The 144179-nt window shown below is 36.8% G+C and overlaps 3 protein-coding genes across 4 annotated transcripts; 2 read left to right on the top strand and 1 right to left on the bottom strand.

The window, feature by feature from the left end:
* The first annotated feature begins 26117 nt into the window (after positions 1-26117).
* On the top strand, positions 26118-87820 carry Ppp3r1 (protein phosphatase 3 regulatory subunit B, alpha). The gene is made up of 6 exons (XM_026387207.2): positions 26118-26595; positions 57480-57519; positions 79428-79604; positions 80765-80824; positions 81420-81604; positions 85904-87820. The coding sequence occupies exons 1-6, from the start codon at positions 26593-26595 to the stop codon at positions 85949-85951; spliced, it is 513 nt and encodes a 170-aa protein (XP_026242992.1). The 5' UTR covers positions 26118-26592; the 3' UTR covers positions 85952-87820.
* A 4092-nt stretch (positions 87821-91912) lies between these two features.
* Positions 91913-102018, bottom strand: Pno1 (partner of NOB1 homolog). The gene is made up of 7 exons (XM_026387200.2): positions 101726-102018; positions 101363-101512; positions 98658-98741; positions 98418-98478; positions 98065-98182; positions 93136-93206; positions 91913-92578 (listed from the first exon to the last, which is right to left on the bottom strand). Exons 1-7 carry the CDS (start codon positions 101927-101929, stop codon positions 92511-92513), a joined length of 756 nt encoding a protein of 251 aa, XP_026242985.2. The 5' UTR covers positions 101930-102018; the 3' UTR covers positions 91913-92510.
* Positions 102019-102231: 213 nt separating this feature from the next.
* Positions 102232-121815, top strand: Dnaaf10 (dynein axonemal assembly factor 10). 2 transcript variants are annotated; one of them, XM_026387203.2, is made up of 8 exons: positions 102232-102607; positions 109175-109275; positions 111552-111682; positions 114420-114521; positions 114819-114934; positions 115622-115756; positions 117946-118043; positions 120692-121815. In XM_026387203.2, the coding sequence occupies exons 1-8, from the start codon at positions 102425-102427 to the stop codon at positions 120897-120899; spliced, it is 1074 nt and encodes a 357-aa protein (XP_026242988.1). In that variant the 5' UTR covers positions 102232-102424; the 3' UTR covers positions 120900-121815. The 2 variants fall into 2 exon arrangements, with proteins under 2 accessions (XP_026242988.1, XP_026242989.1); XM_026387204.2 differs by lacking the exon at positions 102232-102607 and adding an exon at positions 107399-107786.
* The last annotated feature ends 22364 nt before the right edge of the window (positions 121816-144179 follow it).

Raw genomic sequence — 144179 nt, 5'->3', positions numbered from 1 at the left:
TCCTGTGAAGGCCAAGGCCCAAGAGGTAACAATGACATTAGTGACATCCTCCCTCTTTGTTTGAAGCAAAATTTGAAATGTCAAAATTATTTTCTTTCTTAACTTTTTCTATAGAACTTAACCTTTCCCAAGAGATTTTTTTTTTTGAGATCAAGTCCTTAAAACAATGTTTGAATACACTCAAAGGGACACCACGAGGGAGTTTTCTAAAGTGATGGAGGTGTTCTGCACCTTGATAATGGTGGAGATTGCATGAACCTGTACGTATGTTAAATTCATAGAACTGTACACACACACATACACACACACACACACAGAGAGAGAGAGAGAGAGAGAGAGAGAGAGAGAGAGAGAGAGTTAATTTTACTGTATGCTTATTTAAACAAATAAACATACATAAAATCACTAATGCACTAAGTGGCCCACAAGGCCAGAGCTCAAGCCATCAAGTCAGGCCAACTCCAAAAAGCATGAATGATTATCCCCAGAGGAGCATACAGACTACTGAATAGGCACACCAAGGTGTAGCTGCCAGTGTGGTTCCCTCCTCTTCCCCTTAGCTGGTTTGCTTTGAATATATGTATCTTGCTTTGGCTCTTAAGTAGTACTTTATTGAATCTGGAGTAATGGAGCTGGGAAGTAGAGACCATGATTTGGGAGGCAGAACCTAGGAAAAGCAGAGTCAGAGTAATGCCTTGATCAACACTGGGTTAACTCAACTGGACTAACCTCATTGGCCTGAGAACAGATATAAGAAATCAGAGTCTGTTGGAAAATGCAAGATTAAGAACTCACAGGAGGCTTGCCCAGAGATTAATCATAAGAATGAGGAGCCTGCGTGTGAGTCCAGGTAGATCCAGGTAGCTAAGTCTAGATCCCCCAGACATCTAGGAGACTAGTGGACACCTGCTACCTAAAATTTCTTATCTTTTAATCCAGAACCAAATCCATGTTTCCCATGGTTTCTGCAAAACCTCTTGGATTAATTGTTCAAGGTTTTGTTCTGCCCAATGTGCATTCAGGATGCATTTCTGCATTGCATAGAACCTGTGAATCTTTTTGGAGCTTATCTATCTTGGGAGGGAAATTGAGCAGACTTGAAGGCAGGGGTGGAAGCCACCTGCTAAAGACAATATGAGCATTTGGCAGGGTGGGTGGGGAAAATGAGACAGAGCAGAGGGGAGGGGGCTGGGAATTAGCCCACTCTTGCTCTTGCCTGCATCTGGTGTCCCAGGAGCTGCTCTTGAGCAATGCCTCTCTAACGAGTTGGCGGCATGAACTTGTGCTTGTTCCTCCCTCAGGGAATGAAGGAAGACAGGCTTTAAAGCTGCTAAAATGCTTGGAGAACCTCCAAAGAGACGCTTGACACAAATGCAACATATTAATGAAAACAGCTTGGGCTTGGCTAAACAGTGACGATTCTAACAAAACAAGCATATGGGGATTGATGACAATCGTCCCAAAAAAGAAACAGCCCAGCCCTGTACTTTGCTTGATGCTTCTTTATAATCTTTCCGGAATTCACTGTCGTTTTATCAAACTTAGGCTGGTATCTATTTATTCTCAGGAGTGCCAAGAACCACTACCTCAAGGGATCTCTTAAGGGCATAAGAACATTCTTCAGTGAGTGCCATCTCCAGGAACAAATGTTCTTGGCCATTTTTTTTTCTTCAAATTACATGCTGTGCCTTCCTAGGGAAGGCGTCTCACAGCCATCAGAATTATCTGGGACGCTTGTTAAAATGTACATTCCCCTGAGCTCCACCTTTGTAGACTTGTCAAATCAAGTGAACTCTCAGAGAGTAGGTCCAAAGCATCTGCGTTTTAATGAGCACTTTAGGTGAGTCTTAACACATTAAAGTTTGGAAATCACTGCTACAGGGTTTATTCACTAAGTCCTTCAGGATGTGCACAGATTCATTCAATAAGCATTCTCCTGCCAGGTACCCTGGGGGCAGAAGATGGTAATGGAAGTGTGATGATATGTAATCAAATTGCTTATGGCTAAATATCGATGATAAAATATGGTTTAGAAGGGGATATAAAATACATGAGAGCAGAGAGGAGGAGTCTGCTAGGAATAGGAGGCAGCTTCATAGATAATATTTGAGCTGTATCTTGAGGAATTAGTGGAATCTAATCAGGAGGACGAGCAAGAATGCATATCTCAGGCCTAGAGAAGTTCCTGTGGGGTGCTGGCATATGAAAGTGTATGATTCGTTCTGAAGGAGGGGATTCTGTGGGGCTGGAGCCTAGGAAGTTGTGGGGGAGAAAAGAGGTGTGGGCTGAGGCCTCTGAAGAGCCTTGTATACATATTAAGCAATTTAGTTTTAGCTGTAGAGAAAGTAAAAGCTAGAGGAATTCTTTTAAGCATAAAATGACCCAGTGATATCTGGTTGTAAAGCAATCTTCCTGGTAGCTATGTGGAGGCAGGGAGATGAGTTCGAAGGCTTCTGAAGTGGTGAAGGGTGGGGAGGTTAAATGGTGACAACCGCAGAGAGGCCTGTGAGAGGGTCAGCGCACTGAGAATACTGGAAAAAAGGAGGAGGTATGGAGACAGACCACAGATTGCTAGCTTAGGGTGCAGGGTAGAGGGCTGGAGGAACAACTGCCCAAGATCGGGAAGGATTCAGCAGTGGAAGTGGTAATTAGGGTCTTGATTTAACATCTGAGCAGCCATCTTAAATGTTAACCGCCACCTTGTAAGTGGCCACCTTATAAGTAGCCACCTTAGAAGTTTCACTTTCCTGTACTTCCTCTTACCCAAGCTCCCCCCACCTCTATTAGTGACCTACCCCATGGTACCATAACCCTAGCCAATCCCAGAAGGACACCATCCCTTTGCTCTGGAAAGCCCCAGGGTGCCATCAACCTAAGCCAATCCATGCTATTCCCACCTGCCTCGCTCTAAACACAAGCACTGGAGCCTATCCCACAGCGCCACAGCTACAACTCCAAGCCCCTGCCCCACAAAAGCTCCACACCTAAACATCTTGGGACCTCTCTCTCCTTCAGAGAGACAGCCTTTATTTGTCAGCTCTGACAAATAAACTGTGTGTATCTCTGCCTGGTCTCCATCTTTCATTTCTTGCTTACTTGTCTCTTGTTCCTCGCTTTCCCTTCAGTAATGGCCACTTAGAGCTGAGAACCTCATCCAGGGGAAGACATAAACATCCATGTAACTCTTCCAGCTCAGAATATGAAAGCAGGCCTAACAGTAGTGGACAAATCCTAGTGTCTGAGCTCAATAGCATGTTTTCCTGTGCCGGGAAATAGGTTTAAAGATATCTGTTAAGTGCAGAAAATCACCCCATGGTATGTAGTTTGAGTCCATTTATGTTTTTACAAGCTAAGTGCAGAGAGAAAGAGAGAGGGGAGGAAGGTTGAAACTGGGTGAACTACGTCAGAAAGGCAGGGTTACTGTTAATAAGGAAGAACCCTTGACAATTTGCTCTGAATTCTTATGCATTTTTCAATTGTTTTTAACAATGAGGTTTCTGTTTTGTTTTGTGTTGTGGTACTGGGGATTGAACTCAAGGATGCTATGCCACTGAGCTACATCTCCAGTCCTTTTTGCTTTTAATTTAGAGACAGGGTTGCTTAGGGCCTTGCTACATTACCGAGACTGGCCTGGAACTTGCAATCCTACTGCCTCAGCCTCCTGAGTTACTGGGATTACACGCATGCACCACCACCCTTGGTATAACAAGGAGTTTTATTGTATTGATCCATGGCTTTTACAATTTTTTGAAGTAATTTTTAGAAAGATGCTTACATATCTTCTTGGCGACCACTAGGTGGTACTAGTGGCAGGATAGACTGGATGGCCTTCAAGCTTCCTCTTGATCTGGGATACCTGCATCTGCGACCAACTTTAGACACCTACATGTGGGTTCAACTTCTAAATTTTACAGAGTGAAACACATGCCTTTGTCAATTATCATTAGCACATGTCCTCAGAGCTTAGGGGTCAAGGTCCCCATGACTTTCCTTTTCTTTCCCCTTAGATATAAAATGCAGGATTTTCTATTTAATTTGTATTTTTTAAAAATACAATTAAAAAAATCTGCATCAATATAAATTTTCCCGGATTGGTTCACATATATCTAGGCTAACTCCAAACTCTTCATCTTAAAGTTATTTTCCCAAGTCATATCTTCATCAGATGCACAAACATAATTGAACTTTTTGCTGTGATGGCACCTTCACCTGAGCTTCCCCAATTCCAGGACTCAAGCCTTTTCTCAACAACTCACCCTTAATTCTCTTAAAGTGTTAAGTCTTCCATCACCTCAACTGACATGGGTAAGACACAGAGGTGTCTTTCTGCACGCACCCTGCATAACGTAGATTTTGTGATTTCATTTCTGGATTTCCTCCTTTTAAGCAGAACTTATCTCCTCTTATGTCATTGATTGGACTGAGCTAGATATTGTGCTATCCTTTGTTCCAAAACAAAGCTTCATTACAAAACTAAGCGCCTGAGAGTCCCAATGCTGGAGTTAGCATAACTCTCTTTAGGATTATCCACAAGCCCAGCCTGGCCCAAATAAAGCTACTAAGTCCCATAGAGTGCAAAGCTGAGGGATGTCTGCGGTAGCTCTGACTTGGCAAAGGCATGCTGCTGGCCTTAATTCTCTCTGAACAGGCATGATTCTTCACCCACTACTCCACCCCATCCTCTACCCCGCACTGCCAGTCTGGGTAATTTGCTGAGTTAGTCCTTGGAACAAACCGCAGAAGAGATCAACCAATTTCTCATAGAGTTATAATTCATACTCTTTGCCTGGAGAGTTGAGACACTAGCAAATAGTCCAGAATATTCCATGAAAGGCATACTAGATATTAAATAGATATTAGCTACTATCCATCATTAATGTTAATGAAGACTACTGTGTATTTAAACTCTTCCTATTTATCAAGTCCCATCCTAAGTACTTTAGACATGCTATCTTATTTGATCAAATAACCATCCTGTAAAGTAGAATCATTGCTCCCATATCACAGATGCAAGGACAGAGACTTGGAAAGGTTGAGATGAACAGCTCAGATTTATCTATTTTAAAACTTGTCTTTTTAAGATAGTTTGATTGCTCAGAGTTCCTCTCTCTCCTTCTCTCTCCCTCCCCCCCCACCTCTCTCTCTCTCTCTCTCTCTCTCTCTCTCTCTCTCTCTCTCACACACACACACACACACCAATCAACAGACTACTGGGGACCTTGCCTTTTTCTCCTCCTTACCCTTTTGTTCACAAGCCTACTAAAAGGAGAGAGACAAGGTCAAAGCAAGAAAGTGCATGGAAAACTATCCATATGCTTTGGACTGACATTCAGGTTTAGCCCTAAGTTTCTTTAAATGAAATAATTATGCTTTTTTGTCTCCCTTCAGCACTTCCCATAATGTTTCACTCACAATAATTTTTTTTTAGCACTGGGGATTGAATTCAGGAGTGATTTATCACTGAGCCACATCCCCAGTCCTTTTTATTTTCATTTTTCAACTTAGGGTCTTCTTAAGTTGCTTAGGGCCTTGTTAAATTGCTGAGACTGGACTATAAATTGCAATCCTCCTGTCTCAGCCTTCTGAGTCACTAGGATTATAGGCACGTGCCATCATACCTGGTTATTTACTCACTGCAATTGCTTCAGTGATTGGCTGGTTCTTTGTTCACTTTGGGGGTCAAGAAGATCATTGATCGTATATGAGTCAAAGTTTGTGTTTTTCTGTGGATCAAAATTATTTTTACTGTTTTCCTTAAAATTAAATGTAAATTAATCTCCAAATTATTTCATTTTATTAGATGAGTCTTCTTTTATTAAAGGAGTTAAATTTATGGTTTTAAGAAAAATTAATCAAGAGTGATTGGTCAAAAGTAGTAAACAAATCTGTTGCAGCTTCTCTTTCCTTGGAACTTTGAGCTAGAACTTGTTTTTATGATATAATTAGGCAGGGACTTTTGTGACTTAATTTAAAAGACAGATTTATAATCACCTTTTTTTTTTTCAAAACATTTTTTTTCCTCTGCTACCCCTGGATGAATCTGGCTTTGCTTCTCCAAATTCAATGATGTCAGGTCAGCAGGGAGTAAATTCGAGACTGTATAATTCCCATCAGCTATTAGCGAGGGAGATATTTTCATCCCTAAGGTCCAAGTTCAATTCTAAAGGGCATGTTTTCTTTTCTATGTATCTGGTTATCTCCTATTAACAATAATGGGTGTTATGCATGAATGTGCAGAAGATTCTATACCCCTAAGATTTGCCCAAGCATGAATTTCATGAGGCCAAAGTAAACACATTTTTGCTTCTTGGAATCATCCTGCTCTGTGTTAGGATAAACGACCTGAATAAGACTCCACATGATGAAATGCCAACACATGTTGCTTCTGCATTTGTCCATCGCTATTAAAAATGGGTTCCTTTCTTCTTTGTTCAATGCTTGGCCTGGAAAGCCACTGTAACCCTGAGAGGGAGGTAAAGAGACATTTCTGAACACATTTTGTTTTTCTGCTCAGATGTTAAACAACTTGTGCCAGTAAAACACACTCTCTACCACTATTCTACTCTGAAAAGCTTGCATATAGCCCCAGCATGTCCTTGTCTGAATACACGCATCCTAGCCTACCTTCTGTTGATCAGTATCAGATGCTCTGATGACATCATGAAATGAAAAACAGGTGTGAAAAAAAGAGGCCTGAAATGTGAATAACAAGCTGTTCAAGACCAGACAGAGTGTTCTGGAGGACTGGCTCCACTTGCCTGAGAGGTGTGTACCAAGGCCAAATCAGTCAGACCAAGAGGCAGCCTTGTTTGTATAGTACTTAATAGGCCCCAGAGGGAAAACACACAGCTGAATGAAACAACCTCGCCTAATTTTTTTCTTTGGTTCTTTACTTCATGTAACTCACAATTTAGAAAGGTCTTTAAAATGTGATGATCGTAGGAACACTAATCTGCCAAGACTCTTAAAATGTATTTTAACGATGTTAGTCCTGTTGCAGAGATAGCTGTCAGTAGCAGCAATGACATTTTAGCATGTTTTTAAACACCATAATTTCTACATATGAAGGACTTTACTAGGGGTGGAGCTATAGTTCAATGATAAAGCACTTGCTTAGCCTGAGACCCCAGGTTTGATCCTGAGCACCATAAAAAAAAGTGTGTGTACGTGGATGTTTTACTGACATTTGTAAATTCTTCCCCAGAAAAAGCAGTGGGAAATAATATGATTAATAGTAATATGAAGACTCTTTCATTTCTTCTGAAATTATTTTTAAGGACATCAACAACTCCCCTTTATTTGCTAATATTTACCTACAAAACACAAAAAGTCAATTTGTGGTTACCTCTTCAATAGTGTTGGCCTCAGTTCCTGGCTCAGGAAATAATAAAAAGCAGTTCGACTGGTTTTATCTTGTTTGAGAAACTAAAATTAAAGTCTCGGGAGTTATTTAACTTTAACCTAGAAACAGGAAAGAATGTGGTCTATCAGAAATAGTCATAAAGACAGTTTTCCAAAATGTGTGGATTGTTTTAACTTAGTGCCAATGATATTAAAAAAGAAAGTGGTTCTTTAAAAAAAAAGTATGTGTGTGTATAAAATATAAAATGTCTTTCTCTACTTGCAACTGGAAACTTTATGTTTTATTCTTATCTTTCAGCTATGGGCTTGTCATAATCTACTCTAGGGAATGACTGCCTAAATTACTATATCCATAAATATTCTAGTGGAAAAACACTTGCAAGGCTCATTTTCAGAAGTGCACTGCAGTACCTCAAAGTTGAAACCTATCTCATAAAACCAAATTCAATTCTGGTTTTCTGTATTATAATCAACAATTTCAAGGTATTATTTTATGCATTACAACTCCAAAATTGTGAGAGAAAAGGACATACGTGAGTGCTTAATAAACCAATATTGCCTTTTTTGGGGGGAGAAAAAAACCCTAGCAAATGGTGATGAGTTCCATTTTTCATACTACCAAATACTGGTAATCAAGCAGCCTCTAACATTTCTTCTTGTCTAGGAGAAGTGATTTCTGGTAAAATAAAATGTGGACAGATGTAAGTTATGCAGGTCTTGACACAGTCAATATTTTTGTTTTTTTTTTAATCATAAATCATACCCCAGTTGTTAAATGTTTATTTTTAAAATAGAAATAGCACTGGTGTTTATTTACCAAAGCTAACTAGTTAAAGTCAACACAGGCCCCTCAGTTTCATTTCTAGGATTGTTTAAATTACAAATTACTTGGTTAAATGAGTAAATATGCTATATTAAGTGAATGCTTTAGTAAACAATCTAGTTTATAGGTCGTTTTATCCATTTTACATCACCTTATGCTCATTACTGGTCCATCTACAACTGGGAGAACTATTGTGTTTCTGACAATGTCTTTATTGAGTGGTCTCTATACACAAAGGGGTTGAGACAGGGTAGGAGATCAAAATGCAATTCCTGGGTTACCTTATGAGTTAACAACTGTGGGGACAAAAGTATAAAAGTTGGGGCTGGGGTGTAGCTCAGTGATAGAGCACTTGCCTACCACCGTTGATTTAATCCCTGGATTTAATCCCCAGTACCACATACACACACTAATAATAATAATAAACAGCATGTGTTTATAAAAACAATGAACAAGTAAATCACTTATCTGCTTAAAGAACTTTGTTTTATTTTAATTGTTGTTCTCAATCCTCATTTTCTTATTAAATTTCATTTCTAATCCAACTGTAGGAACAATTTGAAGCTTACTAAATAAACTCAGATCTAAACTACTGAAGTGTTTGTATTATGAATAAGTAATTTGTAATTATAGGTCTTGGAAAATGAGTAGCTAAATTTTGAGGTTGGGGGTGATTCTCAGTAGTATATATACTCTATTCCCTACTTCAGATATATCAATGTAAAGAAAAGTAGAGATGATATGCATAATGAGATATCTTAAAATGTAAGCACATGGGGTTCAGATTCCAACCTCCTGGGTTCTCTTTTCTGGTTTAGCAACTTCTTCCACACATCCCAGGTGAATTGCTTGGTCTCATATAATCTTTGTCTCCCTGACTGTTTAAAGGGGAGGTAGAGTAATAACATTTTTACCACAAGGGTGTTGCTAAAGTTAATTAGTATTTATTATATGCTCCATTAAGGTCCTCAGGCAATATATGACTTATGTAATTTATATTGATCTTTGTTTAAGGTTCTGAAAACAATTCTTGATTTTTCAACTGAGGACAAAATGTACATATGTATATACAAAAATGTATATATATATACAGTCTGGGCCTTAAACTTGTAATCATTCTGCCTCAGCCTCATTCATTCCCTTTGCATCATCTCAAACAGATCACCAAGAAGTGACACCAGAAACCACGCTGTCTGGGTAGAAATGTACTCTCTCCTTTGTCCCTACTCTGTCTCTCTAAACTTAAAAAAACTAATGCAAGGTATCCTAATAAAACCTCAGTTATATCTCCAGAGTTTAAGACCACCCACAAATCATCAGAATCATTTTGAAGGATAGATAGATAAAAATTACTCTTTAAAGACATCTCTATCCATTTTTATTTAAAAAAAAAAAGGAATATGGGGTTGGGGTTGTGGCTCAGTGGTAGAGTGGTCACCTAGCATGTGAGAGGCCCTGGGTTCGAATCCTCAGCACCACATAAAAATAAATAAATAAAATAAAGGTATTGTGTACAACTACAACTGAAAAATAAATATTAAAAAAATAACACATGTCCTTTCTTAAGAACTGACACACCCATTTTTAGTGATTTTTATACCAAATTGATACACATGTAATATTTCCAGAGACTTTTAAACTTTGTATGGAAGTATAGTAGTATAGTATACATACAGCAATGAAGAACATTTATATTTTAAACTGTCTAAAATCCACTCCTCTTTCATCCTCTAAAAATACAAGTATGTAACATTCCCATTTCACACCTCATAGTATTGTACTTTGTGTAATAAAGAACTCTGATTATGTATAAATTAGCTTATGTACTTAACAGTGCTTTGAAAGTTTAGGCTCAATATTTAAATTAAGGCATCATGGATAAAATATTATAATTGTGATTATCATTTTATATGATGATTTTTTTATGCCTTTGGGCAGCAGACAAAGTAGGCATCTCTGTACACTATCATTGTTTTACACATTTACAGATGTGTAAAATCTTGTTCATATAATTAACCTCCACATAAATTGTGTAATTCATCTTTATCACCTATTATTGAAACAACATGGCATTAAAATCTCTAAGGACCAAGAATTTGAATAGAAGTTGAGAGAAATCCAACTGTAGTAGATATCTACCCTTGTCCTTTGACTCATTTTCCTCTGCCTAATATTCAGTGACAATTCAATGGATGGAAGGACCTTAACTAACTTCACCACGTGGTAAATATCAAAATCCTACCACAGAGGCACTATGATATTGCTGCATTGGGAACACACAATCTACTTAACTATTCTTCCAGATCATTTATTGTAGTTGATTGCACTATTCTTGTCTCTAGACAATAAATCATTTCAGTCCCATCTTTAACTTGAGTAGGACATAGGCCACGAAATATCATGCTCTATGCCCAGACTTGAATATAAACAAACAAAAAAACCAAACAAGCCATTTCTTGCCAGATTAATTTGGACTTAATACCTGTCCTCAATGTCTACTAGAAAGAAGAGCTGAGCAGCCCTCTGGGTACTGTGTCTCAGCCCTGGGAAGCTCCCTTCTAGCCCTGCACCATTAACAGAACACCCTAAGAAGGTTCCCTGAGGGACCTAACTCAGTGCTTTTGTCTGCCTGGTGAAAAACATATTCTTCTGTAATAATTCCCTTAGGATTTTCCCCTAGGGAATAGCATATAACACTAAACTGACTCAATTGAATAACAAGTTAGAGAGATGAGAAAGAAAAACAATGTTATATGAATGTTCTGACTTTGAAACCATAGTTTTAGTTTAATTTGCTATCAGAAGTTGGTTAATTAGCTGGGGATGGTGGCACAGACCTGTAATCCCAGCAACTTCAAAACCTGGAGACAGGAGGATCACAAGTTCCAGGCCATATGCAGCAATTTAGTGAGATCTTGTCTAAAATTTAAAAAAATTAAAAATTAAAAAAACTAGGAATATGATCCAGTGATTAAGTACTCCTAGGTTCAATCCCAGTACCCCCCTCCCCCCCAAAAAAAGTTGGTTACTTATAATCTTTCAGAATTAATTCCCATTCTTACCAACGTAGCAATGAAATCTGGCTATAAATTTTCAGGGAAAAATATTTTTAAAGATTAATTATAAGTGTAAGGATTAAAAAGATCATAAAACCATTTTTTAAGAGTGTTGTTGAAAGTAACTACTTATGAAGTTTACTATAGTCCAATGTAATGACTTATTTGATTTTTTAACTTTTTTCTTTAGAGTTGAATTTTTATACTATCTCAGATCTAAGAAATTTTTATTTACATGTTTTGTTTTATTTTGAACCCAGAGGCATTTAGCCACTGAGCAACATCCCCAGTCCTTTCTAATTTTTATTTTGAGACAGGGTCTCACTAAATTGCTTAGGGCTTCTCTAAATTGCTGGGGCTGGTCTTGAACTTGCAATCCTCCTGTCTCAGCCTCCCAGGTTACTGGAGTTACAGGCATGCACCATCACCCCCAGCATAATGTGGAAATATTTTTAAAGGTTTTCATTTTCTAAACATTATGTAGTCATAAAACTTAAATAAAAAAATAAACCACCAATAAAAGAAGTTATAAGGTGAAGAATGGAGGAGAGTTAGGACTGATCCCTTAGTCATATAACACATTTTCCCCTGTGAAATCAGACAGGAATTCTAGGCTGGCAAATAAAAAGCTATTCCAATTTTCCTTATAAGTGCATGCTGTTGGTTTAACAACTCTCATGAAGAGAATGTGTTTTAAGGCAATCTAATATTTTTAATAATAAAGAATGAGAGGCTATTCTACATGGAAACACTGTACTTTTTGTTTTTGTACAACAAAACTAAAAAAAAATTCATAAAGTAAAAACAAGTAAACATTCTATATGAACCTATTTCAGAGATGAAGTCTTGAGTAACTCAAAAGCAAAGGTTTTCCCACCCATGATACACTCACTAGAGTCCCCTAACTGATCCAGTTATGTAATTGAATCTGTGACTTGTAAACAAACATTCCCATTACTTGACACTTCTGGATCTGTGGGTTTGTACTGCTATTTTCCTGTGGAGGTTGAGAGCTGCATAATGATTTATTCTTTCCTCGCCCCTTGCCTTCTTTCCCTATTTTGCGTGTGTGTGTGTGTGTGTGTGTAAGTAGATTAATAAAAAAAAAAAATCCAAGGGAACTAAATGTAAAAACAAACCCTGGTGCTATAGCACTGAGGCCACCAATTTAAACAGCGTAGGCATAAGAAATGCAAAATTGAAGGGTCTCATTGTTGGATAGCACCCCCCAGGGAGACTACAAGTATATAGTATTTTTCAATGTCCTCTGGACTCCTAACCATATGCTTTTATATAAGGTAGCTTTGATTTCCCACGCAAGAAACTCTCACTGGCTTTAAAGAGAACTCTGCATGCAAAAGCACATGGGGGTGTAGTTCGGGAGGAGAATGGGGATAGTAGGCAGAATGTGGGTGAGTTAACATTCCAGTGTGTGTGTTAATTCTAGTGCTACCTTTTGCTGGTGTGCTCCAGTTATAACTTAGCTGACAAATGAGATGATTTTAATATTGATGATTAAACTTAATCAGTCACCTAGAATTAAAACACATGTAATTCTACCATAGAAAAGCTAGATTCAGATTAGGAAGATTTTTATTTCTAAATATTTTCAAACCATTTCCTACCCCATGGACCCCTATCTCTTCACCCATCTGGGCATCGTAAATTATTCCTATGACAAGGAATCACTTACAACATTAGAGTCTAATCTCTAGTGGCTTTTCTTCTTAAAAAGAAAAGAAAGTGGGCTGGCGTCATGGCTCATCGGTAGAGCGCTCGCCTAGCATGCACGAGGTGCTGGGTTTGATCCTCAGCACCACATAAATAAATAAAATAAAGGTATTGTGTCCAGCTACAACTGAAAATAAATAAATAAATCTTAAAAAAAGAAAATAAAGTTCCAATTAGTTTTCTATTAGCTACATCAGTGTAGAAAAAAAAGGGTTTCTTTAAATTGCAAAAGCTTTCTATGATCCAGTCTTTTAAGGTTTTTCTTATTCCCAGGAATATAAGTGATATGTAATTAAAGGCTATCCCATGATCCTTTTATAAAGGGTTAACATTCCCCCCTTTAAATATTTTGCTCTAAGAGCTTTTGAGCTTTTTTTATGTTAGTATATTTTGTAGTTTTCTTTTTTTTTTTTTAAGAGAGAGGGAGAGAGAGAGAGGGAGAGAGAGAGAGAACTTTTAATATTTATTTTTTTTTTTTAGTTATCGGCAGACACAACATCTTTGTATGTGGTGCTGAGGATCGAACCTGGGCCTCACGCATGCCAGGCGAGCACGCTACCGCTTGAGCCACATCCCCAGCCCTTGTAGTTTTCTTTTTAAATATTATTTTTATGTGCATATCTTGAACAAGAAGGCTCTATTCTCTCTGACATTGATCCAAGTGATTCAGATTGGAAATGAAAGTGGCAGGCCTCTGTTCTATAGCCAGCAGAATAAAATGAGGTTCTCAATTGAAATGGTTGCTAAAAGTAACAAAAACCTCTGAGTTCCTCCCAGAGGGTACACACTTGCCTGCTTTTGCCCTGGCAAGTTTCATAGGTCTTTGAGAAACAATAAGAGCATAAACCTTTGGAGCTGGGAGGGATGATGCTGGGCCTTGATCTATTTTAAGTCCTTTATTTTAGAGATGATAAAAATGCATCCCAGACATGGATTGTGATTCTCTGAGGCATGTTTTCTATTTCTACTCTTTTTCAAAAAAAAGTTATTTTAAATTCAAGTTCCCATTAACAGTATTCATGTACTACTAAGGTGCTGGGACCCCAAAATTTGTTGTGATTGCTCTGTCCACATGGTAGATGAAAAAGGGGGAAGTTCAAGTTTGATCCCCTGAAAGACCTGAAAAAAATACAGAGCAAAACACAGAATGAAACTTAAAAATGCATGGATTGAATTCACCTACCTCCATATTAGTAAAACACATTATCAGATTTCAGGTTGCTTCACCAAGAAATCCTTCCATAGGGACATTCCTTTTCATTTTGTAAGTCTAATTAGCCAACTAGTGGACTTGAAACACATTTGAAAAAGCTGAAAACTAGAAGTCAGATTTAAGAATGGTCGTTAAGACACCAAATCAAGATTTAAAACAAACTTAGGAGTGATCTTCCTCCAGCCCCTGTGAGCACTCTCTTTTTTTTTTTTTGGGGGGGGGGGGGCGGGTGCTGGGGATTGAATTCAGGGGCACTCGACCACTGAGCCACATCCCCAGCCCTATTTTGTATTTTATTTAGAGAGAGGGTCTCCCTGAGTTGCTTAGGGCCTCGCTTTTGCTGAGGCTGGCTTTGGACTCGTGATCCTCCTGCTTCAGCCTCTAGAGCTGCTGGGATCATAGGCACCCGCCACCATGACCCACCAAGCACTCTGTTCTTAACATTCTTAATTAACTTAGGTTTAATACATTTTTAGAATGACAAAATAAGATAAGCATATTGAGCTCAGTTTATATTCAGAAGAATTAATCACTTCTCCTTAATTACACATCTGTCATCCTCCAACTATCACATTCTTAATTGTGTGACTATGGCAGGGCATCTAAAGTGCTCTGTCCAACCCACAAATAGGAGACACAGCACCATAGGCACAACGTATCTCTTTTGAAAAATGAACGCCATTTAAAAAGCAAACATTTGTTCATTTTTAAACATGCAAATCAAAATAGAAATTCATTTTTCTGACACCAAGGCAGAGTTTCAAATTTAAAAACCATTTGTTTTCTTTGTTTGCTTTGCTTTTTGCCATGCTGGGGGATTCAATCCAGGGCCTCAAGCATGCTAGGCAAGCTCTCTACTGTGGAACTCCACCCTATCTCAAAACAGGAATGTACATCAGTACCTCAGTGGTAGAGCACCCCTGGATTCAATCCCCAGTACAAAAAAGAAAACACAAAAACAAACAAACCAAAAACATACACAAAAAAGCCAACAACAACAACAACACCAAACCAAAAAATCTCTTTCCATCTTCCTCTTCTATGTTTTCTTGTATTTCTTTTTCTTTCAGGTTCTTGCACTTATTAACTGCTTACTGCTTCAGTCTCTGTAATGTACTCCATGGAGCTTGTTAAAAGACTTACAACTAAACTTGTAAAACTAGAAATTTGAGAAACAAATATTAATTTAAAAAAACATTTCTCAGGGACTGGGATTGTGGCTCAGTGGTAGAGCGCTCGCCTAGCACACACAGGGCCCTGGGTTCGATCCTCAGCACCACATAAAAATAAATAAATAAAACAAAGGTATTGTGTCTGACTACAACTAAAAAAAAATAAATATTAAAAAAATTCTCAGATTTTCATATTAATGTCTTATTCTCAGATTTTCATTTTAGTGCCTTATATTATATATGTAATTACAAACTCTAAACATGAAGTATAATCATAAAATGGTATTTACGGAGTGCTACATGTTCAGGCAATGGAATCATAAACCACAGTTGTGGTTCAAACAAACAAACAAACAAAAAAGATAGTTAAAAATCAATTTTCTTACTTCACATATCTGCTTCCTATGTATCTTGGAAACACATTTACTATATAAACAAAACTGTAATTTAAAAAATGTTTAGTGTTATATATTATTATCTAATAAATAAAAACACTGGTTTAGGAAACAATAGAGAAGAGTGTATTTCTGCTATTTCTATATATAGCTCAAGACATTCCAAATGAGAAAATGTGGGTAAGTTTGTGGTCATGAATGTCTCCAAATGTCTCCATAAGTGTTTACACAAAGTTAGAGAAGTTGGACCATTGCTTTTTTTCTCATCTCAGCATCTGGGCTTGCTGTCTGACAGGCTAATGGACATGCCATTGTAGCTATTATATGAACTTCTAGACCTGTTCTTAATGGAAGGATTGACTTTTAAAAAGTAGTCTTAAGTTTGGGTTTGGGTGTCTTGAACCATTGTTACCAGAGCTCTCCAAGTCAAATGTGTCACAAGAGCACATGAGTTGGTGAGAGAAACAGTTACAGAACAGCAGGATCCTATATCATTTAGAGAATAAAATGAAATGCATAATAATTGAAAATCAATTTGTGTACGTGTGTACACACATGTATTATGATTTGAACATGCTCTTTAAAATTATAGAACATATAGAATTCACTGGAGAAAACTACTTAGCAAACATTTCAACTTTGCTCATTTTTATATAAATTATTTTCTTAGAGATTACAATCAATTTCCTCATTCTGTCAAAATGCATAAAATATATCTGCACTGTAACATCCGGTTGTGACTTTGAGAATGAAATTTGCCATTTATGCAGAAATAAGTTCTATTTAAAATTTCATAATTTTGTATATCTTATACACATTTATAAATTGTTTTAAAGAGCACATTTTACAAAGTGTATTGACTAATTTTAGCAATACAATAATGAATAAACAGGTATAGCTGATCTACTAAATTCACAGTTTACAACTTTATATTGTATATATTTATTTCTACTAATTCATTTCTTCAAAATATGCCATTATAGTTACTCTTATATTTTCTGAAAGAATAACATTATAGAGCATATACTAGTCAATATTTTAAACTTGCTTACAATTTGACCCTGAAAAAACAAATTTCTATGATAGTTGAAATCACTATATAAAAAGTAATGATTTAATCAGTCAATTCTTTTTCTATATAGAAGATATTTCTAATTAAGAATATTGCACAAATAAGAACCTATTCCACTAGGGAAACAGAATGAGAATTAAATGACTAGAATGGAAACAAGGCTTGTAACTGTATCTAGTTACTTTTGTCAAAGCAAAATTGTTTTAATCTCTAGAACATGGCAAAAAGTAACAATGTAGGCTGGTTTAAAGGTCTGTCTTTTACTTTATGTAGGTTCCATAAAGAGAGCAAAATGATACAAAATTTTACATAATTTTGAGAGTGGTATGTGTGCTTGGCTAGAGAAACACTGTCAACCACTGTGTGTCACATATAGGATATTTATACCATATAAATAGATGGGCTATATAAACAATAGGTACAGATTATAATCAAATATTAAACATAGCTGACCCCCGCTCGATCATAAGACTATTTTTTTTTTTTTGGTATCAGGGATTGAACCCAGGGTACTTAATCACTGAACTGCATTCCCAGCTCTTTTTAATTTTTGAATTTTGAGATAGGGTCTTGCTAATTTGTTGAAGCTGGCCTTGAACTTGAAATCCTCCTGCTTCAGCCTCCTGAGCCCCTGGAATTACAGGCGTGAGCCATCACACCCAGCATTATAAGACATTTTTAAAAAACCTTCATATGTATTTTCAACCCTCGAAGATTTCATTTTTTAATTGTATGGCTAGTTCAGAATGTGGCCTTATTGTAGTATTTGCATAGGTTATTTGCCTCTTCATTTAAGAAGTAACTGACAAATCAGTTCTGCTTATTTTTAAGGTCAGACTGAAATTTTGAATGAATAGGATTGTCTCTTCAGCAGTAACTAGCCAATGTTGGGACAGCCTTTTTTAACCCATACTCTGTAAGTAAAAAAATTGTTGGTAATTTACTAGATATATTGTCTTCAAATCTAGCCAGTGGATATATATGCAATGCTCAGCATAGGCAAGATGGATTAATAGTAACAAAAGACCTTAAATAAATATTCTTAGGGGAATATTTATGTTAAGAATATGACTCTTTAGTGTCATCCACATTTGCATTTTCTCCTGTATACAGAATAGAAAAATTTTAAATGCCAAAACAGAATCAAAAGTCAATCAACAAACAAGGAAATCATCCTAATACATGACAGGGGGATCATTTCCTTCATCTACAAAAAATTCTTATAGAAAAATTTCCCCAAGAAAAGTGGACAATGAACAGGTAAGTCAAAAAGATACATTCTTAGACATTAAAAGGTCAAAACTTAAGAAAAATGTTCAATAAACCAGTAAATTTTAAAATGCAAGTTGAGTTTCCAGTTGCTTAAAGATTTACAAAACCTACATTTAGAAAAAACATCAATACACAGTGTGCATAGCTGTGGGAAATGGGCACTGCTGGTGAAAATGTACAATGTCACAAACTTTCTGAAGGTTAATTTGACTGAATATATTAGGTATTTTTAAAACTCACTCTCACACCCAGTTTTAAAATGCTACCACCAAGTGTGGTGGCGCAGGCCTATAAGTCTCAATTGCTTTGGAGGCTGAGGCAAGGGATCTCTTGAGCACAGGAATTCAAGGCCAGCTTGGCCATCTCAAAAAACAAACAAAATGTTTTTATCCTTTGGGTATATAATTCTATTACTATTAACATATCCTAAAAAAAATTAGAGATGGCAAAAAGATTTACAAAGATGTTTAATATATCATTGTCTGTATTAGGGAAAACCTAAAAACAACAAAAATGAAAATTCATAGGGGTTTTTAAAATAAATAAAAGACAGGAATTAACATTATTGAATATATAAAAACATAAAAAATAATATTCTTGAAGAATATCAAAATACATCAGAATTAACACTTAAATATTAAATGGAAAAGTAATAAAACATTGTTCCCAATTAATAACTGCATATACATGATTATATATAATCAAAATGTAAACAATGCTTATGATAGTATGATTACAGATGATTTTTCCTTTCTTTGTACTTTTCTGTATTTAAAATATTTTCTATAATAATCATGTTATTGATCCAATAACCCCCTCCTCAAGGGATCCTTTAGAATTAAGCTATTCCATTTATGTCACTAAACAATTACTCAGTGTCCAGAGTTGGGCAAGAGAGAACAGTTTTGCTCAAAAATAGTATAGCAATGTTCAGAGTAGTTCCTTCTAGTGGAAACAGTGGAAGCAAAGGACAGGCAAAGACAAGTTACTAATTGTTCCTTGGTGTCCTCCATTCCCTCCATAACCCCACTTAGAAAATGCCATCCTAAACTATTCTCCAGTTATGGTTTACCCACAACTAAATGGCATTATAGTGGCATTTCCTCTCTATTCCTAAGAGAACTCAGCAGGGATTTCTGAAGTCCACTATCTAAAATAAATTAAGCCCTAGTATATATGACTTATAATCAATAAAATGTTCCCCTTTCTAGAAGTCAGCCTGATCCTGAAGTACATAACTTTTCAAATATAGAATGAGTTAATAAATAGATATGAGTGTGGTTGGCATAGCCTTATAATGCCAGTGACTTGGGAGGCTAAAGCACGAGGATAGCAGGTTGGGGACCAGCCTCTGCAACTTAATATGACTCTGTCTCAAAGAAAAAAGGAAGAAAGGAAGAAAGAAAAAAGAAAAAGAAAAGAAAAGGAGATGGTGGTGAAGGGAAGCTGGGAATATAGCTCTTGTATAGCACCCCTGGGTTCAATCCCCCCAAATTAATGGATATTCTAGTTTACTCATTTCCTCTATTTTCAAGAATAGCCTGCTGGCTGGGGACATAGTTGCAGTGGTACAGCACTTGCCCAGCATGCACCAGGACATGAGTTTGATTCCCAGTAATGGAGGAGTCAGGAATTCTCACTCTTTTCCCCTTTGGGAGCCACAATCTACTTTGAAAAGTCTGTGAAAAATGCTCACATTTGAAAGAACTGATTCAGCATGTCGCATGCATAAAATCCTGATTCAGCACCTAGGAATTTTATTTTTAGATAGTCTATATAAACTATATACAACTGAAATCCTAATACTTTATTTATTAAAGATCTCCTAAGAACCATTGTGAAATGATACAAAGATTCCTTCCTTGATGTCTTTTCTCTTTCCATTTTAAAATTTCTCTATAGTATTCTTATTGCTACTTGAAATCTACAAATGCTGTGGATAAAGGGTGGAAATTGGATTATAACAAAACTTCAGAACATTTAGTGAAAACAAAGTACAAGTTATAAATTCAATTAACCATTAATTCTATTTAGTTTCTCAAGTATTTTAAGAACTTAAAAATTTCCATTATGTTTATTGCATTTATTTTTTTTTAATTTTTTTTAGTTGTAGATGGATGCAATACCTTTATTTATTTACTTTTTTTATTAGTTACTCAAAACATTACAATGATCTTGACATATCATACATTTGATTCAAGTTGGGTATGAATTCTTATTTGCTTTTTATGTGGTGCTGAGGATCAAAACCAGTGCCTCACACATTCAAGACAAGCACTCTACCACTGAGCCACAACCCCAGCTCTAATGCACTGATCTTGAAATAGCTACATTAGATAGATTTTAATATAGAATGTATGCATTGTGGCAAAAGTACTGATGATTTAAAAATTTTTTTGGTTATACATGGACACAATATCTTTATTTTATTTTTATGTGATGCTGAGGATCCAACCTAGTGCCTCATATGTGCGAGGCAAGTGCTCTGCCACTGAGCTATACAACCCCAGCCCCTTGAAGACATTCTTTAACAAGTTTGTCTTCAGCCTTGCTACTGGTTACCATCTTAAAATAGCTCAGATTTGAACCAAATAATTATCCAAATTTCACATAGAAATGGACTGGAGGTAAGATTAGAATCAGTGCCTCACTCTGTCCTTGAACATGATCTCATGTGTGGAGTTATACCTGCAGATATTTTTGAGTACATGAGTATTAGTCAAGAACTATGATAGATAGTGCCATAATATTTCTGTTTCACTTTAAAATCTTATTTTCTGTTATGTTTAGGTAAACTGTATACGTTAAGTGCTCTTAGCAAACTAGTAAAATGGAAATATGCCCAAAGCCCAAGTGACCAGGTTATTTCTTGGCAATCACAGACTTTTTATATTGGCATTTATTTTTATGTACAAGAGCCTAAAGAAACAGTGAGTTTTCTAATTCAGAGGAAAAACTTCAAGATGATCTAGATCATCTTATGTCCTGATGGATACACATAGACATACACTGAGAATCACCTATACGCCTGCATCTGACTTGGTCCTCTTTGACCACACTGTTGGACTGACCACACTGTTGGACTGACCACACTGTTGGACTGACCACTTAGCAGCACTATTCCCTTTGATCTTGAACTCTTCTCCTTCAGCTTGCAGGCTTCACTGCTCGGTCTTCTGCACTTCTGGTAGCCCATCACCTTTCTATTATTCCTTTCTCCTTACTACACTTATATGGAGACATTACCTTTAGTTCTTCCCTTTTTTGGTGTTTTTTTTTTTTTTTTTGGCTTTTCTTTTTTCCTTTTAAAACTGGGAATTGAACCTAGGGAAGGCTTCACAACTGCAAGGCAAGTGCTTTGTCATGGAGCTACCTCGTAGCCCACTTTTAGTTCTTTCTGTTTGGGGCCTGGTTCTATTGCTTCTCTGCTCTCTGGCCTCTATTTTATGAATTTAATAGTCATCTTTATGCAGATAATTACTCAGTTGTAACATACTCCTATGGAAAAATAATTAGCACAAAAGAGGATAAAGTTTATTATATAAAGAGTGTTAACAAACTGCCTTTAAAAACACTGTTTTTTTCCCCCTCCAACACACATTAGATGTGGATATAAGAGGTTTAGGAATAAATCTTAGGAACTGCCCCCCCACACACCAATCCCTTTTCTTTTGGGCCTAGTGTTTAATATAGAAACAACTTACACAATTTATTTTTTCCCCCAAAAGTTTTCCTAATTTAAAAGCTTTCCTGCCCAGTATGGTGGCACCTATAGTTTCAGCTACTCTGGAGATTGAGGCTGGAGGACCATTTTTGTCAAATTTGAGAACAGCCTGGGCAACATAGTGAGATTCTGTCTCAAAAACTGGACAAAACAAGGGCTAGGGATATAGCTCAATGGCAGAGTGCTTGCCTGGCATATGTAAGACTCTGGGTTTGATTCCCAGCACCACAAAAATAACAACACCAAAAGTCAACAAAATTTGTTCTAATTCATGTTTCACTTAAGTAAGTGATAGAGGTTTTATTTTGAACAATTCAATACTATTCTTTTGTGGAATTGGAAAAGTCCATAAATTTTAAAAGTGGTTATGCTTAAAATGAAGAAAAAATTCCATCCTGTACTTGGGATATGTTTTCTACTTATAAAGATAAATATTTTTAAGAGCATTGTTTTCTACTATTATGTTCATTCAATAGCAAATACACAGAATTTCAGTTACATTATAATTTAGGCAGGCTTTTCTAGGAAGGCCATTGTTTATAGGATTCTTCGTGAAATGGTTTCTATGGAGAAATGAGTTTCCAAGATGGAATTTAGAATCTGTAGCACAAAACTCTGCTACTTAGCAAGAAGGGAATGGCCCCGTTTCTCTGCCAATTCAGGTGCCAGGGAACCTTTCCTTGATCATGCCCTGAAGCAAGGAGTTAAGTTTTCATCCATGCTTTCTCCTCACTACAAAAAAGGATTCTGGGAAGGAAGGCGATCTATTCTCCAAGCAATCTAAGCACCCACTCACAAAGGAATTTTGTGGAATGACACTAGGTGACCAAAGGTAAAAAGTATTTTAAAATCTGGGATTCTTGAGCTAGGACATTCTATCTAGGAAGGGAGTTGATGTTTCCTCTAAATCTGTGTTAACAATATGTATGTACTCAAAAGGAATTGCTTTCATGTGGTTTTAATTGATTAATGTTTTTCCTTGTTTTCCTATGTATATTAAAATCAAGCATGGTTTGTAGTTAACATTAGAAAATATAATCATGAAAAAAATGGACATTTGGGAGGAATGATGTACTGGAATACCATAAAGAACAGGAACAGTGATTTGTTTCTTCTGTAACCCTTAAGTGTTATATAAAATATATGACATCGATAAGTCATTAAAGAATAAAGCAGTAGTTTGGATATCCTTATGACTGAGAAGATATACAAATCACATAATATTCTATGGCATTTAAAACTTTTTTTTCTTTTCTTTCTGGGGTTAGAACCCAGGGGCACTCTACCACTCAGGTACATCTTTGGACTTTCAAAAATTTTAATTTATTTATTTTGATATTGAGGATTGAACCCAGGGTGCTTTATCACTGAGCCACATCTCCAGCCCTTTTTATTTTTATTTTGAGGCAGGGTCTTCCTAATTTGCTTAGGGCCTCAATAAAGTACTGAGGCTGGTTTCAAACTTGAGATCCTCTTGCCTCAGCCTCTGGAGTCACTGCAATTACAGGAACACAACACTGCACCTGGTTATTTTTTATCTTTTGAGACAAGGTCTTGCTAAATTGCAGATGCTGGACTCAAACTTACAATCTTCCTGCCTGAGAACCTCTTGAGTAGCTGGGATTACATGTGTGCCACCATGCTTGGCTCATTTATACCTTCTTAAAAATAATTGTGAAGACACCAAAGTCTGAGGTTGCCAGTGGTCAAATATGACCGTAAACACTCTTTTCTCTTTCTTAAAACTTTTCCCTTAATTTCCTTTCTCCCTTGCAACTATACTACTATCTTGGGGTCCCCCTACCCCATCACTAAATAAGGAAAAAGCTGAAAATATGTTTCAATTTCTGTTTCAAAGTTGACTTTGACAGCTCTATTTTATTCTAATGTTCACATCCGGCTTCTATTTCAACATTTCTACTGAGATAATTCATCAACTCAAACATGAAAGAAAAATTTTGGGGTGCTGGGGATTGAACACGTGCTAAACACACACTATGCCACTAAGTTATATCCCTAACTCAAAACTTTACATCTTTAAAACCAAACTTCTCCTGACTTCTCTTATCCTCTCAATCCATATCACCCAAACTCAAACTAGTTATCTTTTCTCTCTCCACATCCACTAAGCTGCATTGCCAGTTCATTTTGCTTCATGTCTTTCATATTCATCCCTTCTTTCCTGTCATTGGTATTTCTTATTACCACGTGCCATGCCTACCTTTTATGATTCGTTTAACTGGTATCTGTTTTTAGTATCTTTCCCTCCAACTTAACTGACGTAGCACTTTCTGATCATCATTTTTGGTTGCTAACATTTCTAGGAAACATTACCCACAAAAATATGAGGTTTACTGCTTGTTAATCTGCCTATTTTTTTTAAACAAAAATGTATGTGCTTTTAGCAGGACTATGTGTGTGGGGGGTGTGGACCTGGGTATTAAATTTGCATTTTGGACTTATTTCTCACTGGATTCAAAATAATTCATTTCAGGTCAGAAATATCACTTGCTATATGCCTGTGTTTCATATCCATGAGAGAATGTTAAGTGGTAAACTTTGGGATTTGCAGGAAGAATAGGAGGCTGGCCTTATCTCTGGTTTTGGCCAGTAACAAGAGACTAACCAATCTTTCTCAGATCTCTAATTTCTGATTGAGGTTCTCAATAGGTATTTGTTGAATGATTATAGTCTAATATGCCACAAATATAATCAAATTGTGTGTTAACTTAAATCTACTGCATTCTATATAGCTCGAACTCCTTAGTATTTAGTGTTTGGCCAAAATAATTTGATTTTCATTGAAAGTGTCCAAGGGACATAAAAATGCAATAACAATATCTCTAAGAAGCAGAAATGAGAAAGGGATTTTTTTTTTACATAAAAAAGTATATCTTAATTTTATACACATCTAACTCAAGAAACCCAGATCAAATGGTGGAAGTAACAGTGTTACTTCTTGGCCTTTCCTTGATAGAGTCACTGTGTGATACAACTTGTATGTCTAATTACTTTTCCTCCTTCAACCTGACACAGAACCAAAGAAGCTGAGGGGTGGGGGGAGACAGACAGACAGACAGACACACACACACACACACACACAGCGCCTTTATAAGAAAACAGGTGCTTATCATATAGAAAAATAATTAGCACAGAAAAAAAAGAATAAAGTTCCCCTATTAACATACTGTCTTTAAAAACAGTATTCTAACTTTTTACAAAACTACCCAAAGGGTTAATAAATCCTTTAATAAATAAGTTCTATTCGCTCAGAAAATATTCTATCTGCTGAGATACACACAGACACACATGCCTGCTTGCATATCAAGACTTAAAAAGGAATAATTGGTTAAAATATTTGCAAAATGTTTTCTTTTCGTTATCCTTATCACACCTCTCCTGACAGTTTTCTTTTTTGTCTCGAACATAACTTTTCTCCTTATGCTTTTCAGAACTTCTTTTCCTATTGTAGTCGGAATTTCCTGCCACCAGAATGGATATAGCTTTAATAAAGAGAGTCAGTGGGCAATCTGCCTTGGAGTATTTCTCAAAAAACAAACACGGCTGCACCCTGCCAAAGGACAACCTGGAAGGTTTACGGAAATTAGAGATGGGTGGGAAATTCTTTGCGCGAGTGGGAAGCAGCCACTCATGTTCACTGGCTCCCCACACCTTAAGCTGCGGCCAGCTTTGCTTTCCAACTGCGCTGCTGGCCTCCAGTTTATACTATAGCGTGGTCCTGAGGGTGCTGCACTGGAGTGACGACAGTCCAGATGCGCCCTGCAATTCTGTAGTCGGTCCAAGTCGGTACGCAGATGTAAAGATACCTTTGATTTCCTCTAGCCCCAGGACTTGGCTTTTTTTCCTCTTTTTTGGTGCGGCGCCTGGGTGGTTCTGACACCTTAAGGCCGCTCTGTTGCTCCTCCTCCCCCATGAGGCTCCTACTCGTGGGCCCAGGTGCCCCCTCCGCTCGCTGCCCGCTCACCCCTTCGCGTTTCCTCCCTCCCGGGGAACCCTCGCATTTCCTCCTCCTCCCCGCCCTACCTTCCTCCCCGCCCGCCTCCAGCCACATGACAGGAAGGGATCCGCCACACGACGTCACGGACGTCTGCGCCCCCGCCCCTAGCTTCCCCCCACCCGCCCCGCACGCAAGGGGCGACGGGCGGAGGGCGAACGTGGTCCGCGCGCTCCGCACTCCCCAACCAGAGCTCGCCAGAGTGCCGCGGCTGCAGCCGCCGAGTCGGGAACGCGGGTTCCCGGATGTGCGGCGCTCGCGGAAGCTCCACCCCCGCCGCCGGCCCCCCGCGCCCCCGCCCTCCGCCCCGCGCGCTGCTGCGCTCCGCTCTCCCCTCCCTCTCCTGCCCTCCCCCTTTTTCGTGCCTTGAGGTTGCGGGTCAGCGCGAGCCACTGCAGTGAGTCCGTCACGGCTCCGGCGCGAGCGCAACGCTGCAGTCCCCGAGCCGCCCGGCCCTCTCGGCCCCTTTTCCCCCTCCTCTCCGCCTTTCCGCCTCGCTTCCCTCCCGCCGCCTCTCCTCCCGCGCTCGCTCTCTGAATCTCGACCTTAATTTCTTTCCCCCGCCCTGCCCGCTCTCTCGTGTGCCCAGTCACCCGGCCGGCGCGGGCCCCGCGGCGCCGCCTCCCCTCCCCCAGCCCGCACCCCCTCCCCGGGCGTCCCGAGGGCCGCAGCTGGGCCGCTGCCGCCGCCGCTTCCTGCGGAGCTCGTTAGAGCAGACTCTTCACCGCGCGAGTGAGCCGCCGACCCGCCGAGCAAAATGGTGAGACCTTGGCTTCCCCCCTGCACTATGCGTCCCCGCCCGCCGTTGCCAGGGTCGGGGGAGATCCCCGACGACCCTGGTCGGCCTCCCCCGGTGGAAAATTCGAGAGACCCGGGCCCCACCGGTGCCCCGCGGGTGCGGAAGAGCCTTCACTGGCCGGGTTCGGCGGGGGCGGCGGACCGCCTGCTTGACAGGACTGCGGCCGGCCTGGCGCTACGGCAGGGCCCCCGCGCCCGCCCCCGGGACCTCGGGTCGCCCCTTGGCCGCCCCACCCGCGCTCGCCGGGATCCCGCCCCAGCCTCGACCCCCGCCGCCCCCCGCCCTCGCCGACAGCCTCGTCGCTGCGCGTTACTCCTTTCCCAGCCCTCCTCCACGTGGAGTCCCCCTGTCCGCCCCCAGACTCACTCACCCAAGTTGGAGGGTATTCCGAAATCCTATGGAAATGAAAATATGTGGCAAATGGCGCTTTATGTAAGACCCACTTTCTCTCTAGAGCTTCTGTTTCTCCCACTCACTCCCCATTTTCTACCAGTGAGCCTTGGCAGGAATCCTGCCATTTACTTCCCACCTCTCCTGTTAGTATTTATCTCGCTGCTGTTTGCAACCTTAGGGGGTTTCTTTCGTTGCTGCTTCTCCCTCTGCTTTGGCGAACCGGAAAGGTTCAAGGTGTATAGTCATTAAAACAGGACAGCTTGGTCTTGGAGAAATGGGGATAGTGGGTTTCTGTTATTTTTTTTAACTACCCAGCGCTCTTCATTTTCTTTGTTACCTTCGCGTCTGTCTCTCTTGGGGTGGTTGTTTTTGAATCATGGCGATTTAAATTTATCTTTCCTTACCCGCACATTAATCCCTAGGTAGAATTCACTGCTGTAGTGTTTCAGACCAACGCTAGGGGTGTGTCTCCCGCCTGTCACTGTAGCCAAGAAATCAACGACGCCCTTTTAGCCTGTTACTTTACCGGTTTACTAACTCCGCTTAGCCCGTGTAGTTTCCTCTTTGTAATCAAGAATTGTGTGTACATAGTAGGAGAAATTCTCGGTGCTGTTCCGTATATATCAGTTATTTGAACATGAGGCTGGGTTGTTCACTTTCTCTAAAAAGCCTTCGAAAGTTGTCAGATTTTTAGACTAATATTGGATATTACGTGGCACCTTTAATTGTATAGTCTTCCAATCCTGTTTGTAGAATTTAAGTACTTCAGAATACGGAGTGGATTAGTGAAGAGAAAAAATTCTGTTATTGCAATTGAAAATCAATTTGGTGGTGATGGTGAGGGGAGAAAAGGAAATTAAAATATTTAAGCAAATCAACATTTATTTAGAATATAGGGTGAATGATTAAGTATGCTTAACTAGCATACTTAAATCCAGATTAGGAACAGACTTAATAAATGATTTGTGATTTTGATATGTATAGGAAGTTTTCCCCTGCCAGTTTGGGGAGACAGTTTAGAGACAACTTTCCCAGCCAAAGCACGAAATTATTTGTTTTTTCATGCTATTACAGAAAACAATTTGGAAAGATGATGATGAGAGCTAGAATACGGTCTTCCTCTTGGCTTAGTCGTTTGAAGTTATGAATTGCACTGCAGTGCTTTAATGGAACTTCTAATGCATGTATTTTATTGAAAGATCAGGATCTTGAAGATCTTTGTTGCAGTGAATGTGCATAAGCTCTACCACCGTCTACATCACCAACCCCTTAGCCCTTAAATTTATCTTTTTTTGGTATTCAGTATTTCCTAACCTTTTATAGTATTTTTAAGATGTGCCTGATGATATTGTTTTCACTCCAAGTAGTTATTTTCTTGCTGTTTCCAACTTCTTCCTCTTAAGTTTTCTGGTATACTGTTGGCTCTTTTCTCTTCCATCCTCCTGGTACCATTTTAGGACCTACATAATTTGTGATGACAGTGATTTCCCAACTTTAGGATTTTGGTCTGTTGAAATAGCATTAACCAAGATATGTGAAGACTATAATCTATCTATAATTCAATTTTGCCATATGGATATTGACTCACTCAAATAAGTCAGGCTTGAGAGGGATCTGGTAATTCTCCTAATGAATTGAACATGAAATTCTGAAAATTTTCACTCCCTTTGGGAAATTTCTATTATAACTCTTGCTTTTGATATCATGAACATACTTATATTTTTGTAATAGATTTTATAGTATTTCTATAACTGAATAATTCAAATAAGGACAAAGTAAGAGGGATTTAGTTCAATCTCTTAAGGACTTTTGCTGATAAGTATCTTAATTGCTGCCCTAAAAGTAGTTTTCTTTTTATCTTGAGCATTATTCTTTCCCTCTCTTCATTCCTATTTGAATTAAGCACCCAGAAGTATGAGTGTTTTGGTATATGCGTTTAAAAATCTGAAGTACTGAGCTCCTAGCAATTTTCCCTGAACCAAGTTGTTTTTGTTGGAATAAATAATGTGGATTTTGTTTTGGATACTTATATAAACACAGTCTATTAAGTTTTGTTTCTTAAAACAACTTTAAATTTTACAAAGGACTTTATGTCTTTGTACTTTTAAACTTTTCATTAAAATAGTCTTTATCTCCATGATTCTGTAGCTAGAATTTAAATTTATTATTGTCTGCTATGACTATTTTTTTTCTTGATAATGGCAAGCAACCAGTCTTAGGACCACAGAATTAAAATTTACATCAGTTATTAGGAGACAGTTTCTCCCCTCATTATGTCCCATAGTGGATGAGAAAATTAAAATGATTCAGGATAAAGGTAAGGAAGCTGACTAAGGGTCAGTTAGGGATAACAACAGATAAGCCTAGAAGAATCAGGCATCTGTCATTGATAGTAAGGGGCTATAAGGAAGTCAGACAGACCATGGGCCTAGAGTCTGGGGCAAGCAAGGGGGACTCATTAGTATTAACAAATACTGGTAGATTTTTGTCTGCTCTTTACTGGTTATTGTGATTATTAATTATTAAGATAATTAAGGCAGGTTTTCTACTCACTTAAGTAGAAAACATTGGATAAATGCCACTAATTGTAAAATAAGCATGTGATGAATCTTGTAAGAAAACACACAAAACATGATAGAAAATCGAGGAAAGATAAGTTGGGAATTAGGGAAAATTTTATTGAAGGAGGTAAAAATTGTGCTAGCTCTATTAAGATTGCCGGATGTAGTGGCCCATGATTGTAATCCCAGCAATTTGGGAGGCTAAGGCAGAAGGATCAAAAGTTTGAGGCCAGCCTGGGTGACTTAACAGGATTCTATCTCAAAATAAAAATAAAAGAACTGGAGATACAGCTCAGTGGTAGAGCATCCCTGAGTTCAGTCCCCAGCACTCACAAACAAACAAATCAAAAAAAGATTATTAGAATTGTAAAAGGGATAATTGGAAACATCTAGAAAACACTTCAAAATCTGAAGGTGGGGAGAGACAGGATATTCTCAAAATGTGGTTCCTGGACCCGTGGCATCAATAGCTATCTAGAAACTTGTTGGCTCCACCCTGGAACAACTGAATCCAAAACTGGGGATGAGCCAAGCAGTCTAGGTTTTATAAGGCTTCCAGGTGATTGTGATGTTTTCTAAATTTTGAGAGCTATTGTTTGGAGAATATCAAGGAATGTATTTAAATTTTAGTCAAGTGTCTGTTAATCTGTTTAGTACTGATTTTATAAAAATAAGACATGATTATTATCTCTAAGCAACTTAATCAAGTGGGGTAAACAAGACCATGATAATGTAGTATGATATGTGCAATTAAACACAAAACAAGGTGCCATAAGAGCATGTGGCAGACAAGAGGCTTAATCCAAATTGGGATGGAAATCACTCAAAGCTTTCTAGAAGATAAGGTGCCTGAGCTGAGTCTTAAAAGGATGAGTATTTAGCCAAGGGGGAAGGACACTCCTGATAGGGAGCTTATGCTCAAAGTCATAAGAGCCAAGAGCTGTACAAAGCATTTAAAGAACGAGTGCAGATGGAGTCTGACTAATAATGGTTTGACTTATGATTTTCAACTTTATGGTAGTGTGAAAGTGGTAAGCATTCAATGGAAATTGTATTTTAACATACATTGACCATTCTGTTTTTCACTTTCAGTATTCAGTGAATTATGTGAGATTTTCATTACTTTATTATAAAATAAGCTTTTTGTTAGATTTTAGCCCTACTGTGGGCTGAAGTGTTCTGAACATCTAGCTTTAAGGTAGGCTAGATTAAGCTGTGATGTTCAATAGGTTGGTTGTATTAAGTTCATTTTTTATTTAAGGTATTTTTTAACTTATGATAGGTTTATCAGAAAGTAGCCCCACTGTAAATTAAAAGTATATTAGTTTAGCATGATTGGAGAACAGTGGAGTAGGGTGGAAGGGAGAAAATGTCAGGGAGATTTAGGCAAGATCATAGATGGGCTTGTATATTGTATGAGGCAGTAATTTTTTTCCCCTCCCAAAATTTCAGTCATGTATTTTTATTTATTTTATTTTTTTAATATTTATTTTTTAGTTTTAGGTCGTCACAATATTTTATTTTTATGTGGTAATTAGGATCAAACCCAGTGCCTCATGCATGCTAGGTGAGCACTCTACCACTGAGCACTCTACCACCTCAGCCCCAGTCTTGTATTTTTAACTGGGAGAATGACATTGTCTCATTTACTTTTAAAAAGAGATCAGTTTGGTGGTCTTATGATATTAATTAAGATGGATAAATCTAGATATGGGAATCTATTAAGAATTAATTACAGTAATTCATATGAGAAATAAAAACCTGAGAGAATATAGTGACAATGCAGATGGAGAAGAGGTTATGAGATACATTTAGGAGGTAGAAGAAAGGACTTGATTACTTCTGGATTATGGGAAAGAAAAGGAGTGAATCCTGCTTTTGTTTTTGGCTTTGGTGACTCTATAGGTGATAATACTGCCCATTTAAGCCACTGTTTGTTGAGCATCTACTTGTGTTAGGTTCAATTCTGGGGTATATGGCAAGTACTATGCCTGTCTTCAAGAAACTTGAGTTTGTTGAAGACCATTATTTTTAGTCTTACCTTTTGGTAATTATTGTTTGGAATGCTGTGTTGCAAGATTTTGAGTTCTGTGGAGTGCTCTGAAATATTGACTAGATATCATGACTTTAGGAAATAGCAGAATCTTGATTGCCTGGAGGTTGAAAGCAGCACATATGTTTGTGTAGTGATTCTCAAAGTGTGGATCTTGATTAATCAGCATCATTTGGGACTTTGTTAGAAATGCACATTCTCCTGGGAGATACAGAAAAAGGAAATTTGGGGGAGTGATGAGGGTTTCTGTTTTGGACATGAGTCATCTATGTGGCTATGGCCAACAGGTATTTGGCTGTCTATATCCAGAGTTCAGAAGAGAAATCTGGGCTTGGATTAAAGATTTGGGAATTGTCTATATTAGGCAGTAGTTAAAGCCATGAAACCAAATTAAATTTACAGAGAGAGTATAAAATGAGAAGCAAAGAGGGTGAACTCTAAAGCGAATTGCGTGTAAGAGGCAGACAGAGGGTGAGGAACTTTTGATAGTTGTTTGCTAATGAACAGCTAGAGAGATAGTTGGAAAATTAAATTTTCTTAATTTTTTCTCCTTACCGTTTCATATTCCTTTCATGGTCATGTGTTAACAGTGTAATTATAGCTAATTTACAGGTCTGGTGCAGAAATAAAATTTTGATAAATGGAATTTGACTAATCCATGTTTTTTGTCTTTAGTTTTCAAAATCTTGTACTGTAATACTTAAAATGGTTGGATTTTTTAAAAATAGGAAATCCTTGAAAATTTAGTACTGCCCAGATTGAAAGGAGTTTTAAGGAAGAAGGAGTCAGAAGTAAATAATACTTTATAGATCAGGAAAGTAGTAGTTGGTTGTCTTTTGGAAGGCTAAGGAAAGTTCCAGTGCAATAGTTTGTTATAATGGCAGCAAAGAAGGCCAGGATGTAGTGAGTTAATTAATAAATGGGTGGCCAGATGTTGAGTATTGATTATTCTTTAAAGCTTCAAATAGAAGCAGAGAGAATGAAAGCGAGAAGACTCAGGTTTGAGGAAGGATTTATTTTGGGGTCAAAGAAATAAGCCAGGAATATAATTTCTCATTTTTCTTATGATATGTCAAGGTCATTGTACTATCATGTGTAACTAATTAAAACAAATAAAAAAAATAAAAATAAACCAGGAAAAGAAGGGAGAAGTTGTCTTTTGATTTCAAAGGAAAAGGATGAGATTTTGACAGTTTCCTGTCCCTAAGGAAGTAGGATGGAATAAGACTAAGACTCCTAAAATAAGAGGGGTATTTTTCTCATCCTTTAACATAAAAGGGAAGGAAGTAAAGATAAAAACTGTTATATCTTAGAAAGGAAGTTGTATTAGGTTGCAGGTGGCCTTAACTGTTTGACTTCAGTTTGATTCTCGTAGGGAACTATTTTTATTTATTTATTTTAAAAAATATTTTTTAGTTGTTGATAGATGTTTACTTTTATTTATTTATACATGGTGCTGAGAATCGAACCCAGTGCCTCACACATACCAGGCAAGTGTGCTACCACTGAGCCACGGCCCCAGCCCCTGGGGAACTATTGGTTAATCTGGAAATAAGTTGCTGAAATTGCTTTGGAAGAAGTGGGAATTGTAAGTGGGAGTACAGCTTTGTGGTATTAGAGGTATGAAGTTATGAGGATTTGAAAGTGAATAGAGATGGAGACATTTTAAATATAGAGTTGAGGGCTGGGGTTGTGGCTCAGTGGCAGAGCACTTGCCTTGCACTTGTGAGGCACTGGGTTCAATCCTCAGCACCAAATAAAAATAAATAAAATAAAGGAAAAAATATAGAGTTGAAAAGAAACTATGAAGAAAGTCATTAAAAGATGACACAACCTAGGGATTGGCTGTAAAGATAATTCTAAATTATTAATTCAGTATAGGAAAGTAGGAAAGTTGCTTCTTGAAAGAAGTTATTAGAAGAAGATAAGTTTGGTTTTAAAAAGTAAATTGATGGGCTTGAGACATTCCATTGAAATTTCTTAATGAAGAAATTTAATAGTATACTTGAAAAAGAGAGTTGGAATGTTTGTGTCAAGTTGATTACTGATGGGTGGGTTATGATTAGGATTAAGAAGTTACTGGTGGGCTCAGGAAGCTGAGGTAGGAGATCGAAAGTTCAAGGCCAGCCTTCAGTAATTTAGTGAGGCCCTAAGTAACTTGGTGAGACCCTGTCTCTAAATAAAATACCAAAAAGGGCTGTGCCTTAGTGGTTAAGCAGCCTTGAGTTCAATCCTCAGTAGTTGTTATTGGTGGAATTTGCCATTAAAATAGTATTGATAATCTTTAAGACAACTCAGATTAGTGCTAGGTACTGAAAATACGATCTCAAGGGAATATGATCTATATGACTATAGAAACCTGTCTTTTCATTGTTTTATTCCAAATACTTGATAATACATGTGAATAAATAAGTAAAGCAAAGAAATAGGTGCTGATGAGACATTGGAGGTAATGTCAATTCCTTTTTTGAGACATTTGTGAAAAAAAAAGGACAAAGGATAGTTTTGTGGTTTAAAATTGCAGTAAATTATTATTGGGATGGAGGAGGATGTGGAGATATTCTTTAGAATTAGAAAATGAGAAGCTAGGAAAAAGAATGATTCATGGAATGAACTATAGAAAAGGTAAAGAGTAAAGAGTAGGGAGTAAAAAGAAAGGAGGGCCTTTCTATGGCACACCTGTAATCTCAGCTACTCGGGAGCTTAGCAGACCAATCAACAATTTGGGGACAGTGTGGGCAATTTAGCAAGACCCTGTCTTAAAATAACATTTTTTTAAAAGCCTTGGGGATGTAGCTCTGGTAAAGAGTGCTGTTCTTGGCTAGCATGCATTGTTGAGTTTAATCACCAGTGGGGTGGAAGGAAAGAAGAAACAGAAAAAAATCAGAAGAGAAAAAAAATCAAAGTCAGAAAGAGATGACTAGGTCCTGACTATAGATATGTTTTAATAATGCAGTTCATACCAGGTGTCCCAAGTTTCAGTCTCAGAATAGTTTGAAGCAAGATAATTTACTGAGGCAAAAGGGATACATACCATTGAGGGTGAGGGCTGTGGAAGAGGATTGGTTATTGATTTGGGGGAATTTGCTAATCAGTTAATTTATGGGGTCTAAAGTAAATATTATTAAACAGTAGATAGAATCTAGGAGAGGGCAATAGTGGGTCAGTGACCTAGAAAATGAATCTAGGAAACTGGGATGCTAACAAGAAGAGAGATTAATACTTTGCCAGTCTTTTGCTTTAGTCATTCCAATTTATTCATGCTTTTGATCAAGTTACATAGGTCTAGAGGGAACCATTCTGAGTTCACATTTTATGTGGGGGAACATGTAGCTATTGAACAGTATTCTTAAAATTTTTATTTAAAGTTCTAAAGATATTGTATCAGTACACTTGCTTAAAAATTCAAATGATGCTGAAAGATATAAAATGGAAAGTAAGTCTTCCCTGGCCACTCTTCCCCTAGTATTAAGTTTTATGTGTATTCTTCTAGGATGGAGTTTAATTTTTTTCCTTCTTCCTCTTCCTTACGTTAGTGTATGGATTTTTAAAAAATATTTATTTTTTAGTTGTAGTTGGACACAATACCTTTATTTTTATTTATTTATTTTTAATATGGTGCTAAGGATCGAACTCAGGGCCTTGCACATACTAGCTAGGCAAGTGCTCTACCTCTGAGCTACAACACCAGCCCAGTGTGTGGATTTTTAAAAAATAATTTTTATTATAAAGATTTACAAAGGGGTTTTAATGATAGCTTGCTCCAATTCACTCATCATAATCAGTTTTATTCCAGAGTTTGATTGAATTTTAAACGTAAACGTTGAGCCAAGAACAACTAATAATTCTAACTAGGTAGCAATTTTATAATGATTTAGTTTTTTGGTACTTTTTATTAAGAGTCTGAACTATGACAGTATTCTTATGAAATTATTCTTAGTAGAGTTTTTATATTTATTATTTTCACTTATCATCTTATTAAGCATTAACTACACAGATAACAAATTCTTGAAAAAAGAACATGACTTCCAAAGTATAATGGATAAAGCATCTATTTTATTTTAGACTTTCTAGATTAAAATTTCTTCATTTTCATTTTACCAAATAAGCCTTTTCATCAGTAGCTCTCATCTACTCTCTCCATTTCTGAATTTTCTCCTTACCGTTCCAAATTCCCTTCATGGTCATGTGTTAACAGTGTAATTATAGCTAATGTATAGGTCTGGTGCAGAAATAAAATTTTGATAAATGAAATGTGACTAATACATGTTTTTTGTTTGTCTTTAGTTTTCAAAATCTTGTACTATAATACTTACAATAGTTGAATTTTTAAAAAATAGGAAATCCTTGAAAATTCAGTACTAATTCCAACAAATCATACATTTCCAGTTTCCTTCTTCAGAGTTGAGTTTTCTTTTGTTTACTGAGTCTTGCAGGGAGTGCTGCGTAGGTAGTACTATTGGTTTCCCACAAAACCTTTCTGTAGATGTCATGTTTTGTTTTACTGGTAATGTTACTAAATAGACCTATGCTTTGGCCAGGTCTCTTTTGTAAACAATACAGAGTATTCACTTTTATTTGTATGTTAGAATTAAGTAAGCATTTTAAAACCTAGATACAGAGGATAAAGTATTGCAACCTTTAAAAAGGATTAAACCTTTATCCTTGGTGCTTTTTAGAACTATTTAGCACTTTTTATTTATTTATCACTTACCTAGTTTCAGGAAAATTTTTTTTTCATATTCTTCTGAGTGTGATGCCATGAGCAAGCTCCTTTTTAGGTAAAAATAAGCAGACATTCTCTAGTATTTGTTAGGCAGTACTCAGTCTAATAAAGATTAGACTCTCAAGGAAAAATAAGTGATAGTAGTGAGAGAAATTAGGGATTTTATGTTTATAGTACAGCTGTTCTCTTAAATAGTTTTTTGAATTATAAACTAATATGATCATAAAAATCTTTACCAAGTAAATTTATGATCACAGGTGTACTTGAGGTCTGCCTTCCTGATTGACGTTCCTCTACCTTTACAACCTTACTTTTTGACTTTTATCTCTTTTTCTCATTTTCTTGTTTTTCAGATCACTGCAGTTCTGTGATGTAAAATCTACAGATATTTGCTATTTTTAGCTGTCTAAAGTTTAAACTTAAAATGTGAATTCAGTTCTTCACTTAAAATAACTACATTAGGAGTGCTCAGTAGCTACATGAGAAGGTTTCACATGGTGAAAGAGCAGGAGTATGGAAGCTCCAATTTCTTTTTCTCTTATAAAACTACCAGTCCTATTTACAGGGACCCCACCCTCATGACATTATGCAACCTTATTACCTCTCAAAGATTTTATCTTCAAATACTATCAAAATACATTTCTCCGGTCCTCATAGTCCCACAAGTCTTAGTTCCAGCATCACTGCAAAAATCTAGTCTCATGTAAATCAAATTTAAGTGAGACTCAAAAGCAATGTTCTTCTCCATAGGTGAGCCTGTGAAATTAAAATTAAAATGCTTTTAAAATACAGTGATGGGACAGATATTCCCATTCCAAACTGCTTAGATATTTCTTCCACTAGATATCCTAGTTCATTGCTCTTCATTCAGTTCTGTGTTCCATAAAGTTCTAGGACGTTCTTTGCTCCAATTTTTAATATTTATTTCTCAGCCCTTACCTACATGGTATTAATCCATTTGTGAGGATAGAGTCCTCATGATGTAATCATTTCTTAAAGGTCTCACCTCTTAGTAGTACTGTAACAGCAGTTTAAACATGTTCAGGGGACATTCAAATCATACTGCCATGTTAATTCCATCATTACAGAAATTTCTGTTTGCACCGCTCTAGAATGATTGTGCATCTGCATTTTGCAGTGATCTCCTAATTACTAGCATGAGGTTTGGAGTTGGGAAAGATCTGAATTTAGATTTTGGCTCTGTCTTATTAGCAATGTGATCTTGGACAAATACCAGAAGCTCTTTTATTTAGTACATAGGTGAAATGGGAATAATTCCACCTCAGGTTTTGGTGACAGTATAGCATTTCTGGAAATCTAACAGGTACTCATTAAACATTGGCTTTTCATCCTTCTTATTTGATTTCTTTGTAATATTGGACCTTCTTGAGAACTCTTGGAATTCTTCCTTCTCTTGGCTTCTGTTGACATTTTTTAGTAGTTGTTATTCTTCCCTTCTGACCATTTTTAGTCTTTGTTGCTAGCCTTTTGAGTTTGGTTCAAGTCCCTCTTAAATGTGATTGTCTCACTTTCCCATTTAAAAATACCATATATTTTAGAGGTTAAATTTACACAACCTATAAACTCCATAATTATTCTGTTTTTGAATGGAAATATTCACTCCTAAATGGAAACTTGGTATGGTCATACTCTTTTCTCCCTTTTACTACTACCTATGTTATAAGGCCATCATTAATTGCAGTCCATACAGTATTTATTTCTGTAACAAAAATTGGCTTATATAGTATCATTAGACAGGATAATGTATGCCATCCCCAGAATATTAACATTTTGTGCCATTCCCAGCATATTAATGTTAACTAAGTGGCAGCATCTAAATCCAAAAGTAGCAAGCTATAGAAGATATGATACTGTGTATGATATAGAAGAATACTGTGTATTGTTCATTGAGTTTGCATTCTTCCTCTTGGCTCAATTTGGCCATTTATCTGTGTTAGAAAAATTTACACAATTCCCTAGATGTTTGAAAATTTTTCCCTTTTTTCCATAACTTAGCTTCAAATATTTTTTAAATTACTCTTATTCATACCTTTAAAAACTCCTATCTTATTATCTTGTTCCTTATTCAGTAATTTTTATGTTAATATTTTTATTAGAATTTTTATTGCTTTTGTTACTACTGTGGTTACAAGAGTGACATTGGTTTTGAAGTGTCTGCACCCAACTCCCATTTTCCTTAATTCATGTTATTTTCAGTGTGTAGTTTTAGAACATGAGGTTTTTTGGGGGAACATAATTATGTTGTAGCAAACATGGTCTTCCATTTAGATCCCCTAAATGCTTCTTCTTCCTCCTTTTTTTTTTAAATACCTTTATTTCACTTATTTATTTTTATGTGGTGCTAAGGATCGAACTTAGGGTCTTGTGCGTGCGAGGTGAGCGCTCTACCACTGAGCCACAACCCCAGCCCTTCCCTAAATGCTTCTTGAATCAGCTGCTTCTTTGTTCCCATTGTCACTGACCCATTTCTTTCTCATGTGAACTATGTCTCTATAGCCTATTTATTGCTTTTTTTCTTTTTTTTTTAAATGTCTCTAGTTTCTTCCTTCGTTATTCTGTCTTCCATATTGCCATCAGAGTTTTTCTTCTGAAATGGAAATCTGTCACTGACTTCATTTAAAAGTCATTGTTATGTCTTCTAGAATTAAAAATCTGCAACTTCTTTGCATGGTATTTATGCCCTGACCCTGACCCTTATTTCTAGTCATCCTTATGTTGTGACCAAGTCAAATTGCTTTTTTTAAATGCTTTAAATGCACATATTGGTGTCCTTGTACTTTTTTCTATCTGAAGTGTCTTTCTTTCTTTTTGGTATACTTCAAGATTCTGTGCCCATGGCATTTTGTGAAAACTTTCCAACTCTCAGCCAATTAGTGGCTGTTTATACGTAAGTTTCATTGTTGCCCATCCATATTATCAGTATGTTTACCTGTCACCCTTTCTAAGCTGTGAGCTCTTCTAGGGCAGAGGATGTATTTTTTTTTTAAATATCTTTATAAATCTAGTCCCCATCATGGTGTTTTTCATGTGTTGCAGAGCTGCATTGGATATAGTTATATATATCATCTAGAGCTAGGTAGATCTTTGCAAGTATTGTAAATAAATCTTTTAAGGCCATAAGTAAGTTAGATACAACAGGAAAGCTTCCAGAAAGGAAAGTGCCATTGATTGTAAAAATAATAGGACTCTGTGTGTGTGTGTGTGTGTGTGTGTGTGTGTGTGTTTCAAGATTCTCTTTACATATCTGAGTAGACAGTTTAATTAAATAAAGGAAACTCAAAATTTATGAATACTTTTGTTTACTTAAGGTGATTTATCTTAACATTTTTTTTTCTGAGAGTCTAGGAACAGTTGGTAAAATGAGTGACAATTTAAAATCTTATGATTTCCTTCATTAGCCATCATATAATGTTCACAGATTGCATATATCAAACACGATGTCAAGATACAAAGCTGAAAGAAAAGAAACAAGGCAACAGCCACAGAATGTCATAGCATAGTGAGTTAGCCATGTGCAGGGAAAAACTGTAGTACAATGTGAATGCTTCAGTAGCACTATTGTAAGATGGTAGGCTTTTTGTGGCTACTCTGCTTGCCCAGTTTGAACTTAATATGTAGCAATTTGGGCTTTTATTACTTATTATAGTCACATTATTCATGGAGTTTTATAATGTCAAGCAGTAGTTTTAAAATCTGAAAGAATATTGTGATCTTTTTGTTTATATTATTTTTCAGTGAATTTTATTTGATATTCTAGAAAGCAGAATCGAATACTTATGTTGTAGTACACGGAAGTCTTTTTTTTTTTTTTTTTTTTTCCTTTTCCTGTATCTGTAAAATGGCCACAAGACTGCCGGCTCAATTCAGAATTCTTATGGTACTGGGTTAGGTACTTATCTTAAGATACTTGATAACTTGCAAAACGCTGTTTACATCTTTATAAGAATGAAACTACTAGAAACTAGTATGTAATTTTCTTGGCAGGTTTGGGTTTCATAATCAGTTCTTATTTCTTTGGAGCTCTCTGTACAGTAACATTGATTATCAAAGTAGAAAAAATATATCAAATGTATCAAAATGTCTTAAACAACAGGAATTTATTATTTGAAAGAATAAAAACCACAGAGCTAGAGAGTTACAAGAGGTAGTTTAGCAGTTCATCACTTTTATTGAGGACAAACCCTATTTACTTTAAAGCTCTACTTGCCAGGAGAGGGCTAACATAACATCAGACACCAACATCTGACTAAAGAGTGAGGAATTATTCCCTAGTGTGTCTTTCTTATTAAGGAGGAAAACCTTTCTTGTAAGTCTCATAGTAGGCCCTTTTTTTTTTTAAAGGTCTCATTATATTCTCTCTGGCTCTTTTCATACTAGAAAATGACCAAATCTTACTGTGTTAGTGAAGTTTTTGTAACTTGTCCCTTGCTTGTCTTCCATCACCAGAGACTGGGCCTTACAATTCTAAAAGCAGCCTCATCAATATTTCATTTGATACTCTGAGCAAAGGTCACAGATTACTGATGGATTATAAATAGTGAAAGCTGTATCTGGCCTCGGATGTTATACCGTTTTTCTTGCCTTGCTATTATTATATAGCTGTCCACTCATGTGATCAGCCTTTTTATCAAAATATTTTCTCTGCTAGTTTTTTGTAACCAAAATTCTGTTTCTCCTTTGAAGGATATCATCTCTGTTATTAGCCTTGCAAGTAAAGAGGGCTGTTTCTGGGTTAGAAGTGGGTGGGAGTTGTTGGCATTATTTTAGACCAGTTGGAAATTGTGTTGGAAATTGTTTTCTACCAAGGACCAGGTAGTAAATATTTAGACTTTGCAGGCCATACAGTGTATTGCAATGATTCGACGTTGTCATTGTAGTACAAAGCACCTATAGACAATTCAAAAGCAAATGATTATGACTATGTTCCCAAAATAACATATTTACAAACACAGGTGGTGGACCATTTCTTTTTACATATGATGCCAAATCGAAAGCAACAAAAGAAAAAAGATCTACTGAACATTATCAACAATAAAAATTTATGCTTCAAAAGACACACACACAAAAATGAAAGACAACTCACAGGAGAAAATATTTGCAAATCATATCTAGTAAGAGATTTCTATCAGAATATATAAAGAATTCTTACAACTCAGCAATAAAAAGATCTCAATTTAAAAATAGGCAAAAGGGTCTTAATAGATGTTTCTCCAAAGAATATATGCAAATGTGAATTGCACATGAAAAAATGCTGAGCATAATTAGTTATTAAGAAGTTACAAATCAATACCACAGTGATATACTACTTCATACCTAATATGGTATCTGTTATCAAAAAGGCAAGTGTCATTGAGGATATGAAGAAATTGGGCATCTCCATACATTGCTGATGGGAATATAATTGTAGCTATTTAGGAAGTAGTTCTTCAAATGTTAAACCTAAACTCACATATATATCCAAAAGAAATGCAGTATGAAATGAAGCAAAAAAGCTTGTACCTGAATGTTCATAATAGCATAATAGTGTTATTCAGAATGGGGGATGGGGGAGGAAATAGTCCAAATGTCTTTTGACTGGTGATAAATAAATGTGATATAGTTATATAATGAAATATTATAAGGTAAATAAGATGTGATAAATAAGATGTAATATAGTTATACAATGAAATATTACTTAGCATTAAGAGGTCCTAATTCTTGTAGTAAGCGTGGGTTAACCTTGAAAATATTCTGCTATGAAGTCACTGGCAAAGGGCAACATATTATATGATTCCATTTATATATAGTATCCATAATAAGCAAATACGTAGAACTAGCAAGTAGATTAGAGGCTACTTAGGACTGTGGTGGGGGTGTTGGATGATAGGGGTGATGAAAATACTATGAATTTCATTGTGGTTATGGCTGCATAATCCTTGAATATACTGAAACCCTTGAATCGTATACTTTAGATATCTGGATTGTATGCCATGTGAGTTATATTGTAATCAAGTTGTAATGAAAACAAACTAGTGGTAGGACTGGCTTGGCCTGGGTCCATTGTTTGATGAGTCATGATAGACTATTCTTCATTCTCCTGGGAAGGAATTTCCTTTTTTGGGATGGCACCTTACTATATCTCTTCTAATTATTTTTTCATCTACCTTTTTCTGGATACTCCAGTTTTTCACTCAGAATTTAAGTCCTGTTTCACATCTTCCTTCTAGTTTCAGCTTTTACTTTAAGTTTATTGGTATCCAAGCTTTAGGTTCTTTGACCCACCTGTTTGGTTAACTTATAATTTCTTCCTATTTATCTTGGCCATAGTCAGTATGGATTCTTACCATCACCCAAACTATCTCACTGCTAGAACTTTATTTTCTGTGTTTGAGATTATTTTATCAATTCCAGTTACTGCAGTTGCTGTGCCTGTAGAGTTTTCTGGTTTGGGTGATTATATGTGTTTTAAAAATTAAAATATACTAACCAAATTAGTTCTGCAACCAACAAGTAGCTGGATGATTTTCATGTTAAAGTATTTTATGTTTTTCATCCTTTTACCCCTCTTGTCAGCTGTCTTCACTTATCTTACACCCTCTTATTGTTATGTTTGTGTGCTTATGATTCATGTGTTAAAGGAATGACACATTTAAAATCACTGTGCATGCCCCTGTGAGTTGATAGTGATAAGCCACTTGAATTTAAGTGTTGTAAGATGAGGAGAAAATGGCTTCAATAACACATTGCTTCTCGAGTGAGAGAATAAGACTGTGGCTTTATGATATAAAGGTAAAAATATTATGGGAATTATCTTAATTTAAGTTCAAATTTGATTTCTGCCACTACTAGCTTTATGATCATATGCAAGCTGCTTAATCTTGATACTTCTGTTTTCCCCCCAAGATAGTTTGGAGGATAAATGAGATAATGAACGCCAAGTCTGTAACAGAATGCCCAACATGTAAATGTAATTTCATTTTTTTGTATCTTGTAAACATTAACTTTCATTTTTATCCATATTTGTATACACAGAGTTAACTTCTAAAGATTATTTTCTAATTCAAAATACTTTAAAAACCTCACAAAATATTTAAACTAAAAGTAGTCACATTTAAATTAATACATTATCTGAGGTGCCTGAATATATTTTAAGAATTGTGTTTTTTTCCTCACATTTTTAATAAAACTTTTTTAGTTGTAAATGAACACAATATCTTTATCTTTATTCATTTTTATGTGGTACTGAGGATAGAATGCAGGGCCTCATGCTTGCGAGTCAATCTCTTTACCGCTGAGCTACAACCCCAGCCCTTTCTCACATTTTTTTATTGGTGCATTATAGTTGTACATAATGGTGGGATTTGTTGTTACATATTTGTGCATATACACAATATAACAATTTGTCACTCCCCAGTATTTTCCCTTTATCTGCCCTTTCCCCTATTCTGATCCCTTTCCTCTATTCTACTACTGGTCTCCCTTTGATTTTATAAGATTCCCAGCCCCTGAAATGTTTCTTTTGCTTTTTGCTCTCCGGCTTTCACATATGAGAGAAAACATATGACCCTTGACCTTATGAGTTTGGGTTACTTCACTTAAAGGTTCTCAAGTTCCTCCATTTTCCTACAAATGACATAAGTTCATTTTTCTTTTTGGCTCAGTAAAACTCCATTGTGTGTATATATACCATATTTTCTGTTTATCCATTTATCTGTTGATAGATGCCTAGGCTGGATCCATAGTTTGGTTATTGTGAACTGTGTTGCTATAAAGATGGGTATTGTACGTATTGCTATAATATGCTGACTTTAGAATAAATACAGAGGAGTGATACAGCTGGGTCATAAGGTAGTTTCATTCCTAGTCTTTTGAGGAACGTCTATGCTAATTTCCATAGTGGTTGTACTAATTTGCAATCCCACCAACAATGTAAATTTTCCTTTTATTCCATATTTTCTCCAGCATTTATATTGTTTGTATTCCCTTTTTTTTGGGGGGGGGTACCAGGGATTGAACCCAGAGGTGCTTAACCACTGAGGCATATCCTCAGCCCTTTTTAACATTTGATTTAGAGTCAGGGTCTCACGAGTTGCTTTAGGGCCTTGCTAAGTTACTGAGGCTGTCTTTGAACTTGTGATCCTCCTGCCTCAGCCTCTGGAGCCACTGGGATTACAGGTGTGCGCCACCCTGCCTGCCTTGTTTGTATTGTTGATGACTGCCATTCTAATTGGTGTGAGATGAAATTAATTTGAAAGAGTAATTTGTTCGCAGAATAAAACCAGATAAAAAGAGCTAATGGGCTTTTTGTTGTTGGTTTTGGTAAACTTAGAAAGATCTCTAATAAAGCTTTTTCTGTGTGTCTGTTGCTGCTTAAGAGATAGCTTTATACCTTTGGGAGTAAAATCGTATTCTTAAATTGTTCAATTTATTAATCAATTCCTTCAGTATCCTAAGCACTTTATAAAAAAAACCATTCTTACCTTTTTGTACATGATACTTAATATCTTAAGAGTTTCTTTAAATGTTGGGAGTCTCATTTCTGGACAGATTGAGGGTTGCCATACAGAAGAAGTAGCTATTTGCAAATAGACTGTTTAAAGTTTATATATCAGTTGTTTGGGAGTCAATATTTTTCCATTGAAAAAAAGGGGTTTGCTTAAATAAGGATTTACAAAAGCATATTTCATTGATACTTAAAAAATATTTAAGTATCTTCCACATGTCATACACTGAAGCATTAATTATAGTGAACAAGTGCTTTGCTGTCATGAAGTTTGCAGTATAGTAAGGTAATAATGATGGGAAACTGATACCATGTGTGGAAATATCTCTTTGCATTTGATTTAGATTATAGTTAAATAGTCACTTCGTTGCTTATCCACAGCCACAGTGATTACTCAAAAGATATTTTTTCTCTAGAGGGAGGCTCAGAATAATGTAGTCTACCTTTCTTTGATCAATAAATATGAAAGTATTTGTAATTTTATGTTATAATAAATCAGCAATCCACTTTGAAAATTTTCTCTTTTTATTTTTGTACTAGGGATGGAGCCCAGGGAGCACTTAACCACTACCCATACCCCCATCCTTTTTTTATTTTGAGACAGGGTCTTGCTAAATTGCCTAGGGCCTTGTTAAATTGCTGAGGCTGGTTTTGAACTTGAGATCCTCCTGCATTAGCCTCCTGAACTGGGATTACAGGTGCATACCACTGTACCTGGTGAAAATTGTATCTCTTAAGGACATTTAAAAGATAATTTTAAAGAGATAGTGTTTGTAATTTCATATTGTCTAGCAGTCTTCATAATTGGAACTGAATCAGATTAAATTTATACTGTGCTTTAAATGTGATTTATAGAACTAACAAAAAATGAGGAGTGATTGTTGTTTGTTCATTTTGCTACTTTTAACACCTTCATATTAAACATTTCCCTTGTTTAATTTCCAGAACCCTATTAGAATGTGAATTATAATAATTGAATATATGTAATTATATAGTTAATATATAGTTAATATATAATCATATATAAACACACATAAAAATTCCCACACACTTATTCTCTTATGGCATAAGAAAACATAAATAATATAGATTGTGATAGAGCAGTAAAGAATATTAAAACCCTTCAAATAGAGTCATATGCTCTTGATTTTTCCCCTGTATTCAGTTATTTGTTTTGTCATTGGTGAATTTTTCCCAGTTCTTTAAATGTTGGTATCTTACTTTTAGATTCGTGTTCCAATTTTTTCTTTCTTTCTTTCTTTTTTTTTTTTTTTTTTTTTTGAGATGGAGTCTCATTGTGTTGCCCAGGCTAGTCTTCAACTCCTGGACTCAAGAGATCTTCCCTCAGCCTTTCAAGTGCTGGGACTACAAGTGTGCACCACTGCACCCAGCCTCATGTTCCATTTTTAATGATCTCTCCCTTGGTTGGGAAACATGATCATAAACTGATAATTTCCAAAGTTGTATCGTAGGTGTGCTCTTTCTCCTAAGCCCAGTTTCTCTAAGTACTTGCTGGATGTATCTATCTGGATATCCGTAGACTCCCTACAATATCAAAATTACGTGTTTGGGGCTACTGAGAGTATGTGGTGTGTATACTTTGATAATGCCTAGCATATAGTATTACATTTGAGCATTTTCCCCTTTGTTCAACCAGTGATTCTGTTAAAGGCTATAAATGGTAGGCTCTTACCCTCTTTACGTGTAGAAAAATATATTTCAGAACATTAATTTGGCAATACTAATAGATACAAATTTATATAGTAAAAGTTGTACTTGACCAAGACAGCTCAGTAAAAGTAATCAGGTGTGTTAGAGTATATATCACAGTATAAATGAAGAGATGAATAAATTATACTACATTAAAATTAGGAATTTTTCATTTAAAAATACTATTAATGGTTCTCCACTACAAGAAACTAGGGTTATTTAAAGAAAATAACTGATTCTAGGACTGGGGCTAGGAAAGTGCAATGCATGTCTCTAATATCTTATAGAGTAAGGAAGTAACCAGAATGATATGGTCTTGTGAAAAGGATGCAAGAATGAGCCTGAAGGGGAGGAACTACAACTGACTAAATATGGGGCAATTAAGGCATTCTATAACATGGTGATATTTTACACGGATTCATTTATCATCATTGTTAGCAACCATAAAATTCAGTTTTTAATGGAATGTTGATGGTAGGCCAAGTGACTAAAGTTAACATTACCAGTAATGAGAGAAATCAACATTATTTGCCTCCTGATATTTGGAAAGAGCACATGATTACCACCTCTTTGGTATTTTACATGAAGTGTGCATAACCTGTATCTAATCATGAGAAAGCGTCAGGTATATCTGTTGAGGGCAGTCTATAAAATCTGTTTAAAATGTCAAAGTCATGAAACACATGAACAGACTGAGAAACTGTTCCAATTTAAGAGTACACAGAAGGGCTGGGATTGTGGCTCAGTGGTAGAACACTTGCCTAGCATGTGCAAGGCCCTGGGTTCGATCCTCAGCACCACACAAAATAAAATAAAAATATCGTGTCCAACTACAACTAAAAAATATTTTTAAAAAAAGAGTACACAGAAGCAAGACTATAACAAGTAATCCAGGTTTTTCTTTTTTTAAAAATTTTTGCTATAAAGAATACTATGAGATTTCTTTATATGTATTATAGAATAATATCAAATATGGTAGAAACACCATAGACTATTAGGACAATTAAGAGTAGATAGATCTATGGTCTACTGGTTCTTTTGCTAAATAGGATTATTTTTATTTTCTTTGGTGATTTTTCTCTTTCAATTCTTTAAGTGTTGATATTCTCTGTTGATGAAATCTAAAGAAGTTTTTAAGACTGAAAATTTTCACAGTGGTTCAGGGATACTTGGGGATCCACAAGATGTTTTCCAGAGAGTCTGCCAGGTTGGAGTGTTTTTTTTATAACAAAACTAAAACATTGCTTTTCTTACTTATTGTGTGTACATTTTTATAGATGGTACAAAAGTAATGTTTGGTGAAACTGCTGATACTTTATCATGAATCCAAACAGTGGCACCATCATACTGTAGTAATAGTCATTGTATTCCTTATTGCCATGTAATTGCAGTTTTAAGAAAGTTTATCATTGATAAAGCAGTATTTTATTAAATGTCAACCATCAAATACATGCATTCTAGGGGCTGGGGTTGTGGCTCATTGGTAGAGCTCTTGCCTAGTATGTGTGAGGCACTGGGTTCAATCCTCAGCACCACATAAAAATAAATAAATAAAGGTATTGTGTCTACATATAACTAAAAATATTTTTTTAAAGTACATGTATTCTAAATATTTTGTATGATGAAGCGATGTATGTGTTAAGTACCATTTCTATATGTGAAGTTATGATTGTTTTGAGGAAAAACAAGTACTTACATGATTTAGAATTAGCAAACATTTACTGAGCAACTACTGAGTTAGGTTAGTGGTACTGGGGATCAAACCCAAGACAATGTACTTGCTAAGTTAGTGCTCTACCATCGAGCTACATCCCCAGTCCCTAAATACTTACATAATTTGTAAGTTGAGCTAGCTTTTTTTTTTAAAAAAAATACCAAAACTACTTGAAAAAAATAATTAGCAATTTGGTTATTTAGATTTGTGTCTTTGGCATACATTGTCTCAAAACTGAATAGTGAACCAGTGTCACTCAGGGAAAAAAACAAGAAAAAAAAAACAGAATACCTAGGCAAAGCATAAAAGATATAAAGAAAAGAAATAATAATTTGAGGACTGAAAAACATAATAATTGGTATAATAGCCCTGTCAGTGGGCTTAACAACAGAATAGAGCAGTTAGAGGAAAGAATTGGTGAATTAGCAGAGAGAACAGAAGTTACCCAAACTGAACAAAAATAGAAAATAGACTGGAGAGGTAGGAAACAGCAATGCACAGTGCCTGGAGGCGGGGCGGGGTGGGGGGCTGTGGGACTATAAAAAATTAAACTTAACACTTGTGCCATTGGCATAAAAAGGAGAGGAAAGGGGGCAAGATTGAAAAAGAATTTAAAGAAATAATGGCTAAATTTTTCCATGTTTGACAAAAGAGAAACCTACAGATTCAAGAAGCTAGGCAAGCAAGCATTCAACAGAATAAACTCATAGAAATCCAAGTCAAACTTCTAAAAAGTAAAGACAATCTTGAAATCAGCAAGAAAGACATGATGTTTTATATAAATGATATCAACAGTTCAAATGATAGCAGATTTTTCATCAGAAGTGATAAAAACCAAATGCTGAAAGTAAAGAACTTTTATTAGAGAATGAGCATTATGTAAGATAAAGGTCAGTTCACCAAGATGATATAGCAGTCCTAAACCTTGAACTGGGAGAAAATATCCTCTGGAATACAAAGGAAATCAAGACATGCTCAAATAAAGGAAGACAGAGAATTTGTAGACTCACCCTAAAGGAAATTCTGAAAACAGAAAGTGGTGAAAGATAGACTTCTGGAACTTCAGGAAGAAGGAAAAAAAACAATATAAGGTATAAAAGGTTGAAAGCAGTAGGTTGACTTTCTTCTTTTGCATTTTCTAAATTGTTTGCCAGTTGAAACAGTTTTAGCAGAGATATGATTTTATGTAGAGAAAATATTTAACACAGCTCTAAGGGGTGGGTAAGATTATGACACAAGTAGACTATGAAAATTTATGTAAATATAATGTAGCAATAGAATAAATGCCAAGAAAACTATACAAAATATATGCAAAAACACTATAGATAAATCAGAATGAAATTCTAAAAATGTTTAAGTAGCCCACAGGAAGATAGGGTGAAGAAAATAGAAATGAGAAACCAAGAGAACAAATAAAACAAATTAAGATGGCAAATTAGTTCCTCATATACCAATAATAACATTAAATGTAAGTGGTCTAAATATGCCAGTTAAAACACAAATACCGGCAAGTGATTGAAGACATTGCCCAATTATATGATGTCTGCAAGAAACTCATTTTAAATATAACAGTATAGACAGGTTGACTGTAATGGAAGGAGAAAGATGTGTTATGCAAACATTAATTCAAAGGGACCACATGTGCCTGTGTTAAAATCCCATAAAGTAGATCTCAGAACAAAGAAATTTTCAGATAGAGAGTGGGCATTATGTTAGATAAGGGTCAGTTCACCAAGATGACATAGCAGTCCTAAATATGTATGCTAAACAATAGAGCCGCAAAATACATGAAGCAAAAACTGATAGAGCTCAAAGAGGAAATAGACAAAATCAAAATTATAGTTGGGAGACATCACCTGTTTCTCATTTAACATTAGAACAACCAAGCAGCAAAGTCAATGAGGATATATCAAGAAATATTCCATAATGTGGTCAATTACTAGTATCTAGTCCATATTTATAGAACACACCATTGAATTACAATGGAGCTACATCACGTTTTCAAGTGACCACAGAACATCTACTAAAGATAGGCTATGTTATGGGCCATAAAAAGAAGTCACAAGGTGGGTGCAGTGGCACTCCAGGAGGCCAAGGCAGGAGGATCACAGGTTTGAAGCCAGCCCCAGCAATTTAGCAAGACCCTGTCTCAAAATAAAAATATAAAAGTGGTTAAGCACACCTGCATTCAATCTGTGGTACCAAAGATTTTAAAAAATGAAAATAAAAAGGGCTGGGGATATAGCTCAGTGATATAGTGCCCCTACTGCTTTCAACCCAGAGTATCAAAATAAAAACAAAAACCAAAAAATGTCAAAGAATTGAAGGTGGAATCAAACTAGAAATCAATAATCAGAAAGAAAATTGGAAAAAGTCTATAACCACTTGAAAATTAAAGAATATACCTCTGAATATTCCCTAGGTCAAAGAGGAAGTCTTAAGGGAAATGTAAAAAATACATTTAACCTAATAAAAATAAAGATACAACATATGCAATTTGTGGGGCATAGCTAAAGCAGTGCAGAGAGGGAAATTTATAGCATTGAATGTACACTTTGGAAAAGGGAGAAATTTAATAAGTTCTGAGGCTGTAGATGTAGCTAGTGGTAGAATGTACGTTTAGCATGTATCAGGGTCCTGGATTCAATCTCTACACTAAGGAAAAAGTTTTAGTTCCTGCCACGACCCCCAGCCGGCAAAGGAAGACGCGACACAGGATTCTTCCTTCAGCAGTTTATTCAGGCCTTTATTTTGACATGTCTTCTAGCTTCTACTACTTCTACTACTACTACTCCTACTACCTCACCCGAGCGCCCCAGCCTTGATAAAGCACATCAAGCCCCAATGCACAACTGCCACGTGGACTTTTCTCATAGGGTGCCAAGTCACAGCATGCCAACTCATTCTGATAAGGAGTTGTTTGTCACAGACTACAGCGGAAACCAGCGCCATCTTGTAATGGCGGCCACAGTTCACAGAAACAGCTCACCACAGTTCCCCCTTTTTGTTTTACTAAGACAATACAGGCGAGAGTAGAGGTCCTATCCCACTGTGCAGAAGTGGCTACATAGGCGCCCTAAGGAGGCGCCTTCCCCAGATCTGGCTCCATATCAGCCGACGCCTTTTTTCGTGGGGCGGGGCGTGGACGTCCAACCCGCATGCAATAGGACATGCTCTCCTTGAGGTCCACTTCAAGGATCACTCAAGTGCAGTGCCTTGCCTCGCATCCTGTATCGTGACGATGGTGGACGAAGGGGGACAGCTGAGGCTGCCTTCGTAGTACAGACAAAATTAAGTTGGCAACACCCCAAGAGAAAGGCACGGACAGTAAAGCAAAAGATAAAGACCAGTGTGGAAACCCACCTGCGTGCAATGGTGACAAGACCCGCAGAGTGCAAAGGCTTTCCAACACTAGAAGGATGACAAAAGAAGGACATGTCGATCCCAGTGCAATGTTATAATAACTTGGGGTGCAACGACCATGTCAAAGGTTTACTGTTTAAGATGCGCAAGCCAGACCTGTGGCGAGTTGCCATTTTCTAAAGCAGCAAGAGCTTGGACGAGCATTGCCTTGTCCCGAGCATTGCGGGCCTTGACGACAGAGAAGCCACAAAGAAAGAATCACACCAAAGCAACACATAGTACCAAAAATGCCTTCTCCCACCCACTCCTTAAAAAAGGAAAAGGCAGATGACAACCAATTGGTAAATTGACCCAAGGTCACTGGATCTACATGGGTGTTGTTTAAGGCAGCTATCTGAGTTAGTTGAGACTGGATCATCTCTTCCGCTGTCATGGACCAATTTCCGGCCAAATAAGCACCGATGATGCGGGAAGCATTCCTGGAATCATTAAATCTGACAGAGGTTACACATAAATGTTCACGTCGGTCAACACAACCCAAACGTACCAAGTTAGTCAATTCTTCCACCTGAGCCTGAAGTAAATCTATTCTTTGGTTGGCAGCTAAAATCCCTGACAAAACATGTTGATTAATTTTATTTTGAGACTCAAGTATGGTGGAAGTTTGTTGAACAACTTCATTAACAGTGACAGCAGTTTGTACCTGGCTGGTCATGGCTACTCCATCCGTAACTGCTGCAGCAGCAGACACTGCTACGGCTGTCACTATAGCTGCTGTAATTCCAAAATCCCTGCGGACTCTTAGCAGCTCCATAAGAGGGAACTTCTCCGGGTCCACCTCAACTGGAATTGGGATAAAAGTTGGAATTTTCATAACTACTGCTAAAGACCAGGAGCCATTCCAGCACTCTGCTAGATAACAAGTAACATTAGTACAATCCAGCATATCCCCCGTGGTATCATTGGCTAATAAGAATAGGAACGGGGATTGAAGACACACCCCTGCAGGGGGCAGTGTCACATTGCTCAGTTGAGAATTGTGGGAGATATTTCCAAGCCTACGACCTTGTCCTGTAATCTCATATATAGAGCCTGAAACATTAAACAGCCAACTTTTGGCTCCAAGCAATTGAGCCACTGCCGAAATATCGGCCGTGGCCCCCCTCTCATTTGAAATAAGCCACTGAAACCAAGACCAACCGGATCCTACAGAGGAATTGTTTGTGCTGGCATTATACACGTACCTCTTGAGAGAGGGGGAGAGAGAAAAACCTTTAGCCATTGATTGTCTCTCCCAAGAATGATCCTGACAAGGCGTGAAAGTTGGGGGGAAGGCATAATCCAGGGTACAATAAGGAGAGGCCTTAAAATGAGTGGCATTACAGGTTATGTTAGTAGGAGGCAATGGTACTAGGACCTCAGAGAAAATAGCCAAAGTAGTTGTATTTAAACAAGTCTTATTTGAGGAGACTCCCTGAAAAAGCAAACCAAGGAGCTGCGATATCAGCCTCTCTCAAAAACATCTGCAATGTGCTCTGTTTCACTTTAAGTTCCTTAGAACGCAGCAGCCCATCCAAGGCCAGCAAAATTGGGCTTGAGGAGTTAACACCCATAATGTTTTCAAAACTATGAAGATGTTTTCAAAACTACGAAGAAAGTAAAAGTACAAAAGACCCGCTCTCTCTTTATCTACAGAGGAGCGTCCTGTTTAATTATTTTTCCGCTCTCTCTTCATTTACCGAGGAGCGTTTTATTTTATTATTTTTCCCCGCTCTCTCTTTATCTACAGAGGAGCGTCCTATTTTATTATTTTTCCCCGCTCTCTCTTTATCTACAGAGGAGCGTCCTATTTTATTATTTTTCCCCGCTCTCTCTTTATCTACAGAGGAGCGCCCCGCTTTCATTTGCGGATTCCCATTTACTCGGGAACTTACCGGTGCACCACCCTGACTGCTGAAGGTTCTGGATCCTGGGTTCGAGGAGGTGTCCCAGTCCGGGCCACCAACTGCCACGACCCCCAGCCAGCAAAGGAAGACGCGACACAGGATTCTTCCTTCAGCAGTTTATTCAGGCCTTTATTTTGACATGTCTTCTAGCTTCTACTACTTCTACTACTACTACTACTCCTACTACCTCACCCGAGCGCCCCAGCCTTGATAAAGCACATCAAGCCCCAATGCACAACTGCCACGTGGACTTTTCTCATAGGGTGCCAAGTCACAGCACGCCAACTCATTCTGATAAGGAGTTGTTTGTCACAGACTACAGCGGAAACCAGCGCCATCTTGTAATGGTGGCCACAGTTCACAGAAACGGCTCACCACAAGTTCCTACCTCAGGAATGTAGGAAAGAAGATGAACAAAACAATCTACCTAAAACAAGCAGAGATAACAAAAGAAATCAGTGAAATAGAGAAATAATAGGCAAAATCAAGGAAACGAGCTGATTCTTCAAAAAGATTACTAAGACTGACAACAAAAGGCACAAATTTCTATTATCATGAATGAAATATGGAAGTGTCATTATAGACCCTGAAGACATGAAAAAAAGCAAAAGGGAACTGTGAAAAGTTCTATACACATAATCTAACCTTAAAGCAGTGGAGTGAGCAGTTCCTTAAAAATCCCAAACTATCACACTTCTCCCAATGTGAAATACATAATTTTTACAGCCAATTGCCTTGATAATAAAGTCTAAAAAGGACATGGTGAAAATAAAAACAAATGGGAACATGCCTTTATTGTTGAAGATGCCAAAAACCCTTAACAAAATATTGACAAATAGAGTTAAACAGTTATTTTTAAAAAAATTCTGTACCATGAACAGATATGGCTAATTCAGACATATAAATGTGGTTTATTATTTGAAACTCGGTCATTATAATCCAATATAGTAATAGGATAAAGAAGAAAAATCCTATGATCATGTATTAGGTGATAGAGAAAGCATTTGATAAAATTGAGCACCTATTCATTGTAAAACCAAAAATACCTGTAACAAAACAACAACTTAGAGAAATAAAGAACTTCCTTAGTTGTTTAAGGAACATCTACAAAAACCTAAAACTAACATTATATCTGATGGTCTAGAAATGAGTGCTTTTCCCCATAAAATCTGTCTCCAGGTGAGGATGTCTGCTTGTACTACTCTTTCAGCATGGTGTTGGAAGTTTTACCCATTTTAATAAGACAAGAAAAGAATATCAAAGGCTTACAAGTGGGAAAGGAAGAAAAACTCCCTATTTGTAGATGACACAGTTGTCTACATAGAAAAATCCTAAGAAATCTACAAAAACATAACAAAAGAAAAACCATAAAAACAGTTTGTAGAACTAATAAGTGAGTCCAGCAAGGTTGTGCAGGATACAAGACAAACATACAAAAATTGTGGTTAATGTTGGCTAGCAGAGAAAAACATGGTTGGGTAGTTTAGATGCCATTTATTTAATAGGAGATATATTTTAAGGGTAACATTGAGTATAACTATGATTATCTCTGGCCCCATTATTTAAGAATCTTTCAAAAACTTCATATATACTATGTGCCTTAAGATATCTGCTAGATTGATTTAACAAGTTATAGAGTGTACTTATGATAGCAATTTAGGTTTTAGTTAGGCATTTTTAGGTTTTGTTTTCTCCTAACACCATTTGATTTCTATTGGAAAATTAGTCACTAATAAGGATATACTATTTTAATGAATATTCCTGCCATGCGATAATGTCATAACTGATATCATAGGACAGTCACAAAATCCCTGGTATCAGATTTGCTGTAACTAAGGTTCTGGTAGATTTATGTTGGCAACAACTTGTACTCTGGAGATCTATAGATTTTTTTTCTTTTTTACATAAAGTGTTGCACAGACCTATAAAAAAAAAAAGACACTAACATACTTTATTTGGTAAATCGTTTGTCTTTTGTACCAATAGAATAATTTTTTGACATTGTTTTCTACTCCTCTTCCTTTCGCTCCTTTCCCACCTCCTTCCCCTTCTTTTCTTAATGTCTATATCTAAATATGTCTAGAAGTTTCATTAGTAATCAGTAATTTTGGCTAAAAGGTCCTGTTAAAGTCATCTAGTCTATTTCTCCCATGAAGAAGTCAGTGCCTTCAGGTATACTTCTGGCCATGTGACTTTTTAAGAGACAGACTTGTCCTGGAAGTCTTCTAGTAGCATTCATTGGTTTTTATTTGCTACTTCTATCTTATGATCTTTTTACTTCCTCTTTCCCACATTCATGCATCCATAATTTCATATCTTGCTTATATTTCTAAGAATAAGGAATATTTGTTCTAAAACAGTTTTTAAGATGGTCAGCGATTTCAGGAAAAAAGTGACTTGATTATGATAATTACAATAATGTTGGGAAGCAGGCAAATCATCTTTCAGCAGATAAAGACATTTGGGTTGATTCCCAACATAACCTTTAAAGTCCATGTAATTTAGCATTTTTAAATATTTTTTTGTTGTTGTTGTTGTTTTACTGTATAATGAATGGCAATTTGGGGATAAAATCAGTAGAATTAGGAAAAAATTTCCAAAGAAAATTTCTGGTAAATAAATGAAGAAAATAGTTTTTGGATCTTTATTTTGTTTTGTTTAGAATTACTTTGATCAAACTGTCAAGATTTGGGAGAACAAAAATTTTACCAATGTATTCTGTGAAGATTAGAATATTTTTAAAGCCTATGCTGTCAGAATATTTAGACATTTATCTTTCTCTTACTAGTAGACCTTAAGAGGTGACAACAGGGGCTGGGGATGTAGCTCAAGTGGTAGCGCGCTCGCCTGGCATGCATGCGGCCCGGATTAGATACTCAGTGCCACATACAAACAAAGATGTTGTGTCCTCCAAAAACTAAAAAATAAACATTAAAAATTCTCTCTCTCTCTTTCACCTCTCTCTTTAAAAAAAAAAAGAAGAGGTGACAACATTGCCTTATTAGGTTATAGGCTGTCCTTGTGAACTATAAATATTGTTTCAGTACTAGAGTGCTGCTTGCTTAATTAAAATATATGTAGAAGGTCCAACTATGCAATATATAGTCATTATGGAAAGGAAACATAAAGGAAAGTGAAAATTTAAATTACTTTAATAGTTGGACTTCTAAGAATTTATTGATTCTTAAACCAACTGTCTTTAATACACTGATATTTAAAATGCTGTTTACGCTGAGTTCTAGATTGTTAACCATGTAACTATAAAATCCTTTCTCAAAATAAATTTAGGACAATGTTAAATCTGGCAAAGGATGTTAAAAAGTAATAAGACGTGATGTCTTCATGGAGTTCAAAGTCTAGGGGATTAAGTAAGGGATAAATGAATTATAAATGTCAAAATTGTATAGCATATAGAAAATTGTCTTTCATGTAGGTATAAATTGTAGTAAGTTTCTGGTTTTTCTTTTTTAACAATTCATTTGCAATTTCAGTAAAACTCTTTAATTAAATAGAAATGGTAGGAGAGGCTGTCTTCTGAGTTTTCCAAAATGAGTTCACCCAGCTATACAAGTTAGAGCACTGACAGTATCCAATATGTGAAAATTTGGTTTATAGTGTGTTTAGGGTACACAAATATTCAAAATATATTTTAGTCAAATGCTTACTTAAGTTTTAAGTGGCAGAGCCAAAACTCAAGCCTGTTTGAAGAACTCTTTCTACCATATTGTATAACTTGTTTCCTTATTAAGTACAATTTATAAATCTAGATATATTAGTTTATGGCTTATTTCCCTTTGCTTTGTGACTTAAAATATTTGGGACATATTTTAAAGAATTTGGTGCCAATCTTATGATTTTTTTCTTTTCTTTCCCCAGGGAAATGAGGCAAGTTATCCTTTGGAAATGTGCTCACACTGTAAGTGGAAAATTCTTGTTTTCTAGAATTTCTTTTATTTATAAAACTATATGTATATACATTTTTTTTTTGGTGTGTGTGTGTGTGTGTGTGTGTGTGTGTGTGTGAGAGAGAGAGAGAGAGAGAGAGAGAGAGAGAGAGAGAGAGAGACAGACACACCTCTGTAATATGTTTATCCACATATCAAAGTTAGCCATTTGGTGTTTTAAAATGGGTAATGGAGTTGACAGATTAGTTTTAAAATTACCAGAATAAGGAGATTTTTAAGTAGACTTTATTATTAATATCTGTACTATTCTGTAGTTATAAAGAAAACCCCAAATCTCAGTGATTTAACAAGTTTTTCAGATTAAGCAGATGTCAGTGTGAATTCGTTGGAGCTTTTTTCTGTTTGATGACTCAGGGGTCCACACTTCTGTGTTTTGTAATGTCAACAACTCTATGCATGATTACCAAGTGATTTGCATTGCTTATGCTCATAGTTTGTGGGCCAGAATAGTCACACAGACCAACCAAACTGCCACAGGACTGGAAAATATACTTCCCCTGTATTGAGGAAGGAGAAACAGAGAAGGTGCATAATAGCACCCATTAAGTCTAGGGTTTTGTTTTTTTTCCTAAACAAATGGAATCATTAACTTTCGTGTGTTTTAAATCTTTTAAAATAAGGAAAGTATTAATGGGTAGAGTTAGGGGTGAATTCTCTGTCTTTATTTGACTAAACAGCAAATTTTCAGAGTAAAATCTGTTGCCTAAAACCCTTTTCTAATATTTAGAATGTTTTTAAGTTTGAAAAAAATGTTACATTTATATATATATGTTTGATAGAAGCTTAATAGTTGAAAGATTGACTATTGGAATGAGTTAATTTACTTGTATTTATATTGCAATAAGAGCTTAAAAAAAAAGACTTATGCCAGTGTCTGATCACCTACAGTATATATGATGGTAGCTCTTTAATGGAATGTTTTATCAAGGCCATGTTAATTTTGATACCCTTTTAAAAAATATAGTATGTATCTCTAGAGTTTTCCATTTCAACATATTTTAATTTTATTAGTCTTAGCCCTTGGGTGTTAGGAATTAAGTCTTTAAAAACTGTTTGAGCTAGTCATGAATGGTACACATTTGTAATCCCAGAGATTTGGGAGATTGAGGCTGGAGGATTGCAAGTACAAGGCTAAGCCTCAAAGCTTGGAAACACCCTGTCTCAAAATAAAAAATAAAATGGACTGGGGATTAGGTTCAGTGGTAGAGCTCACCTGGGTTCAGTCCCCAGTACTGCAACACAACAACAACAACAACAAATCACTGATAAGTAGAGAACACACCTATTTATTCTTCCTCATTGTCTATGCTAGTCATATTCCAGTATTTAGTAATAAGATGTAGCAGCTCTTAAGTCCTTGACAATTCTGCCTTTATTATGGTTGTATTAGTTCAGTCCTATCTGCTCTATTGTTTCTGTACCTGATTCCCCCTACATCCTTAAATCCTAATTTCTTTATATCTTCTAAACAACTTTATTCCTTTAGTTGTTTTAATTTTGTTTTTATATTTTTCAATTGTAGTATGTCTGTTGGTGTTGACACTGAACTTTATTTTATATTAAGGGTGGTCAACATCATTTAGACCTTTTGGTATTTAGAAACTTTAAAACTGATAAGTACATATCTCAAGAGTCCTTTAGACCAGAGTTCTTTTTATTTCTGCCACAGATGTACTCATGTCAGATTTATGATGTAGAAAATGAGGTGAAGTTTGTTCTACTGTTTTGGCTGGTAAGATTCTGGTTGTGATTTGGATTTTTGTGTGGGTGGTGTTCTGGAGTCAGAAGCTTTCAATTTCACTATGCAGCTTCTTAATTTTAGGATGGTCAGTTTATCTTTTGAAAACACAGTTCTGCAGTGTAGCTTTTTAAATTGCTCCCAAACACTACCTACCCTTTTGTTGTTGTTGTTGTCTTTTAGTAGTTTCTTATATTAAAAAATAATTTCTGCTTCAACTAGGTAGAGTTTGATTTTGTTGTCTTTAGTTAAACCTTGAATAAGACAATATAATTTCAGGAATGGTATAGAGGCTGTATTATCAAAAGTAATAGAAATTTGGGTTGACTCTCTGACCTTGTTGGACTTGAAAGTGGTGAGGATCCAGTTGTCATGAAGAAAGAAAGTGGGTGGGGACATCGTTAAACTGTGGCACAATTAATAAAATGTGAACTTATTTATTTTGTGATTGCATAAAATTAAATACTTAATTGAATGCAAAATTTGGAACAAATAGCTATTGCAAAAAATTTTCTGGGGGAGAATTTGAAGAACATGAATTGGCTGATTACTTTTGACTATACTGTAGAATCTAAAGAAAGAAATTCAATGCTAAGTAATTTTGTTTGAAGGATCATTTGATTGACTAGGGAGCTTATGTGTATTCTTTGGAAAAAATCAGATGTCTGGTTTGAAAGCACAATGATAGGAAAAGGAGAGATCCTTAGACTTGAAATGGAGATCATTGTTAAGATACCATGAGATTCCCAAATCACTCTGCTCTTCAGAGAAGCAGCCCTTTTCAGCCTGTTTGATGAGTCTTTGTCCTATCTTGCTATGAGACCTCTTACCTTTGCAATTAAGTGTCACTTCTCTTTTATATTGTTAAAACCACTTGTTGCTGTTTATGTTTTGAAAAAGTCTCCTTTCTTTCCCCAGAATACTTGTTTCTTTTATTCCCATCACCACTTTTTACCTGCTTATGAGTTTGAGTGTAGCGCTCTTTTGTCAGCTCTTCACTTGGCTGCTTCCAATTTTGTGTAAATGAAACTTTTTATCACTCCTGACCCTCCTTGGATTCTGCCATGGGTAGTATCCTGTTTATTTTCCTGTAGCAGTGACCATAAACTGAAATTATTTATTAATCTTTCATTTTTATATTTCTACAGTGTCTTTAAAAATGCTGATATTTATGACCAATTATCATATTCTTTCCATCTCAACCACTATTTGCATTTCACTTCACTTTTTCTTCCCAGACTTTCCATTATGAATTTCTTAGTTAATTAGGATTGTAGGTAGGCATGCATTTCCATCTTAAATGTGAAATAAAATGTTAACATTGAGAATGTTGTTTGAATTGATGAAAACCAAACCTAAGTATGACTCTGTATACCAGGGTTGGTAAGCTACCTGCTCGTAATTTTTATTAGAAAAGTTTTGTTGTAGTAGTCATGTTGATTTGTTCACATATTGTCTGTGGTTGTTTTTGTGCTGTAATGGCAGAGTTTAGTAGTTGGAACAGACTATATGATATGGTTAACAAAGCCTAAAATATTTACTACTTGACATTTCATAGAAAAAAAATTGCTGAATCCTGTTGTAGCCTATAGTAGCATTCTGGGATTGAAAACTAGCATTTCTGTCACTACAGCCCAGCTAACATCTCTGGGATATGATCAAGACAGAGAAGTTACACACTGGGGCTCTTGGTGTTACATAGATCTCCAATTCTTACTCTGGCAATGTTAACATGTTAGTTTATAGCTGAATTGGAGTGATTCCTTTCAAAATTATGTGATACAGTTATTCCTCTAGTTGTTGATAGAAAGAAAGGGGGTGGAATCTGTAATTAGCAAGGTTTCAGGCTGTAATAGAGTTGGGTTTCCTTATTGTTGGTACAACTCTGATAGTGATGACATCCTGAGAAAGTTGGTTTTTATTTCTCTGTCAAGTAACAGAGGTTGAAAGGAAATCATAGTTCCCAGATATTTCTTTTTTGTTCTCCCTTTAAATTTGAGACTGAATATATTAAAGCATAAGACCTGATGTATGTTCCCTTTTACACATCCAAAATGTCAGTTTTACTTTATTTTTAAAGGTGTGGTAAACATTTAAAGATTTCATTCACTGTGAAAGCAGTCCCTATCTGTTGCTAGGGATCATAGTTGACAATGATCATTCTACCAGGTCTGAATATCTAAAAGTTACCTGTTTCAAGTTTTTCCCCCTCTGTTCAGTGTTTGGTTTACTCTAATGTAATATATTTTTATCATTTTATACATAATTTGGATGAATTTCCCCCAAATGAACTTGTGTATGTTAAAACAGTCACTTTTTTGCCTGCCCAACGACTATAGTAAATTTCTTTATTTTTTACCAAAACCTCTTCATTATTGGAAGAACTCAGTTGTTACTGTAAACAGCTACTATCATTTATAACATTGTTAAAACCAATCCTTGATGCATTTCATAATTTATACTTCTCCATTCAGGTTAATTCCTCTGATGTTTTTTCATGCCTTAAAACCCAGCGCATTGTTCTCTGTGAGACCTTCTGTAATTGTCCTGCCTTTCAATGTCTCTTCACCAAGTTAATGTTTCCTCCTTTTTGTGTATAAATTGTGTTACCTTTAAAAAGGTAGAGACACTCTGGATCATAAGCTATAGGTAAGCACCCACAGAATGCTTACAGTCTAAATACTGAAAAAAGAGGCATGCATAAAATAACAATGTAAAGTATTAATAGAAATAAAAGCACAGGTTACAAAGAGGGAAAATCATCTTTGGGTAAGCAAATTAAGAAAGGCTTCATGGAAGGGCTGATGTTTGAAATTGGTTTTGAAAGCTGTGTAGGATTTGAACGTTGATAAATTGTTGGACTTGTCTTGGTTATTTCTCCCTCTCAGTCTGCTCAAATTTCACTCATATCATTAACATTCTGTCCAGACCTCTACATAATTCTTTGCAGTTTCCTATCTTTAATAAATGATTTTGCCTTCTACTTCTTGAGAAAACTGAGGATATTTTAAGTGTTAACCTCTTTGCTTCCTCATCCCCACCTGCCATTCACTCTCAACCTCCTTTCCTTCAATATTAGGTTTGGAGTTTTGCTTCCCTTATTCAAGGCTAGCCTTTCTGCTATGCTTTGGACCTCCTCCTATCTCATCTCTAGGACCTTACTTTGTTAGTTTCTCTCTTATGTCTTCAGCTTCTGTCTTTCTCTTAGTTTACAAATATAATCAACTTCTCTTTGATTCCAATCCTGTATACACCTTTCAGTGTTTCTCCATTCTTCCTTGTATTTGAGCTTCTCAAAAGAAGAATGTACAAAATTATTTCATTTCCTTATTTCTGTTCATTTCTTGGCCTGCTGCAATCTGGCATTCTGCTGTTATTCCATTGAAACTGTTATTAAGGTCACCTTTATTTTGACACATTCCCTAATTGGCAAGTCTGATGGACTCAAAAAACCTGTAAAATAATTTTTGACTTTGGGGGAAATTTGAAATCAAATAATTATTACTTTTCATATGTAATAATGTTATTGTGATACATTTTTTAAAACAGTTTATCTTTTAAAAATAATAAGTTAGCTGAATAATTGCAAGGAAATGATATGCCAGGAATTTGCTCTAAAATAATTGGGGCAGTGGTATACATATTTCTCATGTTAATGGTTAAAACTCAATGATGAATATATGAGATTCATTACACTCTTTAAACATGAGTATGAAAATTTCCTTTGTAGTTTTCCTTTTTTAAAGGAAAAGGGAAGCAACTAAAAGTAAAAGGAGTTATTGATTTAATTACTTAGAATAACTATTTCATTATAATTAAATATGGCATGCATTCTGTAAGCATTAAGAATAAATGGCTGTGTAAACTACTATTCACCAATAAAATAATTGAGGTATCAACAGTAAAAGCATAAGTACAATATTTGGCATCAAACAGATGCTGAGTAAATATTGATAAAATAAGCTAGTAAGAGCTCAGAATTGGACTATATAGACAACTAAAGGCTGTATTTTTGGGGAAACTTTAGTTAACGCATCACTCCATTTGTTGTCAGAAATAATACCAAAACATACTTGGAAACCACTGGGTGCCAGGTACTATTCTAACCACTTTGCCTACATTAATCTTTTAAATTTCTACAACAGCCTCCTGAGAAACGCACTATTTTCCTGATTGTACAGATGAGAGGTAGTGAGAGATCTTAACTAACTGGCCCAAAGCAGACAAAATAACATTTCCATGATTTGATGTTAGGCAAACATGCCTCAAGGTCCTTCTCTCTCTCTCTCTCTCTCTCTCTCTCTCTCTCTCTCTCTCTCTCTCTCTCTCTCTCTCTTTTTTATGGGGGCCTGGGATTGGAACCACAGCTTCTCTCATGCTAAGTGCTTATTCTGCTGCTGAATTTTATACCCTATACCTCCAGCCCAAGAGTCATTTTTTATCACAGTATTATAAAGCCTTTCTTGTAGTAAATCTCTATTTATTTATTTATTTATTCATTCATTCATTCATTCATTCATTTATTTATTTATTTATTATGAAACAAGAGTCTTAATATGTTGCCCTGTGCTTGCCTTGAACTACTGGGCTCAAGCAGTTTTCCTCTTCAGCCTCCTGAACAGTTGGGACTATAGGCACACACCACTGCACCTGGCTATTTTGTAGTAAGTCCTAAAAGATTAATGTTAACTTGTCTACATAAATGGTTTGGGGAAAAAATTACATTGATCTGAGATATAGGTATTCTCTGATTTTTTTTTTTGTTTGTTTCTCATGGTCACTCAATTGTGTTGGTTTTGTTTCTTTTTTCTTTTGTGCTATGGATGGAACTCATGGCAGTGTTAGATTTTTATTTAAGTTATTTTAGGCCATGTGACTTTGTTTCTGTCTATTGGCTAACCTGTCTGGACTGGGAAATGTATACTTTTGGAGTGATTTGCTCAAAGTTGAGCTTAGTTGTAACTAAGATTAGCTTTTCTGCTATGCTTTGGACCTCCTCAAAGTTGAACTTAGTTGTAACTTGGCATGATAACTTGAAAAGGTGACTGAATACAAGATACTACTCTAAGTAGTTTAAGCAGAGGACTAGATTGGCAAAAGTGAAAATCTGAGTGGAAAATCTGGTTCAACTAATTTTTCATGGTTGATAAAACCATTATAAAAGTGAATGGTTTTGATAAAATTAGTAAATATATGGTCTATTTTATAGAATGAATGCAGATGGAAAATTCTTGTATCTAAAAAAATCTCTTAACTTGCTCTTGTTAAAAGATGACCCAAGAAGAGCTAGGCAGATACTAAAGGAATGTTTTTTGTTTGTTTGTTTTTGTTTTCCTGGGGTGGTGGTGGTATTAATCTGTAGAAACTTTGAAGACTTTCTGTCCATTAGAATATTGCTCCAACTTTGAGTAAACAATTTTAACGTACTAGCAGTTTTGTTTCTACTTTGAATATTTACAAATGACTCAAAAGTTTCAACAGTGATTTTGTGCAGTTAATTTCTGCTTTTAATCAAGTCTCAGAGGTTTAAAATTAAGTTCATTATTCTTTACCTAGACTAAGATTTATTTTGTTTTGATTCCTACCTCCCACCCCCATGGTGCTGGGGGTCTAATCTGGGACCTCATGCAAGCCAGGCAAATGCTCTACCACTGAGATATATCACTAGTCCCTTGTTTTTGTTTTGAAAGCAAAACTTTTTTGGAGGAAAAAAAATTAAAGTTCATTTGATTTCTTCCTTCATTTCAACATTTCTTTGTTTTTGTTCTTATATTATGGATTGGCTTAACTCACTTCACTTTTTAATAATGTGTGCTTGAAATTTTCATGTCTAGTTTACCAAGACTTTATTCATTATCTCAGAAATCTTTGGAGGAAATCCTGTGACTACCAATGATAATTCAATTTGAATGTGAACAGGTGAAAGTGTTTTAGAAACATTTTATTTCTATGAAATCATTTATTTTTTAATTAAAATTACTTAATACTTTTTTTAGTAAAGCACTGGAGTTACATAATGAAGAAAGAGATGAAAGGTCTTCTTAAATATGATGTACAAACTTATATACTTTGTCTTGTTAACCTTGTTTTGCTCTTATATTCCTCCCTCCCCCTTTTTAACATTCCTGGTTTCTCTGCTGTATTTTGAATATTTCAAGTTGTAGAAAAGTAGTCTTTAAGTAAAGGTAAGATTTAGCTGTTTTTATTATCCACACTGTCAGATTTTAGTATCATGGCAGCATTCACAGAATTATAGTTTCAATTATGAGGTCCATGACTTGTAATATGGTTAGCCACTTACTTTAGGTGGTTAAAAAGGCCTAGCTATTCATCTAAGAAAAGTATAAGTTCTTGGATCTTTTTTTTTAGTATTTATTTTTTAGGTGTAGATGGACACAACACAATGCCTTTATTTTTATGTGGTGCTGAGGATTGAACCCGGGTCCCGCCCATGCTAGGCGATTGCTCTACCACTGAGCCACAATCCCAGCCCTCTTGGATCTTTTTCAGACTGTTAGAGCAAAAGAATAAAAGATATGAAAAGTATAAGAAAATAATGACTTGGTTGAATGAATACAGAGAAAAATAATATCTGATCAAAAGAGATTCCAGGAGCTGTGTTACATAAAACAGAAAGGGTAATACTCAGTGAACTAGTGGGAGAAAGTTTCTCTGACCTGAAAAATTGAATCATCTGATTAAAAAATCTTTTCTGATTGCAGATAAAGTTAAATGAAAAGAGTTACATATTTATTTATTCTTTACTTTCATTATAATTTTAAAATTCCAAGAATAAAAAGAAAATCCTAAAAGCTTCTAGACCTTGAAAAATCTAAAAAGAATCAGAATCTACTGGCAATGGACTTCTTAGCAGCAGATGCTGGAAAGCAGTGGAATCATTGAAAGTTCTAAGTTCCTAAATCCAAATTTTGATATCATACCAGCCAAATAGTCAATCAAATGTGAGAGCAAATTAAAGTCATTTTTCAGAAATGTAAAGACTTAAGAAATTTACTTTCTATAAGTTGTTGAATATAAACCCAGTAAAATGAAATAAAAGTTCAATAACAAGAATGAAATGAAATTAAAAAAGATAATGGTATCAGAAAATGTACAGTTACCAAAATATATGAGTACCCCTAAGATATGAGTAAAAATCCCAGGGTAACGATACCATGGATCTAGAAAGCAATTCAAATTAGAACAAAGTAAACGAAGACACTTGAATATGCGTTTGTGTGTTTGTGTGTGTAAATGCTGTATTTTCTTTTAACCAAGAGATTGGGGTGGAGAGTGAAACAAACTAAGTGAAAGTGCAACTTGCATTCAGATGCAGCAGAACATAGTTGATAAAATAAGAGGAAAACTTGGAGAAGGTGCTGTAATGAGATTGGGTTGGACTATAAGTCATTCAAGTAAGATGCATTATTGAGCTAGGAGACAATGCACACTTTGGCTTAAAAATGAAGAGTATATTAAACAAGGCTATTAATGACAGAAAAATTGAAGATGCTTTTGTGATCTTATAAATACATGCCTTTTCATTTACTCATTGTCTGTTTTGATTTGAACCACAATATAGATAAACCAAAAGGAGAAAACCAACAATACAAACCTTCAGCAAGAAAACCAGTATTGTTCAAATTAGGGAGATAGGTAAGAGGAACATTTAGAAATTTGTGGTCTGTTTTTGTCTACCTGAAATTGGGGAATACTTGTTCCCCTTTCTTCACATTTAGACCCAAAATGCAGATTAAGGGTTTTAGCAGTAATGTATAGTATCTCTTAGCCTAAGCCTCAATGCCAGGTCTTCAGATGGAATCAATAAAATAAATTAGATGAGAAAGCATTTCAATAAGTCTAAATTACCTAGCTTTGCCATCGAGCTTTACAGCATTGAGCACTCAGCATTTACTTTTCTAGGTCTGTTTCCTCATCTTAAGTGTTTCATTCTCAAGTTTTTTTTTTTTTCAGTCTTTATATTATATGGTATTTCTTTTCTTTTTTCTTTCTGGTACCAGGGATTGAATCCAAAGTGCTTAACCAATGAACCTTATCTCCAACCCTTCTTATTTTTTATTTTGAGACAGGATCTCAATAAAGAGCCTTGCTAAATTGCAATCCTCCTGTCTCAGCCTGCCAAGTTGCTGGGATTAACAGACATGCACTGCTGTACCTAGCATATTAAATGGCTTTTCTATGACAGATTTTCTTATGAAACTCATTGAGCTCTGAACATAATTCTAAAAATGTATTTCTAGGCATATTGTCAAGTGTTTAGCTTGTCTTTTAGATAGACACCATTCATTTGGCTGAGTGAATTCTAATGTTTTGGGTAATTTGGGGGCATATCTTTTATATAAAGTAGGAGGAAGTAAGTGGTACATGATGTTTACATTTTGAAGGAGCATTCCAGAAGAAAGAAAACACAACTATCATTATCAGTAATGAAAGAATTGATATCACTATAGATCCTACAGATGTTAAAAGGATAATGAGAATGTTATGAATTTTGTGCCAATAAGTTCTGCACCTTAGGTAAAATAAACAAATTCCTTGAAAAACAAACTACTAAAACTGACACAAGAGGAAATGGAAAATCTTAAATGCTTTCTATTAGTGAAATTGAATTCTTAATTTAAAATCTTCCTACAAAGAAAACTCCAAGGACAAAGGACTTTACAGGCAAATTCTGTCAAACATTTAATTAAAATAAAAATTACCAAGCTTACCTAAATTCTTTCAGAAAATAGGAGGTGACATTACCTTGGTAGTAATACCAAATGCATTATAAGAAAAGTAGTGTAGAACATAGATCAACATTCTCTATGAACATACGTCCAAAACCTTTAAATATTTGCAAGTCAAATCTAGCAATGTGGAAAAAGAATGTTTATTAAATACTCTTAGCAAATTAAAAACAGAAGGGAACTTTCTCAACATGATAAGGGGCACCTATAGCTAACACAATGCCTGACCTAAGGGGGAAAAAGCAAGGATTTTTTATTCTCATTGCTTCCTGTCAACATTTTATTAGGATTTCTAGTTACTACATTAAAGAAGAAATAAATCAATATTGAGATTAGAATGGAAGGAATAAACTTGTCTTTAATCTCAGATGACATTATTTTACTTACATAACAGATCATAACCTAGCACAGTAAGTGAATTTATTTAGCAAGATTGTAGATTGTAAGGGAGTTATCCAAAAATTAGGGGAATTTCTGTGTGGTATCAAAGCACAATTAGGAAATTCAATTGACAAGTGTAATTTATAATAAAAGCCATAAAACATTCAAGTATAAATTTAGCCATATGTGTATAAAATCTGCATACTGAATTAAAAATGTTTTCTGAGAGAAATATGATAAAATAAATAGATATACCATATTTGTAGATTAGAAGACTTGATATTAAGATCAATTCTAGGGGCTGGGGCTGGGGCTGGGGCTCAGCGGTAGAACACTTGCCTCTCACGTGTGAGACCCCGTGTGTGATCCTCAGCACCACATAAAAACAAATAAACAAAATAAAGATATTGTGCCCATGTATAACTAAAAAAATATATTTTAAAAAAAGATCAATTCTATTTGCACTGGTCTGTAACTTCAGATAATCCCAATCAAATTCTCAGCAATATTTTTGTAAAAGTTTTCAAAGTGATTGATAATTCTGTGTGGAATTATGGAGATCTTATATATATATATGTATATGTATATATATACACATATATATAAAGATATATAATATATATATATAATTTTTTTAAAGAAAAACAAAGAAGGCAGTGCTCCCTAACTTAAAGATTTGCCATTAAACATAAGACACAGCATTAGATAGACAAATCAATGGAATAGAGAAAAGGGTCCATAGGGGTGTGTGTGTGTGATTGATTTTGACAAAAGTTCCAGAGGTACCATTGTTAAGAGGAACCTTTTAACAAAATAGCTGTATTTTTGTATGAAATAGAATGTTTTCTCTATGCTTGTTTTATATCATAAAAATTACATGGGTCATAGATGTAAGTATAAGAGCTAAAATAATGAAGCATCTAGAAGAAAGCATGGGAGCAAATCTTAATGACCAGGGTTGCAAAGGGATTTTTATTGTACATAGAACTTGAATCATAAAGGAACAAGCTTGGATTTCATCAGAATTAAAGGTTTTTGCTCACAGATTGGGATAAAATACTTGAAAAACCTATACCTAACAAAGAAGTTATATCAGTACACAAAGAAAATCTCAAACTTTTTTTTAAAGATAACTGAGTTTTAAAAGCACAAAAGATTTGAATAGTCAATTAACAAAAAAAAAAATTGATGAAAAAGACAAAACCACATGTTGGCAAAGATAGAATTCTCATACTTTTGACAGGAGTGTAAAACCACCCTTAAAAGACTGATTTTGTGAAAGTTAAACACCGGCTTTTCTTGTGACCTAGAATTCCAGAAAAACACAATAGCTCAAACTGGTAACAACAAAAATGTCTAGCAGCAAGTGAATGTATAAACAAATTGTGATATATCCATATGGTGGACTACACTACTTTCCAATAAAAAAGAGTACAATACTGATATGATTTAACATCAAAACCTTGGGGATTTAAAGAAGATAGACATAAGAGTACATATCATATGGTCCCGTTTATATGAAATTCTAGACAGAACACAGTTATAGCAAGCAAACCTAGGTTGCCGGGGTTTGGTGAAAGGAGGGTGATTGACTGCAAAGAGGAGAGATGGTCAAAGGGAACATTCTGGGGTGATTGAAGTGTTCTTTTATTGTGCATGTAGAGGTACTTACATAGGTATATAGTTTTGCCAAAACCTGTAGAACTATATACTTAATTCATTTTTTGAGTATTGTTCACCAAGTTGGTTTCACTTTTTTTTTTAGCATTTTAATTATAATTTGGCAATTCTTTTGTTGCTGGTGATGCCTATCTTTTGCATGTTTGATAATTGCTTGATACATTTTGAGGTATATAAGAATTATATTTTAGAAGCACCAAAAGCACACATTACCTCTTCCATTCTAAAATTATAACATATTCCTAAAAGCCACACATTTTAAGTGGATGGCAGTTTTTCATATCTAATACAGTACAAATATGTGCTCATGTCCTTATTTGTTTTGTAATATATTAAGTGTTTCAAAATAATGGTAGCATGCTTTCTTTGTCATTTGGTAGTTGAACTATTTTATGCAGTATATAAATATTAAACTGTTAGTCTGTAAGTAAGACCCTTATAAAATCTGAGGTTTTTTGGAGCTACTACTTATAAGGTTTTATCTGATGCGCCCCCTGGTGGTTTTTACTTCTCATTTGGGGTAACATGAAAATACAACCATTACCTTTGTAGGACATGAACAAAGACTTTAAACATTTTAAATTAATGTTTATGTTCAAAAACTTCTTAATAACTGCTTTTGGTAACACTATAAAGTTTGTACTTGTGGTGGTTTTTACAAGTGCTATTCAACACATTTTTCTCCACAGGTAATTTTGCTATAGCTGATGGTTCTTTTTAAAAATACTTGAGATATTCTGAAATCCTGTGTTGGAGTAATATTTACTAATAGTTCTCATTTGATAGTGTAGATCTTAATTTCTTGCCCTATAAAAGAGATTGGGGGATCTCTTATTAGAAATATTACATACAGTCAGGATGAGCCTGGAACATCTTATGGTGCAAGAAATTAAGGAAATGCTATAAAGCAAAGCAAAACAAACAAACAACCCCCCCCCACAAACACACACACACACACACACACACACACACAAAAAAAAAAAAACAGACAAAAACAAAAGGGATGACTGAAAGGCTTCATAAAAGCAAGCCTGAAGCAGCACCTAACGACCAAACCTGGAACAGTTTGACTAACAAAGTAAATAATGATAGTGTTGGGCTTTAACTCATATAGTAAAATAAATATAATTAAAAGAATAAATTGAAAAGGGACCATTTTTATTTTTCTTTTTTTGTGGGAATATCCCCATTAATGTAGAAGAAAAGAGGGAAAAAGAAATTGATTCTTAGGCAAATATCACAGAAATAAATGTTGCAGACATGACCCACTGATGGATGCTAAAATTAGGTCAGAATTTGAGGAGAAATAGAATATGTGCATTTTCTCAAATATCTTCCCCCAGGATACTTTCTAACTTAAAAAATAAATAAATAAAAAGATAGCGAAGAATTGGCAGGCACCACTTTTTTACCACTTGACTTAAGAGATTGAAGTCACCATCACTAGTTATGAGATATGTCAAATCATTTCTGTCGTGTTCCTTCCCCAAAGACCTAAATTCATCCTAACCATGAGAAAAACATCATTAAGCTTAAACTGAAGAACCTTTCACAAAATGCTAGAGCAAAAGTTTTATGGTCGTAAAAAGTAAGGAGAAAATTAAGAGCTGTCACAAATGGGAGGAGACTCAAAAGAAATTGCAAAAAAAATTTATAAAAGTAATGAGTTTTCAAATGCTCCTCAGACAGATTCTCCTAAGGTTAACATTTACAGAATTGAAGTTAATCATCAAAATCAAGAAAATAACATTGGTAAAATAATACTAAACCACATATTTTAGTGAAAAATGGTGAAATTTGAAGAGCTCTCCTACCCTGTCCAGGGTCCCACACTGTATTTAGTTTCTTTCAAAAATACTATTTCTAGGAGAATTTTAAAAGTTTGATATATTTTATTTTGTTTTTGTTGTTAAATCATTACTTGATCTACTAGTAGATAGGTATAAAGTGGATATTAATAATTTTCCTAAAGGTATAATAACCCTATTGCTGTTTTTCTACTTTACCATTATTGAGAACCAACTAAAATTTGAGGAAAGTTGATTTTTATTTTATTCTATTTATTTTTTATTCTAAGAAACCTTAAAATTGAACTAAAAGTTTAGACTTCCTCAGGTTGTTTTTACTTTTAATAGTTGAGCAGCAGCTTAGTATATATGTATTAATAGCAGTACTTTTAAAGCCAAAGACTTAAGTCTTTTTATAATTTTGGAAACCCTTAAACCATCCCACCCCCAAAATGAGAGAAATATAGAAATATATTAAAAGGAATTCATTCATGCTTCTCCATTTGAAAGATGGATGAATGAATATGTAACCTTCTATATTATGGTGCTCTAATATAATACATACAGTTGAAAATATTAAAATTTACTATAGCAATGTAAGTTCTCTAAAAGAAAATTCTTAAACATTTTGTGTGATAACATTAACAAGATTCTGAAATCACTTGTTAAAAGAAGTTGCCATCTAATTTACATTTATCTCCGAGAATATCAGAGTGTACCCATCCAGGTAAGAGCTCAACAATTTAACTTAGTGTTCTCTGTAAGCTCTTCAGCAATTTCTTATTAAAAACTTTTTTATATGTTATAAATTCAGACTAAAATATCTTAAGTTTATAGTATCTTGCTTAAATTTTAGATAATAGTATATATGACTTTATAGAACTATTTAGTGCTTTTTCTAATATAATTTCAATTGAATATGTAAGTATTTTTAGCTATCAAAGTAAGTAGCCCTCCTAAAGGTATCCGTCTAAAAAGTGGAAAATAACCTGTGAAAAAGAGTATCTCTGAGTCACAAGATGAGTCAGGAGGGTGAGGTTTGTTTGTTTTTCCTTGTTCATCTCTTTTTAAGGGAGCAGGATCCTAAGCAGTAGGCTTAAAAAAAAAAAAAAGAAGTGTTGAAATGTGTTGCCAGAAGTTGGAATTTGTTCTTTATTTCTAACCTGATGCTGAGTGCAGGTTTCTAAATACACTGGAATTATTTAAGTGCTAACAAGATGGGATTGATCTATTTTAGAGATATCTGCCTAATTTAATAGTAGATTAGTAAGTGCTGGTATTTCAAAAATTGAAATCTTGCTTCATACTTTAATATTCTGCCACTCATGTAGACCATTACTGTCAAGTGAAAGTACTTGAATAACTGCTTCTCTGGTTACAGCAGTGGCCAAATAAGTTACTTTGTTCATTATCTAACAGTACATTTTACCACTTGTTTTTGAAAGTAGCATTCTTAGATCTTGGCTTTAAAAGACATTCATGGCTTTATTTTCCAATCTAGACTCAACTAGATAGTAAGCGTGAAGTATTTAGTCTGCATCTTACTCATCTTTGTAACTCTTAGCTGGAAGGGAGGGAATGGAGGAGGAAATAAATGGGTGGTTAGAAAAGCGATAACTGCCTTCTTACACATTTTACTGGCTTCTTAAAATTCAAGGTGAGTTTCAAGGGCAAGGGGTGTAGGAGAAAGTTGATCAGTGGAAGATTATATAGAGCTCATTCCATTTAAGTTATACTTAGGGGCTGTTTAAGTAGCCATTTGTTGTGCAGGTAAAGTATGATCATTGGCATTTTGCCTTTGAGGAAAGTTTTATTTACTCATCCAGAAAAAACTGTCAACTACATGTTATATTTCACAAGATATTTAAAACAAAATGAAGTAAATAGATTTTAAGTGTTACTTTAAGGTCTTTTGTCAGTGAGTGAATTGAATCACACAACTATGAGATTATGTAGTTAATAACATCCTCCTTTCTTTAATTAGAGAAAAACTGATGGTATTCTCATAAAAGGACATTCAGGCAAGGACCTTCCAGAAGAGAGATTATAAAGAAATGGAGGTGTAAAATATATACCTTAGCAGAATTGTACCAAGAGCAGTGTAGCTAAAGAAAAGGAAATGGGGAAAGAGGATGGAAACTTAAACTGAAGCTAAATATTATCAAGGGCTTTAGGCTTTTTATCTTGTTTCTTGTTATTGCCATAAGAAAAATTTTTAAAAATAGTTTTGGTTGCAGATGGATATGATATCTTTATTTTTTATTATTTATTTATTTTTATGTGGTATTGAGAATCAAACCTAGTGCCTCACACATGCTGGGCAAGCATTCTATGACTGAGCCACAACCCCAGCACCACAAAGAAAATTTAAGCACAAGAGCCAGCAGTTTCACTAAATTTGCCTTTTAAAAAGATTAATGTTAGCTGGGCATGGTGATACATACTTGTAGTCCGAGCTACGCAGCAGATTGAAGCAGGATTGAACTTTCTAAGTCAACCTGGGCAAGTTAGCAAGACTCAAAGTAAAAAAGGTTGGGGATATAGCTCATTGGTAGAGCACTTGGCTAGCACGCCACCAGTCCTTGGGTTCTATCCCTAGCAACATGCACACATTTGTGCACAAACACAAACAAAAGGATTAATGTTTGCAATGTAAAGAAGGATGCGTTGAACCAAATATATTTATTTTATGATCTTCTATATTTTCCAAAAAGAAAAATTATTATTAAAATATTTTTGTATCAGAGGTTGGATCCAGTACCTTGTATATGTGCAAAGAATCTGCTATACCCCTAAACCACACCTCCAGAATTCTTAGTATTATTCAAGACCATGAAATACTGTCTTCCTGATTAGTAGGGTTTTTTTCTAGTTGACAAACAATCCTTTCAATGCCTCAGTTTCAGTTTCTCGGTAGACAACTTTCTATACAGTTATGTATCTCCATGCTTGAACATACAGAATATAATAGTTTCCACAAATATTATAGTGCTATATTTCTCTTTTTTCTTTTTCCATTAACGATACCCTCTAGAGGAAGTGAGTCATCTACTTTTATGGAGATGTCATTTTTCCTTTTCCACTTCTAATATTCTCAGTGATCTATTTTCCCAATCATTACCTTTTCTGGTCTGTGGTTGTAAAGTAAGCAAAGCTAGATTTTGAGAAGAAAGCTGTTAACTAGTCTGTGGTACACATGTAAAACCAAGGCAAGTATGGACAGGTAGCTTTTTAGCAAAATCTATGAATTTTGAGAAACTGGTCTGAATGATTTTGTTACCAAACTGAGTCCTTGGGTCCAAAGTTGGTAGAAACAAAAACTGGACCTGAAAAGAATTTAAGCACAGACAAGAATTTTATTAGGCATCAACCAAGAATGTCAAAGGACAAAAGTTTACAACTTTTATGGTGTCTGCTAGGTAGGCAGGAACTCTGTGTCTTGATGTCTTCACTTACAGAGGTGGGATCCTAGTTGTGCCTACACTTCCATCATTCTTCTTCATGCATTGTTTCTTATTACCATGTGTCTCCATCTTGGGGAATGTTTTACCATACTGTGATAAGGTAAAGGTAACTGAGTTATTTCAGTGATGATTCTTTGCATGTGTCTTTCCCTTACCATCAGGACTTTGTCCCTTATCCTCTGAGGAAGTCTCTGATATTATTTTCAGAATGGGTCAGACTGTTGTTCTATCTCATTGGCCTTGTCGTGGTGATTTTACTTTGTCTGGCTCCATTTCTTGGTATTTCTACTGACCACATAATCTCAAAAGCTCACCTGAACAATTCACAATAACCAAATTAAGGAATCATCCCAGATGCCTGTCAGTAGATGAATGAATTAAGAAAATATGGTGTATATACACATACAATAGAGTTTTACTCAGCCATTAAGAAGAATGAAATTAAGCCATTTGCCAGCAAATGGATAGAAATGGAGAACATTATACTATGAAATAAATTAGACTCAGAAAATCAAGGGTTGAATGTGTTTTTTCATATGTGGTTGCTAGAACAAAATAAGAAAAAGTGTGGGGGTAGGGATTGGATATCATAAGGTATGGGGAAGATCAGTGAGTATCAGAGATTAAGAGGGAGGGAGGAGGGACAGGAAAGGTGAGGAAATGTGGAATCAATTTAACAAAATCACCTTATGTACATATATAAATATACTACAGGAAACCTTACCTTCATGTTTGTGTGTAGAAATTACCAATCAAGGATGTATAAACAATGAGGAAGGGGAAGATCAGTGAAGGGAAGGGGATAGGGAGGAGGGAGCAGGGACTGAAATGGAGTGGGTCGGATTCCATGCATGTATGATTTCATGTATGATTTCGTTGGGATGAAACCAGCTACTATGTATAACTATAAATATTGATGGCATTTTGATCAATATGTTTTAAGTGTGAAACATTTATTAGTGCTTAAAACATTTATGAGCATCTATTATATGCATTGTACAGAAAACCAGTGAAAAAACTGTGGGCTGACTCTTGAGGTAGAAGAGCTGTGTAAATAAATAGGGGAAAAGCATTTGTAAGACATTGTCACACTCCTTCCCCAAGAGTAAGGGTATCTGATTTTCTAATGGATAAAGGGAAAATACTTTGCTTTTGTCATCTGTTCTACTGAACAACTACTCTTTAATAGAGCAATAAAATGTTTTATATAGTTGATGTGATCATTAAGTATATATTTGAATTTTTATCAGGTTATTTTGAACATGTGTGTTATCTTACTGTTAGAAGTGGATGAATATTTTCATTAAATCAATGTAAAGTTTTCTTAAAAAATACAATATATGTGTTCCTGATAAGCCACACATGGTGCAAAATCACATGTGGGAAAAATATTGGTAGACTGGACACTGATGCAACTCACAAAGCACTATTATAAATAGTAATGATCTTTAAAAATATAAGTACAATTTATTTCTGGCATTTGTATTAAATGACATAGTTAGTCACATATGCGCCTTAAACATTTATTTTGAGATACAGGTTCTTGAAGTCATTTATTTCAGTAGAAACTAATTTTAACATTAACGGCGAGCCAATGAATAGCCACCTTTTTATATAGTATTTTGAGGGCAGGTAGTTAAAAACAAAACAAAACAAAAAAATAGAGAAATTATATTTGTGTCTTCATCTGCACCTGTAGTTTTCAACAGAAGCCTTGAGGTTCTTGAAACCATTAAATTTGTTGTTCATTTATCTAAAAGAAGATTCTTGCCCCTCTCCCCTCTTGGTAGATTGAATCCAGGGGCACTTTTAGCTACATCCTCAGCCCTCTTTATTTTGAGACAGGATCTGGCTAAGTTGCTGAGGCTGGCTTTGAACTTGTGATCCTCCTCCCTTAGCCTCCGGAGTTCCTGTGCCACCAAGCTCAGCAGGAAGGCACTCCTTGTTTACTGTTTTTCCTTAAGGTTTTTATATACTAAGACTTCCTTTTTGAGAAAACCTGCCCCTTGAGTTAACGATGGCTCGAAAGCAATATACACATATTTAATAGAGAATGTACTTTGAATTTTGATCTTTTCCTGGTCTAATTGATGTGCAGTATAATAATCTCAAGATACTGGCTAGCATAACAAGCTATAGCTCTCAATTAGCCACCTGAACGTGAAGATGAATAGCTGATGTTATACAGTATACTGTTCCCAATACATATATTCAAAAAATTATATGAGATGTTCAATATTTTAATATAAAATAGGCTTTGTATTAAATGATTTTGCCCAACTGTAGGTTAGAGTGTTCTTAGTATATTTGAGGTAGGCAAGGCTAAATTATTATGTTTGCTGTTTAGGTTTATTGTATGCATTTTCCATTTATGATGTTTTGCATTATCATGATTTTATTGGTATAGAACCCCATCATAAATCTAAGAGCATCAGACAAATTCATGAAGTTTACATGTTGTACTGACATTATTTCCCTCTGTCGATTATACTGGAATTATTCATATTAGAGTATTATCTTATAGCTATATTCATATTAGAGCATTATCTTATTTAAAGTAAAACTCATATCTAACCAGACATCAAACCATTCAATTCATCGAACTGAAATAGGTGCCCCCCACCATGAAAAACAGAACTCCTTAGGATTAAGGGATTAAAACCTTTCATGGAAAATACTAGAGCACTATATGTAGCATTTTCAATCTGTACTTTAGTAGTGCAGAAAATTACATATAGTTACGTAGCATTTTAATATAGTACCTTTATATTTTAAATATGCACTTTAATGTTTAAGTTCCTAAAGTGAGGATCAAAACAACATTTGGCCACAGTGGTACACATGTAATTCCAGTAACCGAGGAGGCCCTAGGCAAGAGGATTGCCAGGTTCAAGTCAGCCTGGGCAATTTAGCAAGACCCTGTCTCAAAACAGTGGCTAGGGATATAGCTCAGTGGTAGAGTTCCCTGGGTTCAACACCCAGTTTATAACAAAACTAAATTAAACTGAAAACTGTGATACATATGTATTCATGGGCAAAGTGACATTTGCCTTGCTAATTTTCTTTAAAAAAAAACTGGTGGTTTTGTTTAATTTTTGGTATATATTTGTATTATTTTTTGAAGGAAAATGACGTAAACCTTTTTGAAGAACGTTAAAGTGGGCAGTACATGCCTGTAATCCAGCAGCTGGGAGGCTGAGGCAGAAGGATCCCAAATTCAAAGACAGCCTCAGCAACTTAGCAAAACCCTGTCTCAAAAAACTTAAAAAAGGGGGGGGGGGTGCTGGGCTTGTGGTTCAATCCCTAGTACCAAAACAAAACAAACTGCCTGAATTTTTATAGAGTACTTACAAAGTAATACAAGCATTTCTTTAAAAATTATAGTTATTTTTTTCTCTTAAGGTGTTGACGAGTGAATTTTGTTAGCTTTTTTTTGGGGGGGGGGGTGGGTTTGGTTTGGTTTTGGTCAAGAGAAGTAAAAGAAGCTGTCTTTTAGTTACTCATACTTGAAAGAGTTTCAAGAACTGATCTAAAATGTAAAATATTCAAGAAGCTGGTCATATTGCCTCCAAGAAAGGAAATAGATCTCAAGGGGTGAGATGGAAGGGGAATGTTAGAATTTTTGAATTTTGAATAGCCTTTGAAGTTTGCATCAAACTGTTATAAGTAAAGTAAATTAAAAATTAAGAAAGTGAAAATGAAGGTGCTTTAGTACAGAGCAGAGATTGATTTAGCTTGTCTAGTAGGACCTCTGTGATCAGCTTAGTGATATTAGTCTTGGGATATCTTGTGTGACCTCCATGATCAGCTTAGTGTTGTCAGTCCTGAGATATCTGGGTACTTTGTTATGTTGTATGTTATGGCAGGGACAAACAAACAGAAAGGTAACCAAATGAAAATATTTATGTTGTACTCTATTAGGAGAAATTATTTAACAGTGTATGTAACTCTTTTAATGAAATTGGAAATTAAAGGATTGGATAACTGCTGAAATTTTTTCCATAACCATTATAAAATCATTTCTAAAAAATCTTGCTACTTTTTTTGTGTTTGATTTAGTTGATGCTGATGAAATTAAAAGGCTAGGAAAAAGATTTAAGAAGCTGGATTTGGACAATTCTGGTTCTTTGAGTGTGGAAGAGTTCATGTCTCTGCCTGAGTTACAACAGAATCCTTTAGTACAACGAGTAATAGATATATTTGACACAGATGGGAATGGAGAAGTAGACTTTAAAGGTAAGAAAATAGATTGTTTTTTTTTTTTTAAATCACTAGTTGTGTGTAGCCTTATAGTTGTATATACATAAACATCTGGAACTTTTACTTTTTCTTAAATTTTTATTTTGGTGATGTTATAGTAAAACATTATCTTAAAACCTTAAAATCTGTAGGATATACACTTTAGTGAACTATTTTACTTGATTACTTGATTTACTTGATTCATAAGTGATCAAGGTACCTTTAGGGCACTCTCCCCCCAAAAAGGGAGATTCGTTTTTTTTTCCGTTGTTTTTAGAAGGTGATTTTCACTCTAGGGTAATTTATAATATTAGAAGTTGCAGGTTTTTTTTTTTTTTTTTTTCCCCCAGCTGGGGATTGAACCTAGGGCCTTGTGCATACAAGGCAAGCACTCTACCCACTGAGCTATATCCCCAGCCCCAGAAGTTGCAGTTTTTAAAAACCTTTTTCTTTTTTAAGAGTGAGACCTACATACTAAGCAATTAAATTATAGTGATAAGGAAATGTTATATCATAGTTTTAATTAATCTACGATTTTACAAGGACATTGTGCTTTTGCTAATACTAACACGATACATCATTTTACCTTAATTCTTTACTAAATAAGTAAATAAATACCTCATTTCGCTAGTAAGTTTCCAGCAGGCTTTGTGTCAATTTAATTTGAGAAACTGAATGATAAGTGAAGGGATCTAAAATCAATTATGATTTAGTGTTTATCAGGTAATGATGAAAAATAATAATTTGTATGCAAATCCCTACAGTGTATAAATACACTGAATTTTAGGACAATAATTCAAAATTATTTTTGTTCTGGCAAAACAGTTTATAGTCTTTTTATTTTTTTAGTACCTTTTAAATTACGTCCTAAGAGGAAAGAGGTAAATAGCTTCAATAATATGTTTTTGAGTGTGGTTTATAATACTTAAAATATTTATTCAAATTGATTAATCTTAGAAGACTCCAAATAAGGAGGGGAGAAATGTAGAGCCTTAATTGTGAATGTTTTAAATTCGGCGTTTTCAGCTTTCAACATGCTAATATAGAATTGTCTTATACAGGGAAATATCCTTTTGTGGGTATGTAAGGTAAATACTGGTTTTCTATGTAAAACATTAAAGTTCAGATTTTTAAAGATTTTAACTCTTTTTATTCAGAATTCATTGAGGGAGTCTCTCAGTTCAGTGTCAAAGGAGATAAGGAGCAGAAATTGCGGTGTAAGTATTTTACTTTACTGACTTCATCATCCCTCTTAAACTGCTACTATCCTATACTACATTACAGACTTCTTTTAAAATATTCTAAACAATTTCTTTTATTCTAGATGTTTAGACATCACACAAATTTTACATTTGCACATTTTCAACTAGTATGTTTGAATACTGTATGGTTATGCATGGTTATATTGTATAGAAGAAAAATAGAATTTCCTTCTACTGAAAACAGTAATATAAATTACATATATGGTATGGATAAAGAAGCGTTGTTTTTGTTGTTGTTTGTTTCTAATGAAAGTAGCAAGAAATGTTCTGAAGAACCTAAGAAATTGGACCTGTTGTTATCCCTAGTTCTAAATATGGTTAAACAACCTAGGCTACATACACTGTTTCGCCCAGCCAGTCTTGACTCTGTAAGCCCATCTTAACAACTATGTTAATCCCACCAAAGGCAACATCTATATTTAGGAAGGCGTCATCCTCAGAGTCATAATTCTAGATGTTTGGTAATTTACTGTTTTGTTTTTGTTTTTCACTTAAGGTACTCATGTGATTGCTTACAACTGCCATTGATTTTTCTTCCTCTCTTTTTTAGTTGCTTTCCGTATCTATGACATGGATAAAGATGGCTATATTTCCAATGGGGAACTCTTCCAGGTGTTGAAAATGATGGTTGGGAACAATCTGAAAGACACACAGTTACAGCAAATTGTAGACAAAACCATAATAAACGCAGATAAGGATGGAGATGGGAGAATATCCTTTGAAGAATTCTGTGCTGTAAGTATGAAAGAACTGTTTTACTTATTATTCATACTAAAAACAATCTAAAGATCATTTAATAGATAATTTCTTATATAGATATTTTGCCCTAAAATATATATGTTCAATTTGGCCTGATAGCCCCATATTCAGAGTTTTGAAATGTGTTCTTTGTTTGAATTATTAACAATTAACATAATTATTATCAGGAATTAATGTTCTTAGTCTTTTTGTGACAAAATGCCACTAGTAACTTCTGCTTATTATTAGTAGCCTCCAAATTACAACTAGGTTGTTATTCTTAAGGTTTATTTTTTAAGTAGGCACATTTGAAAAATGCTTCTGTGGGAAATATATGTTCATGAATTTCAGCTAGGAATACTGAAACTACTTCATAAGGACAACAGAAATGGGGAGTCCCTGTCTATCCCAAACTTATCTGCCATATATGGTGATTTATACCCTCCTATCCCAAGCTTCTGGTGGATAGTTGTTCTGGGGTAAGGGCTCTGTGTAGAGAGGGGACTGTAGTTGTGGGAGACGTAGGAATCCAAATCTACATGAAAATGGGTTAATAGCTTAGATATTCATTTGGTGATTTTCATCAGTGGATCTATGGAATTGGCACCACTCATTGCTTCCAAACAGAAATATAACCACTCAGATTTATTTTTCTACTTCTACACTTAAAGCAAGGATACTAGCTTTTGATGTATCATAAGGAATCATAATTGCAAACTGAAGATAGAAGAGAATACAGAAGCATCCATAGTAGAGACAAAGGTAACAAATTTTCAGTCATGTTCGGATGCTTCTATAGGAAGTTTTCCCTTCCCTCCCTCCCTCCCTCCCTCCCTCTCTTTCAGTTTAAATCACACAAGGAAAATCAGGTCACTCTGTTAGTTAACTGTGTGTTGTGCAAGGACTTCTACTTTGGCATTTCAGTAGAAGTTTATGATATTCTGAGAACATCTTCCTTCCTTCTTTGCAAGAGAATACTTATCTTTATATTTTGTTTCACAAGATAGTGTGGTACACTACCATAAAGAATTGGTTTATGTCTTTTTGGAAGAGTTAGATGGGTTTAAGACTGCACTGTTTCCAGTTGGTACTGGTACAAGTGTTGGCTCTCCCTTCTGTTTGTCCTCTTTCACCATTGCCAGAGATCTCTGAATGACTCTCATGGACTGGCAAATGGTTGAATGTGACGTGAGACCAGGCTGGTAGTGGCATTGTAGACAACAGTTTTTTAAAGAAAGAAAAGAAGAAATCTCAATTCTTGGAAGAATAAAATAAGTAAAAAAACCTCATGACTGGAGTGGTAGAGATGCATATGAATGAAGACTACTGTGACAGTGCCTGGGAGTATATTGGAAGGTCTGAGTGCCACTACCTTCTCTTCCCCAGCACAGGGTCTGGCTAAAGTGAGCAACAAGGTGGGTGGCTGGGGGTGGGGGGAGTGAAGACTGCTTGCATTTATTTAGTAAATATTAAATGTAACATTATTTATAGGTGTGGTGACACACACTTGTGATCCCAGCTACTTGGGAGGGAGTTGCATTTAAAAGCAGTAACACCTGACTGCTTGGGTCCCAGAATGAGAATGGAGGGAAAGAAATCATCAATATATCTCAGAACCGAAAGCAATGTATTTCCGGGCTGAAAGGATTTACTGAGTACCCAGTATGGTAATAGAAAACTCATCTGGACATGGGCACATTGTCATGAAATTTCAAAACAATTAGAACAAAGAGATGAACCTGCAAATTTACAGAGCTGGGGTTATAGTAAGGTGGAAGAGTTGGAGAGGGACTTCTTACAGAGTCAAGAATCATAATGGCACCGAGTTTCTCAGAAACAGAGTTGGAAACCAAAAGAAATTGGAGTATTGCTTTTGCAATTCTGAGGGACCGAGTTATTTTCAACCTAGAATTCTCTATAAATTCAAATTAGATGGTAGAATGAAGACATTTTCAAGTAAAGCTTTCCTGTTTTGGAAACTATCAGAAGATTTACTCATTCTATAATATCATACTGTAAAAAGAGTTTACTGTGGGATCTCAAAAGCAGAGAATTCATCATGAGAGAGGAGGAGACCTCCAGGATGGTGGTGAAGGAGAGGGGCAGAGATGAGAGGCTCTGGGAGTGCCTTCAGAACAATAAAATGACATACTATATGTACTTGAATGTTTCTAGAGCAAAATTTGGGGGTTGAACGATAGAACACTCAGCAGAGGAAATGATCTGTACTGTACTAAAACAAATGTGTAGGAAAGAGTTAATAGTATGCAATTTTGTTCAGCTGCTAATAATATTTTGTTTATATGTAAATATAGATATATGTAGCTTTCTATATATGTAGTAGGTTGGCTTTAATTTAGTATACTTGATGCAGAAACAAAACAATAGAGTACAAAAGTGCCAAGCAGAACATAAAACACATTTTCATAGTGATGTAAAACATATTTTCATAATAATGTGAAATGCCTAATATCTGCCAATTAAAATAGAGATAAACTTAGGAAGGATGTGGAGGATGGAAAATACATAAGGGAGGAAATGGAGTAGTGTATGTGAAAGCTAAATCTTTATCTTTTGTGATGGGAAGTTCATGAAAAATGGCCAGAGCTTTAGAATTAAGAAAAAACAATGTAGGAATGCTATTTTCTGACCTCTAATGGTAAATACTGAAAGTCAGCTGAATTTTTTAAGTGATTTTTCATAAAAAGAAATAGTGAATGAGAGCATGATAGAAAAACTGCTCATTTCTTAGTAGGGCTTATCAACAAAATTGCTCTTTATATTGTATTTTTCAAATAAAAAATTATTTTTAAAAAGCTTAGGTCAGAGCTGGCATGGTGGTGCATGCCTGTAGTAATCCCAGCGGCTCGGAAGGCTGAGACAGGAGGATTGTGAGTTCAAAGCCAGCCTCAGCAAAAGTGAGGTGCTAAGCAACTCAGACCCTGTTTCTAAATGAAATACAAAATAGGGCTGAGGTTATGGTTCAGTGGTCCAATGCTCCTGAGTTCAATCCTTGGTACCCTCACTTCAAAAAAAAAAAAACTTAGGTGTGATGGTGTATGCTTGTAACCCAGCTATTGGGAGACTAAGGCAGGAGGATCAAAAGTTCCAGGCTAGCCTGGGCAATCCTGACTCAAAATGAAATTTTTAAAAAGGCTGGGGATGTAGTTCAGTGGTACAGTGCTTGCCTAGCATGTGTGAGGTTCTGGGTTCCATCCTCAGTATTGAAGAAAAATAACACTACAAAACGTGTTTAAGTATAAAAATAATACAAGCGCTACTATATAAAACAACATGGATTAATCTCACAAACATAATGTTGGGTAAAAGAAGCCAGACATGAAAGAGATTCCATTTATGAAACAGATAAAAGTAATTCCTGGTGTTTAAAATTCAAGATAGTAGCTTGGCTTTGGGGGTAGGAGGTATTGTTACCTGGAAGAGGGCCAGAGAGGAATTCTGGTAATGGCACGGATGTAGGTTACTCTGGTGTTCACTTTGTGAAACTCAACAGGCTGAGGATATTTAGGATTTATGTGTTCTCTTTATATAGATTATATCTGATGTAAAACATCTCCTCAGAATTGTACAGGTGATTACACTTTTAGATTACTGTGTCAGTAATCACTAACATGTGTATTACTCCAGGGAAAAATAATGGGTTAGAAAGTTTAACTTGTTTGGAATTAAAAAAATTTTTTTTAATTGTAAATGGACCTTTATTTTCTTATATGTGGTGCTGAGAATTGAACCTAGTGCCTCATATGCTAGGCAAGCACTCTCCCACTGAGCCACAACCCCAGCCCCTGGAATTTTTTAATACCTCCTAGAATTAAAGTGACAGTAAAGACTGCATTAAGTTTTGAGGACAATTTTTTATGGTAACATCTGGTTGTCATGTAATATTAAATTACTAGAGTAGGAGTCAGTAAACTAGAGAGCAGGACAAATTCTGTTTCTGGCCTGTTTTTAAACTAATGAATACTTTTTACAATTTTTAGTTTGTTTTGTTTTCAGAAGAAAGTGCAAAAGAAACTACATACTGGCCTTTCATAGAACAAGTTTAATGACCCTTGTATTAGAACACAAAAATGCTTATTACTGTAGAAGGAAGAAACCATGAAATTCCAACTGGAGGCACTCAAGTATTTTTGTAAAAAATACAGCCTCCAAAAATGTCTATAGTAATATATTTTTAAATTCAAACTTAAAAAATTTTTATTTTGATAAGATGGCTAGACTACTAAAGGCATTTCTCAAATGTTGCTAACCTTGATTTATTCCTGGCTATTGCAGGTCGTAGGTGGCCTAGATATCCACAAAAAGATGGTGGTAGATGTGTGACTCTCTGAAGAGTACCATCCAACACTTTTGCTTTCTTCTCCATCTCTGAAGATCTGCTCAAGACGTCCAGCAATGCTCTCTGTGTATTTAAATGGAAGTATTTTTCTCTGTGAAGCCACATTTCCAACATGAGCCTCATGAAGCCAACTAAGTGTTATTGAACTCTCTTCTCTCAATAACTCAGTGTAGCACTTTAAAGTCTGAAGGACAGCAACATGAAAAGAGCATATCCATGTGGTGGAGAAAGGGAAGGGGTTGGCTTTTTAATTTATTTTTCTTCATCTTTTATAACAAGAAAGTATCTATATATACATATGTAAATATTTATATATAGATATATGTAGCTTTCTATATATGTAGTAGGTTGGCTTTAATTTAATGTACTTGATTCAGAAACAAAACGATAGAGTACAAAAGTGCCAAGCAGAACATAAAACATCCTTACTTTTATTTCACACAGTTTTATATGTAGATAGAAGATTGTACAATTTGAGCCGGGTGTTAGGCCAGCTATTTTTCTTTTCCTGTGCTTTCTCCTTTGAGAGATTGACAAAGCATTTGTTAATGTCCTATTATTTACCTTAATTACAGTTTTGTAACAAAGGAGTCTATAACTTTATTTATACCTATGAATATATTTCCAGGGACTAAGTCTCATTGTTGAGCAGTTTAATCCATCTCTGGCTGAGAAGAAAGTATAGTTCAGTGCTGCTGCCAAGAGCTAGTTCTTGTGTTCATATAGTGACTGCACATCGCTATGGCTACTTCCTTCTGTTACTTTGTGAGTAGGAGCCATTACATTTATTAAATGTCCCTGGGTAAACATAATTTTTCAGTTGTGGTTTTATAAAGACCAGAAGCTATCTGAGGCATTTATGATTTCTCTTTAGCATTACTTATTGAAAACCTGAAGTAATCATGTAACTGCTTACGGTATATGTTTGTTTCATTATATATGGATGAATAATTTGTCTTTAAAGTCCTGTTTGAATCATGAGTTTCCCTTCTGTGTTTCAAAAGACTTACAGCTAATCTAAGAAACTGGTGACATTAATGTGCATGTATGTATCTAAACACCCACACGTTTGTGATTTAAATGGGAGAAATCTTGCTAATCTATATGCCACAGAAGAGCAAAATTTTATCTAAATTGATACTGCATAAACTTTTTTATAAGGCATAGAGAGCGCATGATTTTTTTTTGTTGTTTGCCCATACAATTGGTAATGGATGGTAACTTAATAAATTTGTGTGATATAAAAGTAGTTTATCATGTTCCACCACTTGATGTTATCCCTTCCCTTTTCTGCAAAGGTACTATTGGCTGGAAGAAAAACATTTTGGGTAGCTTTATATGACAATAGTCTTTCCCTATATAGTTTTTCTATAAAAACTGGTTTTGTAATCATGAGTGGTAAAGGGCAGGTCAATCAAGGTGGATGAATCTTAAATTGAATACACCTGCCTGCCATCGCTGTTCCTTCAACTGAGTGCTGCACATCATGGGCTCTGTCTGTGAGAGAAAAATCCCGGTGCTTGGTGTCCTTGCATGACATGGAGTTTTGCATGTAGATCGATTTAAAATGTACCTCTTGTTTACATAATTTGCATAATTTTAAAAGATAATGTTGCCAAACTTTGGAAATGTTAATGTTCAAACTGAAAATCTCCACTACATGTAACTTTCTTCCTCTGGATCAGTACGTGGCTTACAATCCCAGCCAGTGGTTTGATCTGTTCCAGTGTCAACTGCCATGTGCTCTGCTTCAAGGGGGAACTAGTCTTTTGTGAATTTTTTGTACATAATTATTTGTTACCAATATTTTAGCAAATGCTTTCTATTTCTCTTGCTTGTGCATATCTTGGCTGGCGTTATAGAAAAATAGTGCAAACATTATTTCCTTACTCGGGAATGAGGGGTTTTCTTTCCCTTTTTTTTTTTTTTCCTTCCTCTTTTTTAGTTTGTGTGAAGGGTGGGCAAGGGAGGGGGTGGTTTATGTTGAATGTTTAGTTTTTCTTCTGCATGATACGTCATGTTGTGGGATCTTTAGAAAACTTCATACTGTATGAATAAGAAAATAAAATATTTGAAACTTGCTTGAATGTTTCCAATGCTATTTGATAGACTTACACAGCTCTCAGTTTTTCTTCCTTCTTTTATATTTCTTAAAAGCTCTCATAAAATGATGTTTGATTTTTCACATTAACTCATAGGTAAAATTTATCTGCTTTATTGCTGGGTAAAACAGCAGATCATTACAAAGCCCTATAGTACTCCCCCATCATTACTTACCTAATCTGTCAATATTTACTCTTTCTCCAGGCATCTTAGCCTCGTTGTAGTACCTGGGGCTTTCAGTTTAATCTCATCTCTTGGTCACCAATTTAAAAATACACATACCCCTGGGTCTCCTTTACTCCACTCATCCTCCTAGCCCTATTTCTGACATGGTTATGTATTTTGTCTTCCTTGGCTCTAGAATAAATTGCATAAAAATTCCACCAGATTGGTGATTTGTCTCTTTTTTCTGCCGAGAGCTCCAATGGTTCTTATTACCTAGTTTTGTAGTTTTGGCTGGATATTTAATAAATGTGATCCCATTTATTAAATGGGATTAAATGATTTGTGATTTTATGTGATTTATAGTACTTTATCACCCTGCATAAATGTGAAAATTAGTATTTTTAAGACTTTAATTCAACAACTATAGAGTCCCTGAATATACATCACTGTATTAGGTACTTCAGATACTCTTGACAGGTAAATGTTATCCCTGGCCTAGCTAAGTTATGGAACATTGGGTATGTTTTACACCTGAAACATCCATATTGTCAGGTACTCACTAGTTATGAGAGATTTATACATTGAGTTCTATGTGGCTCCTCCATATCTGAGGTGTATAGAATAGTTCAGCCTAAGGAAACGTATGCATTTAAGCCCTCGATCTCCTTTATCTGATTTTAACTGTCTTTTAAGTGTAGACAGGATATCTCTCCATTAAGTAAAATGGCAACACACATGGGTAGGAGAAAATACTTGCTAACCATGTATTGGAGGTATTGAAAAACTACTAAAAACCTAATTAACATAATGGTCAAAGGTCTTGAATACACATTTCTGCAAAGATATAGAAATGACCACTAAACACAAAATGTTGCTCACCAGCACTAGTTGTGAAGGAAATGCAAATTAGTCACAATGAGATACCATTTACTAATTGTAATAGATGGAATATCACAGGGCTAGGGTTGTGGCTCAGTGGTAAAGTGCTTGCCTAGCATGTATGAAACACTGGGTTCAATTCTCAGCACCATAAAATAAATCGATGTTCATCAAAAAAAGAGATGGAATATTACAAAAAGGGAATGAGTTGGGAGGATGTATAAAAATTGAAAGACGACAGTTACTGCTGGTAAGAATGTCAAATGGTACAACCACTGTGGAAAGGAATATGGCATAAACTTAATGTGATCCAGTAATTCCACTTCTGTGTACATATACCCCAAAGAAATAAAAGCAGGGACTCAAATATATATATTTGTATACCTGTGTTCTGGGCAGCATTATACATAATATTCCACCAAAAAGTGAAAGCAGCCCAAGTCTTCTGCAGATAGAGAAAAGGTGGTATACAATGGGATTTTTGCCATAACAAGAAGGAAAACTTGACACGTTATATAACATGGGTGAATCTCAAAGATGTTAAATGAAATGTGAGATTCTGGACAAAAAGTAAATAAAAAAGAAAGAATGGTGGCTGCCAAAGGCTGGGGAGAGAGAATTAAGAATGTTAAAACGATGGGTACAGTTTCAGTTGCAGAAGATAACAGTTTTGGAGATTGACAGTAGTGATGGCTGCACAACAGCGTCAATGAACTTTGTCACCTAATTGTATGTACAATCAAAAATGGTTTAAAGTGGTAAGCTATTTTAGAACTTTTTTTTTTTTTTAATAGATGGTAAGAGAATTTCTATCTTTCGTAGTTTTCAGAACTTACTAAGAAAATGATGTTCAAGCTCAGGTCCTGAAATATTCTTAGTCTTCAAAGATTCCCCACACTAAAAAATTTCCCCTTGCATTAGCTAAACATTTAAGCCCACTGCTATTTCAATCTTTCACTTCCATTGGGCATTAGAATCTATCAGCTAACCAAATCAAATGGGTGAGTCCTTGATCTCTCAAGCCTTCTGTAGAATTCATTGGTTTCTTTGATCAAAGAAATAATTGATTTTTCGCACAAGTATTTTATAAGTTATAGAATGGTTATGTGTGTGGTCACTGTATACTTTCAGAAATCTAACATTAAACATGCTTCCCATCTTAGCATGGTTAATATGGCTCTAGGATCAGGAAAATCAGGGCTATTTCTCACATGATCAACAAACATTAGGTTTCTTACCTACCATCATAGTTCCAGGCAGCCTAAGAGTTGGAGCCCAAGTCTTCTGAAATGATGAGAAAACCCTCAGTCTCCTCCCTTAGCCACAGAATACCTAAGAAAATACTCCTGGGCCCATCCCCCAGGCATGTATTAATTACATCAGTAAACTAATAAATCAGAATAGGAATTGTGATAAACACAACAAATGCTATAGAAATGTGGATAAGCCTGGATAAGTTTTGAGATTAGACTTAGTGCTCTGCCTTAAAGAGAAGGGTTTAAAGTGATTTGATCCAGGCCGTTGAGATCAACTACCAGTGTGATAGTCAAATTTATTATCTTCATTCTTTCTTCATCCATTTCTATTCCAACAATCAGCTACCCTCTAACATGCTGTCTCCGTTTAAAACCCAAAGTGCTACTACGCCCCATCCCCCAGAAGGGGTGTGATATAAATTCTTGACTAAAGAGGGGCTCAAAACAAGTTCAGCATCCCAAATTTTTAGATACCAAGGAAACATGTTTGCTCTATTGTATTACTGATAGTTGCAACTACATAATAAATCCTTAAAAGGAAGTATATTCTAACAAAACCAAAACATTATTTCACTTTAACAGAGAACCCAAAGTTTTCTAATCAAAATTATGCCCTTTACTTCCTGCCTCAGTTCCTTAAAAACTAACACAAAACATTTATAGTTGCCTTGTAATGGTTCACTTCAGTCTGCTTCGGAACTGGATTAAAGCTGTCAACTTTGTTTCCCAAAAAATATATACTAAGGAGTAGTCAGTTTTGAAAGTACCTTCCTGGGCAAAGGGTGGGGTGGAAGGGCAATAATGCCTAAAGACTGTACAGGCTTCAGTAATAACAAAGTACCAAAATACACTTCAACAAGGCAAGTAAAGGATTGTAATACCTACACATACACATTACCCTTGCCAATGGGTGGGACACACTCAGCAATTTCCAGCTGGATTCTTGGTTGGTTAAGAATATTCCAACCAATGCAATGTAAAAAGTAGTTTAGTTTGGGACACATGTAACTGATAGAGTACAAATAAAGTTTAATTCTTGAGTGAACTTTCTGTTATTCCCATCATTAAAAGTTTTGATCAAGTGTTATTCATTTGTACCAGAGAATAGTTACCAACATCAAATGATTTATGGGGTAGGTTTCTTCCCTTTTAAAAATGAATAAAATATTAGATCATAGCTTATCAGACACTAGTTTATCACTGCATTTGCAGAACAGTTTTTTGGGGGAAGGGATTTTTTTTTAACTACTTTGCTGATTAGGAGAAATATATCCAACATCTTTTGTCTGACTACTTTGTTAAATATTTGAAAAACTTTAACATCAACCTTGTGATGCAGGTCTTTAATTTTACAAACTTCAAAACTGGTATAAAAGATTATCAGTTATTGGTTCATACAGTAGAGTCAAAACTGCTGCTCATGACCTGATTCTAAAGTGTTTCCATAATACCAGTATTAAGGAAAAGTCATGATTCATAGGTTATTTGAGATAATTCTTTTAATTACAATTTACAGAAATGTTTATAAATTTATAAATAAAAACTTAAAAATTCATACAGAAGTTGTTTAAGCAAGAAATTTCCTCTACATGAGAGAATTCCAAATTGCAAATCTGTTTTCTGTAATTTAAAACAAAAAACACGATAAATCGCTGGTTATGGTGTCACAAGTCTGTAATCCCAGCTACTTGAGAATCTGAGGCAGGAGAATTGCAAGTTTGAGGCAGCCTGGACAACTTAAGTAGACCCTATCTCAAAAAAAAAAAAAAAAAAAAAAAAAAAACGAGTAAAGAAGGGTTGGGCTGCAGCTTAGTGGAAAAATGTTTGTCTACTATGCATGAGAAGTCTCTTGGTTCAATTCCCATCATTAAAAAGAAAAACCAAAAAACAAAAAAATAAAGCTTAACACGTGTAGGTATAATAATAATATTAGATTCTGTCATTTAAATTATCCAAAAAGCTATTCAGTGTGAATACTATTAAATCTTTCCTGTTTATACTTCTTGCTGAGAACAGAAGAAAGGATCCAGTCTCAAAGTGACTAAAAAATAATTCACATGGTTTCATGTGATCACCTTCAGAGTACAAGGTCTTTTTCTTTAAGAGTCCAAAGATGAGATAAAAAGTCTCTGATTTGAAATCAGAACCGATCTGCTGCTCGGCTAGCCACAGCTCGAATATTGCCATAAACCTTTGATGGAGGATTTCCTGTAAAGGAAAAAATAAGTAGTTTACATACACTGATATACTCACACAGACTCTATGGAAAAAAAGTCTACAACCCTAATAAGACCAAGGACATTTTTTAAATTGGATCTACTTTATATCATGAAAAGAACCTACAGAAAAATATACCCAAATATTCTCAATTAAAGGCACTGAATATCAAGATAATTCAAAAAGGAGCCTGTCAGCAATAGGAGAATCCCCAGGTTTTCTGAGCAACTTGGACTAAAGGAAACAAACTGACTAAAGCTTTACAGCAGTTCCCCTGGTGTTCTCTCTTCTGGAATGTTTTTTTATGTACTTACTCAGGGAACAGCACCAGAGATTTAAGTAATATTACCCAATGAAACCTTTATCTTCTCTAGAAGACAAATGAATCTAAGCAAATACTTCAACATTTTTCGCTAGGTCCATATCTGCTAACTTAGAAGAGCTTCTCCACAATAACCTAAACTGCTTTGCAAATGGGGTTTGAATTCCTAAATTCCCTATTATTTCAAGAGAAAATACCAAAAAAAAAAAAAGTACACTGCAATTACCCAGGATGAGGTTGCAAATGGCAGTTCTTGCCATCTTGATGTTTTGGAAAGAGCCAAGGATGTGAACTTTCCTGAAAGAGATAAAGTGAGACCAGTTAGCCACAAACAGCATTTCCTTACCTAAATCCTATAATCCAAAGACTCTGCAGAATCATAATAAGATTCCCATTTCTACATGAAGGCAAGGTAATGGCCATGCAACTCTGTAAACATCCTAACGAGTAAATTTTTAAAGAGTGAGTTTTATGATATATGAATTGTATCCCAATAAAAAATTATCAGAAAATACAAAAATTAAAAACAAACTAAGATTTCTTTAAGATTCTTTCTTACTAGGGCTACCATTAAGTGCTTTCATGTGCTAGGGCTTTATGTATATGTTCACATAATCATCACATAAACTTTACTAGGTAGAAGTTATTCCCATTGCACACATAAGAAAAGAAGGTTATAAGAAATCAAGAAACCTAGGGTTGGAGATGCAGCTTAGTATTAGAGCACTTGCCTAGCACATGCACAAGGCTCTGGGGTTCAATCATCAGTACCCAGACTGGAGAGAAATCAAGAAGCCTGTCCAAGACTATACACTGGCAAAATTGAATGAACACTCAGAAATGCAAGTAAAAGTGTACTTAAATAACATCATACCTCAGTTTCAACTGCAAAGCTTTCTAAAGATTATCTAAATTTTTTTTTTTTTTGGTGAGGATCACGGGACTGTTTTTAATAGTTATTCATCATGAAATGACTCAAATGATTGGTAATAATTTTGCTTTTTGAGTCCATTTTCACTGTGTCCTCTACAATAGTCATGAGCTAAATCTGCCATATCTTCAACTTCTGTTAACATCCTCTTCACATCATTTCTTAACTAAAACATACCTCTCAAATGCAACCAGTTTTTTTTCTATGAATCATGTACCACTGAGGCTGAAGGGGGCAGGGCCTTCTTGACTTCTCTTGCCATCTTCAGACACTCACCACCTTAAAAACCTTTAGCTTTGAATCTACTCTCTTCAGACCTACTAACCTGCTTTGTTGTGGTCCTCAGCTGTCCCCACTGATCATCCTCAAAAACATTAGCTCACTCCTGGCTCACTGTCTTTGACTACTGTCATCACAATTTCTGATCATTTCAATATCTATGAAGATAACTAACTCCAACACCCTAGCCTAGCTTACTGGGTCCCTGACATATTTTATACCAATATTGGATCTTTTTTTCTTTTTTTTTTTATATAAAAACCCACCCATCAACTTATCATTTATTTATTTTTTTTTAAGAGAGAGAGAATTTTAATATTTATTTTTTAGTTATTGGCAGACACAACATCTTTCTTTGTATGTGGTGCTGAGGATCGAACCCAGGCCGCACGCGTGCCAGGTGAGCGCGCCAACGCTTGAGCCACATCCCCAGCCCCTGGATCTTGTTTTCCAAGCTACTCCACAAACTTTCACTTCTGTGGTCACTGTCTGGATTTGTCATTACTAAAAACTACAACCCCTCCACACTTTCAATTTCAAACATTCAGTCTCCATCACCTTCTGTCATTTCATTTCATACCACTTAATGCACCCATATCATAGTCCAGAGCCCCGCCAGGACTTCTGATCTATTGATCTTACCAATCTTTACACCTCCCTCCCCATCCCTAACTCCCCAACACATACACCCTGCTTTCCCTCAGCTGAACACACTCATCCAATGGCTCCCCACTGACACAGTAACAGCCAAAGTCCTTACAGTGACCCCATGGTGTGGTGATTTCTGTTCACATCCCTAATTCCCCTGTGGTGTACTTTACCAGGCCCATAAGGCCTCCTTATGCTGCCAGACATGCCCTCAACTTAGGACCTTCATGTTTTTCCTTCTCTCTAAAATGCTCCTCTTCCAGATACCAGCAGACAGACTCAACACTTAAGTATGCTTCTTCCCCAAATGCCACTAAAATGACAGTTCAGACCTAAACCCAAAGGAAGAGGATGATGAAGGTAATACATTCTGGGAGGTGGAAAGCAGATAGATGTGTGGGTATTAACTTTGTAGACCCAAGTGACCTGACACCTAACTCAGTGGGAACATCCTGAAGCAAAACTCAAGGAAAGAGACACTGGGAACCAAGGATTCTAATAGCAAAAAGGGCAAAGGTGAAAGGAGGAGTCAGTATGAGATAGAGAGAGGGTGGGTGGGTGCTTAGGGAACAGAAGGCTCCAGGAGAGATTTCTAAAATGTCTGATGCATCCAAATAGACCAAGAGGAGATATAAATGACGAGTAGCTCTTTGCTGAATCAGTACACTGAAAATTAAGAAAACACACTGACACACCTCCTCAAGTGAAGTCAAAGTTGCAAAGGAGAGAGACCACTTGGTTCGGCTATAGAATATACTGAGCACTGACTTCTGTTTTCATGTGACACTGACCCTGGACTAATGAAAAAACAAAGTGGCTGTATGGTGAAGAATAAGTTGGAAGTGCTAGTGAAGCTGAGTGTATGCAGTGCAGACAGAAGAGGGTGTGAAAGAAAGCTATATCATCTTTCATGGCTGAAAAATAAATTGAGAAGCTGTATGTCAGGAAGACATATGAAATATAGATATAAATAATAATAATAATAACAACAGCAACTATTATTATTATTATGATGATGCTGCGGATTGAACCCAGGGCCTTATGCATGCAAGGCAAGAACTCTACCAACTGAGCTATATCCCCAGCCCTTTTGAGACAGAGTCTCACATTATCCAGGCTGGCCTCACACTCGCCTTTGACTGCCTCAGCCTCCTAAGCAACTAGGATAACAGGCACCTGCCACTGTACCTGGCTCAAGAAAAATACATTTTAAAATTAGCTAAGAGAAATGAAACTTGTTTCCTCTGAAGAGTGTGAAATGGAGGTATATGGCAGACATTTTTGGTTTTTCAAATTACATGTATATTACACTTTGATAAAATGCAGCATGAAAGACAAAGAAATACAGAAAACAAGGGCTGGAGATGTGGCTCAGCGGTAGCGCGCTCGCCCCGGCGTGCGTGCGGCCCGGGTTCGATCCTCAGCACCACATACCAACAAAGATGTTGTGTCCGCCGAGAACTAAAAAATAAATATTAAAAAAAAAAAAAAAAGAAATACAGAAAACAAGAACAGATAAAGTAGGACTACTTTTGCTACTAAAATAACCAAAGTAACCTGGGGTGGGGGTAATAGTTGCAAAGGAATGAAGGTCTCAGGGCACACAGGCATCCAATCTGGTATTCTGAATATATCTGAAACAAATTGTTTTTATTTTTATATATTGCTCACATTGTACTACACTTTGCCAGGTTATTAGCAATTCATTAAACTAAAAACAACCACTTACTGCTGTATAATAGTCTACTTTATGATTATTTCACAATATAAATTGTTACACACTGGGTTTCCAATTAGTCTATTTATAGCAAAAGCTTATAAAAACAAGCACATCTATTAAATTTGAAGTAGTTTGTAAGTAAGTTTAACAAAAATACAAAAGATATAAAAAGTAATTCTATTGCAACATATTCATAATACCCCCCAAATGAAATAACCCAAATATCTATCAACTGTGAATGAATATACAAAATGCAATGTCTGTTCGATAACAGTTGGCAACAAAAAGGAACTACTAACAAAATGGAGAAACTCAGAACAACATGCTAATTAAAAGAAGTCAAACACCAAAGCCTTTGTCTGTATATTTCTACTTACATGAATTTCTAGAAAGGCAAAACTCAGTGATAGGAAGTAAAGCAGTGCTTCCCTGAGAACACAGTGAGTGAAGGAACATTGAAAAGATGCACAGAGGAACTTTCAGTATGATGAACTATGAGGTTGTGATGGGGCAACAGGACTACATTTCCCAACTCACTGAACCAGACACTTAAATAAGTGAATTTTATTGTATGTAAGTTATGCCATAGTAAACTGTTAAAGAATGGTTTAAGTTTTAAGTTAACACTACTAAATTTACAAATTAGCAATTTAACAATAATTAAATTTAAGCCATAACTTCACAAGCAAATAATTTTTTATCTTTGGAGTTCTAAATTAACAACTCTAGGCTCAATCCATAAAAGATCAAAAGCAGAATACACCTGGCATCAGGTAGAGGGCCACCAACACAGTATTGTAGTTATCTGTAAAGTACAATGGAAGTCTAAAATTTAGAACCTAAATAATGATGACTCCCTGAGTTTAGAGCAAAAGTGAGATGATCTTAAATGAATTTTTTTCTGGATTTAATTGTAAGCAGGTCCCTCCTCCCTTTAATCAACTGCTTCATTTCTCAACTTCATAGCATTATATAAGCTTCAAGTCATGTACCAGTACAATCCACAACCTGGCAGCAGAGAAGATTCAACCTTAGAGAGGGGTAATCCCAGCTTTGCTTTCAGCACTCTTATCCTCATTAAGCCCATATCTTCTTATTTATGTTCACATATAACTACTTGATAGCTATTTTTACCCAATGCACAATATGCATCTTCCTTTTATGAAAGGCCTTGAAATATAAACACACACACACACACACACACACACACACACATAAATCTACAAAAAATACAAGCTATGGATTTTAAAGGAAAATCTCACAATGGTATTTAAAGTACCTACTGCATACTCTCTCCTGACGAATCAATAGATTCCCTGATTAATTTATCTGCAATACAGTTTCTTTTAATAGTGATTCTAAATATTTCTATTATTGCTAAATGAGAAAAAAGTTAAAATTACTGAAATTTTTTTCAACAACTTTAATCTAAAAACAGTAACTACTCATTCAGAACCATATATTGACAAATATTTAGTGGCAACATTAAGCATAAAATATAACATGACTTTTTTGAAACTAACAAAAGATCAAATATAAATTATGACAAAATAATTTTCTCATGATCAGAAACTTACACATCAGCCAAAACTATCCGCGTCCGCGTCACATTCTCTATGGTGAATTTGGTTTTTCCTCCTTTGCCAGCAATTCTTCCTATTGCCCTTGACAGGTGGTCTCCCTTTAGGGGCTTAACTAGAGAAGAAAAGCAAGACCTCAGGTGGTAACCTACTCCAGGGCATCACCCCATTCCACATAAAGTTTAATCATTAACCAAATTTCCCTATTAAATGATATAAACTTACATTTTTTAAAAAAGTGCTAATAACACAGTTCTACTGATGCTATTAGAAAATTTAAAGTTACAACATGATACAAAGTCAGTAATACAAAAGAAAAGTATTTCACAAGAAGACCATGACATGCTTACCATCTGTAATTTCAAAAGACTCTAAGAAGAGGTCATCCAATCTGATGAGGGCAAGAGCATCCTAGAATATAAAAATAAACACTGTGAGGGCAATCCCATTTAGACACCAAGAATGAGTGACAGGAACTAAAATTCAGACTCTAGAGTTAGAAGACAAATTTTTAAAAATTGATTAATCCAATGAAATGTCCACATTGGATATTTTTCAGGTTCCCATTTAAATGTCATGAAATCACTCACCTCCACCTGAAACCCAAGAATAAAGGCTTTCACAAAATCAGCTGCTTTTGTCAGAGCACTAACATCCTTGGTTTCTTTACAAGTCTGGGTGGGGGAAAAGAATACAGATTTATAGAGAGCAATGAAAAACAAAATAGTTTTAACAAAATACTAGAAATAATTTTTCCCATTATTATAACTCCATTCACCATCACCCTTCTCCAGCATAGTCTACAACCCAGTTTTGGGAACACTGTCTTCAGTTTGCAAAACAAAACTTTCCTAGCTCCCTAGCAGGACAGTTCCACCCAAAGATTGTCAAATGACTGGATGCATTCTATTACTGGTCAGGCTTCTGAGGTTACCACAACATTCCTGTGGCTCAGCCCAAAGGATCACACTCTGAAAGCCCTCCATCTTTTCCACCCTTTCAATGAGCAAGCTCATCATCTTCTCTTCTCCTTCATCTTCCCTAAGAATTGTGACCTAATCTTTATTCAATTATCTATATGCTGATGTCTTCCAATCAATAACTCTGGTCCTAACTAAATACATGCCTGGAACTGAAGGGGAAACCAAGAAAGTTTTAAGCAGGGATTTTGACATCAAATTATTTACTTAATAATAGCAAAAACAGCCACTATTGATAAAATGCCTACCACTGTAAATAGCATACTTAACACTATACCTCTGATCTATGTAACCTTGCAACCTTGAATGTTAAATGATATAAATAAAAATTTTTTTTTTGTATTTATGGGGATTGAACCCATGGCCTTGTAATGCTAGACAAGTGCTCTGCCGCTGAGCTATATTCTCAGACCTTAATATTTCAAATTTGAGACAGAATCTTGCCAAGTTGCTCAGGTTGGCTTTGAACTTGCAATCCTCCCGCCTTAGATTCTTGAGTAGTTGGGATTATGGATACATACCACTGTGCCTAGCTAATTATAAATACTTTTATATATTAGAAAACTAAAATACTAAAAAGTAAAAATAGATAAGATTCAAACACTGATTCCAAAACTATTATTTCTACTTTCCCACCCAGATTCACAATCTGTTTGAAGAGATCACATATTTGACAAAATCCTACATTTTCACATTTAAAACTAGACTACAGATACGATTCCTATATACGATTCTGGGCAAGTCTCGAAGGTACTCCAGGACTTAAGTTTATAAAATAAAGTCAGAAAGGAAGGTCCTAAGTGGTTCCTACTAGCATCAATAGTCATACTGGCCTGATTACTTTGGCCAAGATAATTCATTTCTTTAATGCTGTGTCCTCATATCTATAACAGTGGAATATAATCATCTAACTCATAGAGCTGCTGCCCTAAAGACCAAATAATGTAGTGCATGTTAAAGTACCACTAGGTGCCTGCTATATGGCAGCATCATTGAAGATAACCAAAGTGATGACCCTATAATAAACAAGAGCAAAATACAATAAAAGCTTAGGCACTGAAGAAAAGACTGAAAATGGACTTATAATAAGGGAGAAAAAACTTGAGCTAGATCTTGAAAGATAACTAGAACTGAAGAAGGAAGAGAAAATGAGCAGGGAAGTGAAGACCTTTTTCAGAAAGCAAAGCAACCAAAAAGTATGGACATAAAGAAATGGTGAGAGATGAACTTATGATAGGGTCTCCTACATGAAAGGCGGTGAAACACTTAACTTTTATTCTTTAGAAATGCTTAGGAAACCAGGACATCAAAATATAAGTACTGTAGTCTAAGAAAATCTGGCACAAATGACATAGAGAAAGACTTAAAACAATGATGTGGGGGAATTACAAGGAAACAGGAAGTCTTCACCTGAAATCATAAACACCTGAATGCAAGTGATGATGGGAACAAAGAGGGGTTCTACCATCACAACCTAAGATATTTTAAAACATACCAATTATTTACAGTTGTGCTTCTTTGTCCTAATGCCAGTATAAGAATCCTCAGAAAGGAAAATACATTAATGTTGGTTACTGATTCTCATACAAAATTGGAACCCAGAAAAAAAAGTCCAAAATAAAATTTTAATGTCTAACTCCTGGAGTGACACCATAGAATGACAACATGTACATATATGTGTGCAACATTCATTCTCAAAGTAACACAGATCAAAAGGATACCTTTAAAACATATAGTATTTTGAGCCAGGCACAGAGGTTGATGCCTGTAATTCCAGTGATACAGGGAGCTAAGGCAGGAGGATTTCAAGTCCTAGGCTAGCCTCAGCAATTTAGGGAGGCCCAAGCAACTTAGTGACAGCCTATCTCAAAATTTTAAAAATGAAAAAGAGCTGCGGATGTGGCTCAGTGGTAAAGCACTCCTGGCTTCAATCCACAGTACCAAAAATAAATAAAAAGGCAAATGAATAAAGTGTTTTGTACTACAGCAAGGACTTAAAATTTATTATTTATACACTTGGTTGTATGGCAATCTCTTTACTCTGTTTTCTTCAACACAAAACATTATAGAAAATACACACAGGTAGCCAGTATTTTAATATGATCTCGGAATCAATTCTGGAATGCAATTTGAATTTGTATTAAATGCAGATTCTGAATACACTTAGTAAGTTCAGACTCATTATGATAGATTTAAAAACTGAAGAAAACCATTTAATTAAACAGGTCCCTTGAAGGAAAATCTGCTTGTACTTTTTTCATCCCTGGAGTAGAGAAAAACTTGGTGTATATGGAAATAGTTGACATTCTCCTTACCCTGATTTCTACATTTCTTGATTTCAAATTAAAGCGTATCTGAAGTCCCAAATGTTCTACAATAGGAGTAAATATCTTCATCCAGTTTTCTTTTAATGGTGTGTATCTGTTCGCTGGGACTGGAATTTTCCGCGTTTCTTCTTTTCCACCCTGCAATTAAAGGAAAAAAAAAAAAACCAACTCAGGAGACGCGAGGAGGAATGAGGGTGGAGGGCGGGGTTGTAAAATGACAGCAGACTTATAAAACGCTACTCTTTAACCAAGTTAAACTTCAGAAGAGTCACTTCACGGCAACAGAGCCCCCACATTCAATATCATGCAAAGACTACCAGCCTGATCAGCCTCTGGTCCCCCAACAAGTACCACAAGTCCGTCCCCAGAGAGGGGCGGGAAGACGGGCCTCTTCGCCGGCCGCGCCTCTTCGGTGTCCATGCAGCCCGCGTCCCCACTCTCCCCTGCTGCGGACAGTTGCGCTGCCTGTCGTTTCTTCGCCCGCCGGCCTCCCTTGCGGGTGACCTGGGTGAAGCCGTCCTCAGCCCCAGCGCTCAGTGTCTCCATCTCGGCCATCTCGACGGCGGACTAGAAGTTCCAACTCCAACACGTGCGCTTCTGCACTACGCAGGCGCGCCGCACAGGAGCCAGCCTTCGCCAATCAACACCGGGGCTCCGCCCCCTTTCTAAGAGGTCCCACGCCGGGGTCCTGAAGCAGAATTTGTGCGAGCGTATGCCTGAGCTGTCCTAAAATATGCCTGATTCCTAGGGTTGCCTTCTAGCCGTTCAACTCACAGCCAAGCCACTTAATAATCTCTAACATGTGTATGTGTGAGGATGGTTGGTAAAAGCGATAAATCATTTGTTGTGTTTGTGCAGAAACGTCTCGTGCGATCTCAGTAATACATCTGTCCTTTTTGGAGATAACTATGTCCAACTTGTTAGGGCTTTTGGAGACCAAGTACGGCTAGCGGGAAGGACAAACTGTCTTTAATGTTTGGAGCCTGGTTTCCAAGTTAGTTTTTTGTCTGTCTGGGTGTGGCTGTTGTTAGAAGTGAAATCAGCTAAACCATGTCGGCTTTCGAGAAGCCTCAGATCATTGCCCACATCCAGAAAGGCCTCAACTACACGGTGTTTGACTGTAAGTGGGTGCCTTGCAGCGCCAAATTTGTGACGATGGGCAATTTCGCTCGGGGCACTGGCGTCATTCAGCTGTACGAGATCCAACACGGCGACTTGAAGCTGCTTCGGGAGGTGGGTGCTGGTCGAGATGACCTAATTCCAGGCTACGGACTGCCTTTGAGGGCGAGTGCATCTCCTGGGGTCATTCCTGGCGAATACATTCCTCTTTGTCACAGTCTTCGTCCAGCGTCCCCCAAAAGCATATCTTGAGTTGCGCGGGACGAAAGAAGCTGATTGCAGATTGAGAAATGCTTCGGATTTAAAGCATGTCTTTCAAGTCCTGAATTCTCATCCGCGGGCTACTACTTACATGCCAACCCCTTCCCGCCAACCCAAGTGACGTTAAGATTTCGCAAGTAATTCAGGACTTTTTAGGCATTTTGCAATTGTTTGTAGAAGAGTATTTAGTAAGCACATGTAAGAAATGACTGTTCATTCAAGTAGAGCCAAAACAGGCACCAGCATACCTGCAGTGTAGTTGAAAGAGAAACCTACCACTTATTCTTTCAACTAGGGTCAACCGAGTGCCTGGTATGCTCAGGCATGTGAATGGCAATGTTGCCTCTCCCATGGTGTTTATTTTCTAGGGGGAGGGATAATCAGTTTAATACAAACCAAAATGCATAAATCAAACCGATTTCTCTAACGCAAACAAACACGGTTTTGTGAGAATAAAAACAGATTTGGACTGAATAGATGCTAACTAGAGTAGAGAATGACGTTTCCAGAGGAAACAGCATGTGTGGAAGCTCAGTGATGGAAGATGGTTTATATCCTTAAGAAATAAGAACAGTAAGTAGCAACCAGTTGCAAGATCTGTAGAACATTTAAAAATGTATCTCTTTTTAAAGGAAGAAAAATAGGACATTCTTGCAGGGTGTAGCAAGATCAGAGTTACAAGTTTTGTAAAGATTAATAATGAAAGAATTAGAGATTAATGACATTAGCATTTGAATTTTTTTTTTTTTTTTTGAAACAGGGTCTTGCTATATTGCCCAGACTGGTTTTGAATTTGGGATCCTTTCCACATCTTGGGTAGCTTTAACTACAAGCACACAATACCATGCCAGACTAATAATTAGTATCTTATAGCTGTTTACAATTTTTAAATGTCTCGATTTGGTTCCCTGATAAAAAATTATCAGCCTTAACCAGGTGCATGCATAGAGTTTTAATAGACTTCCAGGGCAGGGAAAGTTGAGAAACTCTAGGAATCAAAAGCTAGGAAGAGAACCAACTTGAAGGAGACAGATGAATACCATTTGGATAGGCCAACTTAGATAAGAAGGTATTTGAGGTGTTACCTACTCTAAACTTTCCTGAGTGCCTGTTTTCTTGTTTAGTTTGTTCTCTAGCCAGGAATTCTACTCAGATTCCAAACATGGCTTGTTTTTTTCCACCTTTCCTTATGTTCTTCATCACTTAGCTTCCAGTTTTTTTATTTTTTAATTTTTTGTACTGGAGATTGAACGCAGGGACACTTTACCACTGAGCCACATCCCTAGTCCTTTTTACATTTTTGTTTTGAGACAGGGTTTCATTAAGTTGCTGGGTCTGCCTAAGTTGCTGAGGCTGACCTTGAACTTGTGATCCTCCCATCTCAGCTTCCTGAGTTGCTGTATTAGTGTACCACCATACCTGGCCACCTGTTGCTGTTCCAGTGCCCACTTTAGATGATCTGATGTGTGAAGACCTTCCTGATCTGCACCCAAAGTAACTTTTCTTTACATTGCATTCCTATAGTACCTATCGTCTGTGCAGAAATATATATTCTGAGCCATTTCTGTCTGACTAGATTGTAAGCTCCTGGAGAGTAGACAATGTGTGTGTGTGTGTGTGTGTGTGTGTGTGTGTGTGTGTGTGTGTGTTTTTAGTATGGTTTGTAAGAAGCAGCTACTCTATAAACTATTTATTAAAAGGATGAGTGAATGTATGTCTATAAATAGGATATAAGTTGGGAATTTTCAATATTGATTTAATGATTATTAGTCAAGTTGAGGTCAGGTACTTGAACAAATGGGAAACATTGAAATACCAGAAACCTAAAAATGAAGTATTAGGAACAAGTGCTAATTGGAGTTCAACCAGAAAGCATCTGTAGACTTGTGACCTTTTTATTAATAAGAATTATGATTTGTACATATTTCAGTTATACAATTATTTCAGCAAGTGAAATAGCATTCTTTATCTCTTAAAGTTTCTAGATAATTCTAGCAAATCACATTTTTTTAACTAAAGTAGTATCTGTTCATAATAGAACACTTAGAAAATACAGATAGGAAAAAGAAGAAAGTACACCCATAATCTCAATCTTGGGTATAACCACTTTTAAAATTTTCAACTTAATCCTTAGATCTTCTTTTTTTCTACTATCAATTACTTGAACTTTCTGTTTCAAGATTCTGTGCTAAAGAAGGGCCAAAGGTACTTGGGAGATGAGTCTCTTCTCATAAAAAGCCTACTGCCTAAAAAGAGGATAAAGCAAATAAAAAATGCATTTAAGAACTTCAGTTATATTTAGCTATAGTGAAAAGAGAACAGCTTCTTTGATTCACACCTCTTACTGTGCATCAGAATCATCTGAGTTTGTTTTGTTGCTGTTATTGTTTATGAGTGTGCATGTTTTAAAATGTTGATGTCTTGGTCCCACCCATAAAAATTCTTGATGCAGTGGTAGTTTGTTGCATCTAGTCTAATCTAAAGTCCCAAAATTGTTTTTTTTTTTTTTTTTTTTTTGTGCCAGGTGATTCTAATGATTACTGGAGTTGAGAAACATTGGGCCAGATAGATAATTTATTAAAATATTAGGAAACATACTTTATTTATCATGTTGGAGCTATTGAAAACATGCTCCAAAGTCTATGCACCTAAGATGCAAAGGAAGCAAGTCAGTCTTTGTTGATGTCACCCTTGTCTCATTACTCAAAGGACTGGTAGGGAACAGAGTACAAGACCTCCAAGTACAGTTGAAAAGTTTATGGTACAACATCAAGTATGAGTAGCTGGTGTTTTCATCTCTTTGCCCTTCAGCAAGTCTTCCCTGTGTGAGACTTCATCAGTTTATGAAGTGCCACTTTTTTTCTAATTGGCACAGAAGTACCATAAGGACAGGGATGGCCCTGAAAAATGGAATCATGCTTGTGGATGTTTATACTATAAAAATTAGTAGTAACCTAATAAAGTTCTGCTTTTTTAGCCCCCATGCAACTGAATTCATTGCTTGTTAGCATTTGGTTGACTAACCGTTTAATGTTAATTAAGTAGTGCCAGGATGTGGAGGAGGAAATACTGACAAGCTGTACTAGACCCACCCACAGACAGAACAAAAATAGCTTGCATGGGAATTATCGATCATGGGCTTCTGTAATCATGTTAACATATCATTGTAGCAAAGAATACCAAAAGCTAAGTCAGGTAAACCATCACTGATTGTCTTTTCAGTATCAAATAGCAAAAATCATTTATATTACTGTGTGTGTGTGTGTGTGTGTGTGTGTGTGTGTAAGAATCTTCAGCCAAATAGATCTCCATTTAATTTTAACCAGTCAGTTTTCTGGAAAGAAAAAATTTTAAGTCATTAATAAATTCTGTGCATATTTTCTTTTCCATAAGTAAAATACTTGACAATTAGAGAGGGAGACCTTTTGTGAAATATAAAAAATAAGTTTCCATAGTGTCATCTCAGTTTAGTTGTTATTATGATCTCCATGAATATTTTAGGAAAGAGAAACAGGTGCCTGTTTTTAGGAGTCTGTTTTCTCACAAGCTCAGCCCTTCTGTGCAAAATGCAGACCTCACTGCATGCAGATGACAAGGTATTAATATATTTTTATTTGCTTTTAATATATTTTGAGTTTAATTTGATTCTTGCCCAACAGATCATTAGTACCTATACAACTGTGCTTCTTTGATACAAAAAGACAGAAAAGAACACATGGGAGCATAATACCATATATTGATCCTGTAAAGGTATGAAAGAGAGCAAGGTATGGTGGTATATACCTCAGTGACTCAGAAGGCTAAGGCAGGAGGATCACAAGTTCAAGGCCAGCCTTAGAAACTTAGTAAGACCCTGTCTCAAATTTTTAAAAATATATAAAAAGGACTGGGGATATGGCTCAGTGGTAAAGCACAGATGGATTAAATCTCATTCCTTCCCCCCCAAAAAAAAGACACAAATAAGGATAAAATACAGAGAAATATGAATATAGGTTTAATTCATACCTGTGCCATTTAGCTCACTAATTCATTTTAGGACTGGCTCATTTATTTGGTATTTGGGATATGACTCTTGTTTACAGAATGGGGATTATATAATAATAAAATTGTCATTTAATGAACTCACATATAGACCTGTCATAAGTAGCCTCCTTTAAAATAAAGAACTTGGAGACTACCTGGCTATTGGGACTTAAAGCAAGTCACTCAGTCTGCTGAAGCTGTTTCCTTTTCTTGAAAGTGGTGTTCCCAATACTTAGTTTGCAGTGTTGTAGGTGTTACTAAGACAAAGGGTGAACATTTAGAACAGTACCTTATATATAGGTGTTCAATATATGCATGCTATTTTCATGATTGCACATAAATGATTACCAGAAACAGCTTCAGAGCTGTGGCACATGAAAACCTGCTGGGACAAAAGAGAAGGAAAAAAAAATTAGTTCCAGCACTGGTTTCTCACTCCCCAGCACTAGAGCTGAAGGACTTGTAGATGTTCATGTATACCTTCATTCAACAAGGGTTAGCACCAACTAGGTGTTCAACACATGAGAGAAGGTCCTGTTCTCATGGGACTCCCATTCTAGAAAGGAAGGATATAGATAATTCAGTGGATAAGTACAATAAAGATTAAGTAGAGGGCTGGGGTTGTGGCTCAGCAGTAGAGCACTCATGTAGCACGCGCGAGGCCCTGGGTTCGATCCTCAGCACCACATAAAAGTAAATAAAATAAAGGTATATATAAAAAAAAAGACTAAGTAGAGAGAGAGAGAGATGGTGATCTGAGGTTTCCACTTAAGATTGGAGGGGCAGGGAAGGTCTTTTTGAGGATGTTGCATTTGAACTGAAATCCGAATAGAAGCAGGAGGGAAGCATGATGATCTGGGAACAGAGCAGCACAAACAGTGGAAACAGTAAATGCAGATGACCTTCCATGGAAATAACTTTGATGTGTCTGAAGAACAAAGAGAAGACTGACTGGTGTAGCTGGAATGTAGTAGAGAGAAAGGGAGAAGCAAGACACAGTCACAGACAGGTGAGGGCAGATTTCAAAGCACTTTGTATATTAGGTATCTCCTAGGACTTGGAAGCCACTCCGTGAGCCTGTGCCTCTTAAACATAGACACATTTTACTTCTTTCCTTACTTTTAGAATCTGTTCAGTGACAAAGGTGAAAATATCTAGTCTATATAATGCCTGTTATGTAATAGACTGGTCCTCAGTTTTTTCTTCGGAAGGTATCAATTGTCAGATGTGTGCCTAACTGGTAGAATCTGCACTTTGTGGCACTCTTGGGGACATCGTGAAATATCCGAGTAGTCTGTTCTGTCTCAGCATAGGAAATAAACCTAAATATGCAGAAAATGGTCTCTAATGAAGAGGATTATTTTTGAAAAATGTAAAAAGGACTCATCTTTCTCCTCCATTTTTGTTTTGTTTAAATTCTGTAGAGAATGTGTTGTCTTTGTAAACATTAAGAATTTTCAATTGGAAAGATTACAAGAGACTGAATAAGTGAATAGTTGTGTCTTGTTGAGGCTGTCAATAAATAGGAGTTGTTATTATAGGACAAGAGTGTGGTGTGGAGCAGGCATCAGTAGTAGCCTCATCGAATTCCAGATTCCAGAGTTTCTAGGGGCCAAAGCAGCAGGAAAAGCAGTTTTACTAATGTGATTGTATGCAACACAGTAGCCTTTTAACTGAAAGAACTCTCAAAAGATTAACTAATCCATACTCACAGTAGTGTCTTGGTACACACAGGTGTACAAATTTCTTTGCATTAAACCGTTTCCAAGCCAGGCTTGGTGGCTCATACCTGTAATCCCAGCAGCTTGGGAGGCTGAGGCAGGAAGATCACAAGTTCAAAGGCAGCCTCAACAAAATCGAGGTGCTAAGCCACTCAGTGAGACTGTCTCTAAATAAAGTACAAAATAGGGCTGGAAATATGGCTCAGTGGCCGAATGCCCATGAGTTCAATCCTTTGTACCTGCCCACCCCCAGAAAAAGTTCCCAGAGCAAGTGGGACATAAGCATTTTCAGTTTATAAGAAAACTATGAGATATCTTTGTTCCTGCAGCCATCTGGAAAGAATAGTATCTCCATTATGGTCTCATTTCTACTGAGGCTCTATCACATTAAATGCTGACACTCATATTTGTAAACCAGTGGAGATGGCAGAGTTGTCAGCATTTGAATGTCTCATTAGAGAGATAAGAAAAGCAAATTAAAACTCTTTGACAGTTATATACTTTTAAATTAGAGAAAATGACTAAAGAAAGAACATGATAATTTTTAATCAGAAAATGTTTTAATTGCCTTTATATTGTGTGTCTTATTTAAACCCCATAATAGAGCTGTAATGTTGTGGATTATAAATAACTGCTTACATAAATAATATTTCCTCTCTTCCCTGCTGCTATCAAGATTGAAAAGGCCAAACCCATTAAATGTGGAACATTTGGTGCAACATCTTTACAGCAGAGATATTTAGCTACTGGAGATTTTGATGGAAACCTTCATATATGGTAAGATTATTTAATCAGTATTCAGACAGATAAGCACTTTCTTGATTGTCTTACTACTCTTTCTCAGAAGGAATTTTAATTGTAAAATGTCCCTTTCCTTGTTCAATTTTAATTATAAAAGTATGGAAATTCTATTTTATATATATTTCTAAGCTTCACATGGAAAATCCACTTAAAATTCTAACCTATTTTCATTTAAATATTTTAAATAATATTTTCAATATTTACTTTTTAATATGCTTCTTGTTGCTAGCATTTTATGCTCTATTCCTGCCTAGGATACAGTAAAAAAGAATTACACATATATAACATTGAAAAACTAGATCTTGTTTATATTTCAGCAAAAGACTTGGCATTACAGAATGATGCCCTGAGTTTTAGTTTAATTTTTAATCATTTAAAGTTTGCTTTTGTGTGTGTGTGTGTGTGGTGCTGGATATTGAACCCTGGGTCTCATACATGCTAGGCATAAAGTTTGCTTTTTTTTTTTTTTTTTTTATGCTTTAACACCTAAGCACAACTTTTTAGGAACACATCTGTTGAACAACTCAAGATAAATCTGTTTTGAACAAGCATAATCACAATTGTTGTCAAATGCCTTTAATTTTCATGTCTTCCCTAGAGCTATTTTTTCATATTTATAGTTAAATGAATTGAAATTCCTCTTTAATTACTTTTCAGGAAAATCTGTTATTTTGATTATTTAAACTGTAAAATAATGCTCTAGGAAAATCTATATTTCTCACATCATGTTTTGTTTTTAATTTTTGTGGTACTGGGGATTAAACCCAGGGACGCTGTACCACTGAGGTATACCCCTAGCCCTTTTAATTTTTTGAGACATGGTCTTACCAAGTTGCACAGGCTGGTCTGGAACTTGCAATCCTCCTGCATCTACGTTCTGAGTGGCTGGGATTATAGGCATGTGTTTCTGTGCCCAGCCCTTCATTCTGTTTTCTAATATGCCCTTTGTTTATTCTCACTTAGAATGTGCTACTTTATCTTAAAATCATAACATAAAACAGAATGAAACTAATTTCTCCTTGCTTTAACTGCTTAGTAATTAGTATTTATTTTTCATTTTTTACATACTGTATCATGTACTTTCAAAGAAATTGGAAGACTGGTTTTTTAAATAAATATATTTCTATACAAGAATATGTAACATAATGGTTAAACATCTCTCTAACAGAGTACAAATATTACCAACTTATTTTCATTGATGTCTTTTAATTTCATGTTTAAAACAAGTCACATTTTAAAGTCTGTAAAAATTGTAAAACTGTTCTTTTAAGTGAAAGTACAATCCTGTTTAGTTTCTTGATTTTTTCATAATGATGGTATAAAAGTTAAACAACATCTAACTAGCTCAAAATTTTTAGTGAGATTTTACTTGTCTTAATCTAATAATAAATTGAAATTACGTTTCATAAATAGTCACTTGCCTTTTTTAAAAAATATGTTTCTGAAAACTGACTTACTCTTAGTAAATTGTGGAAAGAAGCTAACATTGAAAAGCAAAACAAAGAGGGAAATGGAGGGAGGCAATAAAGGTTTGTGTGAGCATAATCTTGGCCAGCCAATCATGGCCCAGCCAGCTAGTATAGATATAAGCACACGTGGTAGGTGGTATCTGGATGCCTTTTTATGCACTAACCATGAACTGCAGCCAGGTGGGATATATTTATTGTGATGGGCATAAGGAACCATTAAATACTATGTCACTGGATGAAAATAAGTATGGCATTCAGTGAGAATACATTATAAAGTGAGGAACATACACAAAGTGAACACTACTCTTAATTTATCCTTTGAAAGGGTCTCAAGATCAAACTACCAAGACTTATTTTGGAAGCATTTAAATCACTTTGAATTTACTCTAGATTTAAAGCAGTGGTTATCAGACTGCAGTATACCAACTAGAAGATTGGGATCCAGTCCCAGAGATCCTGATTAATGATAATTAGGGATGAGCCCATGAATCTGCATTTATTAACAAGCACACTTGATAATTCATTTGTAGAAGACCTAAATAGGTCATCTTTGAAGAACACTAAGTAGAGAAGATTCAAGAATTCAAATTCCAGGTTGAACAATGAATTTCTCATTGGGGGCTTGAAAGAACCTGAAGTGGAGAGGAAATTTAGAATTTGAATATATAGCAAAATCCTTGTTTTTAAAACAAAAATTTAAGTATGGTGTTCATTTTATAATTTAGTAGAGGACTTAATGTTTGGGACATGTGATCTAAGTAAAAAACTTTGTTTTCTGTTTAGGAATTTGGAAGCTCCAGAGATACCAGTGTATTCTGTAAAAGGTCATAAGGAAATTATAAATACTATAGACGGTATAGGTGGTCTTGGAATTGGGGAAGGAGCACCTGAAATTGTGACCGGAAGCCGAGATGGTGAGTCAATGTATTCTATGAATTTAAAAAAATTTTTTTAAATGGAGATCTCTGTGCAATAGTATATTATCTCTACCTAAAAATCCCCTTTGGTCACCTTGATCCTCTAAATCTAACAGTTTTGCTTCCACATTTTTAATAAGCAAGTTTGACTGCATATCCCTAGCTGTTTCAGACTTCTGGTATTTTAAGATAGAGGCATAGCACTTACTATTTTAGTGTTGAATAATTCAACTACTAACAATGATAGTTTCCTCTGAACCTTGAAGGATTTAAAATGTCTTTACAGGTTTTTGAGGCAGCTGACGATATATTGTGGGTGGCAGCTTTTCATTTTCTTTTTTAAAAAGCAGAATCAGTACTTGTGAAAATTGTCATATTGACGGCTGCTGGAAAACTGAAGTTCTGCAGTCCATCCACTGAGCACTGGGGAGAGCTTCAAGGGCACTTGTGCAGCTTGTGGATCCTACAGTGCTGACAGGGGACAGATCTCTTGGTGTTCAAACTTGTTCTGAACCAGTCTCATGGAATCTGCAGTCTTTGTTGCTTTCACAAGGGCTCCAGGAGAGATTGGTAGCCTAGTTGGTTTGGCAAGTTTTTAAATGGCTGCTCAAAACTGACGAAATTGTTTTAAAAGAAAAGTAAAATGTGATTTTTCTGTTAGTTATGTGAGGGCAGCTGTGTATTAGAAACCAATTTTTTTTTCTAATCATGGAACAGAAGGAAAAATAACAGTCTATCACATTACTACCACTATTAGATTTTTCTTTTCCTTTCCAGTTTTATATATTTCTGATTTTCAGTTCTTGTGACTAAAAGGCTCAGGGGTCACTCCAGTTGAACTGGGCTAACTGGGCTGCACGAAATAACCACACAAGAGACACAAATACCTTTTTCTTTGGGGTCGCTGTGAAGGCTTCTCTGACCTTAAGGGTCCGCAGAAAGAGAGAGAGCAAGAGCACGGGCTGACCCCTTTTATTGAGGAGAAGCTATTCAAATGAGGCAAGGGGTCAGGTTTCAGGGGGTTGAGTCTATCTTCATGATGTCCACTGTCAGCAGGTTGACTGACACCTGGGTAGGCCACACCCAAGGGCACAGTAAGAGAAGGGGACACACACAAGGCACTTCCATGGAAGATTCTATCCTAAACAGGGCAAGGGGTTATATTACAAAGGAACAGGTGAGCGTAGCTTCACCCATGGGGCTGTAGTAATAAACACCCATGCTCGGGACACCGACCCTCGAACCCAAGAAGGGTGGGGAAAGCTCTGCCACATTTCTGTGACTGAGCACCGCAGCACCCAGCCAGGGAGTGTGACCCAGTCACGTGCAAGGTTGGTCTCCCACAATATATAATTTGCATAGTTATAAGCATGAATGCTATTATGTGTCTTACTTTGTTCATTTAATGTTTGTCATATGCAAATGTTGCTCTTTCCATATTATTATTTTAATGACTATACAATATTCCTCTGTTTGGATTTACCATAGTGTACTTAACCATGCTGCTATTAAAAAGCATTCAGTGTGCTTTAAGTGTTTTGTTTATTGTTTTAAGAGAGTGACATAAAAATAATAAGAATAAGAAATGCTTATTGGCATGTATGTGACTCTTTTGGATTAAACATATTTTATGATTCTTAAAATTTGATGTCAAACTTCCCAAAGTACCTGTTTACATTGTCAGCTATAGTGAGTAAGGTAGATTTTGATTTTATCCTACTGGCATTGATTTTCTTTTTGTTTTCCCCCTCATTTTATAGATGAAAATGGCACTTCATTCCAACTTGTATAAGTGCTTTCTATATTTATTTACTAGTTTAAGAATTTTTGTTATGTTCTTTGCTAATTTAACTATTGCAAATTTACTATAACTCTTACTAATTTGTATAAACCCTGTGGAGTAAGATGATAATCTCTTGTGATATTTATGGGAATTTTTTTCCTCCTTATTGGAGGCTTTTAATGACCAATTTTATCCCTGAAGATAAATCCAGCAGGCTATCTTCCCCCTTTCTGAGTTTATTATTCCTTTGAATAATTTTTTGCCCTTTTCTTCTTCTCCCCCAATACTTGCCTTTGGGGGCATTTTATTTCATGCATTTGCATTTCTTATAAGCGGTGACACTGGTTAGTACTTCCTCAAATATGAATTAACAGGAGGAAGTTGAAATTAAATTGAGAAGAAATATTTGTTAATTTTACTTTATAGTTCCCTCTTCACTATTGCTCCAGGGAAATTAAACTTAATTGTATATGAAATAGTAGCCTAAACACATATAAAAAACCTTGGATGTAAAAAATTAGCACTTATTCTTCTGTATAAAAAAATGTCAAAGGTTATATGGATAGTAAGGGAAAATAAAAATGAAAACCACACTGGTATTATTCTGAATAAATAATACATCAGTTTTAAGCCCAAACAAAATAAGGCTTGGTTTGAATTACATAACATTTGTGTTTGTGTTATCAGTCATAACTTGTAGATAACTTAGGAATAGTTGTTGGGTTTTCTGTGTATTCATTAATTTGGAAATCATGTCAGACGGTAACATATGTGTTATTTTTTCTCATCAAATAGAACTTAACCATATGAATTTTTAAAAAGTGAATATTTTTCAGATATCTTAATAACTATAATATTGCTATGTACCCAGGAAGCCATTGCAAGAGAATACAGAAAGAAAATGTGATCATTCACTATTTAATGTTGCCAACTGATTTTTATTCATGACAGGAACTGTGAAGGTATGGGACCCAAGGCAGAAAGATGATCCTGTTGCAAATATGGAGCCTGTGCAGGGAGAAAACAAGAGAGACTGTTGGACTGTGGCATTTGGTAAATCGTTGAAGAACTCTCACATTTGAAGTCCAGAAGGAAAAAAGCCCAGTGCTTCAGAAAATTCCCAGTAGCCCCTTAATAGTTTGTTTTGTGAGTTATTCTGATGGTTTATTGAGGCAAATATAGTTATTAATGTCAGCCTCCAGGGCCAGGATTTGAATCTTCGTTCTGTTACTTATTGTGTGGCTTGGGGGCAAGCTACCAAATTACTCTGCCTCAGTCTCCCAAGTAGCTGGGATTACAGACATCTACCATCATGCCAGACTCTCTGAAATGTTGTATCTTGGTTTCTAGGCAATGCTTATAATCAAGAGGAACGTGTTGTTTGTGCTGGCTATGACAATGGGGATATCAAATTGTTTGATCTCAGAAATATGTCACTGCGGTGGGAGACAAACATAAAAAATGGGGTAATGTACATTCTGATGCTATTTAGTTTCTCTGCATGATTTTGTCCACCTTGAATTACTGTGAAGTTCTGAAAACACCTCTCTTAACCTATCTCAGTCAACTCTTCTGCCAATGATTCTTAACCTTTTGGGGCCAAACTCCTTTGAGAATCTAATGCCAATCATGTATCCTTTCTTCAGAAAATGCATGCATACTCAAATATGGTATACACAATGCCAGGGAGTCCACCAGCCCCAGAGGGCCCATCTGTAGGCCATGTAGTATGACATTAAAATAAGCAAGTAAGAGCCCTGTTGTCTGCTAATATCAGAAATTCTGAAATAATAACAGCATCCCCAACTACCTTGGAATTTTGGTTCCTGAGTTGTGCACTTTGACTGGAAAACATGGTTCCTTCCTGTTTTCTAAAGGTAACTCTGGCTGACCTGTGTTAAATAATGTAAAAAGTTACATTTTGATTGTCTAAATGCAGTCACTGACCATGGGAACCCAAGATGGTTTTGTTGATTGTGTTAACAGAGAAGCATTTTTTTTAAATAATAGAAATACTTCATGTATTCATGCAGTAGATGAAATGATTAAATGCTTTTATTTGATCATGTTATATTAGTAAAGCTGTTGAACCTAGTTTAAAAGAGCCTCTTGAATAATAGCAAACCTACCAATAAAGTATTCTCTGTTTTCAGGTATGCAGCTTGGAGTTTGACAGAAAAGACATAAGTATGAATAAATTAGTAGCTACATCTTTAGAAGGAAAGTTCCACGTTTTTGACATGAGAACACAGCATCCAACAAAGGGTTTTGCCTCTGTCTCAGAAAAGGTAAATATGGGGGAAATGTCTTTCTCTGAAGTGGAATAATAACTTGTTTTAGACGAATAAATACAATTAGTCACCAAGGTTCCTCCAGGTCTTTATGTGAAGGGAGAGCTATTTTTGTTATATTCTTGTGGGATCTTGACAAATTTTTTTATGTGAAGAGTACTTTCCTAGAGTGTCTCAACTTTAGATTTCTAGATTATAATAAAGTCTTCAGATAGGAATCTACTTTTGTAGTTTAGGAGCAACCACAAAAAAACTAGGAATGTGATCAACAAAACCCAACCTTGTGTATATTTGCATGAATAATAAGTATATTTGCATGAATACCTAATGGCTTGCCTTTCAAAATATATCAGTATATATGTATTATGTCATTTATCACATTTTATTTTATATTCTAGTTTACTATATTAAATGAAATTATTTAAAGCACCAATGATTGTCATTAGACCACAGCAAATATTCAAAATTATTTAATTTATTGATTTTTTACTTTGCCATATATTTGGGGTAGCTTAAAGGGAAACATGGTATTATAGCATTGGAAAAATAGAAGAGGGAAGCAAGATAAATGGAAAATACTGATAAAAAGAAGAAGATAACCTCTGAAGTAAAGAAAGTACTTAAAGTTCATGCTGAAATGTTCTGTCACTTGCAGGAGATGTGTTGAAAATATGACTCTGAGTTTCTTTGATATAAAAAGAAAGGGAGATCAACAGACTGGTGGTTTCCATAAGATTAAAATGTACAAGTTGCTGAGCAGTTCACCTCCTTGCTTCCTCTTCCTTCACTGTAGATTCTGTAGGATTTCTCAAACATTCCTATTTTGTCTATCTGTGATTACAGTTATTATTGTGTATAAACTACTGTAACTGCTTAATGAGCTAAGTTCTTAACAAGGGAGCCATAAATTGTAATATTGCTTTTCCTTTGTCATTTCAGAACATACTAAGTGTCTATCCACAATATATAGCACTTCACTAAATTGTCCATATACAGCTGGCAACCCATTTCTCCTTATCTACAAATAGTAGTGTCCTCTCCAAAAATTTTTTGTTATGCTTATTTAATCTAATAGTTGCTAAATCTGTCAAATAAATGACTGGTGTATTTTAAGAGGGCATTTCCCCTCTTTTGTATTTTTCCTCAACTTCTAAAAGAAAAAACAGAACTTTAAGCTATAAAGTAAAATTTTATTAAGTTTTGACAGCTTGAACGTAATCACTTGGGGACTTTCATATACTTAAAGTGTGTATTTTGAGATATATGTTTTTATCTGCTAATGGTAATGCCCTCCACAGACTACTAAAATACAAATGTCAAGTCTGATCCCTCACCAATGTGAAGTGTATGAGTTTAGCTTAGATGGGACCCGCCAGCCCCACTGCCTGCAAAGCTGAAGTCATTCTTTCATCCCTTGCTCTTTCCCTCCTCCCTTCTTGCTGTGCTCAAGCTCCCCCGCAGGGAACATAGATAGCATTGCCAGGACTGATTTACTGGCTGCTGTTGAGGTGCCAACAAACCCTTAACCTTTGGGTTGTCATGTTTCTTTTTGTTTATTGAGACTGATAAAGGCCTTGGCTTCTTAAGACAGTAAACACTGTCTAAATCCTCATGGTCCTCATTTTGAAGACTGGACAAGTCAAATGGGAGTAAATTGAAGATAGGGCTCTTGGAACCAAGAATTAAAATTTAGTCTATAAATGGGAACTCTACTCTTTCTGCTCAGTCTTGCTGGGAACCTAAAACTGCTCTCAAAAATGAAAGTCTATTTAAAAAATCAGTTGCTACTTTTTTCCCCTAGGAAATAACAACACAACAGAAGCCCATAAATGAAGTTTGATTAATAATGTAAGAAGATTAATAATGTAACAAGAGATTTTTAGATATATAAAATTTATTCTGATAATGCATGTTACTATAAACTAAATGAACTTTTGATTTAATATATTTTTTAACCCACTAGAACTTTTTTCCATAGAGCAATTAAAAAAAACTGATGCTTTTCCTAATTTCTGATGGATTCCTATAAAGTTCTATAGCCAATTATAAAGAGATGTGCCAGAAAATAACCTTAGTTCCTGTTCTAACAGCTGAAGTTATGGTAGTAAAAATTCTTTGTTTACAAGGTTCTCATCTAGGATGCCATGCAGCGTATAAACCAGTTGTGTGCCTCTCATCCTGTCTAGGCCCATAAATCGACCGTATGGCAAGTCCGACACCTGCCGCAGAACAGAGAGCTCTTTCTGACAGCTGGAGGCGCCGGCAGCCTTCACCTCTGGAAGTAGTAAGTCTAGCAGTGCACACTGCTCCTTTTTAAGCTACTTGTGGGTGTAAAGTAGGATTAGATTGAACTTTTTTGTCTTTTTCCTCCTTTGACTTCATTTTGATATGATTTAAACATTCAAGGTGTTACATAATTGTTGTTTTCTAAGTATTTTTAAATGATGTATTTATTTTACATTTAATAATTGTTAGCCTTCTTTTGACATATTGTGCCTTCTATACACAAAACAGATTAGGAACAGTATTTATGTATGTATATATCTAAATCTGACTTAAGAATTTGTCAAATATCCTCTTCTGTTAGGACACTACCTCTATAAGGTAGGAATAGAATTAAATTTTGTAGTTTTTAGATCCTGATAATTCATTTGCCTAAATTCATATGACATCATTGAGATGAAACCAAAACAAGAGCCCAGGGCTCCTGATTAATTTCCAGGAGAAACTTTGTCATTAAATTTGCTTTCTGCATACATAGACAAATGCAGAGTTACAATTAGAGCTGTGACCATGCACTGTCCCTTGAGAATCCCAAGGGTCGTAAGGTAGTAGATACCATGTTAGATACTTATTTAAAGGTCTGATAAAAATTAGGAGTCAAGTGGGATATGGTGGCCTGCACCTGTAGTCTCAGCTACTCATGAAGCAAAGGCAGAAGGATCACTTGAGCCAAGGAGTTGAAGGCCATCCCAGCAAGACCTCCATCTCTAAAAATAAATAAGTAAAAAGCAAAAACAGAAGCCCATAAATGAAATTTGATTAATAATGTAAGAAGAAAATCACCATCTTCAATGTCTGAGACTTTCACATACAAAATCCTTTTCTATGTATTAGCTCCTTCCAGAAACTGGAAGGAAGAACAGGGCTCCAATTGGAAAGTGCTTGTTAAAAGTATTTAAGGGATATAACTGGCAAAAAAAAAAAAAAAAAAAAAAAAAAAAAAAAAAAAAAAAAAAAAAAAAAAATCCCAAAGCAATGCTTTTGACTAAAACAATAGGTTTCTGTGGGCAAAAGACAGAAGAAAAGTTTTAGGCGTTCTGGGGAATGTCAGATGGACAGATCATTTGGTAATTTGCCCAGGACCTTGGCCCACTGTTCTTCCTAGATTTTTCCAAAGCAGGCTACCCCATATTAGGCTTTGCCAGGCACTTAGTTAAGCTATATAGTAGCACCATGAAGACCAAACTCTTTGGGCTGTTCGCCTGAAGAATAAGTACCAGTTTTCTTTGTATCCACACATGGACATGTTTGCAACTAGAATTTTTTACTATAAAGGATTTAATTATATCAGTAAAGTTGGGTCTGTATGGAGTTAGAATTTCAAATTCATCTTAATATGAACTTTAATTCTTACCATATCAAGTGTCTAGTCTAATTTTCAAGTGGTTTGGAGCTTTGCTATGAAGTATTGTACCAGCAAAGAAAATTGGCCTAAGTAAAACGTTTATCTTGATTTCCATTTGCCAATCTGCCTTGATAGCAGTGCAATTAAATTGTAAATATTTATTGAGCACTTAACCAAGATTTCCTAGAGAAACTCATCTAGTTATTTGAAATTTATTTCTTGAATGAATAGTCATCAACATGCTGATTTTTTGAGTATTTGAAACATATATGTTTAAAATTTTAATAGATAATATGGACACTTTAGAACAAATCTTTAAAAGATCTGATAAAAACTGCTGGGAGTCAAGCAGGGTGCAGTGGTTCTATACCTTTTTCCAAGTAAATAACTGCAGCCTTTGCCAAGAGACATATGAAAAAAGTCTATATTTAAACTGTTTATTCATATCTTCTAGTTAAAATAACGTGTAAAGTTTGAGAGAAAGAAATAGTAGGTTTTTTACCTGTAGCCTCTTCCTTGATTTCTGCTCTGCTTCTGATGTGCTTTGTGCTCTTAAGCTCTGGGCCTTTTTTTGAGCGTTTATCAAATAAAAAATCCTGTTGTACCAAAAAGGCTTTAAAAGGCCTTCTGAGGAGGAGTCCCCCTATATTCAATAGAACACATCTTCTTAGTAGAAGGGATTTCTCCCCCACCACTCCCAAATCTAGATCAAGAAGTATTTTTATGGAATTGTTCTTTTTTTTTTTTTTTCTGAAGCGATGATGTTTAGGTCTAAAATCTCTCCCCAGTAGCTCCTTCCCATGGAAATGGTACACAAAAGATCCTTAGGCTTGGATCTATATGATGGAGCTCAGAAAGTGGGGTCAGTTCTCCATTCTGGAGATGTTTAGATGAAGTTCTGAAAATGTTCTTACAACTCTTGTCTTTCCATGTGCTGCTTGCCCATATGTATAGTTCAAATTTAGAGATAATTCCAGTTACAATGAAAGATTATATACCAAGACAGTTTACTGAAGATGCTAGATAACCTACAACTTTCATATTAAAAGAAATATAGCAAATGTAGAACAGAGATGACATTTAAAAGTTTTTAATAGAAATAACCTTTTTTTGTGAAACCTTTTGTGAACAGGGTTGAGGTTGAAGTAACTTCTCTTTATTTGCTTACAACTCAATATTGGAAAGATTCTTGAAGTGTTAGTAAGTAACTGAGAAATAAAAGTAGAGTCATTGGAGTTGATGTAAAAAACTAAAATTGTGAATGTGAGATTTGTCTTTTCTTCCCTCTTTGATCTTGTTTTCAGTGAATACCCTGTTCAGCGGTCAAAGAAAGATTCTGAGGGAGTAGAGATGGGAGTCGCAGGTTCTGTCAGCCTTCTGCAGAACGTCACCTTGTCTACTCAGCCCATTTCAAGTCTGGACTGGAGTCCAGACAAAAGAGGGTTGTGCATCTGTAGTTCATTCGACCAGACAGTGAGAGTCCTCATCGTTACAAAACTCCAGACAATTTGATGTGAAGACTTGGGACTTGAAAATTTCCAGAAGGCCTCAAGAGAATTCAGGATATGTTCTGAGATCTTCTGACCCTCATTGAACAATGCTGGATTTGGCTAACCAGTAAAGGCCCCAGACATAAACCTCCAGGCCAGTTTCTCGCCTCTCTGTGGGCATGTTTGGTGGCCTGACAGGACACTGGCTTGCTGCTGCATCTGGGGGCACCACATCTCCAGGACTAGCTCTTTTCTTCTCCCCTCTATTTTACCATCAAAGTCAAGAGCCCAGCACCCTGGCACCCAACTGTGGTCCCAGCTACTCAGGAGGTGGAGGCAGGAGAATCACTTGAGCCCTCAGGCTTAAGACCAGCCTGGACTACATAGTGAGACCCCCCCCCCCCATACACACACACTCTAAATAAATAACATAAAATATATTTTAAAAAATCAAAATTCATAGTTCTTTATACTTAAATATATTTTAAATTTGTTCTGTATCCCCTGAGTTCCATATTTTATCTTTAGACTTGTGTTGCATTTTGGTGTTTTATGTTGTAGGAATCATTTCACCTGGTTTAAAACAGCTTGCCTTAGAAAAACTACTCAGAATTAACCTTTGTAGATACATTTTGAGAGATTTTAGTGTCTGTTTCTGTACAGAATATTATTTTATGATGTATCAAAAATGGCACTGTCAAACTGGATTTATGTCACTGCTTTCAGTAGTATAACTCATAAGATGAAATACTGTGATTTACAAAGACCTCTTTTTACTTAAAATATGGGAGTTGAGTTAGTGAGATTTGGTCATTTACTGTGGTAAGTGATGATGAGATCTAGAAGACCGGGGATTTTGTAGCTTTATTTTTTGTTAAAGGTTTTAAATATATTTCATAAATAAACTTTTTTTTTTGAAGCCTAGCAGTGGTAATAAAGCCAACACCATCACTTCTTTGTGCTTTATAAGTGCTTAACAAGTACCTCTTGGTTCACCTTGTTTCTTTTCTGTTCCCACATCCTTAGCTAAGCCTGGGGAGGTATTGATGGATGACATACTCATTAATCCTCCTCTCCTCAACCCCTTCAAGAGAACAGAGCCACTGAACATGTACAGTATGTAAAAATTCATGTGATTTCAGGGCTTAAGTATTAAGTTGCTTGTCTGGACTCTTAAGTTCAGAAAACTAACTTTTAGTTCCCAAAATGTTTTATAGGACAGCTTTGTGGGCATAATTATAAAAGTAAAAATCAATTGAACTTAAAAAAAGTTTATTTTCTGCCATTTTTTTCCCTCCCAATAGAACTGTCCTATACCACTGAGCAAAACAGTGTTGCCAATGAAACTATAACAGTGCTTTTCTTATTAGTGATTATCTTATATTAATTGAATTTTTCGAGGGGTGTGGAGGGCCGGGATCAAATCCACAGCCTCATACTTGCTAAGTGCATGCTGTTCCATTGAGCTACACTGCCCAGCTCCTGAGTATTCTTTTAAATATAATTTTTATTGTAATTTTTCATTATTATATCACTTTTGCCTATCCTTGAAAGAAAAAAAATATATGCAAAATCTTGTTTCTTTTCTTCTTCTAAATCACTTTGAATTCAGAGTCATTAGTAATCGTGTTTTTCCTTATAATATTGTCCTCTGTACATTAAGTGTTGGTAATGTACCATTTCTATTGATACACTATTGTCTTCAGGGTCTTCTTTCAATTAATTGATATTCTACCAGGTTTTTGTATGGATGCAAACAATTTCACTTGTCATGGCTTCTGCCTGGCTGACCTTATTAACTTTAGTTGTCTACTGCTGCCTAGCAAACCAGTGAAAAATATCTTATCTTTTAACAATAATAATCATTTATTTTGCTTAGGTGTCTGTGATTTAGGCCTGGTAGGGGAGGCTCATCTGTGCTCCATGTAGTATCCGGCAGGCAGCTTGACCTAGTGCTGGTGGATCTGCTTTCAAGCTGTCACTTGCGTGATGCAGGTACAGGTACTAGGTGATAGCTGGTACCTCATCCAGACCTGAGATTCTGGTGACTCACCATATGACATGGACTTCCTTAGAGCATGGTGCCCAGATTCCAAATGTGAGTGAGCATTCCAAGAGAATAGACAGAAGCCACATTGTGTTTTCATGGCCTGGCTTCATAATTCACTTAGCATCACTTTCACCACACTCCATTAGTTGAGGCCATCACAACCCCCTTCCCAGAGTTCAAGGTGAAGAGACATAAATTCCACTCCTTGATGGAGGCTTGGCTAGGTTCTGGAAGATCATGTAAGACTTGAAATAGTGTGGCTATTTTTGGAAAATACAATCTGGCAGTGATTATATGATACATCCAATTTCATGGACACATACATGTGAGGGGATGTGCTTGTTGAAATACGTTACTTAGAATGCATCCCACCCACCTCTCTGCACCTTTCCCTGACCCTTACCTGTCAGACATGACTAATCATGGTGCTCCCTTTTCCTGAGCCTGATTAAGGGACACTTAATCACTGAGTCTCTGAAGCCTTATCACACTTCTAGGAGACACTACCAACTGTTGACAGGTGAGCTCAAACTTATTTACTATCCTAAGTCTAGTAAATGATGCCTAAAGAGGCCAGCCATCCTCTAGACCAGTCATCATTGGAACCCCTCCCCCATCCTTGACTTTGTATTTGAGTAAGCCAAGAGATGAAAAGACTTTCCAACACTGTGCCATGTAAAACAAACAGATGCCAACTCCAAAATGGCACTTCATTCGTAAGTATAAGGGGTGAGCCCTTCAGGTACCACAATGCCAAGTTTGCCAACTCGTGCACCCTCTTGTTCATGTCAGTTTGTCTCAGGTGCTATATAATGGTTCTGAAGGCTTCCTGTAAGAGTAGAATTAGACATAGATTTTGACAGTCTCAAATAACTCATCCACGCTTCAGTGAAACCTAAAGACATATATTTGAACAGTGAAGCTCTAGGGTTTTGTGCACATTTTTAGTGCAAGTCTGTCTGCACTGTTTTTTCAGCATCCACATATAGCACTTCTCTAGTTGTGGTGGGGAATTATATTGTGGAGCTTACGACCTTCCAGGTAAGAATTTTCTCCGTTAGGTTACCAGATTGTGCCCTAAAGTGAGTGAAGTATGTAGGCTTTGGACATAAAGCTGGCTGTGCAACCTTTTTATAATATAATAATCTGCAATCAGGAGCTATGGCTAGTTTGAAAAATAAATGTGCAGTTGGCTTTTACTTATTATTATTAATTTTGGGTACTGAGGATTGAACCCAGGGGCACTTAATCACTAAGCCACATCCCCAGCCCTTTTTATTTAGAAACAAGGATCTCACTAAGTTGCTTAGGGCCTCACTAAGTTGCTAAGGCTGGCTTTGAACTTGCAATCCTCCTGCCTCAGCCTCCTGAGCTGCTGGGATTACAGGCATGTGCCACCATCTCACCTATCTTTGTTTTTAAAGACACTGGTTATTTTTACCAACCCCATCCCTATATGTCTAGCCACTCTCATTGAATGTGTAGCCCCACCTCACTACTCTTGATGGGATTAAGTTACCAGGTTCCTATTTGCACAGAACTTTTCTTGTGAGATGGGCCATAACCAGCAGTCCCAAGAAAACAGGAACTGATGCCGTTCTCCTGAGACAGCCTAGAGACACTGATCTGGGCTGCTCTGACTGTTGGAACCTGTTAACAGAAGTTCCATCCCTTGTCTAGCCAGCTGAGGACTTGTGCTGCTAGGACAATGGCCTCTATTCCCTGAATACTGCTGGAGTGGTGGGAAAATCTTTGTCCAGAAGGCGCCCCTCTGTCTCCCCTAAGGGTATAGGGGGAACAAGTGGTAGCCTGAAAATGATTTGTTTAGACCCCGTGAATCTGTGCCACTGGGTAAGGGTCGAGAGGGGGGGAAACTCTGCTCCATTTTCAACTCCACAACATCCTCCATCAGCAGTGATCAATCAGAACAGTCCAGAGGGTAGATGCAGGCTGTCCTCACCACGCCACAGCCATGAATACAGCTGTCCACAGGTTTTATATATTTTGTATCAAACATCTAGCTCGAATGAAGAAAGAGGATTTTGATTTTGTGCTCTCAAATGATAAAGAGAAATTCAGGATAAATACAAGTTCTTCTCCTATGGAAAAACAAGAAACAACTACAGCCATGGTTGTGACCAAATATGGCTGCAGTTATGCAGGAATGCTGGGGCAATTTTTACAAGAATTCTGTAACAACTGAACTTTGCTTATGGCGTCTTGATGATCCAACCCCATCCTTCAGCCAATCATGTCACAGCGGGGGCCCCATGGCACACACCTATAATCCCAGCCACTTGGGAGGTTGAGGTAGGAGGATCCCAAGTTTGAGGCCAGCCTCAGCAACTTAGTGAGACCCTGTTCCAAAATTTAAAAAATAAAATAAAAATATTCTGGGGATGTAGCTCAGTGGTAGAGCACCCCTGGGTTCAATCCCTAGCATTGTAAAAAAACAAAACAACAACAACAAAAATCCAACTATATCACTCAGTGATGGGTAATAAAAATGACATAATGACAAAATAAGTAATTAGTGGAAAAAAAGTCAGTCTTACCTCTGGCTGTTTTCTTATACTTATTCTATTGAGTAGGATTAGTTTTAATGGTAAGTTATTAAAAACATAGATTTTTGCTTTTCTCTCATCAAAATTAAGTAGGTAGTCTGTTCTACTACAGTGGCTCCACTATGACCAGGTCCTTAGCTCCTCTATCTTGTTTCTCCACCATTTTAATTATGTACCTTACAACTCACCATCTAATTGGCTGCTCCAGCTCTAAACATCACATCCACATCAGCAAGAAAATAGGAATAAGAAACAGAAAGTACACTTTGTTACTTTAAAGAATATCACTTCTTCATATTGGTAATGATAGTCATGTAGTAGCACCTATCATAGATTAAGAAATATAATCAACAGACATTCAGGAGTTCCAGTCCTGAGGAAAACAGGGAAGTAGATATTAGTAGGCATATGTGGATTCTGCCACAGTATACCAGTCAGTCCAGCATATTATTTCCCCAGCTAAGTTCTCCCATGAGGTAAAAATTAGGATGTGATTTATTTATGCTTCTCTAAGGCCATATTTGGTTCTTGGCATTAAATACTCCCTTTTGAATCTTCTCTATCAGATGATATAAATAAGACACAGAGGATCCACTCCTCATTCTCCTTTGAATCACTTTTATTATCATTATTTAACATTCTCTCTCTCTCTCTCTCTCTCTCTCTCTCTCTCTCTCTCTCTCTCTGTGTGTGTGTGTGTGTGTGTGTGTGTGTGTGTGTGTTTTGCTGGAGATAGAACCCAGAGCCTCTAGCATGCTAGGCAAGAACTCTACCACTGAACTACATTCCCAACCCATTGTAATTTTAATTTTGAGACAGTCTCCTGAAGTTGCTCAGGCTGGCCTTGAACAGGCTGGCCTCTATTCACCCTCCTGAATAGAGTGGCTGGGATTACAGGTATGCACCATCAACCCAATTATGGCTTATTATCCTTTACTCATATGCAGTGGAAGCCCAGTCCAGTACAAAAATATGAAAGGAACCCCCTGCCCCCGCAAACTGAAATTGATCTTCTAAATTTCTTTTCTTTGGATTTTTTTTAACCTTGTACTTTCTTTTAATTTCTAAATACTTTTTCTGTTCAGAGATAGTCTAGACACATGCCAAAGGTGAATGGAGCACTTCACTCAGATATTCCCATAATCACAAATGAAACTTGAAGGGATAACAGTATATTTATGATCCAGTGTATATTTGCACCTGCCTTAAATCATTTTGAGGGTGATTTCAAGGGGTACATTTTGCATTTATCCAGGAAAATAATGGGTTTTTTTTTTGTTTTCTGGGAACCCCAAAGGAACACCCAACACTAAAAGTGATTTTATCCTTTTTCTACTGGGAAGGCAAAATTTTCTGGCATATACTGAGAGTTCAGGAGACATGAAATTCAATTTTGCAGAGGCGCTGTCAGATCTGCCTCTCAAGATTTAGTGACTTGTCCTCCCTCTGGGAGGGCGGTGCTGTTTCCCAGAAAGGCGCCTTCCCAGTCCCAGGCCTTTGTTGTAACTGAAGACCCTAGGGCGCACTGCCCCCGTGTGGGAAATGTGGGCATTGCATGCATTCCACCACAAAATGGATTTTGCAAAAATCTGCACTAATTCACAGGAGCCACGTACGTCAAATTGGACCTTGAGGAATACATTGTTTTATAGAAATTTCCCCCCAAAAAATGTACACATAAAAAATCACTTCGTATATGATAACACAACATAGGATGCTGTTTGATTTTACACAATGGGTATATCAGACAACTTTTATTATTGTTTTATTATAGATACAATCTATTTCTAGCATCATGAAAGTTGTCCTCCAAGGGAAAAGATTGGGCTCTTTATAAAGCAAGGAATTATTTTATGAAGTAAATAGTATGTGTGTGTATATATATATATATATATATATATATATATATTTGTATGTGTGTGCATATATTTTTTTTTCACCCTCCCTCCACCAATTTATTCTGAAGTTCTGATTTTAATGAGGTAGTCTCAAAGCAAGGACTCCTTTATACCATCACTTATCTTTTTGCAAGAATTTTAGGATTTCTCCCCACATTCCTTGCTCCAGAATTTGTGTGTGATATTTTAAAAGCCATTCCCACACTAGCAAGTTAGTGAGTAGGAGCCTTCGTCCTGTTCCCCCCTGCCATCCCCAATAGCATGAAGGAGCAACATAGAATAAATGGTGTGGTCAAAGAGATTGATAGTTCTCCCTCATACAGGAGGCTGAGGACCCTCACATGCCTTTTCTTCTTTATCACACCTAAGCCTTTCATAGCCAATCAAATGTCAGTCCTGGAGGAAGACTTTGGGACTGCTGTACCCTCTCTCTTCATTTGTGCCCTTGGTGTCCTGACCCTATAGTCCAGAGCTCTTCCCCTGAGCCTTCCAGAGGAAGCTGCTCAATCCTCCATTCCCCCCAAGAAGCTAGGACACCTCTCAATTTAACCAGCTGGAAACTGAGAACAGGTGTGCAAACAATACCACCATTCAGAGGTGATAAGGGTAAGCAAATAAACCACCAGGGAGGAACAGAAGCAGAGCTTTGGCTCTCACCAGACCCAGTAGATAAACAAGTGTTTGATTTGGGCTGAGCACATTCCTTATCTGGTAAGAGATAGCATTCACACTCAGAGGGAGTCTGTGGTTGCAGTAAACAGGTTTGGGACCCTATTGAGCACTGGCCTGGTCCGAACACCTGCCTGAACCAGAGTTCAGGAACAATGGACTAGGAGAAATTCTGACAGTTTGGGGAGGAGGTTCTGAACTCCTACAGATTACAGGCTAGAAGACAGTCACAGAAGTCTCTGCAGGGCAACACTGGTGGCCACAGCCTCTACCAATCCACTAAGTGCCACTTAAGGCAACATGCTATGGATTTTCCAAATCTGCCAGATGGAACTTCTTTTTTGGTGGTGGTGGGGGGCATACTGGGGATTGAACTCAGGGGCACTTGACCACTGGGCCACATCCCCAGCTCTATTTTGTATTTTATTTAGAGACAAGGTCTCACTGAGTTGCTTAGCCCCTTGCTCTTGCTGAGGCTGGCTTTGAACTCATAATCCTCCTTCCTCAGCCTCCCAAACTGCTGGGATTACAGGTGTGTACCAGCATGCCTGGCTAAATGGAACTTCTTAGGAGAAATGATAGAAGCCTCATTGTCTTTATCACTGCTGTTTATACTCGGGATAAACAGCAGAGTAACTCAGAGAGAAAAGCATTAGCATACCTCTAGACAGTCTTGATCAGGATCACTTTCAGAAAGGTAATGCTATGGTTTGAATGAGCATCCTACAAAGGTGCATGAGTTCCCGGCTTGATACATTACATGGGGTGGCAGGATTGAAAGATGCTGTGGACTTTTAAGAGGTGGGGCCTTGTGGGAGGTCCTTAGGTCATTGGGGAAATACCCTCAAAAGAGATTGTGGAGCTCCAGTCCCTTCTCTTACCCTTTGCTTCCTGGCTCAAAATACAAGTGGTTTGCTCCATCAAGTATCTTCACCATCATAAGCTGCTGTGACCAGAGGCCCAAACCAATGTGTCTACCCAACTTGCTAGAATTGTGAGCTAAAATAAACTTCTTTCTCCTTCATAAGTAGCTTGTGACAGGTATTTCTTTGTAGTGATGAAAAGCTAATGCAGATAATAATATTGACAACAATGATATTAATAGTTGCTAATATTTATTGAGCACATTGCTTTGTTCCAGGCCTATTTGCTGTTTCTCATGCATTACATTCTTGAATCCTCATCACAAAACTTTGAGGTAAATACAATGATTGATGGCTTTTTCAAGCAAGCAAACAGACTTCAAGAGATTAAGAAATTTGCCCAAAGTCTCACCGCTGGTAAGTCAGAGCTCCAGAGTGAAAATATGGGTTGTCCAATTCTGGAATCCAAACTCCTGACTTCATCATTGTCACATATAGGTGGAGGCTGGTGTGTGCATTGTTTCCCATCAATGTCACCCATTTTACTGAAGGATGTAAGACTTCACAACGGGTATCACTCCAGGGAGGGCAGATCCAGGAAGAGAGCCGGACCAGTTTATCTGGAAAGAGCGCCACCCTTTCTGCCCCCAGCGGCTTACCATGACTGCTTCTACATGAGGCACAAGTCAACTTAGTTCACATCTAAGCCCCTGACAGCTGGGTGTTTTTTTCTTGTGTGTGTGCATGGATACCTAGTCCTAACTACTGGCCTTTCTTTGTTTTTCATTTTCACTTTATGGAGGGGTAAACAGATTCAGAAAGAGTCAATAATCTTGTCCAAAGACATATTAGTATTTATTGGGATTTGGTTCCAGGACCCCCAGCAGAGACCATAATCCACAGATATTTGAGTCCCTGATATAAAATGGCCTCGTATTTGTACATAACCTTTGCACATCCCCCCTGAACTTTAAATCATTTCTAGATGACTTATAATACCTAATACAACATAAATGCTTTATGAACTGCCCTTATGCTGTGATGTTTAGGGACAAAAATGACAGGAAGAAAAGTCTATGCCTACTCAGTACAGATGCAGATTTTTCCCCAAGTGTTTTCTGTCCGTAGTTGTTGGAATCTGCAGATGCAGAACTCACGGATATAGAGGGCTGACTGTATGACTTGCAAGAATTCAGATTTGAATCTGTCTGGCCCCAGACTTCTTTGTCTTTCCAGCACAGACCACAGTTGGCAAAAGGAATGGGAACATGCATCTCTTTAGCGCTTTATAATTTAGAAATATTTTCATATACATTATACAATGTGTACGGTTTAGGATTTTTTTGGGGCTACAAGCAACAGAAATAGACTCGGGATAACTTCTATGAAAGAGGAATCTATTTGAAGGATTTGACATTAAATCAGAGATGTGAAACCCACCAGAAGGGCAACCCACTAGGGATTTATTACAGGGATTTGATCTTATGCAATTGTGGGAGGAGGTGGAGGAGTCTCCTCAAACCTTTTGTCCTGGGGTTAAGGCTGGAGCTTGCAGACTGCAGGGCAGAGAGTTGGAAAGCAGAGATGGATGTCAATTGGAGGAGGGCAAGAATAAGCAAGGGCCCCACCAGCTGGAGGAAGGGCAGAAACAAGGTTTTTGACCTTGGGGGCTTGCTCTCCCACAAAAGTCAGGCTCCTTCACCACAGAGCTAGCAGGTGTGAGACCCTGGTGGGTGGAGGAAAGCCTCCTAGGGTGCTGAGAGCCACAGCCAAGTAGGAATGGCCCCTGGCATTTTGCCAATAGTATTGGTTGAGAGGCGAGCCATGAAGATGATGCTGGATTGATTCAATTGTATATTAGACCTTGACTGTCTGCCTGGGCCTGCTACTGTTCCTGCTTCAGTGGCTCATGATTTGTCCCCAGCCAGACTGCGGCACTGGGGTCACTCATTGAATGAGGAAAAAGCTCAGGGTCAAGCTTTGGACTGGAAAGAGAGCAAGACAGCTCTGGGGTCTAGGTCACTGATGGGCGCCCGTGTCCCTTACACTACTGAAGTCTGAAGAGCCTGCAGTAACTTCTCTCCCACACAGCTTCACTTTACGGAGCCCACTGTGGTGTGGGTCATGGATGTACCTCTTGTCTAGAAGAGTTGACTGTCCCAATAACGTTGCACTTAGAAAGGAAGAGTCTGCTTCCCAAACCAAAGGGCATGGAGAGCCTGAGGGAAGCCATGCCTGGGCAGGCAGAAAGGGCTGCCTGCTGCTCCTGTGAAGGCAGGTGGTATGAAAACAAGTCTCTCACCTGCTCAGGGAGGCCTGCAGCCACACTCCTAGGTCAAGGTCTTGGAGTAGACAACGTCTTTCTCACAGTCTGTGTTGTCGTCTCTTTCCAATACCTAATCCTAAAATGGAGACGTCAAGGAAGCCCACAATCAGCTCATGCTCACCACTCTTACAGTCAGAGGTGTGTGTTTTCTGGAATGGTCCCAGAAGCTGCCAGATTACCCAGAAGTTCCCAACAACCGCTCTAGGTTCTGTATAACCACCCCGATTCCACGTGTTTCGTTAGTTGGTGTTTAGGAAGGGTTCACCAGGAAAATATGTGGTAGAGTTATGAGGCCTGAGTTCAAATCCTAATTCCACCCCTTCCTAGCCAGTTGACTTTGATTAAACCCTTTAATCTTTTTGAGCCTTGCTTTCTTCATCTATATAATATGGGCAATAATAGTCACCTCACAGGTTTGTGGTCAGGATTTAGTGAGATAGTACAGGTGAATGGTGAGGGAACCCTCTCTGGCACACAGTACTGGTGCTCATCACAAATTCAGACCTGCTCCTCCTGAGCTGTGGGCCCTTGGAAGAGTTGTTCAACCTCTCTAGGCCCATACCTGCCACCTGTCAAATGGACAAACAAATGCAGCCAGGTACAAATAACAAGTTCCCTGGAGACAGAGCTTTCCTCAAGTCCAAAGGGCCCTGGTGAGGAGAGGACTGGCCTGGTCAGACAACATTCGGAGCCCTTGTATGGGAAGGATGGACTCCAGAACGGGCGTGGGAGAACCATGAAGAGGCTGTGGAAACCAAGACTGCAGGCTCCTTAAGGGCGAGGGAGAATGTTCCCCGGGTGTGATTCCTGGCATGTAGGCCAGGTGCTGAGTAATGACTTGATGTTCATTACCAAAGGACAAATAACTTGCAAAAGAGTGAACACAGCAACAACTGCCAGCCTCAACCCCCAGAGACTCTCATTAGTAACCAGCAGGGGAGACCAGCTTTCAGTTCTGGGCCCCCAGGGTCTCCTCCTCCTCCAGTTCTGTTAGGAGCAACCAGGGAAAGCAAGGAGAGAAATGGACTGTGCTAATTAGTGCTGCTTGGGCCTGCCTGCCCCCGCAGGGGGAAAGGGCGGGTCCCTTGGGCTGGGCTGTTATTTACAAGGCCTGGTGAGGCTGGAGGCAAGCGACCCTGGTGCTGGTCCACAGGGAGGGGAGATCCCTGAAATCAGTATGGAAGGCAGGAGAAGCCAGGGTGTCAGGTGGCCAGAGGTAGCCAGGCCCCAGCTGCACAGTATTCAGAGGCAGCTCCAGGAGAAGCCACTCGATACATCTGGTGGTGCCCCTCTGTCTTGGGATGCAGCTGGACTTTTTTGAAAACCAGAAAATCTCCGGGAAATGGGGATACATTGGTCGCCCTATGGAATGAGATGCCCTCTGACCTCTGGACCAGGTGAGGTTCACAAGGGTGTGGGTTGGGGATGAGGGGTAGATAGGTAGGGCAAATGTTTTGAGCACATTAAAACAAGAAGAAAAGCAAGTTGTCTGCCCTCTGGTGGCTTGTCCTACACTTCAATGCAGGTGGCACAAATCTTTGCAATACTATTTTTTAAGAAGGGATTGAACCCAGGGGTGCTTTGCCACTGAGCTGTACCCCCAGTCCTTTTATTTTTTGAGACAGGCTCTTGTTAAGTTGCCTAGGGCGTGGCCAAATGGTTGAGGCTGGCTTCCGACTTTTAATCCTCCTGCCTCAGCCTCCTAAATCACTGGGATTACAGACATACATAAGGCCATCCTAACATGCTGTCATGGAGGGAGAAGTGGAAGCTCCTGCCCCTTTCCCGAGGCACAAGACTTGTCATATCAATGTACTCAAAAGATTCTCGGTCAACCAGACCTTTTCTGAGTATCTGCTATGTGCTAAAAGTATTAACATACACTTCCCTTATGTCATGACTATAACTCTAGAAAGTAGAGTTTGTCTTCTCCATTCTGATGAGGAAACTGAGGCTCAGAGCTGTTAAGTGAATTGCTGCTAGCAATATAGAAGACTCAGGAATTTTCTCCAGTTCTGACTCCATATCCTCTGCAGCAGGCTAAATAACTCAGGTATCCATGGTGTGTTACTTATAATGGAAATCCCCTGGGGTTGACTGACCTGTGAACTTCTACCACACCCAAATTATCTTTGACAAGTTCTACAGGACCTGGGGTAGATGACAAAGAAATTTTATGTGCTGTCTTAATTTACCAAGCAAAGTGACATGGGAAGGGGCCTCAGGACTTACTTTTCAGGCACTGTCTACAATTCTTGTCACGTGCAGGATGGGTAGTCCTTATTTCAAACAGGAGAGGGTCCTGGAGAAGGAGATGATGGACCATTATAATAATCAGCCGGAAGGATCCTGTGGAGGAACGTGAAGAGAGTTAACTTCTGCCCAGTCCCCACCAGGGACAGGAATAGGCGCAATTGCCAGTAGGGGACCATTCATCTTTTGAAGGTTACAGGCATTGCATTTATTCAATAATAAGTATGGATTTTTCAGCTAAATAGACCATAACTTAGAACAGTAGTCTCTCTGTTATGCTGTTGGTATTCATCACTGTAATAAAATTGTCTAATTGAAAAAGTCCTTATTGACAAACCAACAGGAAGAACATTGATTTATAGTAGTTTCAAATTATTAAGTCTGCTTTTTTTGTGGGGGAGGGTGGATACCAGGGATTGAACTCAAACACCGAGCCACATTCCCAGCCCTATTTTGTACTTTATTTAGAGACAGGGTCTCACTGAGTTGTTCAGCACCTCACTTTTTCTGAGGCTGGCTTTGAACTCGTGATCCTCCTGCCTCAGCCTCCTGAGCTGCTGGGATTACAGGCATGCCCCACTGAGCCTAGCTAAATCTGCTATTTTTTTAATTCCATGGAACTATTAGACATTTTTTTTTCATCACATAGGTCTTGTCTTAAAGAGGACTAAAGGGTTATTCTGGAACATTCCTGAGAGTGAAGTAAGGAATTCTTCACTCTCAGGGTTGGAAATGCTTAAGAGAAGCCATTTGGTTTTCAGTGTGCACTGGAGCGTGTGTGTGCATGCACATGTGGTTAGGTATGCATGTGGAGATTGATTTCTTTAGGTGATCTGAGTCAATGATGGAATTTAAATTTTTCTCTATTAGTGGATGATGAGAGTGAAGGAAAAGAAGGGATGAGATTTAATATACAAGGTGGCTTGCCTGGTTGCACTAAGGACAGCCTGCTTTGGGAACGGGTAAAAGGCACTGGTGGCAAGAGTCCATAGCACATCACTGGGCTCCCAGCAAGGCTTGGGCAAGGCTGGTTCACTGGATTAATGGTTGAGAGGGGCACTCTGTCCTTTAGGAATTGCATTCAGCTGCAGGTAACCAAGACCTAGAAACAATAGGCTCATTCTCTCATCTAATAGAACTCGAGACACAGGATGCCTAAGTCTCAGAGTGGCTCTCCATAATTCAACCCCCTGTAGTCTTTCTCCTCTGGTTGCTAGTGTATGATTCCCCTGTTCCATCCTCGAGATCCCTTCATGGGCTCAGTGGCACATCCTGTAATCCCAGCTGCTTGGGAGGCTGAGGCAGGAGGATTGAGAGTTCAAAGCCAGCCTCAGCAAAAGCAAGATGCTAATAAACTCAGTGAGACCCTGTCTCTAAATAAAATATAAAATAGTGTTGAGGATGTGACTCAGTGGTCAAGTGACCCTGAGTCTATCCCCTGTACTCCCCCCTCTGCAAAAAAAAATCCCCTCATATCCCAACATGGCTTCTGGAACATTAGTCATTAAACCACTATGCAGATTTGAAGAAGGAATAAAGGCTGAAGGGTAGAAAGTGGCTTATCTTCCAGCCAGCAATATTCCAGCATATCCCACTCAACACAGCCACTGCAGTTCAGAGGCCAGAAGGTAGCCCTGTGTCTACACGTAGCTCAGACAAGGCTATGAAATGTCATTGGCTAGGCACTCCACCCCTCGGAAACAAAGCAGGGATTCTCTCACTAAGTAACTTGGGGGAAAGAATATTAAGTTGGCATTAGTAGTCTCTGTCATAAACATACTACACTGGCATTGGCTTTGGGGAAAAACAAATTGGCAACTTCTGCCACAATGTTAAATACTGTTAACCTATGAACAATGAATTGATTTAAAAAATCCTTTCTATAGATATACTCACGTATTTGTCCACACAAACACATGTGTAATTATAGCACATCATTGTTTATGATATAAAAAACTAGAAACAACATATCTATCAATAACCATATTGTTCAATAAACTGATATATACTATAGAATACTATTGAACCAGGTAAGAATGAGATGACTCTAAGTGTTGAGATGCAGGATGACATATGGTTACATAAGAAAACAACTTACAGAATTATAAGTATAATATGATCCCATTAATAGAATTTGATTAGACATATTCCAGGGGAAGTATCAGAATTTGGGGGGGGGGACAGAGGAAATATGCTGTAAAATTTGAAAGACCTCCCAGAAACTCTAAAAAGAAAAAGTCCCAGTAAATCATGGAGTAAATCAATTTCCACACACATACCTAAAGTACAAAAAAAGGGCTGGGGATGTGATTCAGTGGGCGAGTGCCCCTGGGTTCAGTCCCTGGTACTGACTAATCAACCACCACCACCAACAACAACAACAAAAACCCAATGAATGGTGTCTGTGGTCAGAGACTGGAGTGCCATTCTGATTTTCAGAAGAGTTTTGCTTTTACCAAGATTGTGCCAAAATATTGCATGGGCCAATCAGATATAAAACTCTCTAGCACATGTAATGGTGAAACTAAAACATGAAGGGGTCAATTCTTTTTCTGGTCAAAGGAAAATAAAAGGAAAATAAGAAGTTCATCACAGTGGCGTGAAATCTGGATGGCGACACGATTTAAGACATTGAACTATGACAAGAAACAAAGGGAACCTGGCATGGTGATGGACATCTATAATCCCAGAGACCCAGGAGGCTGAGGCAGGTGGACTGCAAGTTCAAGACCAGCCTTAACAACTTAGCAAGGCCCTAAACAACTTGGTGAGACTCTGTCTCTAAATGAAATACCAGTAGGGCCGGTGATGTGGCTCAGTGGTTAAGTGCCATTGAGTACCAATCAAATAAACAAAACAAAATAAGTCAAGGGAACTTTTTTAGAATATTTTTTTAGTTGTTGATGTACCTTTATTATCTTTATTTGTATGTGGTGCTGAGAATCCCAGTGCCTCAGGCATGCTAGACAAGCGCACTACCACTGAGCCACAACCCTGGCCCCTCAAGGGAACTTTTGAATGAGAGCAAGACAAAATAAAACAGCAACATGCAAACATGCACAAGGAGCTAAAGCTAGAATGCAGAGAGGCAAGCAGACCACCAAGCTTGGAGGATGAAGGCCAAGGTCAGCCACAAATGCAGAGACTGGAAGCTGGGCTCTGAGCCTGCTGCGAGGGCCCATGTCCTCATTGAGGAGGGTGAAGCTGTCCCTCGTTGGTAGCACATGTGACTCCAGGAGTGAGTAAATGCTGATTTTTTTTTTTGAGGAAGTTGTCACTGATTCAGGTTTTCTGAATTTCCAAGATTATGTAAAACCAAATGAAAGATCATAAGAAAAAAAAATGACCAAACATACAAGGAAACAGGACACAAAGATTATACCAGTCAGGATGGAGTTTAGCCTCACATGTCAGGAAAAACACATAATATGTAAAAGAAGTCAGGAAGTAGAATCTAGAATAGGTTCATCACAAATTTATCAGAGACTTGCATCCTTCCAGGTCATGAACTCTCCATTCTCCTTCCTCTTGTGGCTCACTGGGACTGTCAAAGCTCTAGAGGCCCACTTTCCAAGCCAGCTGGAAGGAAGGGGACTGGAGACCATGACTATTTTCTTTAAAAACATTCTGGGCTGGGCGTGTAGCTCAGAGGTAGAGCATTTGCCTAGCATGTGTGAGGCCCTGCATTCCCAGCATCAAACAACACAAGGCAACACAACAACCAACAACAGCAACAACAAAGCCTTGGGAGTTGCACTCTAGATGTAAACATTACCACCACCAACAAAAACTAGACAGATCTAACTGCCCAGCAGTAAGACTTGCTAAAAATTAGTATTTTCCTTCCTAGGAAGGGAGGGGGCAAAGAATACTTGATAGCAACAAGCAGTCCCCCACACAATGAGGACGTGGTGGTCTAAATAATGCCCTCCCCTCAAATGTCCAGGTCCTTATCCCTGGATCCTAGGAATGTCACCTTGTCTGGTGAAATGAAATGGACTTCGCAGATGTGATTATGTTAAGGATCTTAAGGGAAGAAGATTACCTTAGATTATCCTGATGGGCCCTCAGAGTGACCACAAGTGTCCGTACAAGAGGGAGGGAGAAAAAGATGTGATGATAGGAGCAGGAGATGTGAAAGTGGAGGCAAAAGGCTGTTGTGTAGTGATGGGAGAAAGGGGTCAGGAGCAGAGGAAGGAGGGCAGCCAGAGGAAGCCAGGAAAGGCAAAAAGCAGAGTGTCCCTTCAGCCTCCAGAAGGACCAGCCCTTCCAACACCTCCACTTAGCTCTGTGATTTTGAACTTTGCTTCCAGAACTGTATGAGAATACATTTGTGTGGTCTAAAATTGGTGACTTTGTGGTGATTTGTTATAGGAGTCACAGGAAACTCATACATGCTGAGAGTCAGCAAACATTACAGGTGTCCCAAAAGACTTCAGATATTGTAATGATCAGATGCTGAACACTTTAAAAAAAATTAGAGTTAAAATATGTGCACTTCAAAATATGTGCATGGAAGAGATTATAAAAATGACCAGGTGTGGTGGTGCACACCTATAATCCCAGTGGCTGAGGAGGCTATGGTAGGAGGATCACGAGTTCAAAGCCAGCCTCAGCAAAAAGCAAGGTGCTAAACAACTCAGGGAGACCCTGTCTCTAAATAAAATACAAAATAAGGCTGGGGATATGGCTCTGTGATCACATATCCCTGAGTTCAATCCCTGATACCAAAAAAAAAAAAAAAAAAAAACCTGAAGAGTCAGAAATTGAGCCCATTTTTCTGATTTGAAATGAGATGAAGAAATGAAAAATTATATTCCATAGTTAATGCAGAAGATGGGTTAAACAGCAAGTTAAGAATAACTGAAAAAAGAATTGGTGAATTACAGATAAAAGTTGGAGGAATTATTCATGGTGCTAAGTAGACAGAGAGATAAAAATATAAAAGAGAAGTTAAGCAATATGGAAAATGGAACAAATAGAGGAGACAGTGTTTGAAGTAACTATGGGTTCTAATTTTCCAAATATGATGAACTCTAAGAATCCACAGCTATAGGAAGACCAACTCATATCAAACATTGCACATCCAGATGCGTCTTTGTATGACACAACAAACTACCAAGAACACGAGAAGGTCTTAAACCTAGCCACATAATTGGGGATCATCTAAAAAAAAAATGTTGACTAGAAGTAAACTTCTCAACAAGGAAAACTAGACAATGAAAGATGTCTTTTTTTAAAAAAAATTTTTTTTAGTTGTCAATGGACCCTTATTTTTTAAAAAAATTTTATTTATATACGGTGCTGAGATTGAAACCCAGCACCTCACACATGCAAGGCAAGCACTCTGCCATTAAGCCATAACCCCAGACCTGAAAGAATGATAAAATTTAAGACTGATTGACACACTGGCCCAATAGAATTGTGTTCCAGGACAGTTTTTTTTTTTGTTGTTGTTGTTGTGTGTTTGTTTGTTTTTTCAAGAATTTGAGCTAAATAAATGCATCTTCAGAGTAGCAGAACATGAGAGAATTAATAACCAATGGTTTTGAACCAAATGAACTTCTAAAGGATAAAATTTAGAAAGAAGAAAAATGATACCAGTAGGAAGGTCAGAAATATAAGCAGGCCTGGGCTCAGTGGTGCACGCTTGTAATCCCAGTGACTCCAGAGTCTGAGGCAGGAGGGTCACAAGTTCAAGGGTAGCCTCAGCAACTTAGTGAGACCCTGTCTCAAAATAAGAAAGGGCTGGGAATGTACCTCAGTGGTAGAAGCATCCTTGGGTTTAATTCCCAGTATACAATGATAACTATGTATGATAACGAATGGAAACCAAACAAGATAATGTTTTACACCCAATAATAATAATAATTTGGAAGAAGACTGACAATAACTGTTGCTGGTGAGGATGTGGAACAAGAAGCACTCCTACACCCTACATGTGGCTGAAGAGTGTAAATTGTTATAAATGCTTCTAAAAGTAATTTGATATTATCTCATAGAACTGAGCATGCTCTATTCCCCCCACCCCCATACTCTAGGGTGATTCTTGCATATGTGCATCCAATTACAAGTTCAAGGACCTAGATAGCAGCATTGTTTGTAACAGCAGAAACTGGAAATAAAATGCTCTTCAATAAGAAAAAATAGAAATTGTGGTCTTTGTATACAAATGGAGCTCCACATATGTGTACATAAGGAAGGAGATCTGAGGAACAAAGGGCCAGAATCTTCCTTGCTTTAGGGTCCATTAGGGGTGGTGGCTTTTGCTTCAGAATGTGTTTAGATGCTTCTCTCTGGTCCTCCATGAAACTCTAAGTGCTAACATCTAAGAGCGGCATCCTTAGGTTTCACTTACAACATTCAACTTGAATGAAATAAAATCAAGAGACTTCCCTCTAGGAAGATTTGGATGCTCATGGGGTCTGAATGGGTTATGGAAATGTGTTGGTTTCCTTGACTGGAAACAGGGCCATCTCCAGTCTCCCCCAGAGTCTCTGGGACTCCCATTAAACATTAGCCACAGTCTGGTGCCTAACAGTCCTTTGGCCCATAATTGCTTATTTCTTTCTCAGGCTGCTGTTGTTGGATCCCATTAATGAACTATTTGTGTCCCCCTAAAAAGATATGTTGAAGTCCTGGCCCTTAGTACCTCAGGATGTGATTATCTGGAAATGGGGTCATTACATAGATAATAAAATTAAAATAAAGTCACAAGAATGGGCCCTGACCCAACTCAACAGGTGTCCTTTGCAAAGGAGAAATGTGGACATAGAGGCAGACCTGCAGAGGGCAAAGATGACATCAATCCAGGGAGAAAAGGCCAAGTGAACTTAGAGGATGGGAGTGGAGCCTCCTGGGAGAGAGGCCTGGAGCAGTCCCTTCTCTAGGATCCTCAGAGGAAGCTCAGCCTTACCCAACACGTGGATTTGGATTTCTGGCTTCCAGCACCATGAGACAATAAGAATCTGTGGTTCAAAGCCATACCATCGTGGTACTTTGTTATGGCAGCCCTAAGAAACCCACAGAGACTCCTGTTTGCTGATGTTTTGACCCTCTGGCTTCCTCTGCCATGCTACAGACCACAGCATGGGAAGGTCATAACTCAGCAATGGTAACTCAGTAATGACAATGACAGTGATAATGATGATGCACCCACATAACATGCATGGAGAACTTGCAAATATGACTGTGCTAAGGGCTTTGGCATGACTTACCTGTATTAGTCCTGGGTTCTCTATAGAGACCGAACCTATAGGATAAATATCAGTTATATACATTCTCTCCATATTATATATTAAAATTCAAGGCTTCTGTGTATAAATGCTCAGTTCTTGGTTTACAACAAGCCAAAAGCGATGCAGATGGTGTCTTGGTCAAGTCTAAATCTAAAGTGGAAGACTGAATTCCCTAGAAGCAGAGAGGGATTGGGGTGCACATGATTTATTCAAGGAGTGTTCTTCTGAAAAGAAAAGAAAAAACTTCAAAGGGAGGCCAGGATGCAGGGAAGAGCTCAGCAAGGACATTGCCTTGGGGGAAGCTCCGTTGGCCTGTCCCTAGAGGCTCCACCCTGCAGCAGTTTTGTCCAGCGGAACTTCCTACGTTGGTAGAAATGTTCTGTATAGTCTTTCTTGTCCAGTAGAGTTGCCCCAGCTACCTACGGCCATCGAACACTTGAAATATGACTCATGTAACTCAGGGACTGATTTTTTTTCTTTTTAAGACAAGGCTTTCCTCAGTTGCCCAGGCTGGTCTTAGACTTCTATGTTCAAACCATCATCCTGCTTTAGCATCCTAAGTAACTGGGACTATAGACATGTACCATTGCACCTGGCTAAGGGACTAAAATTTTAATTTAATTAAATTTAAATTTAAATGGCTACTTGTGACTAATAACTATTAAATTATACAATGTAATTCTGGATTATGGTCCTCAAAATCAAATTGAGGCAAAGGGGATGGACTCTGTTTTATCTATCTATCTATCTATCTATCTATCTATCTATCTATCTATCAATCATCTATCTATTTATCAGTACTGGGGGTTGAGCCCAGGGGTGCTTTATCATTGAGTCACATCCCCAGCCCTTTTCATTTTTTATTTTGAGACAGGGTCTCATTAAGTTGCTTAGGAACTCACTAAGGAGCTGAGGCTGGCCTAGAATTTGTGATCCTCCTGCCTCAGCCTCTCCAGCTGCTGGGATTACAGGTGTCACCACACCTGGCTCTTGTATTCTTACAGGCTGTGAGATCCCCTGGCCTTGGTGGCAGCTAGTGCGTGGGGTATATAATTTCCCAGATAGGGTGAGGATAGGTGCACTACAAATCCCACCTGCAGGTTCACCCATTGGGTCATCCTGACATCTTTTAATCACTCCTTACAGAGGCTCTGAGAACTAATTATAGTCACAGAATAACATGATGCCAACACCTGGCTACACATTCCTGATCCCTAGAGCTGTTAGTTCCTCTCCCACCCCATTCTCAAATCTTCATTGGCAATTTTTCTACTGGTTTGCTGGTCCCGCTAAGAGGAGGAAGGTTATGCTGCTTTCCCTAAGCATGCAGAGGGAATTTTTCTGTGGGTTTATGATATAGCATTTTCAGGTATGGAGAATAAATATGTTTGATTCTACAATATCTACTATAAACTTGAAGGCGGCTAGTCCCACAGCTTCATTTAAGCAAAACAGCCCTGTTCCTTTTATGCTGAAGCAGTCAGAGGTTTGAAGCTATAAATACGGAAACCCAAGTTCTTGCTTTATTTATTATTTATGTTATGTATTTATTATATTTATTTATTTTTATTTATTCATTATACAGCTATTATACTTGATTTATAGCCTTGAAAAACACATTCGATTAATCTCTACCAAAGTCAATTCAGGAATTAACTTTGCAAGAGTTTAATTTTGAATCTATTGCCCTTTCCTAAAGTATATCATCTCTATTTATAATCTAGGCTTGCAGACTGAGTAGTGAGTAAAGAAAACCAACTAACCAACAACCAACCAACCAAAACAACCACCACCAGCACACACACACACACACACACACACACACACACACACACACACACACATACACACACACAATCAGACATAAAAGCAAAAGCTTCCAAAGGGAAATACTTCAAGTTCTTAAAATGAGGATAGCAAGATGTTTTTTAATAGGTGATTCCTTTGGAAGAGCCAGACATAAAATTAATCTAATGGTTCCTTTTACTGAGTTTGACATTTAGGACAGAGTTTTATATACACAAAACAGTAAATACAAAAAGAAAACAAAAAACAGGGACTTGGCACATATTAATACTTGGAATTAAGAACTCTGGAATATTTAACTAGGATTATGTTATCTATGCCACATCTTTACAGATTATCAACATGTGTATGTGTTTGTGTGCAAGCACCTGTGTGTGTTCACATGTGTGCATGCCTAATGAAAAGGAAGGAAAGGAAAATAATCATGTCAGAAAACTCAAAAGGAAACAGATAAATTTTATTTTATTGGTACAAGGGATTGAACTCAGGGGCACTTAACCTCTGAGCCAAATCCCCAGCCCTCACTGAGTTACTGAGGGCCTCGCTGAGGCTGACCCTGAACTCATGATCCTCCTGCCTCAGCCTCGAAAGCTGCTGGGATTACAAGCATGTGCCACCATGGAGAGTCTAATATAAACTTGATTAGTAGATTATCTGACCGAGTGAGTGATTCCGGCTTGCTTCCAGACTGTGACCCTGGCTTTGCATAATTTAGTTGTGAAAAGAAAAACACATCTCTCCCCTTCACCAGCGCTCCAAAAAAACAACCCAGGAGCTTAGCCCAGTGTGTAGATCTCTACTATGAACTTTCCTGCCACATGTGGGGAATTACTGGCCTTTGGAAATTACCACAAGCAGATAAGAGACAAGGTGATAACATCATGTGGCTTGGTTTTGAAGGATTTCACTCGGAAATGTGGCAAGTGTGGGCTGAGAGACAGCATTTCAGGAGCGCATGATTGGAAATCGTCTTGCTTTATCTCACCCATCTCTTTCCATGGGCTTGTGTGGTTCTATTTTTTCCCCTTCCTTTTTTCCCCCAGCGCACATATGAAGGTTTGCAATGCTTCATGCTTGAAGACCTGAGTAAATTCATGATGACCGATGTCATCATTGCTGGCTTCACAAACATCAGTTTCCTGGAAAGAGAAAAGCATGTGAAGGAAATGTATTAATACTGAAAGAACAGGCCTGTCTCAAATATAACAGCTCATTTTTATCTGTCCTTTGTGCCTTACCAGAGTAGATCACTGAAGAAGCTGGCTCCACTGTGCGAAGCCCTCTTGACCACAGCTCTTTAGAAGGGGCCGGGTCTCCAGGTCTCTAGACCTCCCTATGGTTCACTCCAGCAACTGCTCTGCTAATGACCACTTCCTGGGTCTCTTCTCAGTTCCCCGAGATTCCAGGAGCTGCGCACAAGGCTGGAGCCCCTAGGCTCTTGGCAACTGAAACAAAATCTGAAAGAAATCCACTCAACTCTGTAAGCATGTGCTGAGATGCCTCCGCAACAAAAGTTGAATCATCACTTTTCTGGGGGCAGGAAGGCTGGAGTTTCAGGGTTCCTATATAAAGGTCCTAGAAAATGGGGATTGGAGGAAAAGCAGATTCAGTCCCCATCTCAAAGTTATTAGTACT

The sequence above is a fragment of the Urocitellus parryii genome, chromosome 12 (assembly GCF_045843805.1).
Source record: "Urocitellus parryii isolate mUroPar1 chromosome 12, mUroPar1.hap1, whole genome shotgun sequence".
Lineage (NCBI taxonomy): Eukaryota > Metazoa > Chordata > Mammalia > Rodentia > Sciuridae > Urocitellus > Urocitellus parryii.
The sequence above is the reverse complement of the archived record's forward strand: the minus strand, read 5'-3'. Positions and strand labels throughout refer to the sequence as shown.

Bases quoted from the DNA above. Each gene is read 5' to 3' on its own strand.
- Ppp3r1 (XM_026387207.2), top strand. The intron at 57,520-79,427 runs GTAAGTGGAAAA...TGTTTGATTTAG, and splicing joins TTTGGAAATGTGCTCACACT to TTGATGCTGATGAAATTAAA. The intron at 81,605-85,903 runs GTAAGTATGAAA...TGGCTATTGCAG, and splicing joins CCTTTGAAGAATTCTGTGCT to GTCGTAGGTGGCCTAGATAT.
- Dnaaf10 (XM_026387203.2), top strand. From the start codon at position 102,425: ATGTCGGCTTTCGAGAAGCCTCAGATCATTGCCCACATCCAGAAAGGC. The intron at 102,608-109,174 runs GTGGGTGCTGGT...GCTGCTATCAAG, and splicing joins ACTTGAAGCTGCTTCGGGAG to ATTGAAAAGGCCAAACCCAT. The intron at 111,683-114,419 runs GTGAGTCAATGT...TATTCATGACAG, and splicing joins TGTGACCGGAAGCCGAGATG to GAACTGTGAAGGTATGGGAC.
- Pno1 (XM_026387200.2), bottom strand. From the start codon at position 101,929: ATGGCCGAGATGGAGACACTGAGCGCTGGGGCTGAGGACGGCTTCACC. The intron at 98,742-101,362 runs GTAAGGAGAATG...TCCCCCACCCAG, and splicing joins CAAGAAATGTAGAAATCAGG to ACTTGTAAAGAAACCAAGGA. The intron at 98,479-98,657 runs GTGAGTGATTTC...TTTATATTCTAG, and splicing joins TTCTTGGGTTTCAGGTGGAG to GATGCTCTTGCCCTCATCAG.